This window comes from Neolamprologus brichardi, chromosome 8, assembly GCF_056152115.1.
Source record: "Neolamprologus brichardi isolate AB-2024 chromosome 8, ASM5615211v1, whole genome shotgun sequence".
Classification (NCBI taxonomy): domain Eukaryota; kingdom Metazoa; phylum Chordata; class Actinopteri; order Cichliformes; family Cichlidae; genus Neolamprologus; species Neolamprologus brichardi.
In genome coordinates, this window is record NC_142111.1 from 12,694,791 (window position 1) to 12,833,867 (window position 139,077).

General features: G+C 41.1%; 15 protein-coding genes and 1 pseudogene across 21 annotated transcripts in view; 10 read left to right on the plus strand and 6 right to left on the minus strand.

Moving 5' to 3' along the window:
- Positions 1-772: 772 nt before the first annotated feature.
- patl2 (PAT1 homolog 2) lies at positions 773-7,069 on the minus strand. The gene is made up of 19 exons (XM_087845093.1): positions 6,971-7,069; positions 6,612-6,765; positions 5,297-5,607; positions 5,148-5,210; positions 5,006-5,059; positions 4,759-4,923; positions 4,538-4,612; positions 4,309-4,454; positions 3,765-3,842; positions 3,565-3,688; positions 3,348-3,465; positions 2,913-3,019; positions 2,773-2,826; positions 2,521-2,663; positions 2,284-2,440; positions 1,787-1,927; positions 1,377-1,474; positions 1,157-1,297; positions 773-1,061 (listed from the first exon to the last, which is right to left on the minus strand). The coding sequence occupies exons 1-19, from the start codon at positions 6,992-6,994 to the stop codon at positions 1,028-1,030; spliced, it is 2,187 nt and encodes a 728-aa protein (XP_087701219.1). The 5' UTR covers positions 6,995-7,069; the 3' UTR covers positions 773-1,027.
- A 1,562-nt stretch (positions 7,070-8,631) lies between these two features.
- LOC102795422 (transforming growth factor beta-1-induced transcript 1 protein-like) lies at positions 8,632-19,127 on the minus strand. Of its 2 annotated transcripts, XM_035914305.2 has the most exons (12): positions 18,897-19,127; positions 15,583-15,633; positions 15,188-15,336; positions 15,032-15,087; positions 13,869-14,005; positions 13,711-13,792; positions 13,380-13,464; positions 12,510-12,704; positions 12,259-12,432; positions 12,055-12,136; positions 10,483-10,631; positions 8,632-9,434 (listed from the first exon to the last, which is right to left on the minus strand). In XM_035914305.2, exons 1-12 carry the CDS (start codon positions 18,907-18,909, stop codon positions 9,168-9,170), a joined length of 1,440 nt encoding a protein of 479 aa, XP_035770198.1. In that variant the 5' UTR covers positions 18,910-19,127; the 3' UTR covers positions 8,632-9,167. The 2 variants fall into 2 exon arrangements, with proteins under 2 accessions (XP_035770198.1, XP_006805757.1); XM_006805694.3 differs by lacking the exon at positions 15,583-15,633 and having other exon boundaries at positions 18,897-19,125.
- A 2,417-nt stretch (positions 19,128-21,544) lies between these two features.
- LOC102795145 (elongin-B) lies at positions 21,545-27,244 on the minus strand. Its single transcript, XM_006805693.3, has 4 exons — positions 27,117-27,244; positions 26,209-26,343; positions 24,717-24,825; positions 21,545-22,587 (listed from the first exon to the last, which is right to left on the minus strand). The coding sequence occupies exons 1-4, from the start codon at positions 27,117-27,119 to the stop codon at positions 22,475-22,477; spliced, it is 360 nt and encodes a 119-aa protein (XP_006805756.1). The 5' UTR covers positions 27,120-27,244; the 3' UTR covers positions 21,545-22,474.
- pkmyt1 (protein kinase, membrane associated tyrosine/threonine 1) lies at positions 27,052-32,493 on the plus strand. Of its 5 annotated transcripts, none has more exons than XM_006805691.3 (9): positions 27,052-27,380; positions 28,547-28,593; positions 28,693-29,085; positions 29,246-29,483; positions 29,576-29,849; positions 29,935-30,041; positions 30,124-30,296; positions 31,442-31,659; positions 31,762-32,493. In XM_006805691.3, exons 3-9 carry the CDS (start codon positions 28,717-28,719, stop codon positions 32,132-32,134), a joined length of 1,752 nt encoding a protein of 583 aa, XP_006805754.2. In that variant the 5' UTR covers positions 27,052-27,380; positions 28,547-28,593; positions 28,693-28,716; the 3' UTR covers positions 32,135-32,493. The 5 variants fall into 5 exon arrangements, with proteins under 5 accessions (XP_006805754.2, XP_006805755.2, XP_006805752.2 ...); XM_006805689.3 differs by having other exon boundaries at positions 27,053-27,380; positions 28,677-29,085; XM_087844633.1 differs by having other exon boundaries at positions 27,053-27,288; positions 28,677-29,085.
- A 544-nt stretch (positions 32,494-33,037) lies between these two features.
- On the plus strand, positions 33,038-34,721 carry LOC102794000 (uncharacterized). Its single transcript, XM_006805688.3, has 3 exons — positions 33,038-33,284; positions 33,504-33,702; positions 33,801-34,721. The coding sequence occupies exons 2-3, from the start codon at positions 33,513-33,515 to the stop codon at positions 34,520-34,522; spliced, it is 912 nt and encodes a 303-aa protein (XP_006805751.3). The 5' UTR covers positions 33,038-33,284; positions 33,504-33,512; the 3' UTR covers positions 34,523-34,721.
- A 658-nt stretch (positions 34,722-35,379) lies between these two features.
- On the plus strand, positions 35,380-40,640 carry LOC148101758 (uncharacterized). Its single transcript, XM_087844634.1, has 3 exons — positions 35,380-35,619; positions 36,247-36,458; positions 36,538-40,640. Exons 2-3 carry the CDS (start codon positions 36,248-36,250, stop codon positions 37,431-37,433), a joined length of 1,107 nt encoding a protein of 368 aa, XP_087700760.1. The 5' UTR covers positions 35,380-35,619; position 36,247; the 3' UTR covers positions 37,434-40,640.
- Positions 40,641-42,364: 1,724 nt separating this feature from the next.
- Positions 42,365-46,234, plus strand: LOC102793412 (sesquipedalian-1-like). Of its 2 annotated transcripts, none has more exons than XM_035914322.2 (4): positions 42,365-42,434; positions 42,862-42,972; positions 43,240-43,543; positions 45,227-46,234. In XM_035914322.2, exons 2-4 carry the CDS (start codon positions 42,892-42,894, stop codon positions 45,610-45,612), a joined length of 771 nt encoding a protein of 256 aa, XP_035770215.1. In that variant the 5' UTR covers positions 42,365-42,434; positions 42,862-42,891; the 3' UTR covers positions 45,613-46,234. The 2 variants fall into 2 exon arrangements, with proteins under 2 accessions (XP_035770215.1, XP_006805749.1); XM_006805686.3 differs by having other exon boundaries at positions 42,428-42,526.
- Positions 46,235-47,951: 1,717 nt separating this feature from the next.
- On the plus strand, positions 47,952-51,186 carry mylpfb (myosin light chain, phosphorylatable, fast skeletal muscle b). The gene is made up of 6 exons (XM_006805685.3): positions 47,952-48,090; positions 48,572-48,670; positions 49,585-49,765; positions 49,917-49,995; positions 50,081-50,129; positions 50,215-51,186. The coding sequence occupies exons 1-6, from the start codon at positions 48,088-48,090 to the stop codon at positions 50,314-50,316; spliced, it is 513 nt and encodes a 170-aa protein (XP_006805748.1). The 5' UTR covers positions 47,952-48,087; the 3' UTR covers positions 50,317-51,186.
- Positions 51,187-53,493: 2,307 nt separating this feature from the next.
- Positions 53,494-59,878, plus strand: pgap3 (post-GPI attachment to proteins phospholipase 3). Its single transcript, XM_006805684.2, has 8 exons — positions 53,494-53,916; positions 55,253-55,350; positions 55,491-55,643; positions 56,416-56,478; positions 56,917-56,978; positions 57,177-57,313; positions 57,422-57,626; positions 57,759-59,878. The coding sequence occupies exons 1-8, from the start codon at positions 53,625-53,627 to the stop codon at positions 57,820-57,822; spliced, it is 1,074 nt and encodes a 357-aa protein (XP_006805747.1). The 5' UTR covers positions 53,494-53,624; the 3' UTR covers positions 57,823-59,878.
- Positions 59,879-65,906: 6,028 nt separating this feature from the next.
- erbb2 (erb-b2 receptor tyrosine kinase 2) lies at positions 65,907-94,906 on the plus strand. The gene is made up of 27 exons (XM_006805683.3): positions 65,907-66,142; positions 76,442-76,593; positions 76,697-76,877; positions 77,077-77,217; positions 78,045-78,110; positions 78,248-78,363; positions 78,452-78,593; positions 78,714-78,842; positions 79,721-79,868; positions 80,576-80,649; positions 80,774-80,864; positions 82,616-82,818; positions 82,954-83,083; positions 84,538-84,628; positions 85,115-85,269; positions 85,361-85,408; positions 85,513-85,651; positions 85,735-85,857; positions 85,948-86,046; positions 86,138-86,323; positions 86,532-86,687; positions 86,780-86,855; positions 88,892-89,038; positions 89,220-89,317; positions 89,515-89,688; positions 90,988-91,369; positions 91,452-94,906. The coding sequence occupies exons 1-27, from the start codon at positions 66,007-66,009 to the stop codon at positions 91,799-91,801; spliced, it is 3,933 nt and encodes a 1,310-aa protein (XP_006805746.2). The 5' UTR covers positions 65,907-66,006; the 3' UTR covers positions 91,802-94,906.
- A 2,532-nt stretch (positions 94,907-97,438) lies between these two features.
- Positions 97,439-98,290, plus strand: LOC148101759 (P2Y purinoceptor 3-like). Its single transcript, XM_087845184.1, has one exon. It carries the CDS (start codon positions 97,439-97,441, stop codon positions 98,288-98,290), a length of 852 nt encoding a protein of 283 aa, XP_087701310.1.
- Positions 98,291-110,818: 12,528 nt separating this feature from the next.
- On the plus strand, positions 110,819-113,435 carry LOC102787513 (DDB1- and CUL4-associated factor 7-like; annotated as a pseudogene).
- Positions 113,436-117,113: 3,678 nt separating this feature from the next.
- Positions 117,114-125,020, minus strand: kcnh6b (potassium voltage-gated channel, subfamily H (eag-related), member 6b). The gene is made up of 11 exons (XM_006805682.2): positions 124,877-125,020; positions 123,428-123,853; positions 122,872-123,265; positions 122,545-122,744; positions 122,207-122,459; positions 121,932-122,125; positions 121,722-121,830; positions 119,784-120,047; positions 119,468-119,648; positions 117,537-117,741; positions 117,114-117,410 (listed from the first exon to the last, which is right to left on the minus strand). Exons 1-11 carry the CDS (start codon positions 125,018-125,020, stop codon positions 117,114-117,116), a joined length of 2,667 nt encoding a protein of 888 aa, XP_006805745.2.
- LOC148101760 (uncharacterized) lies at positions 120,223-121,535 on the minus strand. The gene is made up of 2 exons (XM_087845165.1): positions 120,549-121,535; positions 120,223-120,231 (listed from the first exon to the last, which is right to left on the minus strand). The coding sequence occupies exons 1-2, from the start codon at positions 121,533-121,535 to the stop codon at positions 120,223-120,225; spliced, it is 996 nt and encodes a 331-aa protein (XP_087701291.1).
- Positions 125,021-128,538: 3,518 nt separating the features above from the next.
- taco1 (translational activator of mitochondrially encoded cytochrome c oxidase I) lies at positions 128,539-131,774 on the minus strand. The gene is made up of 6 exons (XM_006805681.2): positions 131,694-131,774; positions 131,247-131,526; positions 131,046-131,152; positions 130,161-130,294; positions 129,371-129,533; positions 128,539-129,039 (listed from the first exon to the last, which is right to left on the minus strand). The coding sequence occupies exons 2-6, from the start codon at positions 131,521-131,523 to the stop codon at positions 128,830-128,832; spliced, it is 891 nt and encodes a 296-aa protein (XP_006805744.1). The 5' UTR covers positions 131,524-131,526; positions 131,694-131,774; the 3' UTR covers positions 128,539-128,829.
- Positions 131,775-133,098: 1,324 nt separating this feature from the next.
- The window catches only part of pth3r (parathyroid hormone 3 receptor), a 9,573-nt gene continuing 3,594 nt past the window's right edge, over positions 133,099-139,077 (plus strand). The window contains exons 1-5 of the mRNA XM_006805748.3: positions 133,099-133,405; positions 136,578-136,683; positions 138,057-138,167; positions 138,341-138,465; positions 139,029-139,077. The exon at positions 139,029-139,077 is cut by the window's right edge and continues 46 nt beyond it. Of these exons, the coding sequence (XP_006805811.2) occupies positions 133,340-133,405; positions 136,578-136,683; positions 138,057-138,167; positions 138,341-138,465; positions 139,029-139,077 (457 nt within the window). The 5' untranslated portion in view covers positions 133,099-133,339. The remainder of the gene's footprint in view (positions 133,406-136,577; positions 136,684-138,056; positions 138,168-138,340; positions 138,466-139,028) is intronic.

Sequence of the window (139,077 nt, forward strand, 5' to 3'; positions counted from 1 at the left end):
ACACGATTATAAGACAGGTAAGGCTGAGGTGGTTTGGACATGTCCACAGGAGGGAAAGTGGACATACTGACCCACAGAGATGCCAGGCAGGAGGAAAAGAGGAAGACATAGACTCATGGGTGTAGTTAAGTGACATGCAGAGAGTTTGTGTGACAGGAGGATGCTGAGGGTACGGTGAGTGGCAGATTGTCTCTCTCACCCTACCCTCAGCCACTGTCCACTGGTGAGTGGACCATAGCCAGGGAGCATTTAAGAAGTCCAAGATAACACAAAGATGAGGTCTGATGAGAGCAGCAGGAACCTTTAAGACTGCAAGGAGCACAAAAATAAATAAATCATTTCACTTCATTTCTACAGACTTGAGCAATTTCAAAGTTTTTATTTATATTGCAAGTGCTGTACAAAGGTGCAGTTTAAATTATTCCTGTTTCCAAATGAATAAATAAAATCCCTCTTCATAACATAAACCTTCAGAAATTTACAAATGTATCCTATTACGTTCATTACTAGTATAAACAATGCAAGCCCTTCAACAAAACCCCAAACTGCACGGCACATTGATGGGCCACGACAACGTCCTTAAATGGTTTTCAAATGGTCAACATATTGGTTCAGCTGTACAATCATACACTACTATACAATCCACACCCTGGTCACCAAGTGTGAAACAGCACATTTAGAAGTGACTGAATCTAAATGTAGAGGTTTAAGGTCTAAATCGGGAAAATGGGAGGGTTGAGATTTCTTTGTAACGCTGATGTAACCTACTGGAAACCAAAGTTAGGAAAGTAAGATGATCAGATAAAAGGAAAACAAAACAAAAGAGGGAAACCGTTCAAGTGCAAAAAAAATGTGAGGGAACGGGTGAGGGGAGGGAATAAGAATCAAAAAGGTCAAAGGAGATTAAATTACACATATATAGCGTCCGTTTCAATGAGCACCGAGGGGGGTTTGTGCCTCGCCTCCTTTCACTCTAGTGCTCACAGCATCCTGGTCATCAATAGAACACCAGCCACCGCTGTCCACCTTAAGATGGAAGAGCCAGGCATCCAGTAACAGACCTGAATGAAGATATTTGGTGAAATTTGCATCCACGTCCACAATAGTTCTATTAAAGCAATTTAAATTATCAGTCTCTAAAGCAAAGAGAACCTACTCCATGTTGCTTTTCAGCTGATGCACCGTACGCTTGTCCAGGTAACGGCAGAAGAGAGTGAGCAGGTTTGAGGGCAGAAGGAGCGGCTCGACCAGCGAACACTGGGATAGTTGTCCTGCCACCTGGAATATGATGTCAGTCCTAAAAGAGAAAACATCAGTCTCAGGAGTAAGCTTAAACCCATCACTTCATTTGATATTAAAACCTAAAAGACTCCCACCAGGTCTCAAAGTCCCCAATGCTGGGCTCTAGAGGAACACCCGAGGACAGCAGCTTCTCTCCTTGGGAGAGCAGAGCATACAGCAAGGACAGTCCGAACTGAAAGGGAGAAGAGAAATCCACCAATAAGAACAAAGACCTGTACCATTATCCAGGCAACTTCAGGGTTAACCCTGGACTCCCTGCTGTTAGCCTCGCTTACTCAAATATACACTAACGATATTGTGACTGGTCAGATGCTACAACACCATGCTTCATGTAAATGTGCTCACAGCCACTGATTAACTTAACTAGTTGATAGTTAAGTTAAGCCACCGTGTCAGGATAAGTGAAGCCAGAAAATAGAATGTCATCCTGGGTAAGTTGAACTTTCAGGGCCTTGTAGGTCAGAACAAAAACAAAAGCACAGACCTTGTTCTGACATGCCAGCTCAAGACACTCGTATGTCGTTAGAGACTCCAAAGAGGTCAGATCTTTGAGGACGCCAATGAGCTGACTGAACGCCAGCCCACCGATCACATTTCGAAGAGGTGGGTAAAGCACAGGAAGGGTCTGAAAAGACAAGATTAAGCCCAGTCATTTTTATAAAGACACTTGATGTTTGTCATTTATGTGCATAACTCCAGCCTTTTGTGTTTATAGGTGGAGCTGTGCCAAGTAGGCCTGTAGAAGACACCAAGGTTTTTTTTCCATCTGCAAATCTCTCCTGTAACTGGAATATATCAAGGCTCAATGTATTCTTCAATCTCACCCCGTCCGTGTAGACTGTAAAACCAGCTGTAACTGGTAAAGGCTGAGTAGCATCAGGAAACCAAACAAGAACCAAAAATAAATATATCACCAAGTGGTGTTGCTAAGCAGACCATTCAGCTTACATTTCCTTTCGCACAGCTATAAAGCTGCCCTACCTCGTCTGCGTCTCTGCTCATCAGTGTTGGTAGGTTAGTGGTGACGACACGCAAGATTTTTAGTGCAGAATCGTTTTTCAAGAACGGCAGCAGACGGGCGACGAGCTTTTTGCCTTTGGAGACGAGCAGAAAAGGAAGGAAGTCCCCTTCTGATTCCCTGCATCAAAATTTTTTAAAGTGTTTAAAATGATGAAGTCACATGTTAGGATGCATTAAATGACAAACTGCATGACTCACAGGGGATTGTGGTGCTGCAGCTGGGAGTAGATGTGCTCCACTTTCCTCTGAATCTTCTCCACCAACCTCCTGTCTTCTGCTTCGGACAACAATGGAGTTTTCATCCTCTCTGTTTCCTCCACCTCTAACAGAACCATGAACAACTGCAGGACAGAAGCCATTTTACAAAAAGGCAAAAATAAATAAATAAAATAAAATAAAAAAAAACCAAAAAACCTCACTGCTGTGTCAAATCAAGTCATAATCAGGTACCTTTTCTATTTTGTTAAGGATGTCTAATCGCTGCAGTCTGGTGTCTTTCTGATCCTTAAATGAGAGGAAATAAAGGTCAGTAGCAGGAAAGGCAGACTGAAAACACTCAAACACAGGGAACCTCCAAAATACACAATCACCTCAAGCAGACCCTGAGGCTGGACTGCATGAACAGCACTGATGGCTCGGCGAGGAGAGTAACACGTGGAAACTGCAACTTGACCCAAAGAGCCTTCAATGTGCACAACTGCAAGAACAAGAGACGCTTACACATAAGCAGAGCAACTCCTGTAGAAACAGATGCTTTCAGAAGGACCAAAAATAAGGCATCTATAAGACAAATGTTTTAGGATGGAAGCATTTTAGGCCTCGTGCACCTCCAAAAACATTTAAAAAAAAGGCAGGACTACCTGCATGCACTATTCACCGACTCAAATGAGTCCAACAGCAGCTGGAGGGAAAAATGTTTGTTAAATCAAAGCAGCGTGGAAATCATGTCTCTCCTACTCCCACGGGCAAATTCTGGTACAAGCATCTCAACAGTCAATGAGAAACACAGCCTGTGCCTCACTAACCCGGTGTGTAGGAGTCTGTTTTTTTGACGTAAGGCGTGGTGAGCTTAGGTGGCTCCCTCTTGCTCCTGATGCCCAACTCCTCTTCGGCCATCTTTGATTCTATTCGACGATAGTACTCCTGTAACAGTTTAAAGGTTCACCGGCAATCAAAAATGAAATGCTTTTTCGCTTCCCCTCTCCCATCAAAAAATTAAAGAGCCAAGCTTTTATTTCCTACCTGATAGTAGTAGTCTTCAAGGTAAGGATTCTCACTTTGCAGCTGGATCATCTGCAGCCGGGTGATCCACTCCTTTTCTTTGGCCGTCATGAGGTTACAGTACGGATCCCAGCCCTCTGGCTTTCTATAAGCAGGTCAGATTTGGCCGTAAGTATAGCAAATGACCCAACACGATCAAACTCTTCACTCCATGCACCAACCTTTGGAATAGCCGCTGTTTTTGACTAAGCAGTCGTTTGTGTTGGGGATGGAGCTGCGTGGCTGGACCAGGGTACCTACTGGTTAGAGAACGGTCTCATTAGTATGCATGAAATCTCTGACTGTGCTTGGTTATGAGCACATAAAGAGAAGACACATTTATACATATTAAATCTCCATCTTTCATTTCCAGAAGGCTAGAACATCCAAGAACATCTGCCTGTACCTTGCAGATAAACATTAGCACCACTCACTGATATTTACGCATGACCACACAATACTCAAACTTTTATTTAAACAGATTAAAAGTCTCTTTTTTAAAGAGTCCTAAACTATGAGAGGCAGCTTTAAACTAACATGTTCTCTGGTGCAAACCTCACACAGAAAGGGCCCCGCCCAGGTCACACCCAACACCTGTGAGCCACCGTGATGCTCGTCTTGGACTTTTGCATCTCAAACTTCATGAACTCAAAATTTATAGTCAGAGTTTAACAGACTATACATTTTGTGGACCAAACCCGTTTCAGCAACATTAACGTCAAGCACCTGAAAGGCTGTACTGGATTAGAGGAGGGGCTGTAAAAAGGGGATGGCCTTGGTGAGTTGGCTCCGAAGCGAAGTTGCATCATTTTGGGAGTCTGAGGCGTCGAGGGGCAGGGGTGGGTTGGAGGAAACATGAATGCCCTGGTCTGCTTTAGTACAAAATAAAAGTCAAGATCAAATCAGATCTGCACAAAAACGCAGAAATGAAGGGGTGAGCAATACTGAAATCAACCTGATTGTAATGCTGGCGTGGGGTCAGTGGCTGACGTGGGAAGAGGGGGGATCTTGGTACTATGGGTGGGTACACCTGCATGAAAAAAAAAGTAGAACTTAAAAAAGGGAAGAAGTCCACAATATACAGTGAGCCAGCTGATTGTTTAGAAGCAGTAACACACATCAACAGCATCTATCCAGTTACACAAATATCCAGGTGGTAAAAAGCCAGTTGCCCACCTGAGTGGGTCCTCGATGGCCAAACTGTCTTCTGGAGTACAATCCTCTGGATTCCCCTCGCCTGACCCCATAAAGGGGCCCGGCAGAGTACGGCAAGTCAACAAAGTTGGAGTTCAGAGTCTGACCTCTACCTCTGTGCCCAATTACACACACTATAGCACTGTCCTACAGAACACAGGAAGATACAAAGATAAACATACAATGAACTTGTCATTGTATGTATAGCACATTCTTAAGTGATCATAACCTCAAGTATGGATCCTGAGGTTCTTCTGGTTTTTCTGTAAGAGGGCATCATCATCTAGGATGGAAAACAAACATGGAAGAGAAGCATTAGCACCACAGAAGAAAAACAAAGTGTAGTAAAAGGATTAAAAGTTGGCACTTACATCATCCTCAAAGGGACGCTGGTACATGGTGGTCCCGCAGTCCACTATGGCACTGTCAAGACTCTTAAAAGAGCAAAAAATGGGTCAAACTGAGGATTTGAACTGTTTTAGTGCAATTTTCTGACAACACACAGATTCATCTTTATCACCTTAAGGCTCGGTCGGCCCTCGATTATTCTCATCACAGCTGGGTCTTCAAACATCTGCCCCCTGCCCAGAGCTGCTCTCTGTCCCCTACTTCTGCCACGCTGCCTCGAGGAAGCCCGTGGAAAATACTGCGGCTTCTGTCGGGGAGGCGACGGGGCTCTGTGGGGAGACCACGGGGCTCTGCGGGGAGACCGAGGTTTGGGCTGTGGGGGAGGGGGTGTTGCAGGCGGTGGAGGTGGCGGCGGTGGAGGCGGAGACTCTCCAAACTGAAGGCTGCTGCTGGACTCTTCTGTGGTCCCGTTTGCATCCAAATCTAGACATGCAGGCAGGGAACAAAGAGAAACCGATGTGGAAACACTGCTTTCTGATAAGTTAACAGGTTAGACTCCTAGTAACCCTGTAAAAAGGATGCAAAATGCAACTTCACATATTTCTTTTAAGTGGTCAGAACCAGAAAAGTCCTCTAAAGGCTGCAGAGGTTTCCTGAAATCTTTTGTCCCCAAAAGCCAAGTTTCCTTTTTTTCTTTTAATCAACCAAGTGTTTTTTCACATTTTGTTTTTCAGTTTAACTATAATAACCTTGCCTATTACTCTAAGGTGTCGTATGAGTGAAAATGGCAGGGTTTGCGAACAGGTAACGCTCCCCAACTTTTATTGGACCGGAGTCGATTCAGGCCCCTGGGCCGTATGTTTCACAACCCTGGATTAGAGCACAGCAGCCAAACAAGCACACATTACCCAACAAAGCCCGATTCAACCCTAAAGGCAGCACCTTATGAGCCGTCGTGCATTTAAGAAGGCACTTAAATTTGTCTCAGCTACTTTGCTGAGTCAGGTAGTTCAGAGCTACGTCAAAGAGGACTGTGCACAATAAAAGGGATCAAGGAGGCTGAGCTGGAGCTGAACATTTTAAGATCTTCACAGCTCAGGTTGAGCGGTTTGGAGACAAAGTTACAGAGAGGAGACGCTGAGATGGTTTGGATGTTGAAAATGGAGCTGCCAGGTAAGAGGGAGAGAGGAAGAAACAACAGAAAAGGTTTTTGTATGTAGTGAAGGAGGTTGGTGTGACACCTGAAGGAGCAGCTGAAAGAAGACGACTAATTTCTTTCCACTTAACCTTAATCTGACCTGTAAGATACACATTTCTAGTGTTATTAAGCCTCAGTTTCAAGTTAGAAAGCCAAATTATCATGCTGGATGCTTACATTATTTTTTGATAGTCTAAAAGCTCACGTTTAACACACAGACACGTGGGGGAGGGGGGGGGGGGGAGAGAGAAGTTTAAAAGAAGAACACCTGTAAGCACAAGTTACACACCCATCCCAAACGTCTCCTCATTGTGGACGTTTATCTCCTCATCTTCCTCGGCCATGGCCTGCAGAAGCCCCGAGTCCATATCCGTCCCACCTTCTCCATCACTCCAGTCCTCTCCATTCTCAGGCCACTGCGGTTCGCACACCTGCACCACATCCTGGTGCGTGGAGAAAGAGTGCTTTTTAAGATTTATTAATGAAGAGAGTGCTTCTAAACAGCAAATAGGCCAACAAATAAATAAATCACGCAACACCACGTGTGCAGTTTTCAATCCCACTTTCACCATCTGTTCATTCCGGGCATGCGATGGCTGCCTGATTAAAGCACACACATTAAAGAGCAGCAGGTTGAAGCAGACTTACGTGTTGCTGCTCTGAGTCACTCATAATTCATTTCACAACTTCTTTTCTCTCCTGATGAAGTCGACGGATCGCGACGACCTGCGCAGCGTTACCCGCGTTCTCTCGTTTGACAGTGCGTGACGCTCATTAACTTTTAAGCGAGCTCACCTGTGAGGTGACGCGTAGGCGTGGACACGTCACACGCGGCTCCCAGCAGCTGTCAAGTCGCCTCGGTCCACGTGCCGCTCACTTGTTGTCTGGGTGATTATAACTCGCCTTTTCTTCGTTTCTTTCTGCGTTTGTGTTCAAACCCTGCCTGTAACTACTTTACAATTAATTACACACGATCCTCAGTGAGCGAATAGTGACCTCTGGTGGCCAAAGTCAGTATTTTCCTCACACACGGAGCTTTTATTCGCCCTTCGCTTCTCTTAATGGTCCAGAAGAAGAGGGGGAAAAAATCCTTGCACAGTTTCTCACACACAGCAGACATTTAAAGGACTGCAACGTTTATTTACTCAGTGTCCATTTTATTAGGTACAGTTGTACAGCTGCTCATTAACGTAAATATCCAGCCAATCATGTGGCAACATCTCATTGCTTTTGTGAATGTAGACATATTCAACCCTCAAACTGAGGATCAGAATGGTGATTTAAGTGACTTTGAACATAATGGGTTCGTCTGGGTGTTTCAGAAACTGATGATCTACTGGGTTTTTCCCACATAACTACATTTAGGGCTCACAGAGAACAGTTTGAAAAAGAGAAAATTTCCAGTGAGGAGCCGCTTGTTGTGTGAAAATAACTTTATGCCTATTTTGATGTCAGAGTTCAGCTGTTGCAACTAAGGTATGCAGGTGAACACATCCATTCGTGAAGCAGAAGACCACACTTTGTCCCACTCTGGTCAGCTAAGAACAGGAAGCTTCAGTTTCAAAGTTCAAGGTTCAAGGCTCTTTATTCGTCACATGCATAGTTATACAGGTATAACACATAGTGAAATTTCTGCTGCGACATTCAGATGGTAGGGTCAGAATTTGGTGTAACTACCATGAAGTGGTGGATCCATCCTGGCTTCCATAAGTGATGCAGGCTATTGGTGTAACGTTGTGGTGGATATCTTGGAACATGTTAGGTCTCTGTAGAAATTGAGCATCGTTTAAACATCACAGCCCACCTGAGTATCATTCCTGACTATCTCCATCTGTACTTAATAAAATAGCTGGTGAGTGTATATTTCTCCTCTATTTATTGTAAAGGAGTCAAAAACTAAAGTATTTACCGTCTCACCCTGCACAGCAAATGACTTACAGTAATTCTGTATAAATCAGCTGCTTATCATACACAAACGTATGACTGAAAAATAAAAATAATGTTATCAAACTGCCCTTTCAACATCCAATCGTATAACCTATCAATAATCTATATCTTCTTATGCCTGATGCTTGTAAATTTTCTCACCAGACTTTTATCACAACGAACCGGTCACAGCAGATGCCTGCCCTTCCCTGAGCCTGGTTCTGCTGGAGGTTTCTTCCTGTTAAGAGGCAGTTTTTCCTTCCCACTGTCACCAGGTTCTTGCCAGTAGTGGAGTAGATCAAATATTTCTTTCTGCAGAGGAGCTTTTTATTTTTAAAGCTGACTCATGTGAATTTAAAGAAACATCAACACTCAAAAACAAGTCGCGTTTACTTTAATTTTATTCTTTGGAATCATTTTTGGCATTTTGCACAGCGCAATAGTGAATGAATAATGAAAAAAACAAACAAATGTAGCAGTCAGCATACGGTATAAAAATGCAGTTGCAGTGACGTGGATAATTTCTGCAATACAAAGCAAATATATTAAAAGGGGATTTCCTTGCACAACAGGAAAAATTCTCAAATGATGTATAAATTTATACTTCTTTTTACATCTGGTAGCAAAACGTAATTTTCGTTTGATTTAAACACACTGTGTTTTTGTTTCTGAGCCGTGATAAAGTTTGTAACCTCGCACTGAAAGTCCATGGTTAAAATAAAATGGGGCTGGTTTGGGTTGGATGATTCTGTCTTCCTCCTCATCTCTCTGCTGACTCAGATATTCTTCAAAATTTACAAAGAGTCCAGCTCCGCCCTAACTCCCACAGTAACAAAAAAATGAAAAAAAAAAAGAGAGAGAACTGAGAGTCACATTAGGGCTTCTTCTCAGGGCAGGCCGGCGAAGACCTGCTGGGCCCTCAACCAAAGAGCTTGATGAAGCAGGGGTGGCAGTAGGGTTTGTTCTCCTGCTCCTTGAAGCAGCCTTTGCTCAGCGGCTTCAGGCAGAAGTGACACACGAGGTGATGCGGGTGGAATTTGGCCCCCATGGCGGTGACGCAGCGCCCCAGGATGGGCTGCTGGCAGGCCTGACACACGCTGCCGCGGGACTGGTGGTAGTGGGCCTCGCACAGCGGCTTGCCCTCGTGCTCGAAAAAGCTGCCGTTGACGAAGGGGCTGTAGCACTCCTGGAAACGAGAGGAAGCGACACAGCGAGACTCAGTCACAGCGCTGACTCATGCAACTCTAATTATAGCGTTTTCATGTGAAATGACAACTTTCCCATGACATAATTCCAGCTTATTTGTGTTTTGTTTTGTTTTTTGCATGAACTTCCTCATTGAGGTTTCATTGCACAGCCATCGTGATCTATTTGCCCCGGAGCAGATTCAGTGTGGCAGCTGTGGGTTAGGAGACTCCTCAAAGGATAAATATGAGCTCACTGGTCTCATAGATGTTCAATCTGGGAAATTTAGAATCGGCCTTACAGAGAAAAAAATCAATCACTGAATCAACTCACTTCTATTTGAGGTGCTCCTAGGACAGGAAATATATCATTAAAATGCATTTATTTTCACAGCAAGGTTGTGTTTAAGCTAAAAAAAAACAACCCTGTTTTGACACACGACCACGGACACACTGAATCTTTTCTAGTGATGCTCCACCAACAGGAGCAGTCTCCAAGCATTCATCCAAATTCAGCTGAAATCAGGCAAGAAGGAGAACAGAGAGCAGCAGCAAACATAGACGACATAAATGCATTCATAAAGGCAAATAAAGGTTAGGAGAAATAAGTAAAATTGAGTTCCCGTTTAAGCCATGACATTTAGCAAGCTGTTATTTATAAATCCAGAAAAGCTTCCCTTTATTTAAGACGCCTTCGTCTGCCACATCTTTGTAGTAAAAGACAGATGTGTCCAGTGTTAATATAAAAGTCCTGGTAATGTCTTACCTGTGCATGTGGCACATTTGTGTTCTGCTATTCTATCACCAATAGTCTTTTTATTGTCTAGGTTAGACATAACCTGGCTGTGAAAATAAAGGTATTTTAACTTTATTTTGAAAAGGGACTTCCTTAGTATTAAAGGATGTAAATTCCTCTTAATCTCCTCATAAACTCTCATGGTGTTCTCCAACCTTTCTGACCTTTTTGAGAGCAGATTAATCTGAAACGACCCATATACAAACGCATCAGTTAATGCTGCAACTCTTGATCAAGTAAAATGCAACACTCACCCGACATACAAAGCACTGTGGGTGCCAGAGAGAGTTTAGAGCTGAGATGTAGTTTTCCAGGATGGGCTGGCTGCAGCCTTGACAGCGGGAAGCAAACAGAGTCAAGAAGCACTGCTGGCAGTACTGCTGGCCCTCACGGTCATGGAAACCTGCAGAGGACATCGCCACAGTTTGACTTTTGATAAATGTCAGATTTACTGTATAATATCGCAGATTTAAAAAGGAAAATCAGTCCAAACCTTCTCTATGTGACTGCGGTTTGTGCAACATTACATTTTATTGATCTGAACTAACAACGTCCAGCTGTATTTTTCCATGTCAGAGCTCATGCCGCTTTAAATTTGGCCATTTTCTTGCCAAGGAAATACAGAGACTCAGTGTTTTGCCTCGAAATTCACGGCACAGTGAAACTGCCGATATAACCCCGATCCCAAAAAAACGTTAGGAAACCGTGTAAACTGGAAATATAAGCGGAATGCAAAGATTTGCTAATGTTTTCGACCTCATATTTGAAAACAGCACAAAGACAAATTATCAGATGTTGAAAGTGGTCATTTAAACCAATTTTCAAGCTCTTAACACTACCATGAACCAAATCACTGAGAACCTACACAGACAATTTAGGACTAATGTATCCAAAGTTTTTAAAAATGAAAAGGAATGTAAGGTTTTAATCAGTTAACTTGCACAATGTCAATAAAAAAATTCACAGAAGAAATCTCCAAAAGTTGATTCTGTTCATCTGGACGTAGCGTTTTCTGGGAGAACAGAAGAAATCTCTGTGCGCAATGTACAACCTCAAAAACAAAGCGCTGTTATCTTCTGACCCTTAAGTAGTTCTGCCTTACAAAAATGACAAGATTGCTGCTTGGCTTCAGGAATACTTCTGAAAACTACTGTCAGTCCATCCCTGTCTCTGCAAATATATTTTAAAACTCTACCATGCCATGAAGCTCCCAGCACACAGGTTCAGTGCTGATGTTAATTCCAATCTGCAGTTACTGAGACAGCAGAACGACGCATTCCTTTACAAATGTTGCAACGACAGACTGCATGGTTATACACCAGCATTCAAAGATTAAGAGGTGTGGCCTTAAACCCTTCAGTTATATAACGCATGAACGTAGATACAAAAACATGGCCGCCTACAGTCATGGACACTGCAACTTTGTTATCTTTTCAAAAAATTTGTAAATTAGTGCAAATATCTGAATATCTGTCAAGACCACACTAGTCATGAAACATTCAGACAGGATGTGGCCTTTTTTAATGTAAGGTTAAAATCAAATGTTTTAGGGTCTCTTATGGGAGAAAAAGCACCAATGAAGTGCAAACTGTAAGTTATTATAAACTCTGAAACTGGTTGTAATGTTTAAAATAATCTAATAATTTAATAAATAAGATGTGCTTTATTTCCTGAAATATATATACTATAAAACTTTCAATAACATTATAAAATGCTGTCTGAATGCTGAATGCTAATGGGTGTATGGTATAAAGGGCTTCATGTAAGTGTGGCCTGACTGCAGTGTATTGTTACCCCTGACAGGAATTAACAGCGCCACCCATTACCTTCCTCTCCAAAGGCGCGGCTGCACTTCACACAGCAGAAACACTCTGGGTGCCAGTTCTTGTCCAGAGCCGTGACCATTTTCTACACAACGATTAAAGTGAAAAAAAGAGAAAGTTACAGAGGTAGGCTGGGGTATCGATCTGAGCTCTTTAAATAAGCTCAGAGTTGAGTAACAGAAACATGTTCCCATCTTAGCGGCTCACGTTCAGTATGGGTTTGTTGCAGTGCGCGCAGTGAGGGGAGAACAGCGTGAAGTAGTCCGGCTCGCAGTACGGCCGCCCGTCCTTCTCGAAGAAGTTTCGACTGCCCAGCTCCGTCTCACACTCGGTGCACACGAAGTGCTCGGGGTGCCACACCTTCCCCAGAGCTGTCACCACCTGCACAAACAGCTAAGGTCAACTCAAGTGAGGGTCTTCCTCATCACATGTCTGACAGATATATTCTCACTGCTCACCTGTCCGACAACTGGCTTTTGGCAGGCTGAGCAGTTTCCCTTAGAGGATGTTTGCACTCCTTGTCGGGTCAGGTCTGATTGGAGGAGTCCCAGCATGCTGTCCAGTGAGCCTCCTGATGAAGGAGGCTGAGGAGGGGCAGCGGCCGGCTGCTGCGGTGATGCCGTAACGGGCGCTGGAGTGACAGGCGCAGCTGGCTGAGAGAAGACAAAGCACAGAGTCCTTATGATGTTAATTCTTTGGGAGTTTATCATCACTCCACAGATGTTGGAAATGAATTTGTTTGGAAGAAACCAATGTGAGGAAAAGTCAAATCATAACAATACTGCACATAGTTTGAGTCAAGGCTCTACAGATGTCTCTCTGCTCTGCCTGGACACTTTAGCCTGGTTAGTCATGGATATGCAGTGGAGACGTTTCCCTTTTAAGACTCTGTTCCCACAGCAGTCTTGTTTATCACTCACAGCTGGACTGCATACTGAAACTAAACAGCCTTATAATGACAGAACTGCCTACTCTGCTCGCAAGCCGACTCACCAAAAAGGAGAGAACTAGATTCTACGCTGTTCCAAAAGCTGATCTTTAAGCTGACTACCGACAATCTGAAGCTATTTTAGACTCTGGGAAAATTAAGACCAAGACTAATTTTCATCCACAAGCCATATCTGGTGACTGATCTGTACCAGCAGGCATGTGCTGTGGCCAGCAGGCTGCACAGTAACAGTGTAGCCATTATGAAGTCAACTCAACCTCTACAGGGATCCAACACTAATATTAGCATTCTGTAGAAGTCATATAGTGAGCACCGCTGTGAATTTACAAGTAAAAAGTTGACAGGTTAGCATTTTCATGCAGCTGTGGGTGACTCTTACGGTGCTCTGGACTCTGAAGTCAGACAGCGAAGCCATCAGCTTGTCCAGTTCCAGTGTGGCTGATGTTGCAGAAGGCTTCGCAGAGCTAAAACACCGAAATCAAACCCACAGATTACACACATGATCAGAAACATGTGCAAATATGGATTTTTACTTGCAAAAAAATAATACTGCAGGTTTTTAAATGTAAGCAGATTTTAAAGGGGTGTGTCTGCATAAAACAGACCTACGTCCTCAGTCGTATACAGTGATACTCAGACAGATTATACTCTTGCTGAGATATTTATTGTTAAAAGCTTAAAACTCTCTTATTTCCCTGTGGATTTGGTACCTGGAGGAGGAGGTTGGTGCTTTATCCTTGATATTATCTCTCTCATCTTTCTTAGAAGAAGGGAACTGAGCCAGGATCTCATCTGACAACAAAACAGGATCATAGATAAGAAATCTGATTTAAACACGACGATTTAAAACACACGCACACATGCTAACCTGTGATGTTAAACTGGGTGGCGTTGAGTTCCTGTAGCAGATGGTCCAGTTCACTCAGACCTCCCCCCAGCAGCGAGGAGGAAGAGAAGGCCAGAGGAGGATCTGCGCTTCGGGGAGAGCGCGGTTTACACACTGTGCTGCAGGGAGACAGATAATATTAAGAATAAAAGGCATTAAAAAAAAAACAAAGTATAAACAATGTTGTTGGACTCGTTATGCGAGGAGGAGAATTCTCTCGCTTGCTTAAAAACCACACATTGCTTTGCAAAGAGTGATGTAAAGATTCACATGCCAGCTGTGCTCAAAATGTGCAACTCTGCAGCACATCCTGAGCTGCTTCCCTGAGACAGAGGGACACTTTAGGCACCCTGATTAAGTCCTGAGGGTCACCCAATGGAAAAGAAGCCATTACCATCAGCTAGCACATCTGGAACCGGCAGCTGCTGGTGGGTTAGAGCAAACACATTTTCATCAGATCATCACACCCAACTGGCGGAAACCAGTTGCTGTTGTGTTCGAATCCTTGGGGTATTTCATTATGCTGGGGGCTAACACCCGCCCAGGATTATTGCTTTGGTGGGTCTTTAAGAAGAAGCTCCCTAAGTACGAGCAGATAGCTGAAAGCAGGGAAGCTGCTGTCCTTGGATTTCATTACACTGGGCATTGAGGGAAAACTGAGGAATCTGCAACACCCCACATGTGGTAGAGAGAGCCTCGAGATGGCTGTGGCAAGAGAGGAAAACCATGGAACAAACAGGTAGCAAGCCATCTGGATATAAAGTGGAGGTCTGATCACCTTCAGCTGGGCAATTTAGAGGAAAGAGCCAAAACAACAATGATGATGTGTTGGCTTGTGGTATTTTGAACAAGGCTGAAAGCAGCAGGAAATTTAGATGCCTTAAACCTGGCTCAGAAATACACGTCATACAGTTAATTCTTCTTTTATTAGGTACTCCACGCTAGTTCAGGTCCTTCAGAACTGCTTTAATTCTGTGAGGCGTAGATTTAACAAAGTGCTGGAAACATGTCTACATGCCAAAATACACTGAGTTGCTGCCGTGCGATTGGCTGTTTAGATATTTGTGTTTACGAACAGCAGAACAAGTAATGAATTTGCCGGAGATCCTGTGAGCAATGGAAAAAGACATCTCGGAAGGAGTTACCTGTATAATTTGTCTGGGGTGGAGTTCTGTGTCGTCTTCATTGCTGAAGAAACGGTCTAAGAGACAAAACAGACGAGTGATCAAACAAACTTTATCAAAGCCTCTGCATAATCAGGAAGAAAGAAAACTGGTATGAACGTGGCCCGGATTGACCACCTGCTGCGGGGTGTATGCAGGAGGCGGCGGCCGGGTCTGGGCTGGGTCCTGGGTGGTGGGATCAGCATTTTGGGGAGGGTCAGAGGTGAGCAGGACGGGACACCGAGGTAAAGGGGAGCCTGTGTTCTCCAGATCAGCAAGGAGGGCATCTGGAAGGGAGAGAGAAGATTCTGTAGCACCACAGAAGCCACATTTTATGTCACAAACATTCATGGTTGTCCCTAATGGTGCCAAGTTTATTTACCAAGTATTAAAAGTCAATCAAGAGATTCAAGTTAAGAAAGTAATTTAAAAAGCATGCAAAGTATTACGCTGCATGACAAGAAGGTATTAAGTTGAGTTAAACGACAGATGAGATGAAACACATACAAACGCATGCACAGGCAGCTACGTACCAAACACAACAATACGAGGACTGAGAGGGTAGTTAAGCGGCTCAGGCACTCCTGAGGAGACACAGACAGCCTTTTGTGACCAATACAGCAGCAGCAACTCAGCCCACACACCGAGACACAACACGGAGGACAGCGAGCGCTGGCGGACGCTCATCACTCTGAGGACAAGACAGTCAGAACCGGCGCAGCTCAGAGATCCGTCCACTGACGGTGAGGTCGCTCAGACGCTCAAACGTTCCTGCATTCATATTCTAAACATGCCAGTGTGGAAAGGAAGCAGAGGAGGAAGAGTGTTTGGCAGCTGATATCTGAGTCCACTCCTCCGCCCACACACACTCACACACTCACGCTGAAGTAGAAGCTGCACAGAAACTAAACTCACTCAAGTGTTAGCATCTACAGCTGTATGACATCACTGACAAGCAACCGAAGCAGACTGAAGATGAAAAAGGACTTCATATGAGTAACAGTGGTTTACCATGTATGTATAATGACATAGCAACCATTTATTGTGAGTCCTGAAAGGGTACCGGTCCCTTTTTTTTAAACTTTTATATTATCAAAATGAAAATTTTGGCCTTCCTTTCCAAGAAGTTAAAATAAATAAGAAAGGTCAGTCCAGTTGTAAGCTGGTTCCAGACTGATGCAAAAGACTTGTTACCTCAGGGTTACTGAAGTCAAGCACACAGGAGTGACACTTTTTACCAGACAGAGGCTTTTTGTACTGTATTTTAACACTTTAACATGATAGGAATGAAAAACAGGCTTATCGATAGAATTCCCTAGCCAAAGCCAGACAACAAAATATCCCGACTTTTGATCCCGTGTACAAACAAATCCAATCATGTGGCTGACAAACATCCTGTCTCGAGTGCTTGAAGAAAGGCAGCTGGACTTAGTTTGTGAAGATGTTTTGCTTCTCATCCAAGAGCTGACGGAGAGTCCCAGGTATTTCCCAGGGGAGGCAAAACATTCACCCTGTGGCAGCTGGAAGAGGCTAAAGGGCCCCGAGACTCTGAACTGGATAATCGGAAAAGAATGGATGGATGGTAAAAAGTCCACTTGCTTTATTTTCTGGACCTGGATGCCTGAGAACTCAAACTTAATGTCCTCAATTTGTAAAGCCCAAGCTAACGTAACCATAACAACATCACTGTGACATCATCAGCAGATGCTAGAAATGTGCAGGTGTACGATGTGAGAGCGTGCAAAGTGTTTGAAAGCACTTTATCTAAAGAAACTTTGGAAGCTTGTAAATTAGGTCTGAGGATCCTGATAACAGATGGTGGATATTTAAAAAACTGAGATCTAAGAATTCCAAATTTCTTTAAAAGACCTTCAAATGTTTTCAGTAAACGGTTTACAGTGATGCAATATCTATTACATTTTGGTTAAAAGAAAAAAATATGTACTTTCTTGGGGGGGGGGGGGGGGTTGGTACTTCTGTATTATTACGAGTCATGCAAGTCAGAGCTTTGTAGAAAACAATAAGGTTTTCCAGTCTTGATTACTACTTGGAAGCAGGTGAATGGTCTTTCCATGAAACCTCCTCCCAAAGCCACGGATGACACATCTCAGGCACTCCGCAGATGTGGAGTAACTGCTTCATCTAGTATTATCACACTCTTTCTTGTATTGCAGCTGTGACTCAGTGTGACAGACGAGCATTGCACAACTGGTTTTCCTAGTTATTGATGTAGAAAAACAACAGCATTTAGTCACACTGCCAGATAATTCCGGCCTATTTAATGGATGAAATTTGACGTGTCCATTTTCTACCGAGCTGCATGCTGATTTACGAGCTGCAGGTCAGAGTTCATTCGTGGTTTTGGAGAAACCGTCACAGGGTGACTTCCCATCTAAAGCAGCTACGCAAGGCTCGTCACATTATGAATCATGAATTTCTAATTCAGAATCTGGTGAAGTGCTATGTTCTAAACCTACGCTGCTCGGCCATGTGTCACAAAACTCGAGTTTGCCCGGCCCGAGCGCACTGCTGTGGTCATTTCTACCCCAGATGATTCACACTTCTGGTACGACCATGCGGTGAGAACTGTGTGCATATACTACTGGCCCTCCACCTCCCTGCTGTGCTGTGTGTCTCTCACACACACACAGACACACACACACACACACACACACATACTTGAAGAGGCTGAGCAGCACATATAAGGAGCTGAACTTCTCTCAATGGGAATTATGACCATATTTAGAGCGGCCTGCAGACTTGTTTGTCTTGGCCATAGGCCTCTCTAACAAGTGGTCTCTCTCTCGCCAAAAGCCTCGCCAAATCCGATGCATAAACTTACAACACTGTTGGACGACAGCGCAAGCCAAGACTCTCAAACATGGCGCTCAACCCCAGCACCTCCGTGTCACCGTGTGCAATCCGATCCAGATGTGCCCAGATGTGTACACCATGCCATTTTTTCCCCCTCCTCGTGTTGCTTGAGAAGCACAAATGCTCCACTCTTGAAGTGTACTTAGTGAAAAAACAGAAGAAACTCCCAGAGAGCGCGAATGGGCAGCTGAGGCAAAAGCCATGTCTATTTTCCTTGAACTCTGTGGCTTTTACAAATAGCAGCATTGCCCCGGGCTATTTCAGGGCCTTTCCAACACACAGCTATTTTCTGACACAAAGAGTCAGCTTCCCATCATGTTGTTTTAGAGAAAAGAAGACATTTGCTTCCAGTATCATTCAGAAATGGGGGGGATGCTCTCTGATGCTGTCTTCTCTCATGTCTTCAATTCCTTCAAAATGGAAAAAACTCTCTTCAACATTATGTGGCACTCCATCCATCCCATACTTGTTAATGTTAATGGACGGACATGCCTGCTCTGGACCCCTTTAAATCTAATTTTCAGAGCTTTTTATTGCATTTGCAGGCCGTGCAGGAAGACCCGAGTGAAGGTCGGGCAGATGTAGAGCAGTGCACGGGTTCATGTGTTACCTGACTGCATGTATTTGTGGGTATGTGCCCCTGCACAATGAAGGTAAAACACAGCTCTACAAACATCTAAAATATTGGCATGCATGAGTTATTATAAGAAAATTCCTCACTGTTGCTGACTGGGAACTTGTACCACTCATTTTTTTGAAAAAGTATTTCCTACTGCTTTCCATTGCTCCTTATGTTACAGCCCCCCTTTTCTACATGTCCTTGTAAGCCAGGGATCTGTACTCTATGACTGCCAGAAACAACAGAGACCTTATTTCCTCTGTTTGGGCACACCACCCCTTCCCCACAGATCCCTTCAAGATATCTCAACATGTAGTTACAAGGCATGAAACGAAGAGCAGCTGTAATACTCACCCAAATCCTCCATGATAGGATCTCAGCCGACTGTTTCCCTCTTTGTGACACAGCGCAGACACCATTAATCAGTAGTGATGACCGTGGATCACAGCTGGATAGAAGGTCTCGGCGCTATTGTCTGCGTCGGTCCTGAATAACTTCTTGGGCACCGTTATCCGCCAACAGAAGGAGGAGGAGGAAGAGGAGGAGGAGGGCGTCCCGTCTCTTTTTTTTCCAACACGGCTCTCTTCCTGTGTAATGCCTACCAGGACCTCAGAGCGAGGAAGGCGTAGTTAAATAAATGCGGTTACAAACTCGCATTCCCCGGACACGAGACGTCACCCTGGACATTCCTAGTCCATATTTGGGATCGAAAATTAAGGATTTAGTGGCTCTAAGAGAGGACGCGCCGCTGCTTCTGCTGCAAGCGTGTAGTTCTGAAAACAGAAAATATTGGAAATGACGCTCATTTGCCCGGTTTTGTTTTCGTTTTCAGGGTTTTAACAACAGGACCTTCCCATTTTTGGTTTCTTTACGTACTTGTTTCATTTCCGTGTGCGTGCATAGGACTAAAAATCCAACACAATATTAGTGAGATATTAGTGATTCACACTTTGAAAGCGTTTTTTTTCCTTTTCCTTTTGGGTGGATGGGGTATTTTTTTTATAAGGCTATAGAAAAAGAACAGAAACTATTAGGCTCAAAAATACGCGTATCCCAAAGTTTTCAAAGTTTTCTCCGCTCAGTGTCAGGATTAGGATATATCCAATTTTTTATTTTATTGAATTTTATTTCAATTCTTAAGTCAGACTTATTCGAATTAATACACACTAAAAATTTAAATTAGGAGAAACGGAAAAGTCACCTGAAATAAAAGAACTTAAGTGATAGTGTACAAAGCAATAAAATAAAATAACAATGTGCAGGAAATGACTTTCGTCGTATCCTTTGTCAGCACAACCAGCCTGGTGAGGCTTTTTATTTATTGGAGATGTTAGTATGTCTCTGTCGTCTTACTCTGAAAGTAAAACTATTACTAAAACGTTTTCAAACAATAAAAACTTTATTTATTAACTATTTTATTTTATATTTTGGCAACTGGATGCAGGGTTAGTTAAAGCGTTACAAAGCGTAAGTTGTAGAATTGACAGCAACCTGTTTACAGTGAAACTAACTTGGAAATAATGAAGTTTTTTTTAAAAACTAAAACTCCCATCTTACTGGTTATATGGTTTTCACACTAAAGCTTATGATCATCTTGTTGTTGTACTCCCACTTTGACATGTATCACTCACCTTAATATCGCTGCAGATCAAATCCATTCCCCAGCGCTCCCTGACAGCACTGGTCTCACCGAGCAGGACAGAGGCCCAAACCAACAACCCTTCCTAAAATCACCACAGATCAAAACCTGGACTCTGTATGAGAGTGCTCCCTGACACCATTTTTTTCATTGTTTTATGACAAAAGCTTTATTTAGAAAAATAAAGGCTAAGAATGAATGTGTCAGACTTTTGAAGGAGCACGACACTGGTAAATTATGTTAAGGTTAGTGATGTAATGTTAACTACTCAGATGGTGGCGGTGATGCAGAAACTTCTTTCACGGTTAATGTTTAGACGTGCCACTGCAGGGCGTAGTAATCTATGGTCGTATTACAGGTGGAGGAGGTCTGGCAGCTGTGCATCAGCTGTGTTTCACTCTCCAGGACCCTAAATAGAACTAAAATCATCTTTAATGCCATAATTTCTACTTGTGGTGTTTTCTGCTACGAAAAGTCCAAAGCCCTAATCCCTGCTGCCTTCCTCTGGTTCCAGGTAAGCTTTTCACTCTTGCAGCTTCAGGTTGTTTTAACATGACAGAGACATGGTGAAAAACAACTCATTAAGTGACTCATTCCAGTCACTTAACTGGACCTCTACACTACATTTTTGCTGGCAATGCCTTTTGGAGAATTTTAATTAGTGTAGAAGTTAGGACCAAATATCAACAGCTTAAAAGGAACCTGGTGCTTTTTGGATACCCCCTGGAGGTTTGAAGGGGGCGTTTTTGTTGATTTGAGCTTTAATTTTACGGTGAATCTATATTATAAAAGAAAAACTGTCCATCCTGTTCTACAAATCCCAGAAAGAAAATAGCAGTTTCACAGTTTTTAACATGTCACAGAATAAAAAACACAAGTGTAAATAATACAATTTAAATACGACAATTTGTTATACCTGCTTACTGTGCATGCCGGCTCACATATGGGCGGGACAGAGCCATTGTTAATGTCATTATCACACCTGTATATGAGTTTTGTGACTTCTACATCATCAGTGATTTCTATTTTACCCCCAAAACACAAAGAAACACATATTTTGAGTGATACATAAATCAAATGACAAAGCAAATATGATACAAATTAGAACTCACGTATGCAATTTAATATTTAAGTTTTCTTTTCTTTTTTTAATTTGTCAAGGATCAATAAACACTCCTTTGTCAAAAAGTTAAAATTTTCTGGAAATTATTTCATGGTTCCGGCTTTACATGGTTGTAAGAATCACTGCTACAGCCCTGCCCAGTGCCTCCAACACAGATCAATACACTGAATTACTGATTTATTCATTAAATACTGACACAAACTAAAAAAAACATTAAAAAACAAACAAACCAAAAAGCAGTCAGAGTAAAAAACCAAACAGGAAAAACTTTTAATTAAGCAAGATCACAGTTACAGGCTATGCATGTGTAATAAGGGGAAGATGCCACGTAAGTGTTGGTGACTTGTGATGTGTGCATTTACAAAATGAAAAGTTTAACACAAGAAACGCTCCTCCTGTGTATATACTGTATGTCACAGACAGAATATCCTTTGACCAAACAACTAAAGAAGAAGAAAAATAATCCCTCTGCTGTCCAAGAGGTACCTGCCTTTGGTCTCAGTGCGTGAAACACAACAAGGGACTAACGCGTGAAACAAACCGAAGAAACAAAATGATGATGAAAACAAAAATGAACGCAACTATCTTACAGACATTCTTCCTGGTTTACGATCGAATCAGAAATGTACAACGAAAAGTGGGAATCAGACCAGAGAAACGAATCAGTGGTAGGTCTATCTGCTTCTGTGAATGTAAAGCCTTTGTTTTGAGTTTGTTCATGCATTTGCTGATTCACACACTGGACTCTTACCCATGCATGTTAATTCTAGAGCACTGTGACACACAACTACGCCTCCACCCTTTCCAAAATATTAATGATAATAATTAGAATAACTCAACACATACACACACACGCACGCATACACACAATCACACTTTCCAAACCAACTTCTTCACTCGGTGCTTAGGAGCAAATTCAAGGAGCTGAACTGCATGTGATGTGGAAATCAATAGAGTTAAAAAAAACAAACAAACAAACAAAAACGTGTGGGGGGGATGTTGAGATGACAACATGAAGGTAACATGGATAGGCTTGGTTACCTAAAACGTCCCCATCCAATCAAATGAAACTATTTTACACATCCTCCACCCCGCTACTTCTTCACCGCAGTTAATCTGCACACTGCCACTTCCATCCTTCCCGCCGATGCTCGCTTCCTGCCTCTGCCATCACTGCACTGCCTGTTCATTAGCAGTGCTACCAGAGTCCTGAGGCTTCATCACATCAGGGAGTTCCGGGGGGCTGGAAAAGGCCTCGATGTGCAGCTGCTCAAACATCTCATCTGCAGGGCACAGAGACAAGGAAGCATGAGCTCCATCGTGACAGCAGAGTTTAATGTGGCTGCACATAATAAAAGGTTGCTGAAATGAAACTTTACTGTAGAGCAAGTGTATCCAGGGGAAAATCCTTCAAAACAGATTCATGCTCGTGTAACTAAGGACAAGCTTTGCTCAATGCACTTAAAGGTAGAAGTGCATAATTTGAGCCACAGCTTTAAGGCACGGGGACTCGGGTTACACGCAACACATTGCCGCTGAGGGCCCTTTGTGTATGCTCTTAAATATAACTGCTGGTAAATCCACGCTGAAAATCTACAATGAGTCTTCTTGAGTTATTTACAGAATAAAATCACACCTTAATTTTTAAGGAATGAGTTTTGAAGGAGAAGTTACCCTGAAGCTTTCTTTTAAGTGACACACAATACACTCATTCAGTGACGCGATTTACAGTACTGTGCAAAAGTCTTGAGCCACCTCTCATTTCTTAAATAAATACAGTATGAGAGGCAAAAAGACTAAAAAAATAAAAATATTTTTAAAAAAATAAAAAAGTAGACATGTTGTTGTGCTGAAGACCACAGATTACAGTGCAAAAGAATGGATTAGTCAGTCATTCACCATGGTTGTCTACTGAAAAACACTGTTGCTAAATGAGATCGGTGATGGTTTATTAAGAGAATAGCACAAACATTTTCTACCAGTCGCGCTACTAACATAAAAAAAGAGTGATACTTCTTGGTAAAACGGAAAACTACTCTTTATGACAGAGGAAAATATAGTACACATCAGAACTGAGTACATCACTTGATTCTCAAATTGTATTCCTTCTCAATAATTACACTGTTTCCAAGATTACATGTAGCATATAACCTTTTTTGAATCATCAACTCAAATACTTTAGAACAGGGGTGGGGAACTCCGGGCCTCAAGGGCCAGTGTCCTGCAGGTCTTAGGTATCACCCTGGGTCAACACACCTGAATCAAATGATCAGTTCATTATCAGGGCTCTGGAGAACTTGAAGACATGTTGAGGAAGTAATGTAGCCAACAAAACAAGCAACAGTGCTTGAGTGTCTGTCTTCCCAGAATGATGCTAGGGCCAGTGCACTACTTATATAATGTAACTGTGCAAAAGAAAAGGAAAAATGCCTTTAATTTGGCACAGGACTTATCAGAGGAAAGCAGAGTTTCTGTGACAGTTTGAAGGAGATTGCACAATGTCAACTTCCAAGCATCACAACCTGGCGAATAAATAAAAACCCTTACTTGAGCTTCAGAACAAAAACTTCAAGATTCACCCTTCCTAAAGAAATAAAAATAGAGCTTGCTTGCGAATATTTTGAGTCCTTTCTTTGCTCAAATGGAAATAAATCTGTTAGGTTCACATAAAAACACCAGCGCGTCTGACATGAACAAAGCAGACTGCCAATATGACACATTAGTTCCTTAAGGAGAAAACAGTGAAACTATAAGCTGGCCAAGTATGTTGCCTGACTCAAATCCAAGAAAACACTACTGAGGTATTTTTAAGACAAAAGGAGAACAACACAGGCTCTCCATGTTAAAGAAACTGTCTCTAAAGAAAGGAAGAACATCTCTCTATAAAAATAAGGAACAATGGTATCATCCACCAAATGTAAAGGTGGACGTCTCAAATTATCTCAGTAATAAAAGGTGTGTTTTCTATAGGTGAGTTCCTATAGTGAAGCCCGTATTTTAATAAAGTAAACTGAGGTATTTTTAGCTGCTCCCTTATTTCCCAAGAAGCCGCCATAGCAGAGGGAGCCACCTGTTTGATTTAGAACAGATTTTACATCAAATGCCCTCCCTGACATTACCCTCCCATTTATCTGGGCTCGCACTGGCAGTACACAAGCTTGCAACCCCCTGAGGCAGGGTTTGTGTCTCCTCAGAAGGTCATTCACATGTCTTAACCACTACACTGCTACTTTAACACTGTAACTCTAAACTGTTCTAATTTTAAATAAAGAGTAAATACATGACAGCTCAACTCTGAGAACGATTTTTATATTAAGATATTTAAGCAATGGTTCATAGGAATGTACTCATTTTTGTTGTGTAGTGTACCTCTGATCTTTAAAACCAAACAAACAGCATAACCACAACATACCATTAATACGAAAGGCCAGACCGACTGTAGCTGGGGCTTGAGGTCTGGCAGTCTGGTTGGTGAATCCACAGTCACCCAGAGTTTTGCTATCCTCTAGCAGCTGATCATCCTGTAATACAAAAATATCATGACCTCAGAATATAAGAAGATAGTCCGACTAATATGCAGAGCGTGTTTCTGATAGAAAATATTTAAGTAAGTAATGTTTATTTACAGAGTTACAAATTACTGCACAGGAAAATAAGTAAAAACTGGGAATAATCACAATATATTAGATACTTCATTAGATAGTTCAATAGCAATACAAAACCAAAATGTTACAACACAATCTAAATACTTAAACCAAAAAAGTTTCAACGACTTTTTCATGAAGTCTAAAGAGCGAGCTAATATAGCTGGAGTGGCAGACTGATCCATAGTCTTGGCTGCCACAGACTGAAAGGCTCTATACCCCAGTCTACAATCTTATATGAGGAACAACTAATATATTTTCAGCAAGTGAGAAGCAGTGTGTTTAATGAGAAACTGACATTAGTAGTCTGAGCGTGATTTAGTGCTCTGTATGTAAATATGAGAATTTTAAAACGAATTCTAAAATCAACAGTGAGCCGACGTAAAGAGCATAAAACAAAGAGAATGTGAGCACGTCTGTTTTAGGGTCTGGATGCAGCATTTTGTATCATTTGGAGGTATGAAAGAGATGATTAATCTAAGCGGGTAAATAGGGTGTTCCAGTAATATAGGCACGAAGACACAAATATATGAACAATTTTCTCCAGTCCAGCATGGAAGACCATAGCTTACAATTTGGAAATCTTCCTTTAATGAAAAAAAACAGAAAATGACATAAAATATTACAGAGCGATTACAAACACTAGACTTCAAAGATGAACAAAAGGAGGCAATCGCTTGACAGGTTCTTGAATATATTTTAGGAGGAGTTATAATCCTGGTCTCAGTCTCACTGAAGATTAAAACAAGGTAACTGCTGGAAAGCCAGATATTAAATCATTCTAAACAATTAGCTAGGGTGGACAGTCTATCCAGCTGGTGAGGCTTAAAACACATTTCAGCATGGAAATGACAAGTAATGCCCCCGAAAGATTTGAATGACCCCAGCTAAAGGAAGGATGTAATATACCCAGGTTTGAGCCTTGTGGAACTCCACAGGTTAGAGAAGCTATTTGAGATCAAGCAATATGAGCACAGAACAATGTCCCACATCAGATGCCAGCTTTTAAAAACCTGACTGAAAGGGATCAGAAATCTGTCATAGGTAAAAGGATCTAAATAGATTTTCCACAACCACAATTTTTTCTAATAATTTCCTATTCAATGGTAATTTTGAAATAGGTCAATAATTACCAATATTTACCATGAGGTTGAAGTTTGTTGGGGTAATATTCAACTACTGTGAATGTTAACATTAACACTGGCTACATTCTGGCAAAATTAAAGTGCACATTTAGTCTTTCTGATGCTGTAAGCTCACTTTGTAGAGTCGCTGGTCCTCGGGTGGTCTTTTAAGTATTCCCTCGACAATACGCTTCAGCTCATAGACAGTGGTGGACTCCTTGGCATCTGTGAAGATTGTGGTCTTGTGACGCCGGATCATTAAGAACACGTCCTGAAAGGAAAAAAGGGGGCACACAATGTAAAAACCAGCTACAGTTGCTCATTTACAAAGAAGTTGAGGATTGGGTTCTATGAAACCCTACTCCACATTAAGAATGTCTATCCACAAAGATTGCCGTTCTTGAGTAAATATATATTATGACCAACAATAACCCCGTTTTACTAGACAAAACATCTCATTAGGCCACGAAACTCGTTAATATTGCATGCCTATCCGGAAACTGCTTGAACACCTAACCTGACTGTACAGTAAACGCGAAGATTTTTAAAAGGTTATATTACATGAACATTTGATAGCGGATTCTGTAATAGATATTCTGATAAGTGTCACTTCATTTATTCATACGCTAGCAAATAACAGTGAACAGTGTGAAGCAGACGTAGCTCTGGGCTAGCGCGATATTAGCCGACACGTCAACTGTTTTGATAGTTCGGTGGAAAACAGCCCTAGATAACACACGGAATGGGTCTGACAAATACAGTACACACTCAGCTAACCACATGATATTTCCTGGGTTAATTAGCTAGCTAGCGTTACAGCATTTCCAAGGTTAGCCGAGCTAAGTTCCCTCGCTAGCTACACCCCCTCGGTTATGGATGGAAAGGCTAAGCTAGCAGAGCAAAAGTGAAATTAACATTTCTATAGCCAACAGTATCCGCTGTTATTATCACGTTAATACGTTTGAACACATCGCCGAACGTTAATAGAGTGTCGAAATCTACGTACGACTCTCCCGAACTAATCGGCAATAATATTAAAGTTACCATTTCAAGTGGTCAGCTAGCTAGCCAGTTACGCCAGCTCTGTGTTTTGCAGCAAAAGCCCAGACTGCACTGCTCTCGGATATTGCGCAACGTACATGCGCAACTTGTACATTCCGTATTCACGGAGAGCAGCTACGCAGTGCTACGTGAGAGTTTCAGAATTTGGCGCGAGGTAGGTTGACGCTTGAAGGGTGTACGCACAGGGTTTGGAAAGAAGACCGCTGCTTTGAAACCTGTCGTCAAAAGTGTACTATGGTCTGCGAGGTAACGTTTTTTTAATCCCGCTTTAATTAAATAGTTAAATATAAAATGTCAGTTAGAGTAAGTTATCTTCACGCGGGTTAGCCAGCTAAGCAGGCAGTGTTGTCATGTTTGTTTTGTTCCGCCCGGGGTTAACGTTAGCCACAAGTGTTTAGCTGCGGTGACAGTTGTCATTGCTATAAACTAATGGACAGTATTTGTGCTTCGAGTAATGTTACGTTAACAAAGCGAAAAGTTATGTTGGAAAAATTAATCAGTTGTGTTTTATCAGCGGGTCTTTACTTTCCCCCTGACGCCAGGGCTGGGCTGGGCTGGGAAAAGGAATACCTGTCTTCCTACAAATGGGTTTAGTATCAATGGATCGAGAGGACTGTGCTGATACCGATATCAGACAAAAGCTCTACAACCTGTCAAACCAGATGTACCAGGAGGAGTGCTAAATGGGTGGGGCTCAATCTAGAAAGACCCATTTATTTATTTATTTTTTAGTCTTCATAAATAATACCTTTTTGCTTTTGCTCTGTGGAGAACTAGATGAAAAGAAACCATTATAACTGAGCACTAATTGTGAAAAAAAAATCAACTTCCAGTTCTGGTGAGAAATTTATAAATACCCAATGTGGGAATGAATACCATGTTGATTTGGAGCTTTTAATGATTTATTTGAACTGTTGTTTTTCCAGGGTGGAAGGATTGTGCAGCAAACATCTTTAATTACCAAAAACAAAAACAAAAAACTGGGTGCACAAGTTTGAATTTATTTGGAATTTTCTGTAATCCTGTGTGTTCACTTGTGTTGTCAATGATCCCAATTACATATCAAAACTGGTTTAGGAATGGATAAAGCAGGCTAACCCGGAATGTCCGGAATGGCCTTCCCAAAGCTCTGACATCAACCCTGTAGAAAATGTACTGATTAGGCTTAAAAGCGGAGTCTGTGCCAGGAAACCAACTAATTTAAATGAATTCTGTCAAGACGAGTGGTCAGATATCCAACCACAATTATGCCAGATGCTTGTTGATGGGCACCAAGGGGGTCTAATCGAGGTGCAACTTGCTCAGGGACATTTAACCAAATATAAGTGGCGGAATATACTCTTGACCTTGTGTGTATTAGAGAAAATCTAAAATAAATCCAAACTCGTTTACCCAATTCTTCTTTTTTACAGCCACTTAAGATGTATGCTGTTAAATCATTCAACTATGAAAGGAGAGTGTATGTAAAATTCTCACCACATCTACATATATGTAGCTGTATGTATTGCTTATGTTTACAATTTTTACTCTTGACTGTTACAGCTTGCTGTCTTTATAGTAAAGAACAGAAAAAGTCGACACAATGTCTGTGGCAGTGGAAACTACAGTGCCGAGGGTGGCTCTCCCTCTTCCAACCCACTTCTCCCACGCGGAGCAGTCCTTCTCTCTGAAAAAGCGCCGGCTGCCTTTTTCCTCGTCGTCTACGTCAAACTCATCCTACTATTCCCCTGCTCGTCTCTCAAATTCTTTGCCTCCGCTGCCACCGTCTAAAGGATGCCCCCCGCTGAGCAGAATGTTTCCTCAGCATCAATCCCCCTGGACACCCCTGTCTAATTCCCTCAGTAAATCTCCAAATTCTGGGTATGATCCCAGCAAACAGCAGTCCTACTTCAATCAGTGCTTTACTAACTTGGGCCTGCTGGGGAGGGGATCGTTTGGAGAAGTTTACAAGGTGAGCAAAACACAGATTTAAATAAAGAGAGTTATATAATAACATAATGTATTTGCTGTTTCTTCACATCAAGGAAACTGGAAAATTCAGGATTTTAAGTATTTGTTTGTTTATTTTTCCATATGTTGTAATTTCTGGATTTTTTCTTTTCTCTCTCCAGGTGCAAAGCAACAGAGATGGTCGTCAATACGCAGTCAAACGCTCTGCTCAGCGCTTCAGGGGTAACAGTGAGAGGAATCGGAGCGTCAGGGAAGCCAGGAATCACGAGCACCTGTGTCCTCACCCTCATATTTTGAACTTTGTGGCTGCCTGGGAGGAGTGCGGCCGACTCTACATCCAGACAGAGCTGTGCAGCACCAGCTTGCTGCATCACGCTGAGAACCAGCCTCCTGGCCCAGGTCTGCCCAAAAACAGTTTGAATCAGCTGTGATTTTGTATAAAACTTCTACATCCTCGTTCATGCTGACTTGTGTTTTTTGCTTGTAAACAGATGAGCCTGCTGCTTGGGCCTACCTGTGCGATCTCCTCTCAGCACTGCAGCACTTACACTCTCATGGCTTCGTGCATCTGGACCTCAAGCCCGCCAACGTCCTCATCACCGCCTCTGGTCGTCTGAAGCTAGGTGATTTCGGGCTGCTGCTTGAGCTCAAACACATGGGAGCTGCAGGGGAGAAATCAAAGGACGATGTTCAGGAGGGTGATCCCAGATACATGGCCCCCGAGCTGCTGCGTGGGGAGTATGGACCTGCTGCAGATGTTTTCAGGTACATATGTGATTCATTATGTACAGATGTGACTGATCTGATTTGAAATAAGTGTCTAAATATTATCACATCCTTTTTTATTTAGTTTGGGGGTTTCCATACTGGAGCTTGCCTGTAATATCGAGGTTCCAAATGGTGGCGAGGGGTGGCAGCAGCTCAGGCGAGGCTGTCTCCCCACAGAGTTTACCAACGGTGAGATCTGCTCTAGGAGGCCTCATCAATTTCCTCGTCTGATATAATGATTTTTCTTTTAAACTTCCATGTGTGATTGCAGGCCTGTCAGAGGAGCTTCAGACAGTCCTACAGATGATGCTGGCCCCAGAGCCGTCTGAGAGACCCACAGTCTCTGAGCTTCTTGCCCTCCCCTCTGTTAGGAAACGCAGGTGGAGGAGACGCATGTATCTTATGGCTGCTGAGACGATGCTGACACTGGCCTCCCTGTGTCAGGTAACAGAATCAGTAAATCCTTTAAATATTAATCTTTTAGGATTGATTATTTTGATTAACAGTTTAGTAAAATGTCCTTGTAAGGATGCCACAGCATTAAAAATAGAATAACTTTATTGTCCACATAATGGGCAACTGTTTTCGGTTCACCAAGCCACAAATCAACCAATCAGTTCATGAATCCTAGGAGTTATCAGCCCACATTCATAGATATGCATATCTATAAATTCAATACAACTATAGAAATACACCACAGCATCTTATTATTTAGCATGCTGATTGCATTTGGTACAAATGATCCCTTATACCCCTTTAGCTAGAGGGACCCTATAAAGTTGTCCTGAGGGAATTAATTCAAAGTCAAAATAATGAGGGTGTTCACGGTCAGCAACAATAGACCGAGCTTTCCTGAAGATAGTCTGATGACACAGCTTAGCCAATGAAGTTTGTTGTCAACCAATCATTTTTCCAGAAATGCTGACAATCCTGTTTATTTTGTTATTGTGTACCTGTTTGCCACAGTCAGGTTACCAAACCAGGCTGAGATACTGAACGTAAAATCAAGCTGACAAACTCTTTCCAAAACGTTGTGCCTAACTCCGAAACCTCTCGACGTCCTGATAACAATGAATCTCTGATTAGCTTCCTTGTAAATGGATAAAGCATTAATCATAAAGTTGATCTTGCCATCAATATATCAATATATATGGTATATAAGGTGGAAAACCTGTCTATCGGGTCTGTGTTATTCAAGACAAACACATGTTGTGGACATTAATCAACAAATAACAAGATTTAAACAAGATCTTTCAACCTATGAACCTGAACAAAATAGTTAGAGTTCCTATAAAAACAAAAGACAATCATCAGCATATTTTAACATTTTCACATTCCCTGCATGTCATTTAAACAGAAAATAACAATAGTGATCGAACACACCCTTGAGGATCCACCATACTAACAATGGTTTCACCAAATAAAACACGATTAATACAAAGCTTTTCAGATGATCAGTTAGAAAATCTCTAATCCAGTGAATCAGTCCTGAAGTTAATTTAGCCTGGCCAATTCCAAACTTTAGCCTTTAAAGTTTACTTTCCTCAACCTTGACAAATACATTTTTCTATACTTTCTTTTCTTCATAGATCGTAGTCTCCTTTGGGTGTAGATTCCTCTCCTTCTTTCGCTTGCCCTTCCTCCCTCATTGGAACAATCCAGCTCCCTGCACTCCTCCTAAAGACAGTTGGGACAGGGATTTAACCCTGCCTCTCAGTGCCATGCATACTGACTCTGCGACCCCAGAAGAGGATGCAGTGTTTTTTCATCCCACAGACCCAGAACTGTCCCCCACCTTCTCACAAAGGTAGAGAATTATCACATCAATAAGATGGAAGAAAAAATTTAAGTGAGTATATTTGTTTTGTTTAACTCTCCTTTTTTATCTTCCTTTGTTTTCATGTCACAGGGTAAAATCCAGATTGTATGTAGAGAGCACATCCACACCTCTCCCGGGCTCGCCAATGCGCTATCACCAGAGTCCTGCCCACACACCCACTCACTCAAACCTTAGTGGGTGGTTCTCATGTAAACTTGCTCAGACCCCTTCCAGCATCCACACTAATGGCTCCTGCCGCACACTGACACCCAAAGTGAGTCCCATACATGCCGAGCTGGACACAGACCCCTTCCAGAGCTTGCACTCTCCATCCACCAAGTCCTCACAGCGGCGTGGGCGCAACTGGGTCCAAGTGGAGGAGGCCGTACCTCCTCGACCCAGCTTGGAACCAAAGAACCTGCTGAGCTTGTTCGAAGAAACGGCTCTGGAGGGAGAACGATGAACACAACACTGCCTTTATCTCATTCATGGACAGAGTTTTTGTGTGAAAAATGTAATGTGACAAAGACCTAATGTATTAATGTAATGAGTTTACTAGCTTGTAAATATTTTTTTTGCCATTTTGTAACAGCTTCTTTTAATGTGCATTTGAAACAAAAAATGAATTTAGGGGAAAGGGTTGGATGTGTACTCAGACCTTAAAACACTTTTCTTTCTTTTTTGGTTTGTGCCACTGTAATCAGTTGCTGAAACGACTCGTGACTGTGACTCTGCGTTGTTTACCTCGTGAGATACAAAACAAAGCTAGCAGAGTTTGAACTTGTGGAGCATGTTGTGACTATAAAGCACCTCAAAATACGACATGACTGGTGTTTCTTTGTTCTGTAGACTTGTGCACATTACAGTTTGATATAACAGGCTATCCTTTGAGAGTAGTCATCTGTCCTCTGATTGGATAGTTAAATTTGTGATTGACAAGACATTGTCCAATCAGCTGAAAGGAAGAAAAATCTGGTCAAAACTCACACTTGTAAATTGAAACTTGAGTGCAGAGTTTCACACTTAACTTTTTTTTTTTTGCATTGTATCTGTAACCAGACCTTAACAAAAACAACTTGTAACTTGTAAATATTTTTACACACACAAATCTTTTTTCTTACACACAGACAAATTCTTATCTACAGCACAAATATACGCATTCTGATTTACAAGTACAAAATATTTATGACCACAATTTGAGCCCATAGGACAGTCAACAGAAACACATTTTTCGTAGTGCATGTTTGAGGTACAGTATATTTGAATTTTAGTAAACGCAGTACAGCTTTGTGGCGTTATGTTTTGAGCCCTTACCAGTAGGTGGCAGCAACGGGCCTCAGGAACGCTTCAAACCCATGAAGGGGACGCTGCCGCTTTATTGCTATCGCGCTGTTTATTAAACCGTTTTAACACCTGACCCGGTTTACAGCAGGAAAAGCTTCACACAAAGATGTTCGGCGGACGCACTGGCTGCCATTTTTAATCTACCTGCAGGAATCATTTTAAAGGGAAACGATTACCTGCATGAGTGTTAATATTTTAAACAATTCACGATTGCAGTTTGAGCGGCTGTTGAGACTGCGCATGCTTCATGGGATCACATTAAACTCAAGGTATGTGAGCATTCGGCTTGTTAATAACTGGTAGTAAAATGCACTCCCGTTTTTTCTGCTTTCCTCTTAAATGATACATTCTGCTATTTTTTTGTTCTTTGTTGCATAAATATCCAATCGCCATTATTTCTTTCATTTATCTAAGTGGAAATGTGAATAACACATGTTGCATCCTGCAAAAGTCTGTTAAATATGCTCCTTAATTTTTAGTCTTCTTAGTCCTTAAAGATGGCCAAAATTGAGCGCCTTAATGTTCGAGTGGAAAAGCTCCTATCTAAAGTCGTGCAGGAGGTTCTGGATGTGGTGAAAGAAACTGTGTGCGAGTATCAGGAGAAAACTGCCAGAACCCAGAGAGAGAATCAGAGTCTGAAGAGGAAACTGCAGGAGCTGCAAGACAGAATTAACCTGGAGAGCAATGGTAAGAAAACAAAGGATCCAGCTGTGAGTACAAGTGGTGAAACAGCTGGATTTAAACTTCTTTTTTTTAAAAGTAGTTTAATGCGTGTCTTCCTGCAGGATTGGTTCCAGAAATGTTTGCATCCATCCCAGCAGACATGAAAAAGAAAGAAGAGGTGGTCATCCCTGTTGATAAAGACACTGAGTCATTAGGTGCTTCCTGCCTTTCCCCTGACCGTGCAACAGAAAGCCTGGGAAATCTGAAAACAAAGACACATGATGGACAGTCAGCCTCACTATTAAACCACAAAAAACCCTTCATTGCACCTCTGCATTCTGAAAATGACCAGAAAACGAAAGTAGAGCCTGCATCAGTTAACGATGGCTTGCGTATTGTGAATTATTTTTATTGCGATCCATCAACGAGCACTGCAGGACTCGGAGGTGAGTCTGCAGTTTTCTACATTGATTCAGAACGTGGCGTACAGGAGCCAGCGAGACACATCAGTGCAAACGATGCTGGAGAAGAAAACCAAACCAACACAGAAGTGGGCTGCTCGTCCTCAGCAGAGAAACTGCAGAGAAACGTCCGAAAACACTACAGCTGCTCTCTCTGCGGTCGCACCTTCAGGCATGCAGGTGACTATAAGAAACACAACCGGGTGCACACAGGGGAGAGGCCGTACTGTTGCTCGGTGTGCGGCAAGCGCTTCAGCCAGTCCGGGTATCTCACAGTACACCTGCGCTACCACACAGGAGAGAAGCCGTTTGCCTGCAGCCAGTGCGGGAAAAGCTTCAGTCACTCAAGTAACTTAAAGAAGCACCAGCAGACTCATCTGTGAAGGCTGGTGGGTTTTTCGAGGTCAGCTAAAAACATATAAAGAGGTTAATGTGCCTTCTTCACAGAATAGACAGCCTCGTAGGGAGCACTTGTGTTTTCCTGAGCTGCTGTTGTTGGTCAGATTTTATTTGTTCCATTACTAGATTTTGAAGCATGGAGTCTGTAGTGTGTTTCTGTATTGTGATCTCCAAATAAAATAATTAGCTGGTCAAATTCTTTTGGTCCTTCTGTGTGGTCCATTGCAATATTTGAGACTGGTGCACAATTTGTTTTGAATCAGTCTCAAAACCAAAATTGTATTGTTCTGAATCATCAGCCTTAAAGGCACCTACTGGAAGCCACAGCTCATTTCTAAAATATATCCACCAATGGGAATCTCTTCTACTTATTCAGTTCAGAGTCACTTATTTAATTTGATTACTCTGTGATGTTGTAATATATTTCTTTAGCAGGTATGGGTTATTAATGTTACCAAAGACCCACATGGGAAACTGAGACTGTTTTGGAGAACCTCAGCAATAGGATGAACTCAGTTCTCTTCAAAAAATAATTTGATCTCTTTATAATGTGCCAATGTTAGGAGTAGATTACAATTAGGGTCCTAATTTTGGCTTCTTGTAATAATTCTTGTGGCGCAGAGACAGTATTCATGCTTTTGTTGTGACTTCAGATATAGATATGTGATATTTTATTTATTGGCTCTGTCATGTCACAAAACAATTAAGGATTCAGGATGGCCTAATATAACGAAATAATTCACAATATCACAATTTATTGTATGATAAAAAGAAGACAGAAGCGTTTCACTCGGACTTTTATTTTGAAAACAACCCCTCTGCACACGTGATCAGAGTTCTGCTTCCGGATGTTAAAGATTGTTTTTGCTGTTCGTGGTTCTGCTTTGTTACATGTTGTCAGTTTTTTTTAATTTATAAATTGTCTTTACAAGTTTGATAGGATACATTACTTGTCATTAAAATCGCTTTATTTATGTATATTTTTGCTAACACGATAGCCTTATGACCAAGTGTTTGGACCTCTGGGATGTTTAAACGGAAAACATTGACATACGAAGCTAACTTCGGGACTAGCTTACAGGTACTCCTGGAGATTTAAAAATATTCTCGTATCTAAAACTGATATTAGTAACAGTTACAAGATAACACTGCCACATATTTCAGGTTCTAGAAGATGAGTAACCATCATTTTGCCTGTTTACAATGTAAATAAATCTCGGACCAAAATAAGGTGAATGTAGCTGAATGGAAGTGTAGTAGGAAATCATTTGATTGCGTTGTTGACAGTTTAATAACACAACAGCTAATCACTAGTTTATGAAACAACAGGTGGCTATAATTCGTTGTTTGAAGTAACAGGTTACAGGGAACTGCACCCATCAGTGCTGTCATATACAATTACTGGGCACTTTATTAGGTACACCTTGTTTGCACCGGGTTGGACCCCCTTTTGCCTTCAGAACTGCCTTAATTCTTCATAGCATAGATTTTATTACCGGGTAGGCTGTGGTGTTTAAATTATGCTTGGTTGGTATTAAGGAGGTCAAAAAAATATTCCCCACAATGAGCAGTTAAGCAGGTGTACCTAACTAGGTGGTTGATGAGTGTAATCACCTAGCGGTAGCATCAACGGTATTGCTTATCATACATTTCCCCTTAATTAATATATAAAAACAGATGTGTTTTCATAAGTGGTGTTTCATTTCAGGATGTCTAAACTTGAGCGTTTGAACGCCCGGGTGGCCAGACTCCTGACCGAAGCCGTGCAGGAGGTTCTGGAGGTGGTGAAGGAGACGGTGTCAGAATACCAGGAGAAAACAGCCAGGACACAGAGAGAGAACGAGAGTCTGAAGAGGAGACTGCAGGAGCTCCAGGACAAGATACCAAAAGAAAGCACCCATGAGAACACATATAATTTTTGTGAGGAATTTATTATTACAGATTATGTAACATTTTTGTTCTGCTTAAGGTCTCTTATTCATGATTGCAAATTTCACAGCTGTCCTGACTACAAGTGGGCCATCAGCAGAGGAGTGCGACACAACAGCGAAGCAGGATCGGAGCATCATTCAGAAGCATGACTCGGATGTTGTTGCTCTCGCAGAGCAAAACAGCAACCAGCTCAACTATGTCTTGAAGCAGGAGACTAAAGAAAAAGAGAGCCACAGCGGTATTCAGACACAAGCTGAGTCCAAGTTGGCGCAAACGTCCACAGACCACCACAAAGTACAGCTGGCAGATGCAACGCACAACTTAGAGGGGCAGCGTATGCCGTCTGAAACCAGGGACGCCGGCGCAGACCCTTACTCCAGCGCACTGTTTGGGTTAAACATGGCTGCTATCAAAAGTGAATCAGAGCCCACAGACTGCATGTCATCACAACAACCATGTCTTCAATCCCAGTACACCGGCTGCATGGATTTAAGCTGCAACTCCTCTCGTCACACCTCTACCGAGACCCTCAGGCCGCAAGCTAGCGCCGAGCCTTATGGACTCGTTTTTGTTCGTTCAAATCACATGGCACACAGGAGGCATGGATTAGCAAAGAACACCAGGGCCGGTTTGGACGGCAGACAGATCAGGATGGAGCACCTCAGGAGAGACGGCTTCCACTTGTGCGTGGTCTGTGGAAAGACGTTCAGCAGGGTCGGGAACCTGAGAATCCACCAGCGCTGCCACACAGGAGAGAAGCCGTACGGCTGCGTCCAGTGTGGAAGGCGCTTCAGTCAGGCGGGAGACCTGAAAAAACACAAAAGGGTCCACACGGGGGAGAAGCCGTACTACTGCAGCCAGTGTGGAAAGAGCTTCAGTCGAGGGGAGAACCTCAAAAGACACCAGAGGATCCACATCGGAGAGACGCTGCATTTGCAGCAAGCGTGTCAGGAGCAGCGGTAGTGATTACAGCACTGAGTCGAGTGCACATCAATAAAATCAGCAGTTTTTTGTTTCTTTTTTAGAGATTTTTAAAGGTTGATTTTTGACCTGTGATCCTAGTTTTAGAAACAGTTGCAGTGTATTTAAATTGTTGCTAACTGGAGCTGTTGGAAGGCTCCTCTGTTTGTCACTCTAAGCATGGAGAAGCCAGGCGTCTGTTTTTTACCCTCTTAACCAAATAGGGGAAGTCTTAAAAAAAAGCATACTCTCTATATCTGATATATCTGTGCAGTGTTACTTTGGTGACACAACTCAACCGAGTGTTGAAATTGTAATAACAGACAGCAGATGGGCTTCCATGCATTGTTGTAACTTGCAAGAATATATGTCAGTGCTCAAGAGAAGCATCTTAAACAGGAAGCTTCTGTCACCTTTCAGCTAATTACATTCTCAAGGTGCTACACAGGACATATAAATAAACACCAGGCATCAGTGTGGTTTACACAGGGTTTATCACAAGAGTCATCCAATTTGGAAAGGCTGTGTTTTTTAAAGAAACAGTGTTTCAGTCATTACAGGTGAACGACTGAACAGTTAAAGCACTTTGACAACAGATTATTCCTTTTGATACACCCTGTGTAATGAATAAAGCTAGAAATGTAAAAAGAAAGGCACAAAAGCATGCAGGTTTATATAGAAATGTGAGCTTTTCATTTAGATCGAGAGATGTTAAGATTTTATTGGAGCTTCATTTGAAACAGCTTATAAAGAAACAAGAGTCGATACATTTGTATGGCCTGTGAAATCTAATCGAACTTATGTATGCTAAAAATGTGTTTATATGTATGTCTTGTGAAGCTCCGAGGGAATGTGACTTCTAAAAGTTGGGTTGTGCCCAAATGTTTCATAAACACTGCTGCTTCATTTAAAAAAAAATAGATTATTAGCATTTTTTTTACATGTTTCTATGATATTATGAAGAACAATAATAAGCATTTTATAAGATTCAAATAGATGACCCCTCCCTGAACCTGGTTCTGCCGGAGGTTTCTTCCTGCTAAAAGCGAGTCTTTCCTCTCACCAAGTGCTTGCTCATAGGGGATTGTTATTGATGGACTTTGCTCCATCATGCTGGAAAAATGCCACCAGATTGCTCTTGGATCACGGGAAGAAGTTGGGCTTGGAGGACGTTTGTAGGATAGTCAATTCATGAAAAGTAATAATAATAATAATGATAATGGGTTGCATTCATATAGCGCTTTTCGAGACCCTCAAAGCGCTTTACAATTCCTCTATTCATTCAGTCTCACATTCACACACTGGTGGAGGCAGCTACAGTTGTAGCCACAGCTGCCCTGGGGCAGACTGACAGAAGCGAGGCTGCCATATCGCACCATCGGCCCCTCTGGCCATCACCAGTAGGCGGTAGGTGAAGTGTCTTGCCCAAGGACACAACGACCGAGACTTGTCCATGAGTGGACAAGCAGAGGCCCAAAATCTGTGATCGGCTTGAGAGCTCTGATCATGCAGATCTCAAAAGCTGATATCCTGCATGCCACAAAGAATTGCAGAAGTTATGAAGAAGATGATGAAATGCTTGTGATTGTGCTTCTGTGCCATGGAAACATGCAGGGGTTAAAGTTTCATTCCCACATCTTTAGTTAATGAGTAATGAATGTGCTGCAGTCTGGCGGTCCTTCCAGCTGATGCCATGGAGATACTTACTTAGGAAGAGTACTGTAGCATAAATGGAGTAACTGTGTTTAAAGTGGCAGGTAATTTCAAAGAGCTCAGCAATAAACACACAAACTGTCTGTGCAGCTTGGCTATGCAAGCTAAAGATACAGCTGCTATGTTTCAGAGAGAGAAAAAAGTGAATCTGTAATAAGATCGCTCTCAGAGATGGAGAAAAATAATAAGAGGATGACGAGGTTATTTTCAAAAGCTATGAACTCAGAGAGCGACCGTTGACAAGCTAGAAATTTAAAGCTTTACATGTATTGTTATGTTAATGGTTCTTGTTCTGTTTTTTTATCAGAAGCTAGATCTGTGCAGGATGTTTTGCTGTAGCTGAATGGTTATTTCAAGTTGTGAAACTTGAATTGGAATCATTTTGTGTTATGTAAATGGTATGAAAATACTACACAGTTCAGTGCAGGCTAAACTGCTATGTTAGCAGCGTTTACATCCAGTGTACAGTACTGTGCTGCTGTAGAGCAGGCTGTGGTATTCGTGGCCACTTAAATTAGGTGAAGCAGTGGTGGAGATGGGTAACCAGGTGAAATATATGATATAAAACTCAGGTAAATTTACTTTGCTGATGCTTTTGCACTGATGAAATTCACCTTTATTTAAGTGAAATTTAACACAGTTTGATTAAAAAAAATGTAATTCTGAAGTTTAAAAACCACCAAGGTGGATCGAGGCTAGCAGCTGTCAGTTTAACTTCAGACTGATGATGCTGTTTAGCTTAAATTCTACCTTTCATATTGCCTTTATACCAGCCAGGTGTTGAAATAACCGCTTCATAGGTCATGTTAAAATCACAAAAAACAGTTACTCTATCAGCTGACAGCCTGTACCCACAAAGAGAGAGGAACTCTAATGGCACTCACAATGAAAATTAATTTGTAACTTATCAGTAAGTGATTCATTAGCTCATGCTGCACTGCTTCGGTGGATCCTAGGGTTTTGCAGCCTGCCAAATCCCACTGTAACCCATGGAAACATGTAAGAAATAATCTAAATAAGAAATGAAGCAGCAAAGTGTTTAAAACACAGAGTTTTGGCTATACAAAAAGGAAATAAATATGTTCTTGCAAGTTAGATGGTGTGCAGGAGCCTCTTTGTCTCCTATCGTACCAGCATTACAAATGCTATGTTGATATATTGATGTGTCTTCTAGGTCTGACTCCGTTAGATTAGATAAAAAAACTTTATTAATCCCTCGGGTAGGTTCCTCTGGGAAATTTGTTATAACAGTTTCCTGTGAAATGTTGGTTTGAAAAGGAGGTTAACTCGACGAGTTGACTTCTTTCGGTCACCTGCAGAATGTGTCGTCATTTTGGTAAATGTCAGAGAAACCTTTTAAAAATCTGAATTGCATGATTGTCATTGAAGCTACCCGACTTTCCAGACTGATTAAAGGCTTTCTGATGGTTGGACATATGTATTGCAAGTTAAACTTGGTTTGTGAAGCAAAGGCAATAAACTAATTTATTACCATTACAGATGGCTCAGTGAGTGACATTTTAAGCAAACTGTTCTTCTGCAGACTGGTCAGCAGCCACAGGTATATTGTGTAAGTAATTATCACATTTGCACCCACTTGGGTTTTTGCACAGCATGTGTCAGCAGGGTTTTTCTGCTAAAAACAACAGTGACCACATAACCTAAAGCAATCTGCACATCAACACTGTTTTCTGAAGCGGTGTTTCACTCAGAAGCGTTTGAGAAACCACAGGTGCTGGCACAAGTGAGATTCAAATGCCACAAGAGAATATGCAGTATGTTAACAGTACTGCAAAAAAGTTTCGAGCCACCTCTCGTTTCTTCATGTTTTGCTTCCAAGCAGCCAGACTTTTTGTCATTTTTTAAACGGTCTTGAGTAATAGTTCTCCAGGCTTTCTGGAGGTTTCTATTTGGACATTTGCTGCTGTTTCACTCCAGTCCAGTCTTTGTAGCGTAAAAATGTGCATAATTCAAGGGGTGAACCACACATAACAGACAACTTAGCAAAAAAATCTGTTTTTAATTGTGTCTGTAGTTATTAGTGGCCTAAAAACGTCATATTTTTTGAGTGTAATCTACAAAAATATTACCAAAGATAAAAGTTTAACAGGCATAAAATTGCATTTTTGTACCAGCCGGCTCATTCCCAAAGAGCTATTAGCCAAAACCCTGACATAACAGTGTGGTGTGCAGTGTGTCCTTAAACTGGACAAGTGGAGGAGAAATTAGGAAGTAGCAGACTTACAAAACTATCTACAGAAGATAAACAATATCTGAAAATACTTTCCTTACATAAGAGGATTTATGGAGTGATGAATTAAAATGCTAAAGGTCAGGAGGGAGACACAACAGTGAGTCTTTACAGTCACTGAAACACGGTGGCGGCTCTGTCACGTCTGGAGCTGCATTTCCGCCACTCACATTGGCGGTCCTGTCAAAACTGATTCATTTCAATTCAGTTTTATTTAAATAACCACAAATCACAACAACAGCTACCCCAAGCTGCTTTATATTGTAAGGTAAAGGCCCTACAATAATACGGAGAAACCCCCAACAATCATATGATGGAATTATGGAAGCAGAAAACTACCATCAGGTTTGATCCACCATAAAATTCCACGTGGGAAATATCAGCTTGGTAACAGCTTCACTTTTAAACATGACAATGATCCAAACACACTGCCAACGCAGTAGAAGCACCTGGATGGAAAAACACACAGTGGATTGGCCTCCCCGGAGCCTGGACCTCATTATTACTGGAGCAGTGTGGGGTCACCTTCACAGAGAATGTAACATCCAACATCCACAGCTTTGACTGTGGATCAGGGGTGGCTCGAGACACTATAATTTTGTTTATCGTTGTTCATTGTGTGCATTTATGTTATCAAGTTTTCACCAATCAAGAAGACCATTTTCATTCATCAAGAAGGTCGATTTTTGATCCTCATTCGTATGAAATTTTAAAGTACTTTTAAATAAAAACAGCATGAAGCAATGCAGGTTTTGTAAGAAGGCCCCTCTGCAAGACGAAACCGCTAAATTACACAACAGCTGTTCCAAACTTCAGCATTTGAATTGCTTTTAACTGCATCAAAGGAGCCGATTTTACAAGTATGACACATTTACAACTGATTTGGGTAAACTGACAGGGTTTCTAGCCTAAGTGATAAAGCCCGGGGACCAGCCCATTTATTTAAAGTGTTTACGTGTAGCTGCGCTCACCTTACCAGGAAGCGATTGATTGACTCAGACGCTCACAGAGGAACGGCTTCATTTTCCCATTTCACAGAGGTGAGTAAACAAGAACCATGTGGATATGAGAAACTCATCGGCCTCTCCGTTTCTCAACTTTTAGGCGTATTGCCAACGGAGACTGGTGTTGAGTAAGTTTGTGTTACTACAGACGCGCGTAAACGCCTTACTTAAAAAACTCGTCTTATTCATGGCGATCGCCGTGTTTTCGGCTGAATACGAGCGAAACACGACTGTGTTTAAGTTTCCGTTGTAGAAAAGAAAGCAGTATGAACGCCGAGATATGAATGCATTTCCTTGTTTAAAACGCGGAAAATGGCGTTTATTTGGCCGCTGGGCGACAATGGGTCATTAAAATATTGTTAACATAACTTCTCCATAATTATAAATAGTCACAGCAATAACATGAGGAAGTACATAAAGTCTTTCTTTTTCTTTCTGTCGATCTGTGGTGTGTGCGTGGCAGATTTTGCTCCGGGCACACTGAGATGTTGAAATGAAGATTGATGAAAAAGTCCTCACCTATTTTGAATCTTGCAACTCACCTGTGGATAAGGAAGGGTACCTGTACAAGAAGGTGAGACGCCCTGGCTCAGGTTTACAGGGAACCTGATTAACGTATTATTTTGAAAAACAAACAGAAAGGGTAGTGAGGTCATCTAAAGTAAATAAACTGAGAGGGGATTTTTTTAAAACTGTTTTTAAGTTCAGCTTTCAAAATCTCTGTGACATTTCACCTCCCACTGGGTTGTCTGTTTCCTCAAATCAGTTATGTAAGAAATTGAGTACACAAGGCGTTTGTACAGCAGTCAGTAAAAGACAACTGTCACACACACACACACAGGGTGAGATCAAGACTTCCTATCAGAAGCGCTGGTTCGTGCTGAAGGGGAACCTCCTCTTCTACAAAGACCGGCAGACCGACCGGGATCTGGTCGGAGTGATTGTTCTGGAGGGCTGCACCGTCCAGCTGTGCGAGTCCGAGGAGAACTTCGCCTTCTCGCTGGTGTGGAGCGAGCCGGGGCTGCGGACGTACAAGTTTGCCGCGGAGAACCAGGCCAGTCAGGAGAGCTGGATCAAAGCCCTGCTGTCAGCCAGCCACAGCTACCTGGCCCTGCTTGTAGTGGACATGGAGTCGAAGTACAGAGGTGAGAGCAGAAAGATGGAGCGGGCTTATCTTTGTTGGGGAGAGGGGGGCTAAAGAGAGCAGCCTTTGTTCTGGAGGGCAGCTGCGAGAGGCGTTGCATCACTGTCTACATCAGACACCTGGTACACTGTGGTACACACACACACACACACACACACACACATACACACATTTTATGATCTCGCGGCATCAGTCGCATCATTATAATCACTACTGATGTTTTATCTATTAACAGAGCACAGTTTATTTCAACCAAGTTTTTATTGTTAATATTTGTTATTGATCGTTCTGCTTTTGTTCAAAAGATGGGTCATAAATTTCTCATAGCCACCACAAAATCGATCTCATGTCATATACAGACACGTCTCATTAAATCAAAGTTGACATGCTCTCACAGATTTGGGGGCATTTTGCTTAAACACTGGCTAAAATGACAATTAGTTTCACCTGTTAAGTAGTAATTGACTTAAGTGGTAATTAAGTTAATATCAGTCATTGAATCCGTTTATGGACCTGATGTCCTGACTATGAGGTGTGAGCATAAAGCTCTCGTAAAACAGAAAGCGTACCAGATTTATGTTTGGTGCTAGATTGGGCCATCCAACTGGGAAGTTCTTCCCCAGCTCCTTTAGTCTGTACGCTGAAGAATCCTTGGGCAAAATACTTTTATCAGTGTGTGTGTGTGTGTGTGTGTGTGTGTGTGTGTGTGTGTGTGTGTGTGTGTGTGTGTGTGTGTGAAATGAAACGATTTTGTGAATAAAAATGAAAATATAGGGGAAATATCCAGAGTTTCTGTGTGATAGAATTCTGTGACACACTTTGAGTCAACCACCCTTCTTACAGCTATAATCAAAAAAAGACTAAAACTAAAACTGAACTAATAAAAACTAAACTAAAACTGGACACAAAGATCAAGTTAAAGAGGTTTTACAAAAACAAAAAACTAAAGCTTTAGTTCAGGGGTGTCAAACATAAGGCTCGGGGGCCAGAATCGGCCTGCCAAAGACTCCCACCTGGCCCACTGGAGAGCTTTGGAAAATGTGAAGGACAGCTTTAAATGTTAAACTTTTAACTGTATATATATATATATATATATATATATTTAAAGTTTACAGCTTTTCCAAGTGACAAATACCTCCCCCATGGTCATTCTTGTAACACTAATGCCAATAAAGAAACAGATAAACAATTAAACAACATGGATTTCCTGGGGGTTTTTTTTATTGTATGCTATAGACATTAATGATTTTTACAGCAGGTTCACAGTAAAAAGAAAAAAAAGACCTTCTGTTATTTCGCCCCAAATTTCCATTTTATAATTACAACACAGTCAGAGCTAATTTTACATATTTATTTCTTACAGTTTGAGCCTAAAGCAGCATTTCTTTTTATCATGTAGAAAAACTGACAGAAAAAACTTGGATTAGCACCTGTTTGCTTAGCATGTACGACACAGTGCTTTATTTGTGTACATTTTCTGAGCATGTAGTGATCAGTAATCCGTATTCCAGAGCCCAGAGCCGGAAGAGATCACCCACTGATTGTAGAGTTAAAGGTTAGATCAAAGCGTCATTGAGCAAGTGGATGGAGCTCTGCGTACACATGCAGCATGAGCAGATTTTATCTTTCTCTTCATGTGCATTCAGCTCCTTAATTTCTATATTTCACTGTTTTTTTTCTTCAGATGCACTTGGTGCACTCTCCAATAAACCAAGCAAACCTTTTGTCATGCCAAATTTCAACGCCATCCAGCCCGCTGCCGTCTTTGTGACCTCAAACACCTGCACCTCATCTGCGCTGGGAACAACACCCAGCCCGAATTCCTGTCCAAACCTACAAGCTCTTACCATTTCTTCCAAGACAGCCAGTAAGAAATCACCCAAACTGCGACCGAAGAAGAATGCCAACGCGGTGCCTATGTTTGATCCATTTCAGACGATTGGGGAGTACGACTTTAACCAGCTGCATGAAGATTATGGAAAGGAAATAAAGGAACTGATTGTCATGTGGTCAAAGAAAGGACACGGCGGTGCGAATGTTCAGGAAGAAAACTTGATAGATTTTGAATGATAAAAGTTTGCTTTGTTTCTAACCCTTAACTTATAGAGAAGCTTTATCATACATACGTGCACTGGATTAGAAATGTGTCTGTAATATATAGTTGACATAGTTATATTTGTTTTCTTCCAGAAACATGCTGTTTCTTTTTTTCTTACATTTTCATAGATGAATCAATAAATGATCTATGATCATCTGTTTTATTAACCTTTGTTTGTCACTGCAATGATGTTATTTCCTAAGTTGGCATTTTTATAAAGTCACACACCTGAAATATGACCTCCATCTGCTCCAGCTAGTCTACTGTCTCTATACTGGACATACTATGGCTAACCAGTTCAGGTGAAAATCTTCCTCTTAAGACAGGGATGTCAAGCCTGTGTTACACTGTAGGCCACATGCACCACATTTTGTTTTTAAGGAGGCTGGATCAGTAAAACTGTCCTTTAATGTTAAACTACACATTTACTAAAGAAATGCTGCTGTGGCAAATGAAAGAAATGTGTCCGCACGACTCTTTGGGATTAAACTGTAAGAAATAAATGTGTTAAATTACAGAAAGGATCCTGGTAGCTTAAAACTAGACTGAAATTTTCTGTTAATTTGCAGAAAATGTAAATTTTTTTTGTTGATTTTTTTTTTTTACAGTGAACACATTGTAAAAACACTGAGGACAGAGAAGGAAAGAAACTGTGAAACGGTGATATAAAACGTGCTTATTAACAACAGCTTCATTACTTCAGAGCTGATAATACCTGGCGTGTTTATAAGAAATAAATGTGCCAGCCATTAAAAAGGCCTGAGTTAATCAGTAGCTGAAAGTTGGCCACATTTCCATTTTAAATCAGGAATTGTCCGATCGAGGAAACATTTCCCTTTGGGCTCTATTATTATTGATGACCTAATGAGTCCATTTTGCCTCACAGATTTAAACAATTTGACCAGTGACAGGGTAAAAAAGGACTTGACAGTTGGCTCGGGGGTTAACGCAGGCCAAGAAGGGTGAAGTCTGCTAAATTTTAGAAGGGGGTCTAAATGGCTGAGAAACAGAATGGCAGGAGGGCAGCAGGGCTATTTCAGTCTGTACAGCTGTCTTGTCTTCGTAGTCTTTGCTCGGTCTTTCTCCTTCTGTGTCTGCATCGCTTCTTTTTTCAACCTTCGAGCCTACAGCTGAGCTGGCTGATTATCGGCTTCACATACAACACATTTTTTGCCTCCTCCTTGCCAATCGGGCGCTTCATTTTCCATAATTACAAAACATTGCAGATAATTTAGGTCGTATTTTGCCACGTGAAACGCTACGCCCACGAGCCAGCTAAGACTCAGGATAGCTGCACGCCAGCGCGGGATACCAATACATACATACCTAAGCTGTACAGTTGTGTGATTGATGACCAGCCAATGATGCTCATATATGGGGTTTAGTGGGTGGGTCACTGTCCTCCTATCCTAAAGCAACTATACTGGGAACCACGAGGAGGAAGCCAAATTAGTGCACCCATGGCGGTAAAGCTGGTCATTTAGTCCAATCATCATTTTGCCTGTTTCTTTTTTTCTTTCTTACACTTGAATCAGTAAAACAGAGAAAATGATTCACTATCCTGGGTGTGAGCACCTGTTTTGTCTTTAGTCCCTGTAAAGGTGGCCTCTGTGATCTATTTTGTTCCCCTCCCAGTCACACTGTCAATGTTATTCTTTCCACTGAGCATTTCCAGCTACTTGAGGCAGTATTAAAAGGACTGTTTGGATTTCTCACGGATGCACGGTCACTTTTTCCAGAGACCCAGTGGTCGTGTGTCATTGCTGGACCTGGACTAATGTCCGTCAGCCAACTGTTTTCAGGTTTCACAACTGTTTATACACCCTGATGGCCACTAATGAGCTGGCCATGGCCACAAACCTCAGATCAAACCTATCATTTAGACAGGTGATGACTTCAGGAAATGTTAGCTGAGATATTGAGCAGCACTGGAGTATTAATTAATAGAAGGCAGCGGGCCGTGCTGACTGCGGGGTAACTGTCCCATCTGTGTCTGTATTAAAGCAGTAAAGCAGCGACACTTTGCCATCACGCACTGGGCTTTGAAGTCTCACAATAGATATATTAAGTTGACAGAAATAGCCACGACAAAGACTCAGTAAGTAAAATGGGAATGTTTCAGTTGTCCTTTACCGTGTCCCGTCTGTCCATATTAGTCCACACATGACACCAAAGTCACTGTTGGCATTGAATTCACCTCATTCCAAGACTTCTGCGGCCTATTTTGGATCATCAGTAAACTGATCCCCCCAGCCACCTCCTCGCTCCTCCCTCTTTCTCTTACTATACCCCAGCTCTATTTTCCTGCCAAACCTGATGGTGTGGCTAAAGTTAGCCCCCTATGGGCTAGTATATAAGGCCCCAGGCATTCAATACCTACATGTCAGTCACATCGGCTTGGTGTAGGCTTCTCTTCTTGACCAACAACAACCTCAAAAACTTGAGAGATGGTGAGTGTGGCCACTTCATTGGGTTTAAAAAAAGTCTTTAGGATGTTCTCTACATTAAAATAATGAGATGGGCGTATCATTAAGATATTTGCTATCTGGACTACCAACATCCCATGAAGTGAACTTGAAGGAGTGCCACTTTTTTGGATTTGGACCCAGTGTTCGTGTTATCTGCTGCCTTGAGCTAAAGTTCGGGAGGACCTATTCCTTATTGTAGTCCTCAACACATTACATAATGTTTTATCCTAAATTGGGTGATTGTTTCAAAGTTTATAATTTTTTTAAGAGGGGGAAAAATTCAGTCATTACCCCAAAGATAGATTCAACTGGCAAAACTGCCAATCCAAGCTTAATTTATTCAGGAATAAATTTGATTTATTTACTTTTCTTCATATGATGATTTTGAGAGTTAACCAGGATCTGCTTCTTTAGTTCATGTCATGTATGTATGGATTTTCTTACACCTCACATCATATCACAGGCACCCAAGAAAGCCAAGAGGAGGCAGCAGCAGGGTGAGGGTGGATCCTCCAACGTGTTCTCCATGTTCGAGCAGAGCCAGATCCAGGAGTACAAGGAGGTAACCTTTTCCTCATCACACCTCAAGCTTTCTATCAGTACCTTCTAAGGTGGTGATGTAACCGAGCACTCCATCATGTGACCTTGAATGTAACGTGAGAGAGTTGTCAGAAGATATAGATCTCGTCACTTTAGCTGCACAACAGCAAAAAATGCCTCCATCAGCACGACAGGACAGTAAATTTCAGCTCTCCTGTTGACAGCAGTTACCTCTGCTCTATGCTAGCTTAGGAATTCTCCTCGGAGACACTCGCTCCGTGACTCCACTGGAATGCGGCCCAACAGCTGGTGCACAGGGGAAGGGGAGCTCAGGGTTGAAACTGAAGGAATTTGGGGGTTTTAGCACTGTGATCAACAAGGTAAATAGTGTCGTTATCAGTAGATTATAGAAATCAGGATTCATTTGTAGGGGTTTTCTTCAGTAACAGATCTAAATGAAAGACAATACAATGTCAACAGTAGCTTGGCAGACCCTTAAGAGGCCTCAGAAGCAGAGAGAACATTGGTAACATGGTCATAAGATTTAGTCACAAGGCAAAAGGATGACAGCTGCAATCAATACCTTGTCCTTAAATGTCGCAAGGGGCTTGTCTCACATTCCCAAGCCATTTTAACACCTTAGAAAGACAAGTGGCTGACCAGCTGCCAAGTCCCAAAAGGTTTGCAATGCCATCTTTGGTTTCATTGGGTGATACGCCCTCCTATGTGGAAGGAGAAGGAGCTAACTGCTCCACATTTACACATTTACATTGGCAGAGTGCCTCGCGCAAATAATCATGAAAAACAAGCTGGATAATACGGACTTGTGAGAAATGTGAGAACCTCAGTTTTCACTTTTTTTTTATTAAGTGTTATTTTAGCTGAAGTTTGGCTGAACTCTGATCTAATCTCTGACTAATCTCCCGGTCGCGCCAGGCTTTCACAATCATCGACCAGAACAGAGATGGCATCATCAGCAAGGACGACCTCAGGGACGTGCTGGCCACCATGGGTCAGCTGAATGTGAAGAATGAGGAGCTGGAGGCCATGGTGAAGGAGGCCAGCGGCCCCATCAACTTCACCGTGTTCCTGACAATGTTCGGCGAGAAGCTGAAGGGTGTGTTGGCACATATCAGTTGTCCTTTGTATTCTATTTCATGAAATACTTGGCACTGTAAGGTGATGGTTGTTATTTATCTAAACAGTTAATGTTATGTGATTAACATAATTCTGAATTATTATTTTTTTCTATGTCTTTGTTTTCATAGGTGCTGATCCTGAGGACGTCATCGTGAGCGCTTTCAAGGTCCTGGACCCTGAGGCCACTGGCAGCATCAAGAAGGAATTGTAAGCTTATTTGCGTTTATCTTCCATCTCTTCCTGCTGTAATCTTTCATCTTAATCTTAAATTTCCTGCGTTTTCCCTCTCCAGCCTCGAGGAGCTCTTGACCACCCAGTGCGACAGGTTCACCGCTGAGGAGGTGAGCTCATCGGACTTGCAGCGCGATTTGGCCCTTGTTTTTTGCCAGGCTGTAACGCATTTCTTCATTTCCTCTTCATCTGCAGATGAAGAACCTCTGGGCTGCCTTCCCCCCTGATGTGGCTGGCAACGTTGACTACAAGAACATCTGCTACGTCATCACACACGGAGAGGAGAAGGAGGAATAAATCCTCGACATCTCTTACCTCTGTTGAAACCCACACTTGTCCATACCCTTAATTCTTCCTCCACGCCACCAATGAAGCATCCTCCTCGCACACACTCGCGCCCGGGTCGGCTCTTTCTTCTTACGAAAAGACTTGTCTCCTCTATCGAGATGTTCAGTGAGAGGACGGGAGGCTGTGGGGGTGTTTGTGTGTGAGTACCAACAGGGGAACATGGGATTATTTTCAATAAAAAATAATCTTGTGACACCGAAACGCTCTCTCTATCTCTGTCCCTGCCTCTTCTTCCTCCATCTTTTCCCTCCCCTCCTCGCCCATGACTCATTCTGTCCTCCTGTGTTGAGGCCAACAGTGCATGCATCATACCTACATATATATGCATATGCAGTTCAGTGTGTTTGGTCAAAACGTCTCTTGGGTGCTGTGGTGCATGCACAGTCACTTGCTTGAAACAGGCGAGCAGTCTGGCCCCGGCGGTCTGTTAGTCTCAACCGGGCACAGAGTGTTTAATGGATCCCTCCTTCTGTTTGTACCGGCCAGGAGTGCACAGTAAAAGAGTGGGAGTACTGCGCTATAATAGTTTGCCTACCCCTCTCTTTTATTTTGTCACTCTCTTAAACACAGGTACGAAAGGAAAGGTTACAGTAATAAGAGGAAAGCACGATTTTAAAAGTCTTGTAAATAGAGAAAGAGATGGTGAAAGACGGTGGTTGGGTGGGCGGCATAAAAAAGCTAAACAAAAGCAAAACAGCTTTGTTTTTGATTTTTCTTTCCCCCCACCTCACCCTCACTGCTGTTTCCACTCCTGCTGCTGTGACTGTGTCTCCACTGTAACAAATAAAGAAGTACAAATAAAATCCATTATCTTTCGTACCACACTGTGTCTCTTGGTTTAAGTGGGAGCGCGGGTGAAAGGACTGCCGGGTGACTGTGGAGCGCAGACTGACTGTATTATGCATATGGTGAAGTATTATCAGTGTGAACTTTATCCATCATCCCATTTCTCAATATAAATCTATGATCCCAAATCAGGGGTGGGTACCACATTTTCAGGGTAAAGGTACAAACCAACATAGTTAGCAGAAGAACTGTAGTCTACCTTTGGATCTACTTCAATCCTTGATTCAAATAAACGTGACACCCTGTGAGTAGTAAAACCAAAAGTTGTTGGATAAAATAGCAACAAAATCAGATTTTCAAATGATTTAAACTCACATATTAAATTAAAAATATTATACAGAAAGTTCCAGAATTTGGAATCGTTTTTCTTGAGACAGAATTGCAAAGAATTTGGGAATTTTGAACCCCAACCAGATCAAAAAGAACAAGATTTAGATGTCGGATTGGTTGGGGTCCAGGTTATTAACAACCACCTCTGGTGCTGTTGGAGTGTGGAGATGGTGAGTAGGGACTTTAAATGTAGGAATTAGGAGAAAGGGAGAGAGCTGGCTGATATGATAGAGAGAGTAAAGGCAGACATATTGTGTGTCATATATTGGATAAAGGATAATGAATATAACGCTGCCAGGAGGAAAAAAGGGAGATCTATTGAGAAGGTTCCAATAAAAAGACATACAGAGGGTTGGGGTGTCTTAAGAGGATGCTAGCTTTAGGGTGAGATGGCGGCAGATGATCCATGGAGACACCTAAAGGGAAAAATGATGGAAGAAGAAGACCATCTACAGTTCCCAAAAGGTTGATTCTGTTCAGTGACTTCTTCAGTCAGTTGCAGTCTCAGCTGAGACTGAAGAAGTCACTTGGATGAGTTACGAAACGTTTCTCCCACTGACGACGCTACGTTCAGATGAACAGAATCAACCTTTTGGGATTCACTAATCGGGTTGATTGAGCATGCATGAAGACACCATCTACAGTTACTTATATTATCAGAAGATTCAAAATATTTGGAGATAAGACCAAAAAAAAAAAAAAAATGCTGTGGCAAGCAGCAGACGTGATTTCCTAGTGAAAACCATGGCAATCGGTTGTGAAAAAGAAAATCTGCTGTCACTGTCAGTGAGCACAGTTTGACACTGCACTGCAAAATAAAAGTCAATCATGAAAAAAAAGAAAAGGAAGTATTTAAACATTGTTGAGAAATGGCGTCATCTTCTCAGCCATGAGCTCTTTACGACAGAGTCAGTGAAAAGTGGAAAAAGTGGATCTCACCAAGCTGTTTTTTTTTTTATTGGCGCACAGCTGGATCAGTGCACGTGCAACAGACAAGCTATATATCTGTGAAGGGACCATTAAAGCTGAATAATACATATGTTTTGGAAAGCTATATAAAACCATTAAGATGATTTCTTTTTACTGTCAGCAAAACACTCTGCAATGATTCCAACAACACACCTCTGAAGGGAAAGAGTCTGGATGCTAAACTGGCCTGCCTGCAGTGTAATACCTCATTTAGATTAAAAAATGGAATTCCCATTTTCGTTTCCAGGAAAGGAAAAAAACTTTTGCAAAAAAATAAAATCTAAATATATTAATGAACTCCTGTCATGAATGAATCCCAGACAAATCTGGTGCAGTTTCTGATATTACTATTATTGTTGTTATAATGATGATAATAATAATAATAATAATAATAATAATAATAATAATAATAATAATAATAATAATAATAATAATAATAATAATAAACTATTATACATAAACGTTATTTAATCCATCATTGGAGGAATTCATTTGTTGCAGCAGCAGTACAAAGGACAGGAAGAAAAAATGAATCAGAGAAATTATAAAACTAAAAATTGAAAAAAATGGTAACAAATGGTTAGTATTATATACAATAAAATAAACATATTATTATTATCATAACAATTTTATATATTATACTTTACATTATTATTATTATTATTATAATTATTATTATTATATTAATATTATTATTTAAAATCAAAAGATCAATGGGTCACGTGACCTGATGACGTTGCCGACTGAATCAGGATGTAAAGGTTTTTGCGACAAAACGTTCCTCCTTCAAAATAAAAGCAGCCAATCTTAAGATATTAGCCAGAATTTATCAAATAAGCCGTATTACGACGTAGAAATTATGTTTATGAGAAGAATTTTGGTAAGTTATACCAGCTGAGACCTGTATGATATAGGCTACTACAACTTGAGTAAATACGCTTCCGGGAAAGTTGTTTTAATTTTGAAATGGCGACAGGAAACGCTGTTTGAGTTTGAAACTTGGCTGAGCTCAGGGGAGCAGAGGAAGAGTGGGCATTTCCCGGTCCATCAGCGGTACTGTAACACATTTCAGGCCTGGTTTGCCCGCACAAACTGGGGATGGCCCCGTGGTGATGCGCGCTGTAGGCTTCACGCCGCTGTCGTCCAGTCGTGCCTTCGTGAATCCTGACGGGCCCAGAAGAACCGCCATGGCCTCTGTGGTTTCACTTCGCGGCACATCTGTCACACTCCCCGCTGTGGTCACCGTCCTCTTGCTCCTGATGTCGGTGACCACTGTGCAATCCTCTCAAGGCGACAAGGAGCCGGTTTACCGAGACTGTGTGAAGCAGTGTATCCGCGCAAACTGCACCGGAGCTCGGCTAAACGGCTTCCTGTCTGCCCAGCCGCAGTACATGGCGCTGACAGGTGAGTTGCTCTTGTCGGCAGGTAAGTTAAGCTAACTTACCTTGCTAGCAATAGATTTTTCCATCAGTGCTTATTAATATTGTGGCAACTTGTACATGCATATATGTGTATAGCAACATTTGCTAACTGACCCCCATTAATTTACTGTTTACATTCATTATATTCACTCGTGCATGCAGGTGCTTTGTACTGATGCCTACATGTGTGACTTTTAGTCTTCACATGTCTTTAAAAAGAAAATTGTGACCTTGTTTCATGGCCTTGAAGACTAAAAACCAGATTTTCAGGCTGGTCAAGCTCTCCCAACAGCTCTATTGTCACCCCACCCTTCTGCCATTATTAGCTTTTCTGTGCTGTGTCTACACAACTAATTAGCCAAAAGGCAACCCCTTTAAATATTTAATTAATTGTCTTCTTTTACCTCTATGCTTAAAGTTGTATAAAATATCCAGGGAATGCCTTTTGTAGTTGCTTGTGTATTTAAGTTTATTCACTGCTATACAAGAATTGAAACAGCTTCCCTGCTTATTTTATTGATGATCACTCAAGCTTATTTAGTGTAAGGGGAATTCAGCGTGATCCCCTGCTTTGTGAATGGAGAAGTGGTGGGATCATCCAAATATCGACCAACTCTGGTATTGGTATCAGATCGATCTTAGTGCAATAGGATCGATTCTTTGTTGTTCAGTATGTAGCCCACTGAATTGTGTTTAATAATTTTTATGAAAATGACAAAATACACCTCAAGTATGGGCTATAAAAAACCAAACAAAAAACTTGTGAATCTTGTTGTGTTGACTGGCACGTCTATTTGATTTATAGCCTAAAGCACATTTAAACAACAGACGCTGACCCAACGTGCTGTAGAGACAGGCACATTTGCATTCCAGGTTTCCAAAACACCTGGTTTCAAATTACATAAAAATCTGAAAGATGTCTTTTGTTGTGTCTGCTGGAGGTTTCTTCCTGTTAAAAGGGAGTTTTTCCTTCCCAATGTCACCAAAGTGCTTGCTCATAAGGTTGATTGTTGGGGTTTTCTCTGTTTTATTGTAGGGTGTTTACCTTACAATATAAAGCACCTTAATTCAACTGTTGTCGTGACTGGGTGCTACAACTAAAGTTGAGTTTATTTGAATTGTGTTAACTAATTTTTGTAGAAATTAAAAAAATTACAGCGATTTAATGGTCATTAAACTGTGTTCAGAGTTTGCAAATTAATAATGATTCAGATATCGTTATTGGTGTCAACAATGCTGGCCCTGTATTTAGTTGTATCCAATCAATACCAAAATTTGCAGCTCTGATGTGCTTGCACTCAGCTCCTCTCTTTGTTCAGGTTGGACATGCCGTGATGACTGTCGCTATCAGTGCATGTGGACCACAGTCGGCCTTTACCAGGCTGAGGGGTACAGGGTCCCACAGTTCCACGGCAAGGTTTGTTACTCAAATATCACAGACTCCTACCCAAGGTTGATCAATAAAGAATATGCTGTCCACTTTTATGTATTCTGTGAGATTTCATTGATTTCAGTCAAATCTGAAATTGCGGACAAATTATTTTTTTTCCCCTACAGTGGCCGTTTGCACGCTTCTTGTGTTTTGAGGAGCCGGCATCCGCGTTGGCCTCTCTGCTGAACGGCCTGGCTTGCCTTCTCATGCTACTGCGCTATCGGAGCACGGTGCCACGACAGAGCCCCATGTACCACACCATCAACGCCTTCTCCCTGGTGAGTTGATTTCTGTATCCGGATGTGATGGAGAACATTAAAAAAGTTTGTGTTTATTGTACTTCAAAAGGGCAAAAAGTCAGTTATCTTTGTTATGCTTGATCACCTAAAGGACAAAGTTGTCTATATGCTGGCTGTTTCTGTACACTGAGATTGGATAGACTGATTTTATTTTGTGGCTGGAAATCCATGATCTGAGTCTCCCATCACAGTACATCACAAAGGTGCTCTGCTGGATTAAAATGTAATAACTGTGAAGGACATTTGAGATGATTTGACCTTTGAGATATGTTGCACTATCTTGCTGGAAGCAGCTATGAGATGATGACACTGTAGCCATAAAGGGATGGACATGGACTTGTTTATGCCAAATTGTGACCCTACCATCTGAATGTTGAAGCAGAAGTGGAGACTCATCAGAAAGGACAAAAGTTTTCAATCTTCTATTAAATCTTCTTCTATAAATCGTCGCCTCACTTTCCTGTTTTCAGCTGACAGGAGTGGCAGCCGGTGTGGTCTTGTGCTACTGTAGCCCATCTGCTTGACCCGTTATTTATTAACTGCCCAGCATTATACCTCAAGAAATAGTTACTAACTTAATAGAAAGCACTTCTAGATTACCTGGCCAATAGGTTGCGTTTAATAGGTTGTGTTTTTTAAAACAATAAACAAAAAATGTTTTCTATCAAAAACTTGTATGTCTGATGCAGAAATTATCCAAACAATGAGTTATTCAGACTTTAATATTTAAATCTTTGTGGGGGGTTTTCAGGTATCTCTCAATGCCTGGTTCTGGTCCACAGTGTTTCACACCCGGGACACCTATCTCACTGAGGTAAGGGCTTTTAAACCTCTAGTAACTTATTACCCTAAAAAAAAAAAAGAGTTGATTTGTGTGTATCCTGCTGGGGATCTCCCACCTTTGAGTCTCGTTTAGTTCCATTTACTTGTGTTCAGTCAGCTTGTTTTCTGCCAGAAACACTGTTTAAATAGTGCTTTACAGTTTTACATGCAGTCACATGATCTAGTTTTAATAATAATAAATAAAAGCTTTACTTTAATGTACACGAGAGAGGAAAACTGCTAATGTACATTTCCACTTGCCAGACCACCTGTTGAGATGAGCATTCTGCTCTTTGATTTGTTAATGAGCTTAGCAAATGAGCAACATCCTAATGCCATTACTGATCAACCTCCGAGCTGTGCGCAGTGTAGTTTCTGTAAACAAGCACTGGTTGATCTTAAGTTAAGATTTTGTATGTTTTTCTTATAGAAAATGGACTATTTCTGTGCAACAGCAGTCATTCTTTACTCAATCTACCTGTGCTGCGTCAGGTAAGCAAACCTTCCACACCCAACTGGCATCCGAAACCACATTCTAGATGGTAATCATTAATCCTGGTTCAAATATCTTCTAGGATAAAGTTGGATTAAAAACGAGAGAGAATATTTGTCAAGCGTGGTCGTTATAACTCTTTGTCTTACTTCGCTGAATATGCTCACGTTACTTGCCTTCCTTCCTCTCTTTGCCAGAACGTTGGGCCTAAAGCAACCCGGTGTGTCCAGCATGGTTGGAGTCCTGCTCATTTTGGTCTTTACCTCACACGTGTCCTACTTGACCTTTGTCAGTTTTGACTACGGCTACAACATGGCTGCAAACGCCACAATCGGTAGAGTCCATTTCCACAAGTAACCTATAAGCTAATAATTAATACTAATAATTAATAATTAACACTAATAATTTAATGCTCTCTGCTCATCTTTTTTGGGCTTTAAAGGCATGGTAAACCTCTTGTGGTGGCTCTGTTGGTGCTGGCAGAACCGGCGGACCCTGCCGTACTGGTGGAAGTGCGGCCTGGTGGTGGTGCTGCTCCACGGTCTGGCCCTGCTGGAGCTTCTGGACTTTCCCCCACTGCTTTGGGTCTTAGACGCCCACGCTGTTTGGCACCTCAGCACCATCCCAGTGCATTTCCTTTTCTACAGGTTTGTAAGAAATATGCAAGAGATGGAATTGCAGAGAAAATAAGTGTTTTGGCACTAATACTGAGAGAAATGTTAGGGGAATCAGATGCAGCTACCTTATGGTGAATAATCGATACTTTGTTCTTCCTCCAGTTTCCTCATAGACGACAGCCTCTACTTACTAAACACAGAGAAGTTGGGTGTAAAAGTCGAGTAGGAGGAGCTCTTCGCCTCTTCACCTTGCCTACACCCTTCGCACCTTTCCAGTCAGGGCAGCGGGACACCCGAACACTGAAGTAGCTCAGCCTCCCAGATGACATGCATGATATCTCCACGACTTTCATCAAAGCAGACATTGTTTACATTTTTTTTATTTTCTTGTATTTATTTGGGGTAAATTCTCATTTAAAAAAAACAAAACAACAAAAACCAACCACACAATGTGTGACACTCACTCCACTTTGCCTTGTAATGATGATGCGTGCTACCTTTCTTTCACCGTCATTCGTAAGCGCACGACAGGATGAAGGAAAAAAGTATTTATTTCGACCCAGAGCAGACCCAACTCGGGTTTTTGCGTAGTTGTGCGAGTTCCCAATCCCATAATTTTGACACTCACCAGCGTCTTTGGACATCCAAACAGCAGTTCGATGCGCTGACAATAGATGGCACCCTATCATTGGTCGGGCCTCTCGGCGTGGCGGAGCAACATGTGTTGGGTTCCGTGTGTGCCAAAAGTGGACTGGCAGACACAGGCGAGGTGCCCCCCGGTGAAGGGGGGCCGGCAGCTGATTGTTCCAGAGTGAGAGAAGCGGGTGGGGGGGGGGATGTTGGAGGCCATTCTAGCTGACTGTGTTTTTCTCCCTCCCCCCTCACACCTTTATTTTTGTGCCTCTCTTGTTTCCACTGTGCTTTTGTTTGTTGCCGTGTCCTTCATTGTCACTCAGACTTTTATTTTTGTTTGAATCACCTGCCTTTACGTCTTTTTTAAAAATTCTGATGTTGACCAATTTGTGCTTCAGTTTATTGGCAGTTTTGCTCACTTTGGTTGCTTAATTTTTCTTTTTTTCTTTTACATTTTGGTGATTTTTTTTTTTTTTTGAAGTATTGTAAGTGTTTTTAGTTTTATTCACCTGGATTGCCTTTTAGTGTGAGGAATGATTGAGTTAGGAAAAATGAGCAATGCAACAGGAAGCTGTATGTTTTTGCTTTTTCTGTTTTTTGTTCTCATTTTTTCCAGCATAAAGTGTCTTATTCAGGGCTTAGTTGATGTGCGAGTGTGTGTGAGTGAATGAGTTGTTGTACACCCATTAGTTTTGACTTGGTTGCATTTCTTTCTGCAGTATTTTAAACCTCCTCCATCCACAAATCAGCCTTACACACTGCATTATAACTTGGGTGTCACTGAGCACGTTAAGCTTTGAATTCATTCCATGTACATCTTCGTCCTTCAGAGCGTCCCTTCCATGCGTGCACTTTACACGGGGGTGTGCGTGCACTTACTGTGCTTGTGTGTGAAACTGCGCCCATGCCTTTGTACTGCTGTGTGAGAATGTGAACAATGACCAGTATGTGTGTACATGTTGCCTTGACAGGACATTGTATTGTTTTTTGTTGTTGTTGTTGTTGTTGTTGTTTTTTAGCATCATAAACTGAATCACCGAGTGTGAGCGAGCTAGATCACGCTGATGTGTGAGCGCATATATGTTGAAGGATTGCTGCATGAATGCGTGTGAGAAGACGGGTATATTTAGCTTCGCTGACAGCCTGCGATGGGGGTGGGGGAAGACAAGAGGACAAAATGCACAGAGAGGTTTGGGTGGGAAAAAGATTCCTGAAATCACGACAGAGACACTGAACAGTTATGAATAGAACAAACTATATATAATGCAGTGTGTTTATCATTGCAGCAAAATGGTTTATATTCTGAGTAATGCAAGATCTGTCAGCCCCTTGAGCACTTTTAACACAAAATCTTTTCTTTTCTACCAAAGTCCCTTTGTCCACAGATGAGAAAATTGTGTTTTCACTGGAATTAAAATCTGTTTGAATAGCTTAAATATTTCCTGAAGAACTGGTAGAAAACACACTCCAGTTTTTGCTGTGATTTCATTCCATTGTTCTGTTTCTTTCTTGCCAGTAACCACATCCCTTCTCTCATTCGTCTGCTGCCCCCTGCCTGCTGCCCTGTGCACTGTCACCTCTCTAACCAAGTGTACTTTCCTCCACCTCACATCTAATGTTTGACCAAAAAAATAAAAAAAAATCTTCATTAATGGAATAAATAAAATTGTTCTTTGTTGAGAAGAAATTAAGCAGGGGTTGTTTTTTTTTCTGCATCTAGGATTATCCTGTCTTTATATTGCACAAATTCCCCCATGTCAATTAAATATGAAAAAACGAATAGTATTGAAAATGCTAACAAACAGTAGAGTATGTGGTATGTGTGCATCGAGGAATGCAGTAAAATATGCCAACGGTATTTGCTCTCTAGCGTCTCGCTGCTCTGCGATGTGGCAAACGCCATTCAGCAGCTGTTGTCCAAGAGCTGCCGCTTCATAGCTGTCTTACAGAAACCATCTCTCCATCTGTAGACTGAACACGTTTCAGCGGCAGAGGATTGTAAAGACACCATTTTTGGGATTTCTCTGCGTTGTGCTGGTGTAAATGTTTCTAAAGTGGATGGATGAATGGTAAAAATGCACAAGCAGAAAACATTCAAAGTGCTATCAGGTAAACGCACTCTGGTGGATCACGTTACAAGCTTTGCCGTTAGTGAATACAGCTGAATGCTACAAATGTTTATGTCCATGAGGGTAGGAAAAATAACTGAGAACTACTGTAAATGTTAATTGCATAATATAGTATTTGATTCTTTGCTGAGCCCAAAGTCTCGTTGGTTAAAATCATGAAGTGTTATGATAGTGTTTGGACTTTTAGTGGATGTGTTCCTGTGAACTGTGGTGTGGTTTAGCTAGCACTGGCCCACAACCTGACCTAAGTCTTTGTACCGATAAATAACCTCTGCTCTGCACTCACCTTCAGGGTTTTTTTTTAAAAATGTTGAATAGAGCAGTGTTTCAGTGACTGTGAAGTGCAGGGACAGAGGGAACATTACAACAAATCTGATATCCTTTTATAGTTTAGAAAAGATGTGATGTAAAGTCTCTGGAAAGCATATGATGTTATATTTTACAGTAAAAATATGTTTATGGGAACTCTAAACTAGCAGTTTTAATGGCAAACAAACCTAAAGTTTTTTAATAAGCACAGTGCAGTCATTTTTTACAGCAAGAGTTTGATTTTGTAAGTTACATTTGGAATAATCATTTTTTTAATGGTGGCAAATCCAGCTGTCAGACACAACTTCCTGTTATACACTCTTTCCCCTTAATTCTTCATGGTATCGACTGAAAAACGTGCTGGAAAAATTCCTTAGAGATTTTGGTTCATATTGACATGACAGTATCGCACAGTTGCTGCAGATTTGCCACATCAATGATGAGCATCTCACATTCATCCATATCCAAAAAGTCTATTGGATTGGAATCTGGTGATTGTAGAGGCCATTTGAGAACAGTGAACTCATTGTGATGTTCCAGAGACCAGTTTGAGATGACTGAACTTTGACACCTTAGGCATGTTGTCCTGCTGGAAGCAGCCACCAGACGATCACACACTGTGGTCATAAAGGGATGGATATGGGTGGAAACAACAAGGAGGAGCCCAAATATATCTCTTAACACCACCAGCAGCCTGAACTGTTGATACAAGACATGGTGAAATCATGGTTTCATGTTGTTTGCACCACATTCTGACCCTGCCATCTGATTGTCTAAATAGAAATTTAGACTCATCAGATCCAGCAGCTCTTTTTATGCCTCTGTTGTTCAGTTTTGGTTTGCTTGCCTTCAGTTTCCTGTCCTTAGCTGACAGGAATGGCACCCGGTGTGGTCTTCTGCTGCTGTAGACAATGTGCTTCCAGAGATCCTGTAACCAGAGGTTATTTTAGTTACTGTTGCCTAGTTGTAATCTAGTTGTTCTCCTCTGACCTCTGACACGAGCTGTCTACATGCCTAAATGCACTGAGCTGTTTATCCACTTCACAGGCCTGTGAGTGTCTCTTACAAAGCACTGACGTATTTCCATTTCCTCCCACGTATACTTATAAAAGTTCAAGTAATCCTTATTTTTTTCTTGTATTTAGGTGGAGGTTTTGAAGGAGTGAAATGTTACGCTAAACCTGTGTTAAAATACATGAAATGTTCACAGCTAGAGGTATCAACAGAGCAGGAAAAGTGAGTAGAGAAGTGACATATATAGTCTGTGGTTCGTCCCTCCCCTATTACAGTGCAGTTTAAAGGGCTTGCTGACCTTGTACTATTTGTGCCAGTGATATATGCACAGATACCTTCATTGTGTCTCCGATATAATCAAGACAGATTCCTTTAGACTTGTATTTGGAGTTATGAGCAGCAGTGGGAAACAATATGGTTTTCTTGTCCTTGAAGAGTCCCACACTGTATTTCTTATTTCTTCTCTCATGCCAAATCTAAATACCTGGCCAGTCGGGGGAACTGAACTATGAGTGAATTTATGATGTTCTTTGGTAATGACTTCTTTTCTGTATATTTTCCCTGAGTTTTACTGTAGTTGTCCTTGGACTCTCTCACTTGAACACATTATCTCTCACCCACTTCCTGGCCTCCTCACCTTTTAACCCATGCAGACCTCTTTTTTTTAACGCATGTTTTATGTGTCCCTGAGAATTACAGCCATGTTTTCTGAAGGGATTTCCACCATCGAGTGTGATGAAAATTGCTGACCACTGGATCAGGTTTTATTGTAGCACAGCTTGCTTTCAAATGCAGCTGAAACGAGGAGTCGCATACAGAGCCAACAAACACTTAAAGTTTAAGACTTAAAGTTTACTGCTGGGAAAAACCAGAATACTGAACTGACTACATCCCTCAGTGGCAGATGACTTTTTTTTTCTGTGGGAACTAAATATTTCAGCCTCACTAGCAACACTCAGCTTCGCAAATGGTCCGCAACTTGTGGTCTGTGTGGCTCAGTGTGTAGCTTATTGTTGTTTTCTGATAGCTCTGTGCAGGAGGCTGGACTCTGACCCGGGCTTCTGTGGGTGGGGAGAGACGATAGATTGGGATGAATAGAGTTTATTCTTCCTCCTTCAACTCCTGATTTGTGACCGTGAATGAAGAGCATGAGAAAAGCAGAAGAAATATGAAGACACTCCAAGCTTGTATCACGCAAAGAATTCACTTTTTTTCCCCTGATCTAAAATGTTGATTTGATTCATTCCTTAAATATTAATAAAGTTTTAATAGCCAAACATATTGATATACAAAGCAAGAGTTTGCAAAAATAAACACATTGATATCAGTCAGTGTGATTTATAATGAAATAATGCAGCTAAGAGTGTAATCGTTGCCTTTTCACATTTAATAATTCAGACCGGGAGTTTTTCAACATCTACAAAACTCAGTGAAATTCAAATTAAATATGTTTGAATTTGGCAATTATGCGTTTTGACACAGTTAAAATGTGTTGTTCTTTTAAACAGGCATTTAATACTACATGTTGATTTGGTGAAATATCGTGTTAGTGGGATAATTGTTAGCTAATGTTTCTTAATAAACTCTTGATGTGGGTCTATCCATATATGATAATGCAAATTTTATGTAATTTTTTTTAAAAGGCAATTTAACTTTAACATTTTTCAAATATCCGGATGTCCCCTTTTAATCTGAAATGTATTTACATTGTAGGGTTTCATGGATGTTTGGGGATCAGTATTACATCATAGATGTGGTGTAACAAAAGTGACTTTATTTAAGTGCTCATCACAGAAAAATAGAAAAATGGGATGTACAAGAGAAAAGACTAAAATACATTTTGAAAAAGTAAGTGTCAGAACAACCAATAAAAAGACACAATAAGACACAAAAACCACATGTGTCTAAGACTCCATGACAACTGTATAATGCGCAGCATTGGAAGAGAGCATGGACCTGTAGGAATCTATACAGCACAATGTAGCATTTTAAAATGAGTTACATTACATCCACTGAATTTTACCATTTACCATACAGAAAATTACCAGGACATTGTCTGCTTTTTAAAGGTTTTTTTAAACTGTGTAACTTAGTACTTTACTCAGATAAAGTTCTAATGCACTTATATGTAAATGTTAAATATTATAATATCTACACCATACCATTCATTTTAAATCTTAAGTTACTTACTTTTTTTTAGATAAATTGCATTATTATAGATCTGCCATGGTCCTGGGTTTTGGACCCAGTATTTTAAGTTGTCAGTTTATGTTTTCAGTTCAGGAGTTTCTTTATTTTCTTGTAATTATAGTATAATCTGGTGTTAGTCACTGTTTCTTTGAGATCTAGTTTATTTTATTAATGTATTTTTTTTTATATCTCATTCCTTGTGCCTTAGTTTATTTTCTCCGGTGTTCATTTATGTTAATTTGCTGTGTAAATGTGTGTCTAGTCTGTAATTGCTATTTTCTTAGTTTCATTCTCTAGATTCTGTTTACTTGTGCCTAGATTTCTTCCAGTAGTGTTCACTTCCCTTGATTAGCACTCAATGTGTGAGTATTTATAGTCCTGTGTTTCCTTTGTTCATTGTTAAATTGTCTGTTTGTTATCCCCTTGTGTTTCCAGCCTGTTTCCAGTCGGATTTAGTTTCTCCTGTTATTCCTCTGTTATTTATGTTCTCCTTGTGGACTTCTGGAATGTGTTTTGGACTTTTCTTTACCTTTAATAAAGGTAATTTTCTGTTTTAAATCTGCCTGCCTCAGAGTCCTGCCTCCATCCACAACCTGCTTATCATAACAAGCTGCCCAGAAATATATCAGTAATTAAAATCATCCTGAGGTGTAACAGTGATATTTACATCAATTAGTAAATAATTATGATCTAATTTTTACTTTTATAATGTGTATGAATCTGAAAATGCATTCTACATAATCTGCATGTTTACTGGAGGCGCTTTAAATGTATGATGGTTATACAGCCATTGCATTACTAAGTTACTTAACAATTATTACTACGTTTACATAATCAAATTAATTTTTTTAACTTTCCAAAATAATCGACCAACAGAAAATTATGTTTAAACTCTTGTAAAGCACCACTTTTCACATTATACAGTTGTAATAGGGTTCAGGGACCGAAAATCACAGCCAGACTTTTCAAAGTCAATGCTCTATTCAAAAAATATTTACCTCCAAAATGCTAACTTTGAGTAATTTGATTACATGTAAATGTACAATGTAAAACATTTAATGCAATCTGGTGAATGAAATTTCTTTGATTGGTATGTGGTCAGCTTATACCAAGCATACTTCCCTTAATGGTTAATTATTTGAATAAATAAACCTTCGAGTTTACATATTTCAAGTGTATTTTATTCAAAATTAACGCTTCATATTTGAAGGTCAAGAATACTTTTTGAGAGCCCAGATTTTGCTTCTCATAAACACAGGGTGTATCTAAAGAAATCATCCGATCCAAAAGGCTAGGTATTTTTTTCAGCAATGGACACAGATGTTTGTGGTATTTTTTTTTTTAAATACATTGCTGAAAATAAAGTTTAACATAACAAAACTTACAATGTTCACAAGTGTTTAATGCGTCCTCTTCTGGATGCACGGCACATGTTCATACGAAAGTCAAACTCGTCCCATACTTTTGCGGGCATGTCTGGAGTCACTTCTGTTGTTTTGCTACCCACCGACAACCGTGCAAAACTCACAAATCCGCTTCTTCTAACAGTACAGGTTTCGACTGTTTCCAGTGAAGGGCTGTGGAATTAAAGCACTTTGAAATCAGATGATTTTTTTTTTTGTTATTCTTTTTTGGAGTGTATGCGGACCCCCACCCCTCTGTGGCACCCTACTGTAAAAAATCTCGGAAACGCCCCTGCATATAACCAATTTGACTTTTCCCCTTTACTTGCAAGCGATAGTAAGGGATACTGAAATTTAAAAAAAAAGGGTGGTAGCATATTCACAGATTATGCATGAGCGGGGTAAATGGTTCAATTGCTTTAATTGTTCTCCATATTTTACACTTTGATCCACTTGAGCCCTCTGGGGAGAAATAAGCTCAATTAAAGTTTGAAGGTAATTTTTAGGCATAATTAGAATGAAACGTGTTATAGGTTAAATTAAGTCAGACCGGAGTGAGGGCGGGTTGACTGAACCTGCCACTCCCTGTTCAGGCCTTCACGCCACGGGAGCGCGCCCCCGCTCCTGTTACGCGCTTACTACCAACAGGCAGGGAATTCATGGGAGGAAGTAACTGAGATTCGGACACGAACAACAACTCCACACGGTGCCAGAAACGACAGTTAGCTCTAAATGAGATGCAAAAACTTAATCTCTGTTTCCCCCAGATGGACTAGAAGCGCCGGGTCTGCGCAGATGGAGGCGGCGAGAAGTTTGCTGTTTGTCGGGGCCGTACTGCTCGGAGTGACGGGCGCTTCAGGCAGAGAAGGTGGGTAACTTTCAGCGCTTTCCCCCTGTCAATAATGCCTCCGCCGTCGGCAAAATAGACCCACGGAGCTTCGGGGAGATGGCACTGGAGTGTGCTGGCTGTAATTTCAGGAAATGCTGGAGGTTTTTTTCTGGTCCGGAGGACTACATTCCTCCGTGACTCCTCAGCCGGGTCCTCTCAGCCCTCCTGGGATTTATGAAGGGCTGCTTATGAGGAAAAATCACACCTGTCACAAAATAGCCTCGCTTTAGATTTACAGTTTGGACCAAAATAATAATAAAAAAAAAAGATTCAAAAACTAAATAAACAAATATCTCCAATCTTGCAACACGTTGACTTGCTCAAATAAACACAGAGCAGAGACTCAGGTAAGAAATATGAGAACCTGCTTTGCAGCTTTGCGACACAACTGACTTGTGCACTGCAGGCGGACGGTTCGTGGCTTTGCTGTAAACACAAACAAAAACAAGACACTAAACAGGCAGTGCATTGTGGGCCAAGGATCATGACGATGTCAATTATTCACTCCTGGCTCTAAAAGGGAGACATTGTGCGATAGAGGGGCCACTTGTCACACTTGGAGCTTGAGTAATGCCAGTAAAACAAGAGCTAACTGGAAGGTGCAAACGAGCTGCAAATCATATTTTTGCTTGTTTTTCATATAATAATAATATTTTATAATATTAAATAATATTAAATAATATATATATTTAATGCTTGATCTGATGGTCAGTCAGTACTTGAGCTATTTAGTTTGTTAACTGAAAAAATGATTGATAGTGCAGATTAATGGGTGCATATGACCCTTTATAGATCGATTTTAGGTGTATTTGGGGAGATCAATAACCCCCAGCCAGCTGCTTTTAAAAGCAGTTTTATTGGCACATGCTAATGGAAAAAATGAATCTGAACTCAATAACAATTTATTCTGCAGTGCTCATTTTATTGACATGCAGCTGTTGGCTTTCATTGATGTGCACAAAATAAAGAAAGAGCCCCCTTTGGGGTTTTTCATTCATGTCAGCCTCACAACAAAAATGACTAATGTAAGTACAAACAACTGTCTGTTTTATTAGCTGCTCTCTCTCTCTCTCTCTCTCTCACTCTCTCTCACACTCACTCACACACACACACACACACACACACACACACACACACACACACACACACACACACACAAACAAAGCCTTTAGTCACAGGTGAAGTGATTTTCAACTATGACTGCATTGTTGGTGGGAACTGGTTGGTGCACTTTACTCAATCTGTGAAGCATCAGTTCAGGGCGAGCGCTCCAACTGGCTCCAGAGTGAATCTCAGCAGTCTTACTTTCAGTTATGAAGTATTGTAAAAGTGTTATATCACACACACACTCTTTCACCTCCCCGTCCCCGTGCCTGTGTGTGTGTCTGTGTTCAGTGGCCTTTCTATCCATAGAGTTCTTGCCCTTGTCACACTCCAGTGAAGCTCACTGTGTGGTGATTAAGTCTTACTGAACTGGCCTCAGTGATAGGCTAACTCAGCCTGCTGTGACTCACCAGTCTAGACTGCGTGTTAGTGATCTAACTCACCCGGAGAGGAGAGCGGGACCACCGGAGAGGCATCGTTGCCGTCCTCCGGGGAGACTTTCAGCCTCTTCTTCTGTTTATCTTCTCTTCACCCGGCTTTTAGTGGGAAAAACCTCTGAGGAAATAAAGTGTTAGATCTGTGAATCTGCACATCTTACATCAGTGTGACACTCAGAAATACTGCTGGCATCTTCTAAACTCTCAGTATTTAAACGATTGCCTCAGCTACCTTGTTTGTGTTAGCAGAATGAAATCATGGGGAAATAATAAAAACAACAACTGTTATTTTCACTATTTATTAACTTCCCTGTAATTCATAAGAGGTCTGTAATAGTGATACTCAACTTGCGGCTCACAGGCCAAATCAGGCTCGGCATAGGGTGCTGGCCAGCTCTCTATAAAACTAAAGAGGTTGCAGTTATTTTTAATGTAGTGTAAACTTTCAAAGCATCCATAACTAAAATGCAGTGGCATCTCGTGAGCGCGGTGAAATTATTATGCATCAAAAGGGCCAAAAAGCCCTTCCAACAAGGCCATTCATTTGAAAATAAATAATTTAAAAGAAAGGAGTTTGCTCTTTTTACTGCCCATTCATTCAATCTGATAAATATTATAAATAGTAAAAAAATTCTGCCTATTAAACGACCTCCAGGTAAAGCATGTAATGTATCCCATGTCTGCAGGACGTTGTAATTAAGGAGGTATGTGTAAAAATGCCCGTTTCAAACCCTCGATTCCAAACGTAGAAACAAAGAACCGCGTTGTATTTTCAGTACAATATAAACAAAAACCATAACATGTTTCCCAGGGTAATTTCTGTCCATCATAAAATAAGGAGTTGATGAGAGAGATCATTCAAATGAAAACTAGCACAAAATTGCTAACTGTGAAGCTAGCACATTCATCCTTAATGGAGAAGTAATTATATTTTGGCGTGGTGTGTGCAGGTGGGCGACAGATCAAAGGCAAAACCCGAATGTGCATTGGGAGGAAAGACTAATTCAAATGCTGCCACAGAGGTGCACCGCATGCTTACTATTGACCATTTGCAGCACGCGTGTGCTTTAAATGTCACTTCCACACGAGCCTCTCGGGACCAGCCGAATGTTTTTGTGAAGTAACTTTAGGATGATTAATGAACCTATGCACAATGTTATCTTCAAGCTATGAAACCTGAGTTACAAGCCCTTGAAGTACATGGGGATGGGTTGAAGTTTGCCTGCATATTCAAGCCCTCATGACTTCAGCAAGTAGACACATTCATTTAAGCTCTGTTAAAGCCAAGTTCATTTTAGAGTGTGTCCATCTAGAGACAAATTGCATTTCTTGGTGATGGGTGCAAAGCGAATTAAAGTGCCTAAATTTTGATCTTGGGTTCCTCCTCTGGCTGTGAATCATTCTGGTTCGAAATAATTTGCGATTAATTTTTTTTCTAACTGTTTATTTGCAAACACTTCTGAATATCTAAATGTTTTGAAAGTAATTTAAGTATTTTTTTAAAATGCTGGATTTTACAGGGTTACACTGGTGGCTCTATAGTGAAGTGATTTACCTGACTAATGAACAAAAGATCCCAGTTTGATCCTGGGAGGGGACACTGATCCCTTTGGGGATGTGTCAGGAAGGACATTGGGCAAAAAAAAAAGGAAAGTCAGATCCTGCATGTAGAGCTACCATCTGTGGTGACTGCTTGTAAATAAAGGAGCAGCTGAAAGCAGCTCAAGCTGGATTTTGTTACACTTGAACCTGTAGAAGATTTAGGACAGACGTGTTGGACCACCATCAGGAATAATGATGCTTGAACGCTCCAGCAGATTTCCAGAGACCTGGGAGAAACTGTCAGTGACTTTTCCTTTAATTTGTCATAAAACCCTTCTGGAATTCTAACAAAGAGTAACTGATTTCTACACAGCACTGTGTACACTATGTTAATAATGAAATGTATTCCATTCAATTTATCGATCAGTTATCCTTCTGTGGAACTCCTTCATTAACAGCACTTAACTTTTAGCCTTTTATTTGAAAATAATAGCAGAAATCGACTTCTTGATATTTATTTAGGCCAGTTTTGAATGGAAGATGTCCTAATTTTCCCTCCTCCAAAAATCCCTCCTCCAGTGCTCTAATCCAGACTCCTTCCTTTATGTGGTTAATGTGTAGAAAGAGGTCGGGACACTCTAAGATGTGGCGGTGCGTTCGTGTTTTGGTGGTTCTAGTCTGTGGCGGTGTGAGTGTACGAGGAGTTTGTGGCTCCAGCGCAGCACAGAGCCTGTTCTGCTTGTCTGTTGAGCAATACCTGTTTTTTTCTTTCTCGACCACAGAGTGAAGCGGTAGAAAGAATGCGCTGTGGGGAGGCTGGGAGAAATGTGAAGTTTATGCAAGACGCGTTGCTAAGGATTAGGGCTGCGGTGCGATCAGGGCTGCCGTGTGAAAAATCTGAGCGAAAGTCCCGCTGGATCAGCTCGCTCTGTTTGCGGAACTTTGGAGGATCTAAACCATTGGACGAGAGCACGAGGAGCAGGCTTTTCCGCTGTGATTCAGCCCTGTTCCCGCAACAGCGGCGGCAGCATCGCGTTCCTGTTGCTACACACACACACACACACGCACAAACACTGGTAAACACACACGCACCTCCACACACTCCCTGTGCTAACTGGCATGCAGCCACACACAGGTGTGGCTTCAAGCTGGCTTTCAGTTTTCAGTCTCAAGCAGCCCGTTTGTACAAACACACGCACCGCAGCCTCTCAGGAAGCCTGATTCAGATCAAATCAGGAGTGATTTCTTACACACCGGCAGTACTTCGTGTTCTCTCACTTTCCTTAGAGCTGAAACAACAAGTGCTGACATTTTAAATATCTTGCACTTCAAGTTATAAAACCTCCTCTGATTATATAAAAAGTGTTTGGATTGCTTGGCCACATGCACTTAAAAGTCCTGCAGTACTAACTGCATTCACTCATGAATTCATTTAGTCACTGCGTCAGCTCTCTTTTCCAGATAGAGCGTGACTTTGTGCTTAACAGGAATGCCACGTACTGTGTGTTGTTACAGGGACTGGACGATCAACTTTCTGTTCAATCAATCTTCACCAGCTGATTCACCAGCTCACCGCTGCTCAGCAGTGTTATCTTTTTATGTGCTAACGACAGCCTTGGCCGGGGTTCGCTGTGTTTTCTGACCGCCCATCCGTACGCACGTCACTCTCCGGCATTCCCAAGAAGCCGATAACCGTTTGAGGAAGTTTCTATAAACTGGGTGCAAAGTTCACTTGGACTCAAGGATGTACTGATTAGAATATGGCAGTCAAAGGTCACTGCGATCCAACAAAACATATCTTTTTTTTCTTTCTTTTGTTTTGGTTGTAACTCCAAAACTACTGTGCACAGTGACATCATACTGTCCAGACTTGCCCATCTGCTGGCTTCCCTTCCTTTCATCACTACATTTGTGTTAAGTCTCGATAGAGGTGGATTTAACTAATGTTTGGCATACCACAGAGCTCAAGGTGGTAATACTAGTTTTCTAAAGTCAGAACTGGTAAACAAGCTGCTGTGCTGAAACTGCTAGTGGCGGTTAACCATGAAGTAAACAACGTGTAAAAGACTGAAACAAAGTTGTTCTTTTTCTTATTTCCACCGTGTTTCACATGTTAACCTGACAGCAACTCTATCTTTAACAGGTTGTCCCCTAAGTGCGAGGCTTGTTTGACGTATACAGACACCTTAAGGATGCTTTGAGATTAATCTGCTATGCTAAACTGCTGTTACACAAATTAGGACATGTTAACAAAGTAGTTGGATGAATTTAAACAAGCAAAGGTAGAGTCACTGGCATGTAGAGCGTTGTTTTCCATTTTCCTGTCAGTATTCATGTTTACCTGTGTTCAATCCGATCATGTTGTGCATTTACATGCATCGACGGTTTGAACAGAGGAAGTCATCGGTTTCTCTCCTGTCTCGTGTGTTTGCCTTTTGCATCATTTTTCTTTTTCAAATGGACCCACGCTGTGATGTCGTTGTGTTGACATATAGCAGGCATTCGCAGTAAGGATAAGGTACCTGTCCATGCACACTGATTCGGTTGAGGTCGGTATAACCCACCTGTGTCAATTGAAAGGAAATTTTGGTCCAAAGGAGCGTTATCAGGTCATTGTGTTCACATGAAGCATTTTTATATCATTCAGACTTTTATTCCAGTTATTAGTGTCCTTGTAATCATGGCTAATGACTGAGCTGTGAGCAGATATGGAGCTAATGTGATTTATCTTACCCTTTTGAGAATAGTTGCTGAGCTCCTCTCTTATTATAAATGTATAAACACTGGACATTTCATTACATCTTGCTATTACCAGCTGGACTTCCTTTTCCTTTCAGCACTGCTGTAATTCTTTGTGACATAGATTTAACAAGGTGCCGGAAATGTTCCTCAGAGATTTTGTTCCATATCGACATGATAGCATCACGCAGCTGCTGTAGATATTTTGGCTACACGGCTATCTAATGATGTGAACCTCTTTCACCACCATGTCCTGAATGTTTTGGGATCTGGTGGCTCTGGAGGCCATTTAAGTACAGCGATCTAATTGGTCATGGTCAAGAAACCAGTTTGAGATGATTTGAGCTTTGTGACATGGTGTTTTATCCTGCTGCAAGCAGCCATCAGAAGATGTGGTCATAAAGGGATGGCAACAATACTCAGACAGGCTGTGGAGTGTAAGCGATGCTCACATGGTGACCCAAAGAAAATATCCCCTAGAGCAGGGCGATATGACCAAAAATATTTATCACGATATACATTTGAAAATTTGCGATAATGATATAACTGACGATATAATTGACACGAGACAAAATACTTTACAACTCCTCAACTGCCAAAAACACCCCCAAAACATCAATGTATTTTCAATGTATTTTCACTTAAACAAGCAGCTTTTTTAAGTGCATTAAAGTTATATAAAAAATTTGCAGTGCAAATGCAAATCCTTACTGATAGTTTAACCAAAAGGCATTTCCAGTGGAAATTGGCCAACATATCCTCAGCATAACCATGTATAATATCCACAAAACTTAAAAAGAGGTTATACACACACAGTACGGTAATATTATGTTGAAGCACAGTACGTATCACTCCGCGAGGCTCCTGCCTACGATAGCCGTAATGCTCCGACAATCCATCAAGCAGTGCGGGTTCGTAGCTTAGCAAAGTCGTACTGAAACATTTGACAGATTTTTTAATGCCGTGTACGACATAAAATCGTTTTGAGGTCAGTAAGCACAACCAGAATTCATACATAAGGCACACGGGATTATAAGGGGCACTGTCGATTTTCAGACAGATCAAAGGATTTATTTTCCAAACAACACGGTAATAACGACGGCCTGCTAGCATGCTCTGCCAAAAAAAGTGCTTTGTTGTGTATCTGATAGACGAAAGCTAAACCAGTTCCACATCACTGAAGTTGCAGCATTTTTACAAATCAATTCTGGTTCGTCCGTTTCATTCAACGATCCGCTTTCGCTCTTCTCATTCACACAAAGGCACTGCGCATGTGCGTTTTACCCATATTCTATCGCGATATTTCATTTTACTATCGTTGCCCAAAATTACACCGGTATTACCGTAAACGGTATGATATAGCCCAGCCCTAATATCCCCACACCGCCTGAACTGGTGGTACAAGCCTGTCTCCACTCTTGTCAAGTTCTGGTGTGCCTGTGAGAGCTGTAGCCTCAGTTGCCAGTTCTTAGCTGACAAAAAGGGCACACAGTGCGGTCTTCTGCTTCAGGTTGGATGTTTTATGCATTCAGAGACGCTCTTCTGCGTACCTTGGTTGTAACGAGTCTCGCTAATATAGTCTCGCTTTTGAACCACTCTGTGTAAATCCTACTGATAGTAGATCAGCAGTTTCTGAAGTACTCAAACCAACAACCAGGCTCATTTAAATCATCTTTCTTGCCCATTGTGATGCTCAGTTTGAACTACATGCCTAAATGCATTGAATTGCTCCTGCTGTGTATGTGTATATATCTGTGTATCCATGCTGATTCAGTGTGAAGTAACTGTAAGGGGTGGCATTATTCAGGTAAATGTATTGAAGATTATAACATAATAGCACAGTTGAATCTATGGTTTCCATCATGCTTACATAACAGGGTGTAGTTCAGACAAACTGTGTTTCAAATAAATCTCTGTGCACAGATTTGACTTATACATTCTTTTTTAAATGTTACAGAGGGATATGTCAGTTACACTGTGTACTTATCCAGAAATAGCACTGCTGATGTTTCCATGGCTTCAACTGTAGTGCAGCTGCAGCTGTTTTAACAACAGAACTAATTAGAAATATCCGGCGGGTAATTACATCGCAGGGCTTCATTTAAATGATGTCCAAAACAGCTGTCTGCAGCGCTTCACCACTGAGTGAGCGCGTGAACAAGTGGGCAGTGGGAGCACAGGCACGGTCTCAGATAATCGGGATCCTTTTAGCCTCTGTAATTTGTGACAGTAATTAATTTAGACTGGAGAGAGCGTGAGTAGGGTCAGAACTCAGAGAAACAGACGGGAATGTAGGAAAAATACTTCCCTCGCTGTTGTTGCTCTCAACCAAAGACCTGAGCAGTGGAAGTTTCCAGTGGCAAATTGACATTACATGCTGTGCAGCAGGCAGCATTAATGCGTGTACACGTGACACGGCGTGCAATCACCTTATAAACTGGAAGGTCACAGGTCACCGATGTAGCTTTGATCAAAACTTGGTGCCAGTCACCACAACATCCCCCTTTTACTGGGAAAATCCAAAACTGTGTGTGTCATCTTCTAGATATGCAACCACACACCTTTCTATTAAATTGCACTTCCCCAGAGGATGATTGCAGTTGAGCAACAGCTCAGACTCTGAGAGAATTTAAAAGACACGAGTGATCAGAGAGGATGTGAGGACAATTTCTTTGATAACTGCTTAGATAAACCTTTGATGAGGCAGGAAGTGAACTTCGAATGGGGAAAGTAAAGTTAGCGTCTTGACCGCGGGCAGGCTGAGTAACGTGAGCGATAAAAGGGAAAGTATTTTAGGCCGGGAGCTCCTCACAAGTCCACGCACACACAGGCGTTGCTGAGAGACTTTTGGAGAGCAAACAATGAGGGAATAAAGGGAGAGGAAACTGAGGACGGGCTTTACGCACACTTTTCAGAAACGGATAATGTGCTCTGTTGAGCTCTCTGTTACAGCACATTTCCCTAATCCCCAAAGCCGGAGACGTCCAGCTTCTCTGAGTTTTTTGTCACACTCGGGGAAAGCTGTTTGTGTTTTAGAAGTTCTGTCTTATTGAAAATGATTAAAATGCCAGAGGATGAGAGTACATCTCCACTCTTGGCTTGACTTCCAAAACTATTTTCCATGATGACATAATTGAAGGAGTCAGTGATTAGTCATTTGATTTGTTATTTGACACAAGTGACAGAGGCTGGGTGTGTATTTTTGGCAGCCGCACGGTTAATCATAGACACATTTACTGCAGTAGCTCGCTGTCGGATTATTGCGGCCTTTATTAATGCTTCAGTACTTCTTTAGCTGAGTTGCAGGAGGGGTAATATGGGTCTGCGCGCTCCGCCATCTCCAGGAAACTTTACACGTGGCAGACGCACACACATGATAAGACGTATCTCCCGAAGTCTGCTGGTAACCTCACTGTGTCATGAAAATCGGCCTTGTCCCGGCTGCCAGGACTTCCCCGTTCTTCCTGTGGTGTGCCTGCTTCTGTGTTTTCCAAAATGGCAGGGAGAGAGATGGTTCAGTAGTGAGGTTGGGGGGCTTCAATGAAGAAAAGTGGGTTGACTGTTGAGGGGTTGCTGGAAAGGAGCCAAGGGAAGTCATTTATAACTTTGAGAGGGGAGGGACTGTTCACCGTGTGACTGCTTGTTAAGGCATGAGAGCTATGTGTCTGCAAATGCCACTGTGAATTATAATGCTGTATGACCCCCGAATTCAATTCTGTGTGTGACTCACTGAGGGGAATCTGCTGCCAGGGGAAAATATATCATATATGTATACTAAGACGCAGACGGAGGCTGTGCGTGCGGCTCGTATTTCTATTTAGGCTGCTTGTGAATAGATGGAGTCAAGTTATGTGGCGTCCAAGCCTTACATTCATTACCACTTAGGTGTCTGTACACATGAAAAAAGGAACCAAAAAAGAAAGGACTGTTGTAAACGTTTACATTAGGATGTCCAAAAAACCCTCAACATTATTAAAGCAGTGTGGGATCGTCTTGAGAGAGAACAGAACAACAGAAGCCAACATCCATAAAAGAGCTTTGAATGTCCCTCAAGAAGCCAGGAGAACTATTCCTGTAGACTACTTAAAGAAATGACAGGAAAGCTTGACCCAGAGAGTTCAGGCTGTATTGACTTGCGTTGACTTTCGAGCCTGTTAGAATTGTACAAACTCTGTTTTTCCTTATTATACTGCACTGCATGTGTTTGCCCATGTTCCAATTTTCCAAGTGAAATAAAAATAAATGAAAGTTGGCTCACAGCTTTTGCAGACTACTGTATGTCATTTAGTTTTTTGTAGGGATGATATTTTAACCCATAAAATGCAAGAATTCTGCCGAATGAAAAGTTGAATGGCTTCATTCATTAAAGAAACAAAATGTTGCATTGAAGAAAAGTGTTTTTTTGTTTCTATATACTGTAGGTTATAAATTGCCACTTTGTTTCTTTGCCTTGCAGTCTGTCGGGGTACAGACATGAAGCTGGCCCTGCCCTCCAGCCTGGAAAACCACTATGAGACTCTGAGGCTGCTCTACACTGGTTGCCAGGTTGTTCATGGAAACTTGGAGATTACACACCTCCATGGAAACCCTGATCTCTCCTTCCTGCAGGTATAGTTTGAATGGAAACGCAAAGAAAATGTTAATACAGTTAATAAGCTTGGTTGGCTCCAGTGTTCCTCACCTTTGTGTCTCTTCATCTCTTCTTCACCAGGGGATTGTGGAGGTACAGGGTTATGTACTCGTTGCTCATGTTTCTGTGAGCCTGTTGCCCTTAGACAGCCTTCGGATCATAAGAGGCAGCCAGTTGTACAACTCCAGCTACGCGCTGGCTGTGCTGGATAACACTCACGCCGGTCAGGGGCTGAGGACGCTCCGGCTACGTAGCCTCACAGGTCAGAGGTTTTCCTCAAATCCGGCGTAATTCGATGTGACAAGTCTGGAGCTCAGACTCATTTTATTATCCTCAGCCCCCAGCTTTAAAACACTGAAGTGTTTCACTGGAATATTAGTCAGAACAAAGGCCCGTTTCTCTCAGCATCTGTTATCTTCTGTAATTTGTGGAGTCACTTTTATGTATTATCTGTCCTGCAGAGATCCTGCTGGGTGCAGTGTATATTTGGGGGAACCCCCAGCTGTGCTTCCCAGACCCCCAGAACATCAATTTGACGGACATCTTGGATGAGCAGAATGGCCGTGCCAAGGAACACCGACTGCAGCCTCGGCCTCCTAACTGTGAGCAGCTGACTGACTCTAATAGTGAACAAAGAGAAACATCATGCAGTGATTTGTCGATGTCATAAAGTCATTTTACATGTCAGATGTTTCCTGGTTGGGAGCATATGTTGATCTAAAACCCGTGTATAGCTTTCAGTACTGATGGTGCCTTTCCAGATGTGTAAAGGCGCCATCATTACGTTGAGGAGCATTATTCCAAAATCTTTCCACATTTTGAAGACACAGTTTTTTGCAGATTAGTGAACCTCGGCCCGTCTTTATTCCTGAGAAACTCCTCTCCTCTCTTTTTATACCCAGTCATGTTTGTGAATTGTTGCCAGTTAACCTCATTAGTTGCAAAATGTTCCTCCAGCTTTTTTTTTTTTTTTTTTTTTGCTTGCTTTTCCAGCTTTTTGTTGCTCTGTCTCAATTTTTCGAGACATGTTGTTGCCATCAGCTTAAAAAATATTTTTCATCAAATAGTAAAATGCCTCAGTTTAAACATTTGATGTGTTTTCTTTGTCCCACTGGGGATAAAATGTGGGTTTGTGAGATAATTGCATTCTGATTTTTATTTTACATTCTAACGCTGTGTGCCAACAATTTTGGAAGTGGGTTTATAAATCCCTAATGTGGGCATAAATCGTTTATGTTGGTTTTGGATACTTTACATAGATTTTTTTCTAGGGTTTGACCTTCCAGCAAACAGCTCTCATGAACCGTACTGGTGCCTTACGTAACCACGGATCAGCCAGCATGTCTGCACGCTCTTGAATCTTTGTCTTTCTTGTAAAATTGTGGCTCAGCTTTCCCTGGTTTTTATTCCTGGCTTTCTTCTGTTGCAGGTCCAAGTTGTTCGCCTGCATGTGGGAAAAGATGCTGGGGAGAGACTGCTCAGGATTGCCAAACTCGTGAGTTAAAATCACACACACAGTCGTGTTATGTAGTTTTATGTAGACAAAAGCAGAGCAGATGAAGTTTTGCTGAAATGTTGACTGTTTGTTTTTTTTTTGTGTGTGTGTGTGTGTGTGTGTGTGTATGTTTAAAGTGACCCGAGCTAAATGTGCGTCTGGCTGCCAGCGATGTAAAGGTCCTCTACCCAATGACTGCTGTCACCTGCAGTGTGCAGCTGGATGCACTGGACCCAAAGACTCAGACTGTCTGGTAAACAGTCCTGTTGTTTTCTTATCTGCAGTGTAATCTCCTTTTTTCCTTTTCCTTACTGGAGAAACATGTTTCCTCCTCTCTGCAGGCTTGTCGTCACTTCAACGACAGCGGTGTATGTAAAGAGAACTGTCCACTGCCCACCACCTATGACCCCGTCACGTTTCAGTCCCAATCCAACCCACACGGGAAGTTTAACTTTGGAGCGACCTGTGTCAAGACGTGTCCTTGTAAGAGTTCGCCTTAAAAAAAAAATCTGCTTAACCAAGAAAGCTATCACACGCTCGCTGATTTTTTTTTTTTTTTAATCCCTGCGACCCATCTTGGACACTTTGTCTCCTGCCCTGTAGATAACTATCTGGCGTTGGAAGTGGCCTGTACTTTATCTTGCCCCCCAAACAACCAGGAAGTTGTTGTCACCCAACCTGACGGGACGGAGACGCAGAAATGTGATAAGTGTGAAGGAGACTGTCCCAAAGGTGAGGTAGTCATTCTGTTTTCACGCACACAGTGGCAGCTTTATTAGATTTACCTGCTAATTAGTGTGAATAAAAACATCCACTTGGAAGCGGAAGATGGTTCTAGATTTGAGTTAACTCGACAAATCGGAATAAGGTTCAGTAATCTGGTCCGCCTGACTGTTCATGTCGTTAGTTTAGCTTGTTAGTTTCTCTGTCACCTTTATAACCTTGCTCAAACCATGCTAGCATAATTCTCATGTCTCTGCTTCCTCATACCAAGCCTCCAGGATCTATGGTGCTCTCATCTTCATATTTTTATTCTTGGATTCTCCTGGAGCAGCTTTGCATGATTCAATGCTCGCAATAATTTTTAGTTACGTTATAATGGACCTTGGTGCAACCGTTCAGCTCACCCACTGTCTGAAAACAAGTTGTTATGGCTCCTTTTTTTCTGATTCACTGCCCATCGTAAACAGATTTAAAGATTTGAACAGCAGGTCGGTCCGGTCTGTGTGCAGGTGACGACAGTATCCACTCTCATTGACATCATACCAAGCCAAGAGCAGAAAAACTAAGTGTTCAGAGCTGGTTGAATGTTATTGTATACAGTACTGCTCAAAAAACTTCACATTGTCAATAAATCACTGCTGCTATTTCCAGTTTTCATAGCAAAATATAAGTAAATGAGGGTTGGCTTAAGACTTTGTTCCTTTAATGCAGTGCAAATCTGTTTCATTCAGCAATGATCATGTCCTAGTTCATGTTGCTGGGTGATTATTAGTCATTGTTGTTGTTAAACTTTAGTCTAATTAGAAATACTGCTTCCAGAAAAACTCTGGTTTGGTTTAACGTCTGTTGTTGTTTTGTTTTTTTCCCCTTCCTGGTTGGTATCATAGTGTGTTTCGGCCCGAGTACAGACAACAATGGTGTCACCGACAGCAGCAGCAGCAGCATCGCCGTGGTAACGTCTTCCAATGTGGAGGAGTTCAACAAGTGCACGAAGATTTTCGGTAGCCTGGCCTTCCGCTCTGAGAGCTTCTCATGGTGAGAGACTTTTACATTTTTAGAAACGTGTAAAATTCAGTAAAGACAACAAGCAGCTTGACACCAGGGACTTTATTCCGCCACAGCGCCACATCCCTCCCATTCAGCACTTCAAATATTTGAGTTTGCAGCAACAGCTTGTACACAATCCTTTTGCCGCCCGAGCCTATCCCTGCACATGTAACCAGACCGGCTTTAAACTCAAGTGTTTTTGACGTTGTGTCAACAGAGGACAAAAATTTGTTTCTACACCAGTGTCATTCAAGAGCATTTCAAATAATGTAGAGAAACACCAACAGTTAATACAAAGCTTGTAGGTTTGCTTACATGACTTGTAACTTGCTGAGGTTGAGATACTACATGTTGATAAAATTCCCCGACAGCTGATTTAAGTGAACGCGTGTGTGGTTTCTGATGTATTGTTGAAGGTTGTCAATAATGGGTTAGTGTGATCTGAACCTGTACAAACAGGCTTGCATTCAGCATATTCCTCCTATTTCCTCCTGTGGATTGAATCTGTATCTCTGACTCAAGATCACCCAGACACATCGTCTCCATGACTTGCGTGGACTGGCGAAGGCATTTCTTACAAAATCCAAGCTTAACCTGGAGGAGATATTAATATTGAGGACAAGCCAAGAGAAAATTAAATTGTTCCCAATAATCAAAGTGGCTTTTAAGTCTTACTTAAATCTTACGCCGTCCAGGGATCCTGTGAAGAACACCTCAGGCCTGAGTTTGGAGCAGCTGAGTGCCTTCAGGACTCTGGAGGAGATTACAGGTACCACAGTGTTTGTTAAACCCTATGTGAGCTTTTTATTAAGTAACATTTTATCTGTTTCTCACACCGAAGTCTCCTCAGTTGGTATGTTTTCATCACCTCTGTGTGATCTTTAAACTTGCAGGTTATCTCTACATTGATGCCTGGCCAGAGCAGTGGACCAACCTCAGTGTGTTTGAGAACCTGAAGGTGATCAGAGGCACGATGCTCTACAAGTAAGACTTTTTAAAACTGCTCGTCTGTTGTTCTGCATGCCCTCCACTATTTCCCTTGTCATCCTGTTTGCACAATATGCCTGTTGTGTAACCATACTCAATCCACTTTACTGCAGTGTTTTGTTTTGTTTTTTTCCCTTCTGTGGTGATTTTATTATCAGCTTTATTATCAATAAACTTACCAACGAGCTGGAAACAAACATTAGGTGTGCCTGCTAAGCGTATTTTTCTTCTCATGCAAGTGAGCACGATGGAAACATGAATAAAAAAGTCAACTAAATGAAGAATAATAGTAAGTTTAAGTAATTTAAAATATCAATAAACACCACTTCACCATCCGGATCGTCTATATGTGCCTTGAACAGCTCTCCTGTAGTATTAAGATCATTATATAGATGCAGCACGTTTAATTTTCTTTCCATGCGGTGCGTCACTACATGCCAATGTGTCCACCCAACACTGTGTCTTTGTTTGTGTTCAGTTTTTTTTCGACTGTTTCTGCTTCAGTTGAGGCAGTCTGTTCATTTTCAGGGTAATAAATGCTAATTATTAGCTAGCACTGCTGCCCTGCTGGCCAGTGTCTTAAACTAGGTCACAGTTAGCACCGTCTGATCACCGTGCTGGTGACGTGTGCAACGTTACGATCAATGTTCTCCAGGTCCATCGGTGGAAGTGACCAATCACATTTTTGTGGAGGGAGTATGAGCAAGACAGGCTGTATAACACATGGTTGATGTTGAGAAAGAGTCTATTTTAATGCAGCTTTTAGCTAAAGCTAAAAACACTCCAACTGACAACTGTTTTATTATTTTCGATTGAAACGAATGTCTGAAAATGTTAGCTCCACATTCACTTTTGATTTCACACTGACCTCGGTCTCCATGGCCTCCGTTTGATCCCTTCATGTGGACTTTGTCACTCAGCAGTTCGGCGACAGGACAGGACATGCTTGAGTACTTTTTTTCCTCCCACTTGGAAGTCTTTTTTTTTTTTTCCTTTTACACAGTTTTACAAACATGGAACGTGATGTCAGGGACTTAAACAGATTAATAACATCATCCAGGGCCATCGAATACACTGCAGGAAAATATTTCTATCAGAGCTTTTACACTTGGATTATAAGCTGTTCTGAATATTGTTATAACAAACCCATTTTTCCCCCACTGTTTATCTCCTTGACTCTTAGTTTGAAGAGTCAAAGCCATCTTATCCATTGATTGTTCTAGGAAAAGGTCGATGTTTGGCGGTGTCTTCTGAAGCCAGCATTTTTTTCCCTTTTTTACCAGCAGTCTAGAAGTCTACAGATGTTTTAAGGAATGTTTTCTGGATCCCGGGACAGAAATGTAGCATCCACTTTTACATCCAAAACCTCTGAATGGAAGGGCAGGATCAGAATATGTGGGCACGGTGTGGCATCATAAATTTCTTAATAAACTTTGTTTAACTGAATAATTCCTTATATATTCTCCATGTGGGAGAATTTTGCACTTGGATTTCTCAGATTTTACACTGTAGGGCAGTTGTAGTGACGGTGCTGGAGCCACATTGATATGATGCTCTGCTTTGAGTCCCTCCAAAGTGACCAAGATCCTTACTCTGCTCCGAAGAGCCCAAACGCTATTTGTAGGAAGCTTGTTTTCACAGAAAGATACCGGGATACAGCTGTGTCTCTTTTGCTGTTTGCTTCTTACACTCTTCTTTATTTAAAGCTTTGTTTATCATCTTCATCTTCTCCCTCTCCATCCATTCAGGGGTGTGTTTTCACTGGCCATCCAGAATCTGCACATCGAGTCTCTCGGGTTGCGGTCGCTGCGCAGCGTCAGTGGAGGTTTGGTCTTGATTTACAACAACACACAGCTGTGCTACACCAACTCACTGCCATGGCAGAATCTCCTCCATCCCACCCAGGGTCCGCACCGCATCGTCAGCCACAACCAGGACCCTGCAGTCTGTGGTAAGTAAAGCTACAGACCTTTTAGTCGTGCAGCTGTCTTAAGCTTATTTTTTTATTGTTTTTTTTTTTTTTGTGGTCTAATGCAGTAAAAAAAACTACAGGGTGAATCATGCTGCATTGTCTCTATGTTTTCAGAGAAAGAGGGGAATGTTTGTCACCCGCTTTGTAAGGCGGGCTGTTGGGGTCCGGGGCCCAGCCAGTGCGTGTCCTGCCTAACTTTCCAACGTGGCATCGAGTGTGTAGAGCAGTGTGATCTCTATCAGGGGTAAGAAGGTTTGCGTGCGTTTGTAGAGGTGTGGCAAAACTAAATCAATGCAAAAACAACTGATAATGTTCTTTAATTGTTCAGTGTACTATTTGTTTTATTTGTAATAATTCCCAGAACTAGTTCCTCAGTAAATATATCAGGAAAAACTAATGATGTGTTCTGCTTAAGTCAAAAATATGCGTGATTATGTCGGTTACGTGGTCGTCTCTGTGAATGTTTCATCGCAGTGAATCAGATTAAAAGCGTTTAATTTAACGTGTGCCTTGAAGCAATTTAGGATCATTGACAAATACAAGCGATAACGGTGTGTTTGAGTTTGATATGACGTGCATACATGCACATACAAAAGCAAATGCAAGATGGCAGAGCAAACGAGAAAACACACTGGGCTGTGTACATGTGCACAAAATGAACCCAGTACGACCATTAGATGGTACATTTGCTTAGTTAGGAATTTACGTCTGCTAAGTGCCTGGCAAAAACAGGCTTAACCCTCTCAGGCTCAAATTAAACTTTTTGTTGCTAATGCACAACCGAGTCCAGCAGAGGTACTTCTGAGTAAAAAAAACTCATAAAATATGTATGTGGGGTAATCAGGTTGTTAGTTTTTAACTGTTGCAAATCGACAACGCCTGCCTCGAGAGGCTTAAAGTAAAATGCTCAAACATCTAATTACAGTGTCTTTTAGTAAGACTCAGACAACAGAGATTATTATTATAATACACTCCAAATTAAGCTAGTGATTTTGTTATTTACAACGCAACCAAACGCAAAATCATACCCTGCTCTCTTGCCTATTTTACCTTGAATTGGATCAGATTTAAAAATTATCACCACACTATGGCTTGAATTTAGTCATCGCGACCATAGCCTAACAAGGAAAGTAGAAATGTTATGTGTTTAGTTTCATAGAGTTTCTAAATAAAAAGATTAACAAATCTAACTGATTAAAGACATCATAGCCGTAAATACCTCTGAGGTCACCGTAGTATGGAGTGAGTGGTGTGCCCTATATATTGCTCTATAACATATAAATGCTTTTATAAAATAAAAGCAGTAATACATGGAATATTTGGAAATTCATACATATGCAATTTTGCTTTCTATCTAGGTGTTAAATTAACACGTTTAATGTTGTTTCTTCAATGTAAAGCAGAACAAAAGTGTAAAAATGTAATTATTTTGAATCTGTGATGGAAATTGTATCCTGGACTGGAAATTTACGGTCCAACATGAGGGTGATGTTTGCAGAAAGTTGGTAAAAGTTCATACGATACTTCACGATTGTCCATAGAAGAAGAAGAAATGTCGTTGAGCTCATCGGGTTACTTGCAGCCGGCTCCCTGTTTCTGAAGTTGTGTCTTCTCAGGATGGTGTCAGATGCTTCAGATAAATGCATTTAATTTAATCCTGGGATGTTACCTTACGTGCATCCTGTGCTTGCTTTGCAGGCCCGTACGTGAATTCATAGATGGATCTAAGTGTGTTGCCTGTGATCCACAGTGTCGACCCCTCAATGGCTCAGAGTCCTGCCACGGGCCGGTAAGAAACATAGACCAAAGTGTAATACGGCTAGATAGGATTTCTAATTTGGAGCTCAAAAGTACTTGTATATGACAGTTTATTTAACCTGGGGATGTGTCGTTTGTATGATTAAATACAAGTTTATGAGGTTCTGTTTTCTTTTTCACTTTTCTTAATATGCATGTGGCATCAATGCAGGATGCATATTCTCATTGCATAGCTTGTTTTTGATGGTGCATTGTAGAGCTGAGATTACCGAAGCATTTTTACACAAGGATAATGTTGCTTGTACCTTGCTTGCTTTAAAATAAATTATACTTTAAGCTATTTATAATTACAAAAGTTCTTAAATGGGTCTAATTTTAGCTGAAATTGAATCCTTTTAGCTGCTGTGGTGCTGTAAGTAGGATGTAGACGTCACACTGGGCTGTAGAAACTCTGTTATTTTTTTATGTTAAATAAAAAAAATAAACATTGTTAAATATCGCTCTGCTTGCGTCTCAGGGTGCTCAACATTGCACGGAGTGTCGGAATTTCCAGGACGGCGAGTATTGCGTGGATCGGTGTCCCAGTGGCGTCAAGGGCGATCTGCATACTGTGTGGAAATACAGCAATGCCACGGGACACTGTCTGCCATGCAAGACCAACTGCACGCCACCGTGAGTGACACCACATTTAAGCCCCAACTCACACACACATACACAAGCACGCAGTGAGACTGACTTCACAGATGGTGCTTTTCTCTTCCAGCTGCACTGTGAAGGATGAACGAGGCTGCCCCATTGATACCAGGACAGGGTGAGCGCACTAAACAACTTATTTCCGTTAGCTTTTCTGGGAGCTGTTACAAATTGATCTTTGACTTTTATGGGCGCAGCATTAAACTTTCTGTGTCTGTGTAGACCTGGCACGTCCATCGCGGCTGCAGTGGGTGGGGTGGTGCTCTTCATTATCCTGCTGGCTCTGCTGGTCTTTTACTTGAGGAGACAGAAGAAGCTAAAGAGGAAGGAGACAATGAGGAGGATCCTGCAGGAGCACGAGGTGAGGGACGACGTGCCAAATTAAAATGGGTGTTTTGCTCTAGCGTGCAGTCTTTATCTGCTATTTTCCTCTTTCGCATGCAGCTGGTGGAGCCTTTGACGCCGAGTGGTGCTTCACCCAATCAAGCTCAGATGCGTATATTGAAAGAGACCGAGCTGAAAAAACTCAGGGTGCTGGGTTCGGGGGCCTTTGGCACTGTTTACAAGGTATGGTCATCACGCACATCCATAACCACGTTATGTGCTGTTTGTTCAGAGGGTGAGCTTTGTTCGAGATGATTTTGATTACTGTTTCAGGGAATTTGGGCTCCCGATGGGGAAAATGTGAAAATCCCCGTGGCCATTAAGGTTTTGCGTGAGAACACCTCACCAAAAGCCAACAAAGAAATCCTCGATGTGAGTATAAGCCAGGCAGAAAACCTTGAGGAGTTACAGTGGACGGAAATGAAGTTCACACGCTCAGTACATCTGCTCTCTCTGCTTCCAGGAGGCATATGTGATGGCGGGCGTTGCCAGCCCGTACGTGTGTCGTCTCCTGGGGATTTGTCTCACCTCTACTGTGCAGCTGGTCACTCAGCTGATGCCGTACGGCTGCCTCCTCGACTACGTCAGAGAGAACAAGGACCGCATTGGTTCGCAGTTCCTACTCAACTGGTGTGTCCAGATTGCAAAGGTACAAAAACAGGAAACAAGGTGTTGCATTTTTGTTTTCATGCTTGTACTTGTGTGACCGCTTGCAGTGATATAAGCGGAAGTATATTTTGTTCATTTCTCTCTTATCTTACTTGTCTTTTCATATTTGATGTGGTTCCAGTTTGTTTATTTGTGGACAAATGTAGGGTGATGGATCTGTGTGTTGGTGTATGTGTGTGTTGGTGTAGGGGATGAGTTACCTGGAGGAGGTTCGTTTGGTCCACAGAGATTTGGCAGCCCGCAATGTCCTGGTGAAGAACCCGAATCATGTGAAGATCACCGACTTTGGTCTGGCCCGTCTGCTCGATATAGACGAGACGGAGTATCACGCCGATGGTGGGAAGGTGAGATGGAAGCTGTGACTTGCAGAGCGTGTTCTCTGCGGGCGTTAAGGATTTTGTTTATTTAAAAATGCTCTGGAAATCTGTGTTTCCAGGTGCCAATCAAATGGATGGCCTTGGAGTCTATCCTGCACAGGAAGTTTACTCACCAGAGTGATGTATGGAGCTACGGTAGGCATCAACCAGGGCTAGGAATTTTAAATTTATCCTTTTCTTATGAATAAATCATCAGACAAATCTTATCAAATACATTGAAGTTTAAATGTGAACCAAAATAGATTTGCAAGCAAGTAAAGTAGGATTTTGATTAAAATGTGAATCCAGAAATGTTGTTTGCTGTTTGAGCCGAATCATATGGGTGGGACTTGCGTATGCTGAGAGATTTAAGAAGCATCTCCATTGGCCAGTCTTAGCACTGGTTCATGTAGATGGCTTTTGTTTAACAATCTGTGGTTTTGTAATGGCTTAAAAGGATCCAAATTAGCTGATAGAGGGTCACAAAAAATGCAATTGGCATGAATGCCTCTTCAGACATAAAGTTTTTGCCGTTACTAAGCTAGATCTTCTCCAAAGATTCCATTCCTTGTTGGCCAGCTAAGGATTTTGCCCACAGACAGTATAAAGCGAAAAAGGCTAGACAATTAATTTTGTCAAGGGGCCACATGAGAAATTGGGTCTGTTGTGTAGCACCCAGTTGGCCCGGCCCTCCACAGCAGCACTATTTCTCATGGACCCAGATTCTGGGTTGGAAAAATTAATCCAGTGCAAAGTCCCTTAAACCTGCAGTCTGTCTGAAGGCTATCAGATAGCAATAGCTGGTCACAAAAAGACTTCTGGTCCTATAGAAGTCTATAGGAAAATATAAACAGTTTCCTTCTGTTTTATGTTCTTTGTTACCCATTTCAGGTTGCATTCGATAGTCTAGGCTGTGCTAACAAGTTAGTGCTACCTAGTTGGATGAGAGATGAAACGTTTCTCTCACAGAATCAACTTTTTGGGATTGCCTAACTATTGTTTTACATCAAGCTAGTCATCTTAGCATAAGTGTGTAAAGTACCATCTGTGCCATAAAATCCAGATACCTCAGTACTCGAATGCCGGAGCTTTGAGAATGACATCACTCTCGAGTTGGCGCATTCCAGGAAAAGAGAGGAAAAACAGGACTTTTTTGGTTCTTAGCAAAGAGAGCTGTTCAGGTATCACTAGCAATACAACATAATACTGTTTTCTTGTAAATAAAAACACAATCATGAATAGGACCTAATTGGTGCCCTGCGTATGGCTTATTTAGCAATTCAAAAATGGCCATCCTAGATTGCTAACTCAGGATATGTTGGTCTGCTCTGACCTTTGGAAATCTGAGTTTAGGGGGCGTTCCACAAAAATCTTACTGTCTTCAAAGTTTTTAAACAGCTAGTTAGCACAGCCTAGAGTTATCTGTCCTAATTTCTGTTTTGTATCAAACTAGTTAGCTTAGCCATGTGTGTTGTAAGGTAGCATCTTTTCCTACATGAAACACGAAAAAAAAGAATCTAATAACACTAGCATTAACAATAAACTCATCTTGCATTTACATACAGGTAGTTATTACAGTCTAATGCTAAGTAGCGCTAAATAGCCTAACTTCCATTTTAAATTGAGCTAAATACATTAGCATAAAGGAGTGGGAAATTTGTAGAGTAGCATTTTGCTACATGCTACATTAAATAAAAATAAAAACACTTGTCCTAAGCGCTTTGACATAACTGCTGTTATGATTTGGCTCTATATAAATAAAACTGAATTGATCTTCGTCATGCTTTATTGCAGCTTATCGGTGGTGTGAAAAGTACACTCATTAGCTAACAAGGTGTCAATCACAACAGTTAGATCTACCCTGAAATTCTCATCAAAGGGTATGATGCATGATGTCACAGTATCTTTTATGCATAAATCCAGTTGAGACTGGCCAAGAGAGGTTCTTGTATGATTGAGTGATGGTCTCACCCATAGACTAAGCTTAACAGCAATCCAACGTGTTTAACTTAAATTTTAACCATAAATATATTTCTTAAAACGTTTAGAGTTCAGTGTTTCCATAGTTTTTCTGTTTGTCTTGAATGCATAATGGTTTTAAAACTAACTTCATGCACAGATAACTTGGTTTAAATCCTTATAGGTGATTTGTATTTTAGAGTAAATGTTGCGGTGTTGTTATTTAATTGCAGGGGTAACTGTTTGGGAGCTGATGACGTTTGGCTCTAAGCCCTACGACACGATTCCAGCAAGAGATATCCCAGAGGTTTTAGAGGGGGGCGAGCGGCTTCCCCAACCCCTTATCTGCACCATTGATGTCTACATGATCATGGTCAAATGTCAGTACCTCTCACTGCAGCAGTGATTTTTGCATTTTGTCTATGTTGTGATGTTGCCAAGATTTAAGCATTTAATGTAGTTCCTGGTGAAAAATCTGACTTTTATACATGTTGTAGTTTATTTCCCCGTCTGTCAAAGGATTTAATGTTGTTGACGTGTTAACCATTGTTTGGTTGGCAGGTTGGATGATTGATCCTGAGAGCAGGCCGAGATTCAAAGGCCTGGTCAATGATTTTAGTGCCATGGCTAGAGATCCTACTCGCTATGTAGTTATTCAGGTATGTAAATGTTTTACTCATGCTGTTAATATTTTACTGTGTGTGTGTGTGTGTGTTATTTATCTAAAACTGCTACTTTTTACATGTGGTTACCTTTTAAAGAGTGACACTTTTAATGCCATCCAAATAAATAAAGATGTACATTCCTAGAATGTTTTGGGTTTTTTATCCTATGTTGTTCTTTCATCGTCTTTCAGAATGATGAAGAGATGAGCAAGTGCAGCCCAGTGGACAGTGAGTTTTACAGGATGCTTCTGAGGGAAGATGAAAATATTGGGGAAATGATGGATCCTGAGGAGTACCTGGTGCCAAATACAAGGAAAGGGGACGAGCCCCAGGCCAATGGACTATCCAGACACCAGTCATACAGGGTCAGTGGGGTGGGAGGGGGGTGGGTAATTTTGTCTTTGTCTATTTTATATAACTATATGTATCTATATCTATCATACATACATAGATAGATAGATAGATAGATAGATAGATAGATGTTCTTTTTGATTGGTCCATTTGCTGGCTTTAATCACAGACAGACAGAATTTACCTGTTATGTGATGACAGTTGTACATGTTGGCCCTTTGTGTGAATACCTTCAAGCATATGTCAGTTTTACATCTCAAGTTTTACTTGATAGATCCCCTTCCACTGAGCACTATTTGGCCAGCTGTGGCATTAAATTTCCATATTTCTATTAAATCTCAAATTTCACCAGCGCTATAACGTGTTACAGTAAATTCTTTGCATGTCAGAATGAGAAAACTATCTGCGTTGATGACTTTTTCTGCTTTCTGCCAAAGCTCCATCTGCAGTGTGTCAGTCGCAGACTTTCGAGTTAATCGAGTTAATAAATATCTGAAATTGACTCGGCTCGATTATGTGTTCTGCAGCAAAGTGCAGGTTCCAAACTGTGATTAATGTAGTGAACGACTTTAAGGGTAGGTGTCCTATATTGCATTGTGGCTGCTTCTCTGTTGCTTGTAACATTATACAAAGACGCCCTTTATAGCTACGGTTTCTAGCTATTAAAATTAGAAACTGTAACTCGCCTCTGTCAGTAATCGTGAGATCAAGAGGCTGATGCAAAGTCGAAATATTTCTAGGATTGCTTTTCTGTGAGTCTCCTGTAAAAACTCCCTTTATCTGATTGATTTCTGTTTTATTTCGTTAGTGGTAGTTTTCACTTTGAAACAGCATTTGGTTTTTGACTTAATAAAGATTTGGAAAATAATAAATGGACATGCACTACCACTGGCTTTCTTAGCTGGAGAAGGATACATTATTATCCCCCATGGGGATACAAATAATTTAGCAGAGGCAGGGACACGCAGACCAGAGGGTGGGGAATCCCCACCCACAGATCAGATCAGTCTAAGATAATTTCCCTAATTTATTCTGGAGTGACAGATGAGAAGTTTTTAAGAGAGTGTCCATCATTCAGCATGTGTGACATAAGAATTAAGAGTCCTGCTTTAATGTCTGTGTGTTTGAAAGAACTCATGAATTGTCTGTTTAATAAACGATTAAACCGACATGAACATATATTTGAGGATTTATATATATTATCTGAGCAGTAGGTACCTGATACTGTGTGAGAGTGCGACTTTTTCTGTTAACATGCTGTCATGTCGTACATTCCTAATATCTTAAAGGGTGGTTGTTTTTCTTTCCAGCAGAGCAGAGATCATAGCTTAGATATGGACCCTTCCAACACTGCTGGGCCTCGGAATCTTCACTCCTCCCTGACTGGAATCAGCCACGCCCAGTACCCAACCTTAATGATGGGAGCGAGCGCCTCTAACAGTGTGTGGCCTCAGTATCCAATGCTGGCTCGCAGCACCTCAGCTGGAGGTCAGTCTGACTCTGTCTTCCTGGATGCACCTACAGACGGCCACTCCTTGGCACCAGCCAGCCCCGGACGCTACAGCAAAGACCCCACTTTCCCCAACGGGAGCAAGGATGACCTAGAAACTGATGGGTGGAATGGTTTTCCCCATCCTTATCTTCACCACTCACTACCCCGGCGGAGTCACGCCATTCAAAATCATCCCCTGCCAGGTGAGTCGTGGTCTTCATAAAGAAGGAAATGTCCGTAACTTTGATTGTGTTCTGACTTTTCTTCTTCTATTCACCTTCTCAGAGTACGTCAACCAGGAAATTCAGGATCTCAGGCCAGGGTTCCCTGAGCGGCCCAGCACACTGCCTCGAAAATCCAGAATAGACCGCCGCCTTCCTAACGGCCTAAGTTCAGGTCACAGTGTGGAAAACCCAGGGTATTTGATCCCAGGGAACTCCACCTCTCCGGCCTTTGACAACCCATACTATCTGGACCTTGGGCCCAAGGCGATTCCCGAGGCTGTGGCGGGGGACGGCCCAGCAGGACTAGAAAGCAACGGAGGAGTAACCAGACATATGAACGGTTTTGTGACACCGACTGCAGAAAATCCAGAATACTTAGGTTTAGCAGACACTTGGAGTGGGCATACTTGAGGATAGGGACGGTGAGACTATAAAGGAGACACAGACGGAGTCTCACTGAGGGAAACTGGAGAGTGGGAAGATGAACATTTACATAGCAAAAATAAGCGGAGCTGCGAACGTGCAACTGGAATCTTCTCACTCTGTCTGGAGAAGCAGCGGCATCCGAACTGATCGAGGTTGTCCCTAAATGCCACGTTATTAGTACCCAGTTGTAACACGCAGGGACTCAACACAGTGTAGCATTCAAGTGGTGCCTGTGGCACCATTTGTATTCATGTCTTCCTCTAAACAATCTGTGACTGTTAACTGCCAAAAAGAAGTTTTTTCTTCTTTTGTAAATAACACCATAAACAAAAGAGTTCAAGAAGGTTATCATGATTATTTTTTATGGTCATCTTCTTTTAAGTTGTTTAATATCTGTAGATTTTCCACTATATGTGAAGCTTTTTTATTTTCGTGCATTTCCTTCAGTTCCCTGTGGATATGCTACTGAGTGCAGCTGAACAGTGAAGAAAGATGTATAACACTTTTGACAAAGTGAGCCGTGATGTGCGTTGAAGATGATGCTTAGTATTCTGGTCAGTTTCTCGCAGACCTGACGGGGGTCTCCAGCACTCTCAAAGCCATTTTGTTTTGGACAGAGAAGGCCCTGCAGCCCATCTGGCCTGTAGACATGCTCCCTGAAAGAAAGGCATCCTGTATGGAGAAGACAGAGGCATTGTGCCGCACTGATGTATGTCGTTGTTGGTGACCGTGGCTGTAGCTACTTTGTGGTACGAGTTATCAGCTATTGAGGTACGAGGAGACATTTTTAAGCTGCAGAAATGTCAAAAAAAATGGGAATAAGTGGTTAACTGTTCAGGGATTTTAGTTTTTCTGAGAAATATGAAGAACTACTGACTTTGAAGTCATAAAAAGAACACACTGTGTACATGTCAGACAACTCTGTGTGCACCCGCCAAGCGCAGTAAGCCTTTAGAGATTTTAGTGGCTTTTCACAGTGCAAGAAAGCTATCAGTAAATATATCCCACAAGAAGTGAAGAATCTGCATAACATATAGACATAGCCTATATTTGTGTGTGTGTGTGTGTGTGTGTGTGTGTGTGCGTGTGTCCATACAAGCAATCCACTAGACGCTGGAGTGGATTCTGTGGAGGCGTTGCTTTTGAATAATCAATGCATGGCTCAAATTCCACTCACTGAGAGCTCACTGACATCCCAGTTAATAATAAGCAAGATTTTTTTTTTCTTCATGTTAACTGGTGTTGGGTTGAGGAGGCGGGGGTGGGGTGGAGTGGGGTGTCAAACTGAGTCAATGGAGTCATTGTCTGACCCTCGTGTCTTCGTCGGAAAGTCATCGCTCTCCGAACTCGCGCACCCAGAGCGGCGACGTTTGAAAGGAAAGGAGTTGTAGTGGTTCACTGAGGCTTGTAATCCTGGAGCGGTCTTGAAACAAGCAGGCGAGGTCTCTCTCTTTTTTTTTTTTTTTCTTCCTTCTCTGCCTAGCATACTAAACCAAACCGCATCCACCTTACAACTACTACTGAGTTTGAGGCTCTTTTCACATGTATAAACTGTCCACATAATGGCTGGAGCAGGACATCAGTGAGACTTTGTTCTGAAATGAGCACTGCCCCCTCATTCATGTCAGTTTTACTCTGAAAGTCTTTGCGGTTCTTGTTTTTTGTCTTTTATTTTGACGTTCTCATACGGGTTGTGAAGAGTTTTGTTCCAGAATAAGATCTCTATTAAATATTACGCCTGATTTTTTTAACTACAGTTTCTTACACACACAAAAATGTATATACTGGATTTGTTTTAAACCCCTTAGCTGTCATATTACACTAACCTGATTTAGAATTAAAGTTTTGAGTGAGGTTTTTTATTTTTTTTGTGGATATACAGTGTGGTGTTATGGAATGAAAACCTTCATAGGTGTCATTGCGGTCATGTGGAAACCTCATATCTCCACTAAAAGATCTGATTAAGGTTTATTAGGAGCATTGGTCCTGTTGTATTTTTGTTAACCTAAACACTGATGTATACATTTGTATACAGTTCAGATTTTTAAGGAGGGCTGGAGTCTACCCCAGCTGCTGTGGAGATGGGATTGTAACCCGTGGATTGAACTCGTTCAGATCCACTGCCTGTGATAAGACTGGTGACCGGTCCAGGGTGTACCCCGCTACAACAGTCAGGATAGGCTGCAGGCCCCACCACAACCAGAATTCCATAACCAGAAGAAAATTAATGGACTTTCTGGAAGATTTGGAAAGAGTTTGTGTTTATTTTAGATATTAAAACAAAAATCCTATAAAAGCAGGAGAATATGTTTTTGTTTGTTTGCTTTTTACCAAGCCGTAATGATGTGATAGCACTGCTCAGAGATGTTCCTTCCTTGTTTATGAATGTATTATTTATCTGGTTGCCGTTAAACCACAATGATGGCACTCATAAATAATGAACTGTATCTGGATGACTCCGACTGCAGAATCTCTCAGATGACGAGGTGAATGTCGTGCCTCAAAGCTTTTAGTCATAGTTGCTTTTCTGATTGGAAAAAGCTAAACGTACAGCACCAAATGGCAACAGCAGTTGCCTCAAACTTTGGTAAAGACTCGACAACAATACAGAGAAAACCCTAAAAATCAGACAAACCCCTATGAACAAGTATTTGGTGACAGTGGGGAGGAAAAACTCCCTTTTAACAGGAAGAAAAGGCACAAAAAAATTTAGGCCTCATCCTGTTTTTTATAGTTAACTTAAAGCCTGTTGGTAAGTGTCCAGTGCAGCTGAAGCAAGAACCTGCATGTTTCATTGACAGGTTAACCAGAAAGGAAGGAACAGCTAACTAACCAGAGTGTGCTGAAGGTTTTGTAAAATTAAATATCTGTATCAATATACATTTGGAGAGAAATATATCTTTTGTACTTTGCATTTAAGCAGATTTATCTTTCTGTTGGTCAGTAAATCAGTGGTAGCTAATTTGAATACATTGATGCTCTGCTGTGGGCAGGGAGCAGAGCAAAGTTATTTCAAGAAGAAATGGTCATTTTTTTATATGGAAATGTTTGCGTAAGGCGAAACAATAAAACATTTAGAGTGAAAAACGAGTCTCCTCTGTATCCAGTTTATTTATGGACCCACATTGAACTGTGCAATCTGAACCAACATGTCAGGGGATCGAGAGTTAATAATAAGGGTGAAAAATGTCATTCAAACCCTTTTGTTGAAACACTGAATGCATTAAATTTGTCTATCAGCTCTAGAAATACTGAATGTTATTCACACGAGCTGTTCCTGCCACCTGGTGGTGGGGAGTGGAGCTGCTTTTGAGTCCCACAGGGACAGGAGCATTAAAAACTGAATAATTAATGTAAATTTGAGCTGTCTAAAGCAAACGTGGCATACTGGACCTGAGGTCTGCATTTTGGACTTTTACTGGTGAGCTTATGACCAAAACTAAAAGACGATGGTAAGTTAAGATGTTTATGCATGAGATATAGTGCAGTTACTTATGAGCTGATGACCATCACCTGGCAAAATGTAAAAACATTTATATTAAATGTTTCTTTAGTGACTTTTCTTTTTCCTGGCTATGTTTAGGAAATGGAAGCATTTTGTTCACACTTTATGGCCTTCAGGAAACTTTGCATATGTTGTGGCAAAGAAAAAACAAGGCTGTTACACACTAGAGTCTACCCTGACTGTCTGGTTTATACATATGTAATTCTTCCATTTTTATTTGATTTATTCAAAAGTTTCTTGATACTAACTTTTCCTAGATTCTTAGAGCAATCTGGGAAATTGGTGGAAGCTCATTTGGCACACTGAGGATACTGACTGTAAGCTAGTTTTTGGTTCTCATGCATCACAGTGTGCTAATTAGGGTTTGACCTTTGACTTGGAGATGGATCGATTCTTTGTTGGAGCTGAAGCTTACAGCCCTCTTAACCTTGCTGCACCACGGGGGACTATCATCCATCAGATGTTATCGGTGGTATGTCAGAAGGTACCTCACTGCTCTTTTCTTTTGTGAAAAGGCAAACCCGAGTGGGCACTGTAGATGGAGGTTCTTGCCTTCTCCTTCCTCTTGCATTATGTTCTGCATAGAGGAGGACAATGGCTGCTCTCTTCTCCACTTAAGATTTCTTCCATTGTTTTCTCAGCTACCATCTTTTCTTCATAGTATGTTCAATTTCTGTCTTCTGGACTCGAGTAGCATCAGTGTTTCCTAACCCTAACCTTCTTTCTCAGCTGTTTTGTTCTAAATCTTTCTGCTCCATAGTAATAGATCGGATCACTCATTTTCTCTAGTTTATTCTCCAGCTCCTATTTTGGATTCAGGAGACAGACACCTTCTCTACTTTTAAGATTAGGCTTAAAATTTTCCTTTTTTCACACACCTAGAGTTAGGTCTGGATCAGGTGTGTCCTAATCCCAGATCTTACTATATTCTTTTGGACTTGACATTCATAGTTTTGTTTGCTCAAGAAATTTGAAGATCAATGATCTTTAGTTGTTGTTATAATTCAGTCTATAATTTACCCTCTTGTAACTTTGCTTCTATTCTGTAGTGTTATATTAATACAGTACTATATTACCTGTGAACATAATCCAAGAAGTTAATAATTTCTCAGCACAAAGAAACTGGGAAGACAGTCAAGTAATATATAAACCCTAGAAGCATTGTTTTGGCTCAAAGATAAAAGGGTTTAATGGCAGTAGTTTTATTCTCGTTGTTAAATACATAAAAATAAGTATAATCAGGAAGCTCTACCTAAAATGTACCATTGAGGTAGAAAGTTAAACGGCTTCATGGTCCAACCACTTTCTGCAAGTCTTCTACCAACAGGAATCATTAAACATGGAGAAAGTACAGTCTTTTAAAGAGAGATGTAAACACATAAAAACCTCACTGTAGCTGCAGGTGGGCCCGCTTTACTGCTTTTTAAAAATAATATATTATCTCTTGTTAGATTGCCTGCTTATGTTGTACATTTGTTCTTTGTGAAAATGCTTTTAATGCTTTTATTGTGCATCAGCTTTGACTCGTTCACAAAATTATGTTTTAATCTGCTACATCTTATCCAACTTTGATCACTCGAGAAAAGTTGATTAAGTTTGACCGACATGAGCTGTGACACTGGCACACAACGGCAAAAGTCACTGTATCCATGGACGAATAATTAAGAATAGTTATTTAAAGTAGTCTCCTAGGTAGGTCACCCCCCTGACTTCTGACCTTTAACTATACCATGTGAAAGAAAGCTTTTTTTTAAAGGTAGCCAGAGCATTTACTATTGTTGCTGGTTAATAAATAGAAAACTAGTTCCTCTAATAACTGTTAAATCTGCAGGATCTAAGATCAGATGATTAGTCACTTAAAAAAAATAATAAATCAGTCCATGCCAAGCTTGAAAAATGATCCTCGCTGTCACTTGCATATTCAAATAAGCATTTTCATAGGAGAAACAAATTGTGTGCATCTACACAAAATCATTCCCAATAATAAGAACGCATCGTGAAGGTAAGATGACTTTGAAACTGGAAAAGCAAGCGTCTTCAGATTTTTGTTTCCTCGGGAGAATCTCATTAATTTCTGTTTCATTTCAGGCGCAGACGATCAGTCTTACTGCTTCAAAATGCTCTCTCAGAATCTAACCTTCAACTCCAGCGAGCCTTTGGAGAGCAAGTGGGAACACTGCGGAGACGTAACACCAGGTATTATAGTCTGGGTGTTTTTCAGCGCTCTCTTCTCTCTGGTTGGATTTCCTGCATGTGCTGCTGTTCTCTGGGAGCTGTTTCAGAGACACAGAGCTGGAACATCGATCACCCCTAATGATGTTTTCATGATCAACCTCACCGTCATGGACCTGGTCTTCCTATTTTTTGTCCCACTTGGCCTGACTAACTTCCTCCTCTGGCGCATCATGTCTTTCCAGAGCTTCATCAGTTTTCTCTATGCTCTAAACCTGGCTGGACGACCTCTTCTAACAGCATGCATCTGTCTGGACTGCTATATGGCTGTGTTCCATCCCATCGCCTACAGCACAAAGAAGAGTCTGACTCCCCGGGTCCTTATGGCTGCTGCTGCGTGGACTGCTACGATGGTTCAAGGGTCCATGTCCATAGTGGATCAAGAGCTAAACCACAGTGCATGGGCCATGTTTGTGTACGTCATTGCGCTCCCCATAATTGTAATCTGTGATGCTCCCATCCTCTGGACCCTGAAGAAGTCCTACCGCAGAGGGGGACACCTCCACCCCAGGAAGAAGAAGGCTCTCCAGATCATCACCAACAGCATGGTCATGACCATCACCTCATATTTCCCCCCAGTGCTGCTGTACGTCTTTGGGCATCTCATTGTCAGAGATGACCACGAATACGAGTGCGTCTTAACAATACCTGTCTTGATCATCCCGACAGCAGGAAGTGCAATCATGCCTTTGCTGTATTTGGACAATCTGGGGAGGTTGAATAATCTTTGCTGCTAGGAAGGATTTGCATATATAAAGGTGTAGTACAGGTCTGGCGCCATAAAAGCAGAACAGATTTATTTTATATTTAATCATTTTAAAATGATTAAAGCAGAAAATAATGGATTAAAAATAGAAGTTGCTGCAAAAATGGCAGAAGAATGAAGCAGAATAGTAATTCAGCAGATAATATATCATATAAAATATAATTTTATGCATTTGAAGTTAATTGCACAGACATTAAAAATAACTTGAGTTGTTCCATCTTAGTGCACTCAATGCATGTATCATCCAGACTGTTTCAAAGAAGGAGAAAAGTTACTCCTCTCCACTGCTCACAGATGTAAAACACATATATCACATATAGCTTTTGATGCCTCTTGTTAATTTTACATTATTACTTTTCACATTGTTACAACTATATTCCATTTTTTAAATAAATATCTATATATAAATATATATAAACATATGGATGTACTTTGTTGTGAACTGGAGAAATGCACCTTTGGCTTCACTCGTATATTTGAATAATGCAAATATATAAAAATTTCCCCTCAATTTTCACATTACTTAACATGTTATTGTTTCCTACAGCTTCTGCACTGAGTTATGAAAACGATGTTTGCTTATACCTGCACACCTGTGTGAAGATGAGTGTCATGAAAGATGACCTGCCTGCCTTCAACATTTACATTTGTAACGTGATCATTCACCCGATGAAGCCCATGTAAATCAATCATGGAAAATAAGTTCTTGATTTCCCAAAGTTTTCCAGTCTACGGGCTTGTAAATGGAAGCAGGACCTTTTTCATACCTCTTTATTGGACTTTTTCATTCAATTTATCAGATTAAAATCTCAGTCTGAGATTCTAGTTTGTTTTTCTCTGATAGTATCTGTATCTAAAAGCTAATAAAGGTTTTATGTCACCAGATGTCACCAGATTCTCTGCCGTTTTACCACCTACAACTTTGTTCTAAAGTCTTGGGTTATTATTATTATTATTGTTCTAATTAACAATGAATAGAGTATATGTGCAGTGTATTAATGGAAACGACATTCAATTAAAAGTTCAGGTTCCCAAAATGTCACTATGTAAAATGTTGTTTAAGATCAGAATGCAATCATTTACAAATCTCATTAAACTCAATTGTATCCACAATGGAACATATGAAACATTTCAAATCTTTAACCGAGCAAATACATTGTTAAAATATCTTTTTAAACAAGTTGGAGAAACATTTTTGAAATTATTTGGTTAACTGGTAACAGGTTGGTAACATGACTGGGTTTAAAAAAGAGCATCTTAGCGAGGCAGAGCTTCTTAAAGCAAAGATGAGTAGTGGTTTGCTAGTCTACTTAAAACTATCTCTACACATTGTGGAACAAATTTGGAATAATGTTACTGAATGTAAAATTGTGAAACTTTAATTTCTTATTAGTCACATGAGGTAATATCATCAAAAGAATCTGAGAATCTGGAGAAATCTCTGTGCGTAAGGGACAAAGCCAAAACTCTGTATTAGATCGTAGACCCTTGTAGCTGCATTAAAAACAGGCTTGATTCTGTCACTGAAATCACAGCATGGGCTCAGCAACACTTCCAGAAATCACGGTTCACTGTGTTATCAGCAAATGGAGGTTAAAGCTCTGTCATGCAAAGCAAAAGCCACATGTGAACACAATCCAGAAACCCAGCTGTCGTCTCTGAGACAAAGCTCGTTTAAAATGGATTGACACCAAGTGGAAAACTCTTCTGTGCTCACACGAAGAGTGTCTGTCTTGCTTGTAGTGCTTTCAATGAATCAAAAGGTTTAAAAGCAAATCTTATATTTTTACATGACAGGGACATGTGTTACATGAGTTGATGCTAAAAATGGCCTCCTGTCCTAAAAATACTTAATTTTCTCAGTTTAAACAGTTGATATGGTTTCTGTGTTCTACTGTGAATTAAGTGTGGCTTTATAAGATTTGCAAATTGTTCTTATTTACATTTTGCACAGTACATCAACTTTTCCAAAAATGGGTTGTATAAGAAGATGAAAGCTTTCTTCATTTGGTTTCCATTGTTGTTTTATTTCATTTTTTTCCACATAGAAGAGAAAAAAAGTACATATAGACTCACAGAATCACAGAAACCCACCCAATAGAGGTGGCTTGGGCACTTTCTATGATCTAAATGTGCACATGACACAAAAAAAACAGTCTGAATAGGGCTTATCTGTAAACTGAGCTGTTTTTAGTTTTGACTGTTTGAAAAAATGTTGTTTTCTTCTACAGGACTGATTTGACAAGAGAAAGGTGCAGAAATGATTAAAAGTGGCTTCAATTAGAACTTACACCGTCCAAGCCTTAGAAAATCGAATTTCCCAATATTATACAGGTAAAGCAGAGGCATGACAGCAGATCCCCAAGAGGATGAAAGGGTAACTAGATATTCTAAGATACATTGACGAATCGACAGCTTGGTGATCAGGTACCCCTCAACTGAAATAAGAACTACTGGAGGGAGGTAAGAGATGATGACCATGGTCAGGCTGAAGATGACAGTTTGAATGGCCCTTTTTTTCTTGGGATTGATGCTGTTTCTGCCAAAGTCAGACTTTATTAATGTATAGAAAATAAAACCATCACAGATAACAATTATGATAACAACCATTAGATATGTCACAACAGGAAGCATGCTGTTAAATAAATTTGAAGAAAGCGAGTATGCAATCCCAGAGGCGATTGTGAGAGTCCAAACAATGCCAGCCATCACAACCCTGGGAGCCAGACCTTTCCTCTTGTGATGAACCACAGCCAGGTAACAGTCGAGACAGATACAAGCCATCAGGAGCGGTCTCCCACACATATTTAAGGCATAAACACCGTTCCAAACTGCTTCAAAGTCCCACCCCAGCCAAATGAAGTTATTTAGTATTCCAGGTGGAAGGAAGACAAAGAAGATAACATCCATGATCGAGAGGTTAAGTATGAACAACTCATTTGGTGAGAATGGATTTTTTCTCCTGTGTATTTTAAACATCTCCCAGAGGATGGCAACAGTGGAAGGAAAACCAAAAACAAAGCACAGTGCTGAGACAACATCCCAAGCATAAAAGGCTGGTTCAGTGCCATCATCACAGGTTAAGTTAGACGTTTCAACTCCAGCCAGGGCAGAGCTGTTGGAGGGAGGCTTGTATTGAAGATGAAGTCCAAGCAGCATTATTGAACAGTGGCTAAAAGACCTGAAATATACAGTACAGCAATTATTTACTATATAGACATAGTTCAAATAAATAAATGAAATAAAGGAAAACTTTAAAATCAGAGTATAGCTTAAAGTTGAACTTCTCGTTCTATTGACTTCAGATAACTAGCAGAGTGTTAGTGTCGGTGTCACTACTAGTAGTGTGAGGAGATACATGGACCCTACAGAGGTTGCTCAGGTAGTCCAACCCCTCCCTGCAGAAGGTTTGCCGTGTCTCCCAGCATAGTCTCAAGAGCATAAAAATGCTGTAAGCAAGCAACTTGGATTCTAAAAAACAAAAATGTGATGTGAAGTCTTTATATAATCAAACAAATGTGCAAAAGATGCTGAGACTCGGCATCTTTGGTCAGCAAACAACGGAAAATATACATAAAAATAATCATTATTAAACAAAAACGCAAACAAATGAGTACTGTACCTTGTTTTGAGGTTTTATGAAGGTGTTTGTGCTGAGGTCTTACTGTAATGGGCTGCCTGGACGTTTCAAACTCATCTTTAAACTGGTGTCTAAACATGTGTCCTGATTTCCTGACAGTGGAAATTTTGCAAATCATGTTAAAAAAAAGTGCGACGACTGAGGTCATGAGCTTTAAAGACCACAGAGAGAGACACAATGTGCCCAGCGGATCAGTGCTGGAGCAAGAGCTGAGATATTTTTCCTGTAGGTAAGAAGAAGTGAGCCGAAATTCATACGTCATATGTGGATAGATTATTATTATTATTATTATTATTATTATTATTATTATTATTATTATTATTATTATTATTGTATAACATATAACATATATATATATGTATAATATACATACATACATATATACATATAATATAACATCAATGCGCTTACTGAGTATATCACAGACTACATAACTTTCTGCACCGACTCCATTGTTCCAGCTCAGACTGTTCATTGTTACCCAAATAACAAGCCGTGCGTGACTAAGGACATCAAAGCCCTCCTCAACGACAAGAAGAGGGCTTTCAGAGGGGGCAATAAAGAGGAGTTGAGGAAGGTCCAGGTGTTACTAAAGGACAAGATCAGAGAGGCTAAGGGCAATTACAGGAGGAAGCTGGAGTGGAAACTCCAGCAGAACAGCATGAGAGAGGTGTGGAGGGGCATGAAGACCATCACTGGATTCAGGCCAACCAACAGCAGGGGAGCTGAGGGCGGTGAGAATGGAGCTAACGAGTTGAATCTGTTTTTCAATAGATTCGACATCACAGTGTCTGCTCCCACAACCTCACCTGTGGTCAGCCTGGAATCCAGAGCCACACCACTGTGCCAGCCTCTCTCTTCACATGGCGCTGTTGCCTCCTCTGAGATTCCTGACACCCCTCCCCCACCCATCACCTTCACTCAATACCAGGTTGAGATGCAAATGAGGAGACTTCACTCAGGCAAGTCTGCTAGACCAGACGGAGTGAGTCCCCGCATCCTCAAGGCCTGTGCCCCCCAGCTGTGTGGAGTCTTTCATAAACTGTTTATGCTGAGTCTGAGTCTGCAGAGGGTTCCAGTGCTGTGGAAGACATCATGCCTCGTCCCTATTCCAAAGACGCCACATCGCAGTGGCCCCCAGGATTACAGGCCCATGGCACTGACCTCCCACATCATGAAGACCCTGGAAAGGTTCATCCTGGACCAGCTGCGACCCATTGTCAGACCACATCTGGATCCCCTTCAATTTGCTTATCAGCCTCGTCTCGGAACAGAGGACGCCATCATCTACCTGCTCAATCGTGTCTACACCCATCTGGACCCGCCGGCGAGCACTGTGAGGGTCATGTTTTTCGACTTTTCCAGTGCTTTCAACACCATCAGGCCGACCCTCCTGGGTGATAAGTTAGCAGTGATGCAGGTGGATGCTTCTCTGGTGTCCTGGATTGTTGATTACCTGACAGGAAGACCACTATTTGTAGGTCTTCCACAGTGTGTGTTTGACAAGGTAATCAGCAACCAAGGAATTGATAGTGGACTTCAGGAAGACCAGGAAACACTTGACCCCTGTTTCAATCCAGGGGGTCAATGTGGACATTGTGGAGGACTATAAATGCCTTGGAGTAAACATTGACGATAAACTGGACTGGGCTACAAACACCACAGCACTTTACAGAAAGGGCCAGAGTCGTCTCTATTTTTTGAGGTGACTGAGGTCCTTCCACATCTGCCAGAAAATGCTCAGGATTTTCTATGAGTCTGTTGTGGCCAGTGCGATCCTCTATGCTGTTGCATGCTGGGGGAGCAGGCTGAGGGTCACAGACACCAACAGACTCGATAAACTGATCCGTAAGGCCAGTAATGTTCTGGGGATGGAGCTGGACTCCCTCAAGGTGGTGTCGGAGAGGCGGATGTTGTCCAAGATAAAGACAATGTTGGATAACACCTCCCACCCACTCCATGACATGCTGGTCAGTCACAGGAGCACGTTCAGTGAGAGACTGAGATTACCGAAAAGCACCACTGAACGACACAGGAAATCATTCCTGCCTTAACACACTGTTTACTGCAACAGCTACACCCTTCTTGCACATGTTCTTCATTTTTCAGCTATTTAATAAGTGACTTTTATGTATACATATATATATATATATATATATATATATATATATATATATATATATATATATATATGCATTTATATATTGTGCTATTCTTAGTTAGTGTATTGTCTGTCTTTGTTAATGTTTTTTTATTATGGAGCACTGTAACAAAAAATTATTTCCCCTAGGGATCAATAAAGTATTGTGATGCTGATTCTGATTACATTAGCATGCCAGTATTTGTATTTAAAGAAACATACGCTTTCTTATTCTCTGTGGCTGAGCAAGATATTAAAACACAGCAGCATAGACAGACACACTTGATTTAAAAACTGCTGTTTGCAAATAAAAAAATCACCAAAATTAAATTTCAAAAGACCTTCCCTCTGCATAATAACAGAAGAACATGCCTTGTTATTCTATATTGTTGGTCTACTGGGAGAAAAACCTCCTGAATTGCTTAATTAGAGTCATTATTGCCCACCTATTCTCTACTGTGGAGGAACTCAGTCATCAAGAATATATCAGCTTAAATACATAATACAGCCATTCTCATTTTATTATTAACATCTGATAAAGCACACAGGTCCCAAACACAAGTCTTAACTGTACATTATTAAATGTATAGGTTTGTTTTCCCATGGTTTTGTTATTCCAACTTTTTTTCCTATTGGCCGAAATAAAATATTAGATCAAACATGTAACACACATAGAGAATTATATAAAAGGGAAGACCTGTAAATATGAAGTTAGAGAATCTTATAAACATTCGACAACAGGAGACAGATACACAGAAATACAGCTAGTAGTTTTGACTGTTTTTTTTTTCTTCTTCTTCTGTGTGACTCATTTCAAAAGGAATGGGTGGAAATAAATACTGATGCTTAAATTACAACTTGCAGCATCCAACTTTTAAAAAATCCAATTTTCCAGCATTATAAAGGTAGAGTAGGGGCATAGCAACAGATCCCAAAGTGGAGGTAACTGTAATAGGAATACCAATAGTACATATGAACATCTTGTCACTGGGCATCAGAGGTCCCCCGATTGAAAAGAGAAGTATTGGAGGAAGGTAAGAGATGACTACCATGACTAGGCTGAAGATGACAGTGTGAATGGCTCTTTGCTTCTGGGGGTGGATGTTGTTACTGCCAGGGCCAGACTTTTTCAGTGTATGGATGATGAAACTATCACAGATAACAATTATTACAAAGGCAATTAAAAATACCACAACTGGAAACATGCTGTAGTACAACTTGTAGACAAGAAAGTATGCAATCCCAGATGCGATTGTGAGAGTCCAAACAATGCCAGCCATCACAACCCTGGGAGCCAGACCTTTCCTCTTATGGTAAACGACTGGATGAACCACAGCCAGGTAACAGTCGAGACAGGTACAAGCCATCAGGAGCGGTCTTCCAGATGAATTTAAGGCATAAACACTGTTCCGAACTGCTTCAAAGTCCCAATACATCCAAATGAAATGATTCATTATTCCAGGTGGAATGAAAACCAAGAAGATAGCATCCATGGTGGAGAGGTTAAGTACGAAAAAGTCATTAGGTGATAACGATGTACTTCTCCTGCATATTTTAAAGATCTCCCAGAGGACTGCAACAATGGCAGGAAAACCAAAAACAAAGCACAGCACTGAACAAAAAGCCCAAGCATACATGTTTGATTTAGCACCATCACACTGGGAAAAGTCAAAGTTTTCCCACACAAATTCAGATGGAGCAGAGCTGTTGGACACAAGCTTGTATTGAGAATATATCTCTAGCAACATTGCTGAGCAGAGCAGTTGAGAGAAAAGATGAAAGATTAGCGAGATAGAGGTCAGAGAAGTATTTGCAGTGACGTTCTAGTGTTATGTGCTTTCTGGACAAATGCATCAAACGTTTTGGAACTGCTGGATATAAATGTGGCCAAGCATCCATCAAATTAATGATGTGGTGTTAGTGGAGGTTTTGCAAATCATCTTGGAAAAAAAGCAAAGCTACATCACCCAGGAGATATAGACAGAAAGACAAAAGACATAGTTGGGCTGGCATAATGATCCAACAACAATACCAACAATAGAGTGAAGAATTGCTTGCGGTTTTGTGAATTTGTTGGCCTCTTTGGCACCAAAGTTCACCATGTTCGTTTAGTATAGCATGCTAACATATTACACCTTCCTGATAGCAATTCATGATACAGTGATTTATGGTGTTTTTTGTTTATTTCATATATATTCACCACGTCGTTCTTTTTAATTCAAAAACAGATTTTCAGGATCTTTGAATACATACCAGAACAGCTGAGCAATGCCATAACTGGTTGTCTTAAAGGATATGAAAAACAATATACAATTAAGTGTTTTTAACTAGTGAGTACATTTAGACTGTGAGTGACTGGTGACCTATCAAGAGCATACCCCACTTTTCACCCTCTAACAGCCAGTGACAACCTTTACCCTGCTAATATAAGATAAGATAAGATAAGATAAGATAAGATAAGATAAGATAAGATAAGATAAGATAAGATAAGATAACCTTTATTAGTCCCACCAGTGGGAAATTAATTTTGTTACAACAGAAATTTGACCGTGCAAAGTTACAGTAGCAAAAACTAAGAAAAAATCACTGGAATAGGATAGGATAATACGAATAAGATCCTGTACACAATAGAATAGAATAAAATACTATATACAATAGAATAGAATAAAAATACTATATACAACAGAATAAAATACAATGTTGTCAGAAAAAGGGAATCGGACTTAGTGTTATTGCTATTGCACATGTGTGGATGTGTGTGTTTGGTCAGCTGAGAAGTCCTTGTTGTGGAGTCTGACAGCAGTAAGAAGGAAAGACCTCCGACTCACATCGTGGGTGCCGCAGCCTGCCACTGAAGGAGCTGCTCAGTGCTGTCAGAGTCTCCTGGATGGGGTGGGAGATGTTTTCCAACAGGGATGACAGCTTAGCCACCATTCTCCCATCGCTCACTCCAGAGGGCATCCTAGAACAGAGCTGGCCCTCCAGATCAGACGGAGAAAAATTCATGAAAGACTGAATGATCTCTTTAGCATTTAATTAATTAATAGTTGATGTTGCATGTTATGGTTTTTTAAGTAACCAAAACAAATTTGGTAACCTGTAAGTAAAATGGGATGTACTGTAATGTTTGTATTGTGTTCTTTATATGTAACTATGTCCCTGTGTAAGAAAGGGAGAGCAACACCTCCTGTTTTTACTATGTAAAACACACAACACAAATAATTGCATTAACTCCAACTAATGTATAATTACAATGAAAGAAGCATAGGTTGAGATAACCTATAACACAACCCCTAATCCTGATATTTATATTTATAGTTAAATTGTAAGAATACCTTTTTTCTCACAGCTCCCTTGTCCAAATCACACTGAGTTTTTCTAGTAGTACAAATTGTGTATTTAATATACTACTTTCTGTTGTGTAGTGAAAGGTCGGAGAACTGTATGTTCTCTTTCATTGCAACCAATCTAATGACATGGCTAATAACAATTTTTTAAAAAGCCATATTCTATAACAGATGCCGACCGAAGGTTTTAATCAAAACTATAGGTCTACCACAGATCTATGACAAATTCCAGCCAGGAGCTGAGTAAATACTGAATGTCAAATGTATTTGGAAGTGATGCAAATATAATCCGAATTTGCACACAGTGTTTTGTAAACTCTCACAGAAGCATGCCTGAGGACTGGGCAAACAAATGTTTCGGGTGTTAGCTGGTGGAAAAAATAGCAATGCTGTCAGTGCTGACAAATAATCCTACGCATACTGTTAAGGGTCCTCCAAGTTCACTTTCAAATGATAAAATAAATTGTTGTGTTCTGGTGAAAATTACTAATGTGTTCGTGAAGGCGTAGAAACATCTGGATCTTTTAGTAGAGTAGGTATCACAACAACAAATGGGAGATAGCTCCCTCAGGTTTATTCAAGGAACTGCTCTGTTAAGGAATTTCTTTTATTTGGGTTTTATTTGAAGGAAGTGAGATTGATGATTCATTTACATTTTATTACTAACTCCAACACGACTATATTTTAATGTGATCAACTTGCTTATTTTTCAGTAATGTAATGTAACATATAGTTAACAGCACTACCTGTTTAAATCGCACGAGAATCAAAGCTCTCTTTCTGAAACACTCCTTTCTGAGTCGTTTTGTTCTTTCCTGCAGTAATTGCAAATACCCCTGTTGGTCCTTGAAAGCAGCACTAGCCGCCTCCGTGACGCTATTTTTGTCCTCCGGTCGCCGTCTATGGAACGCCAGGACTGCCATAATGAATTAATTAAATACACCATTAAATAATTATTCAAATGTGGCAATATTATGAACTAGTGATGGGATTTCCGGCTCTTTTTAGAAAACCGGCTCTTTCGGTTCGGCTCACTAAAAAGAGCCCGCTCTTTCGGCTCCGAACCGGCACTTCAGGTTGTTTTGTTGCTTTAATTAATTTATTATTAACAATAATATAAAATTATGCACAAAAGGAATTACTAATGTAAAAAAAAGTGGTTTTATTTAGATATGTTTATATATAAATATATGCGCTGGCCCCTAGAGACAAAGCACGTACAAACTCCAAAACACATTTCTAGCATTAACTGAACTTCCAAAACAGAGCTACCTAGATCACTTAAATTACACAATTGAAAGAATATGTGTATTGTTTGTGTATTTATACACAAGCACTCATATATATTCAAATAATTAAAAAAAAAAAAAATTTGTTTACCTGTTACTACCACACACCAAATTCGGTCGTTGGCTTGTGTAGCCACTAGGTAACAAAAGCTCAACACTGGGCCTAGCATCCTGGAGCACTTCTGTTGTCTTTTGAACATGTTTTGGAGTTTTTATGTGCTTCTGAGTTTTTACGTGTTTTAAGTTTGTACATGCTTTATCTGTAGGGGCCACCGTAAATATACTTTTATTTATTCACTCCACATAAAATGTAATAAAGAAATCATATAATACAAAAACCAACTATTCACATTTCAACTTTTAACTATTTAAATTTTCAGCTTTTTTCCTTTTAAACAAATTTAAAGTGAAACAACACAAAACACTGCAAACCACAACACAATTCAATACAAATTAAAATATGAAAACAAAAAGAACATGCACATTCTCTGTCATATGGGCCTACATGAATAAACTTTTTGAATCCTTTATCATCTGCAACTGAAAATAGTTGTGGATGATTAGTATACCTTTCTAATGTAACATTGTTGTCCTTGGCTCTCTTTCTCTCTCTCTCCCTCCTGCTCTGTCCCTGTGCTACTGCGTGTAACTACCGCCCCTCCCCCTTTGCCCAGCGCAAAGCACAAGGCTGCAAGCAGAAAAAAAGTGCGAGAGAGGGCTCGCGATAAGGAGTCGGCTCGCGTCGTTCATGTCAAAGAACCGGCTCTAAGAGCCATTTCGTTCGCAACAGACACATCACTAGAAAGTAGCTGTTTATATCATAATTGTTTTAATAGTCTAGCTTAATATAGGAAATGTCTGAATATTATTGGAAATCTATACATTATCCACACCTGGCCAAGTGTTAATGGTTAAACAAGTTCGCACTGATTGTATATTTTTATTATTTAGTGCTGAGTAAAAAAAAAACTTTATCCACGTTTATTTCTTTATATTTTGCTTTTTGGGGGTGATCGTTATATTGCTCTTTAGCGATAGCTCTCTTGAGGCTAATACTCAAAGTATTTCTTTGGGAACTGGCTGCTTTTTCCACTCCTGTGTTTCCTCCTTCATGTTTTATTTATTTATCTATTTTTTTAGTTTAAGCCAATTAACACTGAACTCTGAATAAATTACGCATTAAAAAACGCCTGACTCATGGGATGAAACTGTTCTGTCAGCACATAACAGGTAACTTAGCAAAGAACCAATTTTAAATGGTATCTTTAGACCGTTATTATCACTTTTGTACCTATTTCTGAATTTGAATTTCTGTAAAATTCCAAAGAAACAGTTTGACAGAAATTAAGTGGTATTTATGCACCAACAAAGTGATTCCTAAAGAGCTGTTAACTAAAAACCTGGTATAATTTGGCATTGTTTGCAGTGTTTCCTTAAAAAATGTGAGGACAAGTGGATGACAAAAAAAATTGTATTACTGGTATTAATGGTATTATTAAGAAAAAAATATCAAGAGCAGATGAAGAGTGTCTGAAAGTAATGTGCTTAAGAAATAAAGAAAAAAATCAGCAAAGACCTGTCACGGGACTGGAGAGAAGCAGTTATTCCTCTGCGCTGCGGCCAACGTGGTTCAAAAGGCATGTTATTTGTAGGTTTCCGATTTGTGTCGCACTTTCCACTACAGCTGGGAGAGTGTGTAGGTTTTCAGTCATCCAGGTTATAGGATGACTTGAGAACCTACACCTAGTCTTAAGTGCTTAAGAAGAAGTCCAGTCGCTTTTTTATCAAGCTCTTGAGACTACTGGGAGTTCGCAGAGAAGTCAGCATCTTGCATGCAAATTACCATGGAAGTCTGCTGTGACAAAAGCAACTGCAAGGAGGTTTTTATCAACCAGTTGGGAAATACACATTTTTCCTAGGGATTGATTTTCCATTGACTGCCAACAACCACTTGCCAACTGGTTGGGAAATAGATATTTTTACTCACAACCAGTGGTTGCAAGTTAGTTCTAGACCAGTCTCTAGGGATGTGTGACTTATTGTGACCCTTATTCACTTGACCATACATTGTCACACATCCAAAATGACAGATCTGAATACGACCAGAAGTTTGTTTGCACACCCACAGGTATCGCCCCCTGCTGGCCATAAAAAAGCAAGTTTAAGCCCTTTCGCTTTGGCTAGACTTTTCAGACCTGGAAGCTAAGTTCATCTTTTATACTGTCTATGGTATTAGAACATGAAGTTAAATTTAGACAATGATGTTTTGTCGATTGGCAGGTGAGTGATACAGAGATCCGTCTGGAGTGTCTGCTCAACAACAACAAGAATTCAGATTTCTGTGCACCGCTCACATCCTTTGACTGGAACGAGGTGGACCCAAACTTGTTAGGTAAAAACCTCAGGGCAGAAATTCTCACATTTAATCGATAAATCCGAATTACAATGTTTGAAACTGAAAATAAAAAATATTGTGAATGTATGTTGTTGTTTTTTTCTGTGCAGGTACTTCCAGTATAGACACCACCTGTACAATCTGGGGGCTGAAAACTGGACAGGTGACGGGTCACGTCAGCTCATAGCTCATGACAAAGAGGTAAAAGTTATGAGATGATCCATCAAACTTTATTGAACCGCTGTCCTTTAAAACAAACATGTTGGAGTGACAGACTCATATGGGCCACTGTCTGCTTGTATCACAGGTGTATGACATCTCGTTTAGCCGAGCAGGCGGGGGCAGGGATATGTTTGCCTCTGTGGGTGCGGATGGCTCAGTCCGCATGTTTGACCTCTGACACCTCGAACACAGCACAATCATCTACGAGGACCCACAGCATCACCCATTGCACCGACTGTGCTGGAACAAGCAGGACCCCAACTACTTAGCTACCATGGCGATGGACAGCTTGGAGGTTAGTGCTGCTCTATTTAAAGGGCTCATGCTCAGATCATGAAACTGCACAGTGGAAATGTCAATCTAACCATTTTTTCCTTTTCTTTTGTATTGAAAAGTAAATTTAAGAGAAGCTCTAAAATGTAAAGCGTCGCTGTGTATCCTCAGGTGGTGATTTTAGACGTGCGTGTACCCTGTACTCCGGTAGCCAGACTCATCAACCACAGGGCCTGTGTGAACGGAATCGCCTGGGCGCCACATTCCTCCTGTCACATCTGTACTGCAGGTAGGCAGCTGTAGCAAAACGTTTGATTGTAGTTTGAGAGCACTGCATAAAAAATAAGGCAGCTGTTGTAGCCTTGTAGGGGAAAGCGTTATTTAAAGGAGACCTAGGCCTCTGGTACATTTGATTGGCCCTCCTAAGGTCAATGGGAAATTAAGATTTAGATGTAAATAATTATAAAACATGCAGTCTGTCCTACTTTAGCCACCAAACACTCTTTGATAAACTCCCCATCAGATAATACTTTACAGTTTTTTGCAAGTTGCTTTTTATTTTGAAGGGGGTTCTTCTTTTATAAAAATTTAATTGTTAAACTTGTGTTATTTATTATGCAGCTTCACTGTAAATGCATTTTTTTTTTATTTCAGCAACACAGCCCAGTTACTCACCTTTGTAGGGGGGTAACATTCGAGATTACAGAGGAGCTGGCAACAATGCACTCAGTGAAAGGGACTAGAGTTACTGCACTGTTCAGATCTGATGGGAAAATGTCTGACTTTTGAAATGAAAGCAAGATAAAGTGACTAAAATGAATTCTGAAATTGGTACTTTTGCATTGTATTACAACTCAGGTGTTGTGTAAGTGAGTGCTAAAAATTAACAATGTTGCTGATGTTGTAACTAAAATAGTTAACTTCATCAGGGCAAGAGCACTGAATCAGAGTTTGTTGGACTTTGACTTGCAGAGCACTTCAGTCAGTATCACTGCTGGATTTTTTCTTCTTCTTTCAAACAGTCCACTATCCTTTGTCTTCAGAAAACTTAAAGATGTCCAGTTGTCTTCTTTTCAAGCTTTCCATGACCCAGATGACTGAGAACCTACACAGACATATTGATTAAATAGTGATACTGTGTTGGCCTGTTTCACGTTTTCATTTACTTTGACCAGAAGTTCAGCTTATTGGCACGCCCCTCCACAATGGCCCTAGTTTCCCCTTGGCCCCTTGAAAAAATTAATTGCCCGCCCCTGATCTGAAATGTGAATGTCACTGCAGTAACTGAGATTCAACACAAGAGGGAGCCCTTTAAGAGCGAGCTGAGCAGCAAAAGTCTCAGATTTTGTATTTTATGCGAAAACATCTTCTGAATCAGAGGTTGGATTTGAGATAATGACTTTGCAGAGTGTGTGATACTTTGGGAAGAAGAAACAGATTAGTGAAGGTTTCCACCTCATTGACTAATTTCTTGTTGGAAAGAATCAAGTAAAGTCATACTGTTATCTGGGGTAGATTTTTTTTCATCTTTCCTCCTGTCAAAAAAGGAAAGCCTGGTTGCAGATATTACCAGACTCAGAACAGGAATATGTTGTGTTTACTCACATTATTTTCTCCCAGACTAAATAAGATAAATTGATTGAAATCTCATCTCCTCGTCCTCTGTGTAGCGGATGACCCCATACTGGTCTACACAGCCGAGGGACAGATCAATAATGTCCAGTGGGCTTCCACCCAGCCTGACTGGATCGCTATCTGCTACAACAACTGCCTGGAAATCCTCAGTCTGAGCTGTAGTGGGCAGACATAAAACAACTCAAAAACATTCTCAGCGTACCTACGAGCTGACGGGACTTTGTTAAATGATTTTTTTGCATTTTTTTTTCTTTGCTTATGTTTGTAAAGCTTTAAGTGACAACATACAGGATAACACTGGCATTTTTTTAAATGGGGGGGGTTAAGTCTGAAGTTTGGAAAGACTGTTACAAAGGGTCAAAAAGCCTCAAGCTATTAGGGTGTAGTTGAACTAGCTTAATAGTGCATTTCGTTTTGCACTTAAGTCCATTATGTAATTTTCTAATAACTTTTTTCTGATGACGCAAACTATTTTTAACCATACTGAAAAGTGGAATGTGGTTTTTCTTTAACGTATATATTATTTAATCATTTGTGAACTGAAAACCTCTGTTGTGATACAAGTCTGTGCAGTAACAATAAGTGTGCAGTATTAACTGACCGTAATACAGACTGCACCAGTAATTTTATTCATGGCAATATTCATTGATTTTATACAGAAATAGTCCCTCACAGTTTAAAGTACGATACAGATGTTTCATGTTTAGACAACAGTTTAAAAAAATATTTCAGCAAGAAGTGACTTGTTAAAACCTTGATAAGAAATCTGCCGTTCAGATCCACGGTTAGAAATGATAGGTTACTGTAACATAAGGAGAAGACCCTGCCTGAAGAACACCATCCAGGATCTGTGTAGTATGATTTTTAGAAACTGCAAGAAGCTCATGAAAGCCGTCATGTCGTGATAGGGACAAAAAATACAGCACTCAAAGATTAATGGAAGTCAGTCTTGGTGCAACTGTTTCAGCTTTGGGAGGCATCGCAAATAGAGAAAATACTACCTCAGTTCCACAATATGTGAACAAATATAGAATGCAAGGATTTCCAAATCCCATGTGACCAACATTTCTTCACAGTAGAACATAGAAAATATATCACATTTTTAAGCAGATATTTTACTAATTAGTGAAAAATATTAGTTAATTTTGAATTAAGTGCCAGCAACACATCTGAAAACAGCTGGGACAAGGCCATGTTTACTACTGTGGGGAAATTGTGGCTCAAAAGTTGGGAGTTTGCCTTGTAATCGGAAGGTTGCCGGTTTGAGCCCCGGCTTAGACAATCTCGGTCGTTGACACTTCACCCGTTGCCTACTGGTGGTGGTCAGATGGCCCGGTGGCGCCAGTGTCCGGCAGCCTCGCCTCTGTCAGTGCGCCCCAGGGTGGCTGTGGCTACAATGTACCTTGCCATCACCAGTGTGTGAATGTGTGTGTGAATGGGTGGGTGACTGGATGTGTAAAGTGCTTTGGGGTCCTTAGGGACTAGTAAAGCGCTATACAAATACAGGCCATTTACTGTGTGTCATCCCGTTTGCTTTTGGCAACAGGTAACAAGAGGAAAATGGAGAGGCAGAGTTTCAGTAATCTGCAAAAACGGTATACATTTTGGAACAGTGTCCTCTATGTAAAATTCCCACTTTCAAATCACATCATCTACAGTACAATATATCTCTAAAAGACATTAAAACAGGTAAAAACAGGGCTCAGGAACACTTCCAATAAATACCGCTGGTGCCATCCAAGACCTTACAATAATACAGAGAATATCTCAACAATCACATAACCACGTTTGAGAAAGGACTTGGCAGCAGTGGGAAGGATAAACCCCCATTTAACAGGAAGAACCCTCTGGCAGAACCAGGGTCTGGGAGAGGCAGCCGTTTGCTGCAATTGGTTGAGGGGAAGAGAGCCAGAGACTAATAATAGATGGTCAGATCAAGTTAAAATATGTGGCTTGTTTTCAACACTAAGTTCAGAAGTCTGTATCCTGATGGTATGGGGGTGCATCAGGGCCTAAGAAGCTGGGAGCTAGGACATCTGGAAAGGCATCATCACTGCATATATGCAGGTTTTACAGCAACATGCGCTCCCATCAAGATATCATCTTCAAAGGAAGCCCTAGCATATTTCAGCAAAATCAATACTAAACTGCATAGTGGGTGCTGAACTGACCTGCTTTCAGTCCAGACCTTTCAAAACCTGAAAACATTGGGCGAGGGGATGCGCCACAGTAACCACATTCCTTTCCTTTTTTTTTTCAAGATGTGTTGCTGCCATCAAAGTCCAAATGACCTCATTTTTGTCCATAAAAAGTTCTCAGTTTTGTGTTTTCTAAGTCCATTGTGAGTAAAATAAGATTTTATGGGACTTGCAAACCTTTATATTCTGTTTTTATTACATTTTACATATCGCCCCAACTGTTTTGAAATTGGAATTATAAATGGTTACTTTAATGCCTGCACTACTCCACCAAAATATCCACGAGAATGCAATTCCCAAGTGCCACAGCACATGTCTTCAAAATAGTTCTGCAATAACCAAAATTTAAAAATGTAATTTTGTAAAGATTTATACTGTTTTTATGTCTGTACAACTGGCAGGAAATAAGCTTAGATTAGCGCAAAGTCTGGACACAGAGACAACACCTAGTCTTTCTTACAGGGAAGTTACTGGTACAAGATCAAAGATGCTAGCTATGTCAGTAACTACTGTTTAATTCAGCTTATCTCTATTCCCTCTTCATTATTTTCTATTGTTGCTGACATAAAATCAAAATTACTTACGGGTTTATGCAATGCAGTGCATTATATTAGAGATACATTATGTGAACTAAATTATCAGCCACACCTCTTAATCTTTGAATTTGGATATTTTTGCAGTCTGATTGCTACAGGTGTATAAACCCAAGCCTAACCTGATTAATCTTGGCCAACATAATTCTCTAAATGTTTACACTAAACATAGTAGACTCAAAGTGTCAGCATTGGGTCAGGCTAGAGTAAATGGGTCTGCAGGGGAATTCTTTAGAATTTAAAAAGATCAGGATCCATACATGAACAGGGACGCAACTCACTAAGGTTGCTGAGGTGACATTTCTGGATTAGCAGTTATCTATATAAAATATAACAACTTTTCTGTTAGTTGTTCATTCAAAAGAATTAAGTGTTTTCAACTTTATTTCTTTAGGCAAGTGTGAAGTACACCGCCCAGCCAAAGAACAAGTCACATGCTAATATTTCATTGTGCTGGCTTTAGCTTTGATGATGGAACACTTTCCCCATTGTTTTAAGAAGTGATAATTATTATTCATTTCCATCCAGAATTGCATTAATCTTTCACCAACAAATTGTATTGATGATGGGTGATGGGGGAGTCAGACTGCTAAAGTCTTCTCCAGCACACCCAAATATTCCCACTGGGGTTAAGGTCTTGCCTCTCTGGTAGCCAATCTATCCTCCATGTTCCCTGAACCGCTCATTTTGAGCCTGGTGAATCCTGGCATTGTCATCTTGGTATATTCCCGTGCCATCATCAGAGAAAAAAAATCATTCTGTATATTCAGGTAGTCAGCTGACCTCGTTTTTTGGGCACATAACATTGGCGAACCTAGACCCCAAATCCAGTGGGAGGGTCTTTCGTATTTGGTTAGGTAAATCCACATGGTGACTGCTGTTTTTTGGCTGGGCAGTGTGTAAAATCCTTGTCTGCATGCACTGTCTGTGTTCAACACTGTCCAATGTCCAAAGTAATAGTAAAGTAAAAAGTGTAATTATAAATAATTCTTCAATGACAAACGGATGGACTGGTCACAGAGCTCCTTCTAAATGTCTTTAAGAAGTAGGTGACACTGACTGTCAGACGATGGGGAGGACAGGATCCGAGAGGTGTTTCTGGATTTCTGCCAATCGTGATTGTATCTCCAGGCTCTCTGGTAGTGAGGGGTAGCGGAGGTTACCACACAGCCTGGAACTGTCCAGCAGGGAGGATTTGACTGATGGCTGGGGTAGCTGAGGAGTTAGCCCAGTATGTGTGTCAGTTTCAGGGGTGATAGCCATGAACATGGTGTCATCAGATGCTGCAGTCACGTGGATCCCACTGGACAGTGAATCCTGGGATTTGCTAGTCTGCTTAAGGTCTGCCTCAGCCGAGGTCTTAGTAAATAAGCACAAAATGTTGAGATGAAAGAAGATGAAATGCGTTTCAGATATATAACAGTGTTTTTCAGATATTTGGCCTAACTGATGAATTGTCATGTTTTTTTTGGTTTGATACCATACCTGTGTCTGTGCTAGGCTGTCCATTTGTATGGAGGAAATGGGATACATGTTATGCAGCACTGGAGTTCCAGCCCCATACAGACCAGGGGAATCAGCATGGAGAGCACTAGATGATACAGTGCTGTAAGCTGGAGGTACAGGGGCCATCTGCCTCTGGAGAAGCTGTAGAATAACACTGATGTCAGTTGTCATGCGAGTCTCCAGTCTGAGGAAATAAGAGGTACTAATTAAAAGATGGTGGAAGTATGAGAAGAATGAAGCAAAGTGATAATAAATTGCATGTCTCGACCCAAATGTTACATGCTTAAATTTACACCAGAAATAATGTCATGTTTACGTCCTGCTGATTTTGCTTGTTGACGTGTTGGTTTGAAACTTTATTCCAAATGAAAGTTTGCGTAATTAGAGGCATGCCATAGACTGACAGGTGGTTGCCAATGCAGGCTGCAATAGCCTCCTGGCTGTTCTTAAAATATGAATATACCCAAGTTACAATCCGCCCCCGTTGAATGTGTTCGTAGTGCTGATGCCTTTTAGAGCATGTAATATGGCTAGCTGTGTAGATAGTTAATGTAATTAATAACTTAACAGATCCATGATGTCTGATTCTAGTTTTGGTGAGTTCAATTTGATTATTTTCTCTATATTTTACTTAGCATTAATTTATCATATAGTCTCAAAACTGCAATTTACTAGAGCTTGCTAGCATAAACTGATAACTTAGAGCTCAAAATGTTTGTCCAAATATGATAAATTTTGACTCTAACGTAATGTAATGTAACTTATCGTACTATGAAAACTACCCTCACTGCAGGGAAAAATTATTGCCTGTGCAATATGTAACAGAAAAGCTAACAAAATGATGTTATCTGTCCAAAATGCTATGTTGCTATGCTATGCTAGCTATGTTTCAGGAAGATTTTAGCATCTTATTTTCAGTTAGCTGTAGAGAAGTTAAGTACATATAGCAAGCTTGTACTGAGGTTTTGGAGACATGTAACCACTAAACATGTGACATTAACTTTTCACCATTTTGAACATGCAGTGATCATGATAATAGAGTAGAATCAAGTGATTAAGATTTCAATTACACCTAGGACTAGAAACTGGTCTGCAACCATTTAGTAACCACCAGTTGTGAGAGAAAATATGTAATCCCCCACTGGTTGGCAATTGGTTGCTGGAGGCTGGTAGCAGTTGCTGGGAAATAGATTGCTAATGGCCTAGTCATATGGGCTTACAGACCAGTCCACAACCATCTGGTAACCACCTGTCACAAGGGGAAAATGTATACTCATTAACCAGTTGTTTGGTTTTTGGGGGTAACAAACAAAGAGTAAGGAGGGACTTCTACATAATACAAAGTCGTTGGAGAGCCATGAATATTTTCCCCTCTGCTGTTGATTTCAATTGAGTTCTGTGCTGAACCCAAGACATGAAAACTGGAATTTAATTTAACTTTTTGCATAAAGTCAGATTTTGACAAAGAAAAATTCAAAAAGTGCTCAAAGTCTTAGATGGAACTAAAGAAAGTATGGCTTGGAGTGATGCTCATATGGAAATGAATATAGTATAGATAGTTTTTGAATTTTTTGCTTGTTAAAGAAACCCTCTACAGATATGTTAATTGTTCAGGTGTAGAAATGTAATGCTCAGGGTTACGTCAGGATTCCTTCGCTAAGCCATTGGTTCTATTACTTACAGCAAGGCTCGTCACGTTGCTGATGTATACATGCAAAATGAATTTGTGCAAATTTTCAAGATTCTTGGGTGATGTAAATGTTAACTCATCACTTATTTTAAGATAACACAGAAAATTCATTGACTAAGGGAATTTAGGCAATGCAACATTTGAGCCAAAGTCACTGTCACTCCTCGTATCTTTTTCTCAGAAGTAGCAAAGTTCAAAAGGTGAACGGTAGCAAATGCACCTGTTGAGCTGTGAATGCAAAATTTCAAGGCGTGTCTCAAGTTCCCTGGGCCTTTCTTCTGTGAATGGTGGTGGGTGGCATGAGTTGTGGACAGAAGGTGATCGCCAGGCATGACTGGAAAACTGCTGTGATTGTCTGTCTGACCAGTATTGATACATCCCTGGCACATTCAGAGATGAGGCTGAGGAAAATATCAAGACAGTGCTTCAAAGTGACACGTTTAAAACAACCAAAACCTTTCAAACAGGGTAACAATCAAGACTGCAATTAAATTTATATCTTGCAATTGCATGACAAAATCAAGACTGCCATCTACCTTGGGGACCCCGGTCAAACACTGCATCCTTCCCCACTGAGGTGCCACTTTGGGGGTGCAGTTGTAGTGCAGATGAAGAGTAATCCTGCCTGACAGCTTCTGCAGAGTAATGCTCTGTTTTGGCACCATGGGCAAGAGGTTTTTCAAAGTCCTCACTTGCCTGCGAACATGGTGATCCACAGCTACAACAGTCCTCCCAGCAGGCATGAGAAAATGACTGATGGCAGGCCTGAAGGGGATACGAGTCTTCGTGATCAATTCCATCTGTTCAAAGAAAAGCATTTCAGTCCTTCAGTTACAGTTTTCCCATGCATGACACCCACAGTTTGGGGTGTCAGGCAGCCAGAGATGGCTCAATTACAAGTCAAGTTGAAACACAGGTGGTGGGGATGGGCGTGTAACACTTTTCAAATCTCTAAGGCCTGTTTTACAGGCGTGTCTAAAGCATCTTTGGATTGCATGGACAATCTCAGTATGATTCCATGTCCATCCATTTAAGTCAGGATTTGCAATGGTGTGGCAGGAATAAGGCACGGCGGGTCCAGGGATCAGCGTGTTCAGACATTTTATTCACAACACCACACACCACACACCACACACACCTGAGTCCCCGTGTTTTAACGTGGCGGGCGTGATTGCGGATGCCGTGCAGGTGCGTCCGCCCTCCCTGCATGCCACCGCAGACCACGCCCCACCACACACCCCCATCACCCGATTGAGGCCGGGGAGCCATCCGGCTGAACCTACTCCCCACCGGTTCCCGACCTTGGAACAGAGCAAAGTCCGTTGCGGAGGCCTCCCACACCTCCAATGGCAGCGAGCCTTGTCCGGGGGTCGGCCACGCCTCCAGCAGCAGCGGCGAAACCGGTCCGGAGGCCGGCTACCCGGCAAGCCGGCACGACCCCGCCGGCCCCGGGAGGGGCTCACTACCCGGCGCATCTGACGCTCCGGGGCAGCTCGATCCTCGACCTCGGGCACAGGTCGAGCAGGCTCCCCTGGCACGGGGACCGCCATCTCCCCTCCCGGTTTCTCCACCTCTTCCGGCTGGAGCGGCTCTTCCGGCTGGAGCGGCTCGTCCGCCGCTGGCTGGGGCGCTGGCGGGAGCGGCTCGTCCGCCGCTGGCTGGGGCGCTGGCGGGAGCGGCTCGACCGCCGCTGGCTGGGGCGCTGGCGGGAGCGGCTCGTCCGCCGCTGGCTGGGGCGCTGGCGGGAGCGGCTCGTCCGCCGCTGGCTGGGGCGCTGGCGGAAGCGGCTCCGGCAGCCCCTCCCGCGACTCCTCTTCCTCCAGCCGGTGCAGACCCTCGCGCGCCTCGTCTGCCGCCTCCGGTCGGAGCGGCTCGTCCACCGCTCCCGGCAGGAGCAGCCCTTCACCCGGCTGTTCCCCCTCCTCCGGCAGGCGCAGATCCCCGCGCGCCTCGTCTGCCACCTCCGGCTGCTCAGGTGCCCCACGCGGCTCCTCCACCGCTTCGCTGTCCTCGGTACACACCTGTGGGGGTGGCGCCCAGGCCCAGAGCAGCGCCGCCAGCTCCCCAATCCGTTGCAGGTGGCGCTCGGACTGGTCCTGTAGCTCTGCCTGCTGGCGACGCACCTCCGCCGCCTGCTCCCGCTGGGCGGCCGCCATTTCGGCCACCCTCTGGGCCAGCTCCCCCACTCCCTGGCTCCGATAAGTACCCGCCGTGCCGCCTCCTGGGTTTCGGCACCACTGTGGCAGGAATAAGGCACGGCGGGTCCAGGGATCAGCGTGTTCAGACATTTTATTCACAACACCACACACCACACACACCTGAGTCCCCGTGTTTTAACGTGGCGGGCGTGATTGCGGATGCCGTGCAGGTGCGTCCGCCCTCCCTGCACGCCACCGCAGACCACGCCCCACCACAAATGGCTTTTCACATTGTTTACTTTGTTTGCACGACTTTCTATGTATTTTATATCTCACCTGGCCTATTTCTGCAGTCCAGTGAGTGTATTTTGCATCTTGGTTTGTGGTGGTATTCACAGTCATCACCAGAATCATCAGCTATTATTACTGGTGGCTCTTGATCAGCCTAAAGACGACAGAAAAAAAATGTATTATCTCACCAAAGTGACAGTATAAAATATGTTTTTAGCATTAAGTGAAGTGTGTTACAATAAACTGTCAATGTACATCTCTCAGGTCAAAGGTTATCTCCAGGTTCCTCCAGAAGTTGTCTGCAAAGCTTGGGTACATATCCAGGACCTCAAGAAGGTCATCCCTAAGGATGCGGTGCAGTTCACAGTAGGTGATGGTGTGTAGGTCTGAACTTGATTTCCCTGGCTCATCATAAAGGTGGATATGCTCACCAAAGATGTCATTCTTCTCTGTAAGAGGACAAAGATTTATTTGATTTGAGAAGGTCATTTTTGAGAGGAGTAAAATAATGTATGGTTACATAGCTTTACCTAATATGGCCACCACTACATCATCTCTGGTGACCTGGATGGAACCATGTGAGATGAAAAAGAGAGAGTCGAGGATGTCTCCATAGTGAATCAGAGTATCTCCGGGAGGTGCATGGACTGTCTTGAATCTCACAGATAAGACACGGAGACATGCTTGGCTGCCTCCTCGGAAAGCCTTGCAGTTCTGTAGCAGAGAGCGGTGCAAGTGCAAACAGATGTCTGCCTGCAGAGACTCTGGAAATCCCTTTAACACCTGAACAAAGAAATACGGTCAGAAGATACGTAACAATAAGAGAGATAAAGAACATCAAAGGAGCATTACCATTTTGTTTACTTACAGCAATCATGTCTATTCCATTTGTGTATGTCCATGCATGCTGGAAATACTCCTCTAGTCGTTGGCGCAGACTACCTGGAATCTGATGGAAGCGGATAAACTCTTTGACTCTCAGCATCTGGGTGTGGTACCGGGTTGTACCAGTGTACAGCCGCTGGATTATGGCAGATACATTGCCAAATATGCTGGCGTACATGAGAGCTGATACAGAAGAGAAAGAGGACAAGAAGACAAACAGGATTGGGTCATTTCAGATGTAATAATAGTAAAGTTGTACCAGTACCCAACTAAAGACTTACATACAATGACCATGGGTTATTCAACTTACATCCAATGACCATGACACAGATGGAGAAGATCTTCTCTGAGTTCGTGTTTGGAGACACATTACCGAACCCCACACTCGTCAAACTGCTCAGGGTGAAGTACAGAGCTGTGACGTACTTGTCTTTGACTGAGGGACCAGAGCTGGAGTCGGTTTCATTGTACGCCTTTCCAAGTTGCTCAGCCAGGTTGTCCAGCCAACCAGTCTCAGTGTACGGCCTCTCCACAAAGCCAATGGCATACCATATGCACGCTAGCCAGTGGGCGATGAGTACAAAGGTGCACATGAGCAAGAAGAGGACAGCAGCACCATATTCAGAATATCGGTCAAGCTTTCTTGCCACACGGACCAATCGCAATAGCCGAGCTGTTTTCAGGAGGCTTGTTAAGGTTGCCATCTTTGGTATCCATGAACAAGAGGGAACATGTAAGACAGGGATGGGCAGATAAAAGGTCAAACAGCTTCAATAACTTTTGAAACTCAATAGGGAACAACTTTTAAAGTTTAGACACTTAAGGATAAAAACCTTTGAAGCTTTACAAAGAATCAGAATTCTTACCTCGTCCGAGCTTGATCTGAAAATGAGAAGGTCAAACGGGATTGCTGCAAACAAATCAATAGGGAACCAGCCTTTGATGTAATGCTTTGCTATCTGGCTCGGCTGTGTGACTACCTCGTCATTTTGGTCCACATAGGTCGTCCGAAGGTTTATGATTATATCCACAATAAACAGCACGTCTACCATAAGATCTGCCACATTTAGAGGGTTACATGTGAAGCCACAACTCCTTTGGCGTAAATCCCCATGTTCATCCAACAGGAAGGCAGCTGAGTAAGGAGTAATAACAGCTGTGTAGAGGACCAGAAGGAGAATAATCCAGTCCCAAAATGCCTTAAAGGGGCTGTAGTGAAGCACGATCCAACATGTTGTTTCTGGTACCTGGAGTTTGTATTCAGGCAGCACATCAGACTCCAAAGAGAGAACCTAAGCATATAAAGAATTCATCAGTATGCTTCTTTACCTATTTCACAAGGAAATCAAAATATTTAACGAGTGCTGTTTTAATTGATTTTGAGGAATATACTTCTTCTCCCAGAAGGTGAATCCATCATGTACCCAAATCCGTTCTTTCTTTGATGAAAAGAACACCTAATCTTTTGCATGCAAAGGAAAACAGTAAACCTAGATTTCTACAAAACAAATATTAGTGTTTCTATTAAATCTCTCTCATAAACTAACCAACAGACCTTGTTAGAGCATGTACTGTTTTGACCAGGTTCTCCTTGGAGGCTGCGTGCTTTAGTTTTGCAACCTTGTAGGTCCAACAAATCCTTGACCATCCTGTCATTAGTGTCTTTCAGCAGACACAAGACTTGCAGAAAAGTTTATCAACAGTCTAAGAACTGACTGAACGCAGGATGTTGGTTTGCTGGAAGGCAATGACGATGAGTTGGTCATGTGCTTTCACTGTCATTGAGTTCTGCCTATACCCTCAATATCATATTATTTAATCTCACCAACTTTGCAAATAACTCTATGAAAAAGACAGATAAATTAGATTATTGACAGTCAGAGAGACAGGGATCACCGGGTACCCCCATGCAAGTTCACATGCCGCTTCCATTTGTTTTGAATCCATCTCACATGATCCCACAGAGCAGTGATGCAGGTCACTGAGCTTTAGGGGTCCAGCAGTGTTAACAGTAGGTGTTAATTTAACTGTGGCTCAGTTTTAGGTTCTACTTCACACCCAATGATGAATACAACCAGTCACCTGATCACCAACTGATTTTTCCACTAAAAGGTTAATTAACAGAAGTCTTCCAGCGTGGAAACTTTCTAGAGCCCATCTTGTTCTCAGTATTTAAAAACATGATTACTTTCACATCCAGTGATGGACTGAACCAGGTCAGCAGTGAATGTGATCATTAATGGCAATACATTTCAGTCATTTGGATCTCATAAATGGGACCTGCAGATCCCATGTGAGGTTCTCAGCTGCCATACCTGTGTGACCTTCTCTGTGACATTGGGCGAGCGCTCCCCCACCTTGAAGGAGCCGCGGAACTCCATTCGAGGAGTCGGAGACGAACGGCATTCGGGGCTCCTGATGGCCGGTCCCCCACCCTTCATGAGGTCTGAGTCAGACATTGAGCTTTGCTGTCCTGTATATGATTAGAGAAACACTTCTTTATATTTAGAATAAAGAGATCACATCCAAGCTGGTTTCAAAAATATTTTTTGATCATTTTCTATAAAGAATTTTGACTTTTTCATAATATTACAATAGTTAGTGTATTAAGATTACTATTATTGTAAGCCTGATGTAATTTACTTTATTGTGCTTTTGTTTATATAAAGACACTTATTGAAAACTTCTTGATACACCTCTGTTTCCTAATACAAACTCCTCAGTACTCTGATTTCCCAGAATGCAAGTCTAGCTGTGCCCCTCCCAAAATACTATGCCCCCACATAGTGCAAGGAGTCAATACTTTAATCCCTGCATGGCAAAGGCAGGATTTACATAGCTGAACAATCTTTCAATAGTCGATCAAATCTTCAGTCAAACATCACTAAAAGTGAACAGGACATACCTGATTTGAAACTTCAAAGTAAGATGTTCCTTTACCATATATATGCATCCAAAATATCCATAATTTCAAACACTTTTTGGACAAGTGTCTTCAAAAACATTCAGTCTCCTCTTTCATATTTGAGTAAAACAAAAGTACTCGGTGTTTCTGTTGTGGCTGCAGATGTCAGTATTGAAGCCTCTCTCTGGCACGCAGCGGAGGACTGTCCTGCTGCTCGCATGCGACTGTGCAACTTTCCCCGACACTGGAAACCGATCAATGCCACGCTATAGCTGAGAAGAACCGACCGGAAAATCGATGACGAGCATTGATAACAGAACAAATGGGCTCAGAGCCATTACACTAGATCTCCCTGTTGACATCAAATTATCATTTCAGCTTTCTAATTTGGTTTAAATTAAAATTAGATTAGATTTTGAGTATAGTTCAGGCTGCACAATGTCAAGTTGAAAAATTCAAAACAAAGTTGGGAATGGTGTCCACTCCATATGTTCCATGCAAACTGCTGAAGTGCAAGTTTATTGATTAAAATGTTGACACTACAGTTAATACAAGGGAGTAATGACCCATTATGACATTGTCCTTCAGCTGTAACCTTTAACATCTGTATTTCTTTTATTTGGTTCTTAAAAACGTTATATCATATTTTCCTCTTTTAAAACATTTTTGATGACGACAAAGGAAAATATTTAACAGTAGACAAGCGACGTATCACGACTATACTTTACATGCCCTAACTGAAAAACTGCCAAATGTTTTCAGAGGTCAACCTAATCGATGACCCGATGGCCCAGGGCCAAGAAAAAAGTACATTAGGAAAGTTCATTGGTCAGATGAGGGTCTGTTTTGGCCAGTGATGGGGTTTCTGTCCTTTGAGGTCCCTTATGATGCAAACAGATGAATTGAACCTCATTAATGAGGTTTTTACTCAGCATATTCAAAATGTGAAAATGAAAGTACACCTTCTTTCACAACAAAATTAAAAACATGTCATCTGGTCCTGACCAGACATCCCCAGATACAATAGCTTGCAGAACCAACTTTAGCAGAAATTCTAGCTATTCATTTTCTTTTTTTGACTTTATCAGTCTCTCACATCATTCTTGAGAATTTTTTCTCCAGCTCTTCTTTACAACATTGCTTCAGTTCATTGAGTTTTGCAAGTATTTGTTTTGCACAGCTCTCTTAAAGTTCCTCCACAACATTTCACTCAGACTGAGGTCTGGGCTTTGACCATTGCAGCACCTTCATTCTTTTATTTTTCAGCCATTCTGTTGTTGATTTGCTGATGTGCTTTGGATCATTGACCTGCTTTAGCTGTCAAGTAGATAGCCTTACATTTGACTGTAGAATTCTTTGGTATACAGAGGTGTTCATGGTCAACTCAGTGACTTGTAGCCACAAAACAAGCCCAAATCACCACCTCTCCACCACCGTGTTTAACAGTTGGCATGAGGTGTTTGTGCTGTGTTTGGTTTTCCCCACATGTTCCACTTTGGTCTTGTACAAAAGCAACAAAAAACTAACAAATGATGTAATATCAATATTTGTTGTTCATCTGAGGTTATTTTAGTACCTGCTAAGGAAATAATGCGTTTTTACATCCTCATACGTTAACTCTTAAAAAAAAATAAACATACTCTTTCAATTCTGTATCATACGGCTGAACGCTCTTTATCTAACTGCCTGTTTTGAACACTTTAAAGGAAAGAGACGCTACCATCACCAGCCCTGCTGGTTCGTTTAACACAGCCTTTGTTTTTCGCAGTGATACCTAGAGCTGAGCTGAGTCTAAATATATTTTAAGTCTTTAGTTACTAGTTATTTTGCAGATTTGGTTGTGATCTGTCCTAAATGCAGCTGCGTGCCTTTTAATATTTCCAGAAAGAGATCTCATATCCCCTAACTTTAATATATCTTCACTGACTCCCTGTTGACTCTCGAGTCAGTTTTAAAATTTAAATGGCAATGCACCCCGACACATGTTAAAACTTTTACTGACCCACTCTTTCAACCCTTAGGACTTTGGAACAGACTGCTGGTGGTGTCTCATTTTAAAATGAGTGGAAACCAGGCCTTTGGGGTGGGGTGGCGTGAGTTGCACTTATCTCTTTGTTTTACTGATTCATAAGAGGCTTTTAAAAAAGGCTAGACATTCCTACTCAGACAGGCATTTGAGTAATTATATGTAAGACTTTGTGTTGTTCATGTATCTGATATACTGTATTTAATTTTTTTCATTTGTTGCCAGGCACTTTCTGACTTTGTCCTTGAAAGGTGCTTTACAAACACATTTTTCTTAATGACGAGGTATTATGGATGAAGCAGGGACTATAGGAAGCCAATCAATTAGATTTTTTTTGTGGGCCAGTTAAAGTGTGACCTTCTGACCTGGAGGCCCAGAGGATAAAAACATGTTATGTCCTGTTGTTTGCATTTTTTCACTTTTTTCAGCATGTCTATGGTGCATGTTTCTACTGTGACTATTATAGAAAACAGATTTTAGACAAAAGCATTACTCAAAGCTGTCTCACATGTCTGGATGAGGGCTGAAGTAGGGCTGGGCTATATCATACCGTTTACGGTAATACCGGTGTAATGTTGGGCAATGATAGGAAAATGACATATCGCGATAGAATATGGGTAAAACGCGCATGCGCAGTGCCTTTGTTTACATACGCACATGGCGGGGACGCAGAATGAGAAGAGCGAAAGTGGATCGTTAAATGAAACGGATGAACCAGAATTGGTTTGTAAAAATGCTGCAACTTCAGTGGTGTGGAACTGGTTTGGCTTTCTTCCGTCAGATACACAACAAAGCACTTTTTTTGGTAGAGCATGCTAGCGGGCCATCGTTATTACTGTTTTTTGGAAAATACGGCACACTTAAAATCAATCCTTTGATTTTCCTGAAAATCGACAGTGCCCCTTATAATCCCGTGTGCCTTATGTATGAATTCTGTTTGTGTTTACTGACCTCGAAACGATTTTATGTGGTACACGGCACCACAAACACTTGTTCCTTCTATGAGTTCAAAGGTTAACTTTGAGGTCATGTTCAATCAAAAAGGACTCATTAAAACACCTCTTTTAATAATTTTTACAAACCTACATGATGAATTCTTTCGTCAGTATGGAGATGCAGTTCACTTCCTACAGCACAGTGTATTTCAGGATGGCTTCCCCCCATACAGACCACATCCATAAGGCTAATACAGTCACACTTTCAGACTCTCAATTTTAATTTCAAGACTCTGTTCTTACTGATAACATGCAGTATCGGCACCCATGAGGTGTCAGCTGGCAAATCCTTTGTCTCCAATATTCCACAGTTGGTGTCCACCTAGTGTCCAGAGACTGTCCTCAGCTGTGAGCCTGGATGTTGTCCCACACTCTGACTACATCTGGACAGTCATTGAGGCCTTCTATTAGAATTGAAGCAGCATCGAGGTGATCCTCATCCAGGGGTGCGTGTGTGCGGGGAACAAACTCCAGCCCAGCGGATAAAACCTCCATTCCTAGCTCCTTTAACGAGGCCCTCACCTTATTCAGGTCAGCCACATCACAGAGAAACTAAAGACAAAGAGGTAGATCAAGCTGTTAAATTAAATTAATTAAATTAAATTAAATTGTACCTATTATTTTAATATTGTAATTATTAGTTTTTTTTAGATTTCTAGATTTCAGAAACCTTGAGTATTTATTTTTTCATTTTGTATTGAATGCACAAACTGAACTGTATTTAACCTGAGGACAGAGCTGAAGGTTGTGTGTTCTACTGTACTGTATGGAAAACTGAAAAAACATCTGTTTGTCGGTATCTCGAAGAATTAAATCATTCCAATCAGTTATTTAAAGGCGCATATCAAAACTTAAATTATTTTCCTGGAGGTTGATGTCCGACCTGCAGCAGGGGCTTCTCCTCCTCATCCTCTGTCTCTTGGATGTCTTCGGCTCCAGCCTCGATGGCCAGCTCCAGTGCTCTCTCCGTGGTGATGTTCTGACCTGGCACGACCACCACTCCCCTCCTCTGGAAGTTATGCCGGGCTCCGTCTGACAGCATCCCCCTGAGGATGGAAGCAGAATTACAATTTTTCACTTCTAAGGTTATTATTTTTATTCCGAAGGCTTACAAATAGATACGTTTACTTCTTCAATAAAATAATAAAAACAATAAGAACATGTTAGTAGTAAACAAGCAAGCTTAAATACATCTCCCTGCTGTTTTTCATCACTTATACCAGCAATACAATCTTTAATAAAGACATACATTACAACATACTATTAAGCTTTCATTACTGCTGTTTCTTGCAACTAGAGGGACATCTACTGGCTACTTTACAACAAGTCTTTTGTATAGTGTGTGTAGAAACCTGAAATTTGCTATAACAATCTGATATTCTCTGTCCATGTTCTTTGTTTTTTTTTTTTTCTAATCTTTAAAAATTAAAACACTGCTCCTCTGGCATGTTTTGAATATTTTATCAAGGTATTCTCAGGTAATCTCTTAAGATTTGTTAACACTGATTTTGCATACAGCTGGGATTTGTTTTGTGTGGGAGAAAATTGATGCATCTGTTAACCTTAAGTACATGTCGAGCAGGTTAACACTAAAACCATCGGCGATGGTGTGAAAACACTCGTAAACCTGACACAGTTACAGAAAGATGAGACTACAGGAAGCCGGGCCTGACCCATTCTTGTTAAGCAGGCGTTTGATTTCCTGGTGGGTGCGTGAGTTGTTGTCGGTTAGGACTTCGACAAGCAGCAGACACCCGCCGGGTCCCCGAGCCTCAAACATGTGCTGAGATGCTGGTTTGGCCTTTTCCTGCAGAGACAGGACACAAGACGAGAAGATGACTGCAGCACAGTATCACAAAAAATAACACATACATTTATGTTCTTAAGTATTTGGACAATTTTTTGATATTTTTGACTTTGTACACCACCACATTAGATTTTCACTGACTCTTGTATTTACAGCAGGCTTTAAGATTTCTGTGCTGGGCAAACTGCGAATTAATAGTACAACACATTTAAAACAACTGTTACTGGAATCAAACTAAAAACCAGGGAAAACAGGTGAGTTCTGAGTAAGAACTCAAAGGTCTCTAATGATATTCTGGGGTAGGTGGTTCCACAGGACAGAGCCTAAAACTGAAAATGCCAGATGCCCTTTATTTTTTAGCCCTGTGATAGGAGCATCCAGAATCATCTGATTAGAAGACCTTAGTGCTGTAATGGAGTGTGGATGGTTAAAAGCTTAGATAAATAAGGGGGCAGGACAATTCAAACAATTAAAAACAAGCAATAGATGCTTAAAAATTAAATCTAAAGTGGATAAAACGGGGACCGTGTGCTCTCCATTGACTTGTTTTTAACTGTGTCACATTTTACTGATATATTTATAGATTTTTAATGACCCTCACCTAAGACTGCTACCCAGCTAAACAATGCATAAAAACTATTGGATGCAGGTAACCTGCAAACATGCTCTGTGCTCACACTGGGGAGGATCTGTTTGAAGTGGCACCACAGATGTTTTCTGTATCTCTGTGCCAGTAAGGTTATCAACCTACCGCACTCTTGATTGCAGCATCTATGGATGCTTTGGGCATGTTCTTGCTCCTGCACTGCTCCAGTATGTGGGCCAAATTTAGATTCAGCTCTGGGTTAGATCCACCTTCTGAGGATGATAACCAGAAGTGAAATTTTATCCAATCAGAAACCGTAAAGCAGTGAAGCTCCAATTAAACAAAACAAAAACCCTTCTCACGTACCTTTGACAGCTATTCTTATCATCATACCAAACTTCATAAACATTCTCCCCCTCGCCTCATCTTTTGGTCCCTTGACGTGCTTCACCTTTGACCACTTGTTATGTCCGGCACACAAAGCGGGGCACAGCTGCAGTGTCCGGGCAGGAGGAGTCCTCCACCCTGAGGACACCACACATGAAGACGGCGGGAGAACTGGCTCCAGAGACGGGAACCTGCTGGAAGCCGCGGACACAGGGGGGCGGAGAGCCCTCAACAGCAGCAGCACCGGAGCCGCCATGCCCTTCACACACACACAGACACACAACTACGATGAATGCTCCTGCTGCACATGTGGAGCAAAGACTACGTTTAATGAGTGAACTGAAAGTCTCCGTCTGAGGGAGAGAGCTTCAAACTGTGCTGTAACCACAGTAAATAATAAAAACTGTCTGAAGTTTTCCAACTTACGAGCTGACAAGTCAGGAGAGCGCGCAGCTGCTTCTGCCCTTGTTGTCAGACCGGTACTTCCGGGTTGAGATGACGTCGGAATCGGACCTGTCAAAATAAAGGCTGTATAAAATGTATTTTAAATCATGACATTTGTGATACAGTAAATTCGTAATAGTGTGCATTACTATACATATATTTTTAAATAACTGACCACAGAAGTTACGGAAATGTGAATAGACCATTTAATGAATTAATAACTACATTCCCACTTACCAATTTTGTCTTTAGTAGTTGAAAATGAATTGAATTGAAAATGAATTAAAAAAAAGATTTTTATTTATTAAGCGCCAAATGACAACAACAGTCGTCTCAAGGCGCTTTATGTTTTAAGGTAAAGGTCCTACAATAATACAAAGAAAACCTGAACAATCAACAATAGTCAGGAAAACAAAAAGAAAGGATTACAAAACACACACAACAAACACAGGAAATATTCATTTCCATTCAGTTTTATTTATATAATCCCAATCACAAATGTTGTCTCAAAGTACTTTATATTGTGGAGTTAAGATCCTAGAATAACATGACGCACTTTAAGCAAGAAGTTGGCAACAGGAAGAAACCTCTGGTAGAACTAGGCTCAGGGAGGAGCAGGCACCTGCAGCGACTGGTTTGGGATGAGAATAAATAAGAAATAAAAATAAGAAATAAACTGAACAAACTTCATCATTCACTAGTTCAGACAACTGGAAAATGTGGGCGAGCTTCTCATCACATAAACAACTCAAGTGCAGCACATATGATAAAGTCTGACATCACAAAGTGAACATCTGACATCATCATCCTATTTATTTATTTATCTGTTGCTTTATTGCTTTTTAAATGCATGGGACCAGGACAACATACAATAGAGTAAAACCATGGCAATCTCTGTCTCTGGTTTTTCTGATTGTGGCTGAGGACCACTGAGTACAGCAGGCTATCACCATGCATGCAAATATAAGTTCTTCAAAAATGCCTGTCAAAACAATGTTTGTCATATAATTTGTGCATTTGTCATTCATGCATATCAGAATATATATTATGTAATATATATTACTTTAACTGGTGTGGTAAGTAGTTCTATGAGTCTGGTTTGTATCACTGCTCTCTAAAGTCTCCCAGTGCGGGATACTCATGCTGTAAACCAAGTATTAAATTATGTTACTAGTAAAAACTAAGAGTCCTATTAGTGGGAATAGAAAAGGTTAAGGCAGACAAACAAGCCAAATGTGAAGCACAGAGAGATAATGACAGCAGAGGAGAGCAAAGAGTTAAGTGAATGGAAGCCACAGCATATCAAGGCCAACCCATCTCATCCCAACAGTCCTAAGAGCCGTGAAGGAGGAGGTTTCCTCCTCAGTGCTCCTCTCTTCCCCAAAGAGAGATCATCCAACCACAGACAGCCCCTCAAAACTCATTAGTAATGTCAGCTGAGCTTCATGCAGAAAACTCTGGACCTCAAGAGACTCCAAAACACAGTTTCTGTTGACTAATAAAGGAGCACAGATGGGACACAAGAGAAGAACATTAACTTTAGGACAAGTTCCTTCAGCACAACCTGAAGAGGATAAAATGATCTGAGAGTGAAAGGTGTGCTGTTCTGTTTCAGCTGGAGAGACGTCATGTTGTCTGCACAAGGAATTATTGTTTTTTACTTTTTCCACGGTGTAATAACAGCCTCAGCGCTGGTAAGTTGACTACATTCATAATATTTAAATTATTTAATTATTGAACAGTTATTCACTGATGGGGTTTGTTAGGGGAAAATATTTTACTCCTGGTTTGCTGCTATTTCTCTGCTGCTTTACTGTTAACATAAATGAGGTCAAATAAGTGCAATTTAAACCCGGATATTGAATTTTCTTGATGATTTCTACTAATGTAAGCTTTTTCAAAGCAGACTTTACTTAAAAGGGCTAATAATGATCTTAAACGGATTGTAGCAGTAGATAAATTCTTAGTCTCACTTGTGTCTTGTGTCCTAAATTTAAACTTTTCACACAGCAGCAGCATATCTTACACTTTATTATGACCCTGAGTCAGACATGACACATCCACACTGCTGCAGTTTGGGCCAAAGATAGAAAATTTCATGTATCTGTGACCCGCTTTGATGCTTTGAATTAGATTTATCTAATGCTTCAGGAAACATGCCAGACATTCAGCAGCAAGACTGAGATGGCAGTGTCTTCTTAGTTAACTGATGAGGTGATAAGGAATAAGTTTTCCAGCAGTCCTGCTGAGGAAAATAAAAAGTATCCTAACCCACCTCCATTCCTCTATTTTGAGTGAATCTCGCATCAAACCATGAGACAACTGAGACAAATTATAGAAAAGCTCATAAGAAATTTCATTGAGTAGAAAAATGCTTCTTTTCATATAAAAAGTGGATATATTAATATAGTTCTTCTCGAGGCTGAGAAAAAAAACTTTACATCACAGCAGCACAAGAACCACCCCTCTCCTTTATCAGAAGTCACCTGTGGTCTGCTTTACCTCACAAACCATAATCAGCTTTGACCCTTTTAACCTTTCGCTGACTGAAGCATGCTAACAGTGACCGTAAGTGCCCTTCTTCATCTCTGGATCCCCCCCGTGTCTATCCTGAGTGTTGATCTCGGACAGGATAACAGGATCATGGAGGTGGGAGGCTAAGGCTGAAAAACTGTTTGTGTCGGGAGAAAAACAAAAAAACTCCCCTTCTGTATTAAGAGGCCCAGATAACTTCTCTGTGAGATCCAATCCACTCAACAGTGAAGGGTTTGAACTACACAGGATGCCTGGATATGCTAAACCAGGGGTCTCAAACCTACAGCTCCCAGAGCCACACGTGGCTCTTTTATCAGTCTCCAGTGGCTCCCTGTGAATATGAATATTTAAACATATAATGTGTATTTTAAACATTTTAATTATTTATTTATCAAGTTTCTTCCCATTCCCAGTTTTAAAAATGTGTTGCTTATAAGATTAACACATTTTAAAAGCCCCCTATAGTCTGTGTTGCCACCTGGTGCCTTAGCTTCTTAATGTTGCTGTTTCTTAATTTCATTTATGTGGTTCAGAACCAAGCACTGATGAAGACACATAAGCAGCTAGTCTTGAGTTCTCCAATGCAAAAAATGAAACATAATCTTGAAAATAGAGCGATTCACAGCGTGTCAGTGCTACCGGCTCACCTGTGCACTCGATCAGGAGCAAAAAGGCAAGAAATGAAAGTGCAGTGAAATTGTGGAAAGATATTTCTAGAAGAAGCCGGATGTTGTTGCGTTTACAGGTCTGAGGGTTGATTGACTTGTGTAGCTGAACCTTTGAAATTCATTTGCACAACTACAGCTATTACCAACAATGGTATTCATAACTTTATAGTCGGTGTTTCAAAGTTGGTCCTTACATGATATGATAGACCATTTTTCCTCCACTTTACATTGTTCTGCTTAGTCATTATGTAGCAAAAGTAACATCTAATAAAGTTTTATAAATCTATTTTTCTTTTTTTCAGATCTATCATTTCCTAAAATCACTGAAATAAAATAAAAAAACAAGTTAAAGTACCAAATCCTCAGAGTGACACGTTGTTAAAGATTTTAATTATTTACCATTAGTATTACTTCTGTTTACCAATTATTATCTATTAGCAATGTTGATAACAGGATTTCTCACCTTTATTATAAAGCAGACATATGTTTTGCATCTTTATACACTCAAAAAATATTTATGCCCAAAATGGTAACTTTAAGTAATTAATCTTGTTACATAAGCACAATGTTTAAATGATTATTTATCTGAATAAATAAACCTCTGATTTTCTATATTTACTCAAAGGGTTGCTTGACAGTAAACATTAATCAAACCTCTACAGCGAATGATCGCTGCTCAGCGTCCAGCGTTACTAGAAACAAACATTTAGCCAGCTGCAGTTTATTTCACTGTAATGTTGTATTCATTTACCTACATGGTAATTTATAAATCAACTAAATCATTTTCTTTAGCATGTGAGAATCAGTACTCACCTCTTTTATTCAAGCCAAAGTCCACTGAATGACAGTAGAAATTACTTGTATGGTGTTTTTGTTTTTTGTTTTTTAATTTCTATACTAGATTTCTTTTCTTATTTCTTTTGTTTTTCAATGTTTTATTTTATTATTTTGTACTTCTTGCTGACCCCTGTGCTGCTGTAACTATGGGATTAATACAGTCTGTCCGTCTATATGACTTCCAGGCCATTTGATTCACTACAAGGCCCTTAAAGCATCAATTTAAAAAACTGAATTTTAAGGGAGAAAAAAGGACTTTTCGTAAATTTGAAGAGGTGGCAGTTTGCTTTGTTTGTTTCTCTTCCTTTGCAAATCTTCCGTCTGCTCCCCTCTGCCAAACCGTTCTCATGCTCTGCTAGTTTTGATGCTCAGTCGTGAAATGCACCCGGGAACACAAAGCTGCTTGTGCTGACCGGCTCACACCAGCATGGCCCCCGAGGATGAGATCCCTGTGTGGCCAGCGGCAGCCCAGCTGCTGTGATTAAAGGGCCTGGCGGGCCATCATCACATACCGCACTCTCACACAACTATTTCACAACACCTGGAGGCAGCACATCAGATCTTTGGGAGAGGTTGTGGTTGATGAATCACTTCAGAGGGAGTTTCATGAGGATCATCTCAAAACGATGCATAGATGGCTTATATGGCCCTTCAGTATAAATAAATGACATGATTTATGCTGATCATTATGTATTAATCTTGTTTTCTATTGTTTACCATTGAAATGACGTATATGCAATAATGTATCTATACGTAGTATTACTGACAACTTGGTGGGCGTGTCTTCATAATTCATCTGATGCTTTTTTGTTCCTTTTTTTTACAGATTGACTCTGATGATGTCATCACACGGGATGAGCAGATCTACCTTCTGATTGGTGCTCATGCCAGATGTGAAAGGAGCATCAAGGCACAAATGCCCCTCATTAAAGGTTTGGGGACTTCTTTTTAAACACTATACAGAGTGCCTCTTTATGGAACTGCTTTCCCCCCGGTTTTGAATACTTTCTATGACTTTGTGAGCCTACAGTTAGATATAAAAAGCAGTCAACACTGGAAGTATAATAAGAGCCTTTTGTTAACAGGCGGTCAGTGAGTGCACGTCCAAACACACAATTAGATCAACTATTTATTGCATCACTTGTTTATTTAGGATCAGATGCAACACCCAGTCCAATATCCTGCTTTCCAATATCTCTTTTATTACACAGCGAGGCATTTTTAATTTGGAAATGCGATGGAGAAGCTGATGTTTGATAAGCTGATTCAATGCGGTATTATTAAATATTACAAATCGTGTTACATTTTGTATTGATTTACCAATCTTGAGGAAGCATTGGAAGCAAGTATGTTTATGCATCAGCTCATTTACAATTTTACCTCCAATATTGAAGGAAATCTATATATGGAGTGCTAAAATTGCCATAAAAAGACAATAATGGTCTTATATGATGTATTATTGCAGGTAAAACCAGCCAAATGTGATTTAAAGAAGTTTAAATTAGCTAAACTTTGTCTGGTAGCAGCATTAAAATCCTATTTAGTATTTCGGTAACTTAATGATGTAACATTATGGTCATGTAAAAAAGATTAATAGGCATATGGGTATACTTTTATGTTTATATGTATTTTTTCTGTTTATGTTTATTTCAAATGCACCAGTTATACTCCCCTTAACTGTGTATCACATATATACCCTTACAGTGGTATTAAATAGGGGTGAGGTGAAAAACCGGCACAGCATAGTATTGTAATCTGTTGTGTGGCAATACTGCAGAACTGTATTGAATTGTTTCACATAAAAGGGAGCTTTCCTTCCCACTGTCGCCAAGTGCTTGCTTGTAGAAGTCATGTGATTGTTGGGGTTTTCTCTGTTTGTTTGGGGGGGCTTTACCTTACAATATAAAACACCTTGAGGTGACTAACTTTGAGGAAATAATTCACAATTTAAAAAAAAAAGGTGATGAATTGGAATATAATATATTGCAGTATATTGCAAAAAGATACAAATTGCAATACACTCATGTTGTGGGTTGTTCTGTGATTTTCACCTCTGATATTAAAGGAGAGGTTTTAGATAATGAGGGCAGCTTATGTGTACGTTATCCTTGTGAGTCAAGGGGGGGCCTGTTTCAGATAAAACATGAACTGAAGTTTAGATCACTGAGGATTATTTTAAGTTTTGAATCATGCAAAGCTACTCAAGAGCAGTCTACGAATAAAAGTACAGCGTTAGGTGGCACAATGCCTGAACTATACACAGATCTATCAGCTTGCTAACACTTTTTTCACACCATTGTTGAAGATGGCGACTGCACCCCAGAGTGGGATGGGATCATCTGCTGGCCACAGAGCACAGCAGGTCAGCTGGTCGCAGTTCAGTGCCCGGAGTACATCTATGACTTCAACCACAGAGGTAGCAGAGCTCCAGAGATCCCAGCATCTGATCATCTACACAATATAAAAAGCATCCTTCAACCTCAATAACCAGGAAGCAGTAGTTTTGAGAAAAATGCAACTGAAAAGTATAAAATCAAAGATTTCCTTATTCAAAAAATGAATCATTATGTCCTGCCCTCCCATGGACAGGGCGAGCCTACCGTCAGTGTGATGTGTCAGGCAACTGGGAGCAGGTGGCAAGCATCAACCGCACTTGGGCAAACTACAGCGAGTGCACCAGATACCTGACCTTCAATCACAGAAGCCACGAGGAGGTGTGTGCATTTGATCCAGTGCTGGGTTGAATTAATCTGTTTGTGCGTGTTTATCTAACAGCAGAAAAGAGACAGAACTTCTTTAGAAGACAGTACAACAACGGCCATATTCTTTTCTCTTTTTTTTTTCTTTTTTTTTAGCTCTTTCAGTATTGCAACTTTATTACGCCCTGGTTACAAATGATCCTTTACAAGGTTTTATGTTACAATACATCGTATCTTTTTTACATCAACTTTTTGCTAGTATTTTTAGATTTGAAATTTTCTCTATAAGAGATAGCTACACTCCCCCTATGCTAGTCTTTGTGTCAAATCTCTATGTTTATAGCTTTGATGGTTCACTAAAGATTCTTGTGGTAATGTGTAAGTGTGCATTTGCATCTTTACATGACAGAATATGTGTAAGCCGGCCATATTCTTACAAAATACTCTAGGCCTGTCTTCAAAAGACCTTTTTCCTTCCAGTGTGCTAATTGTGCTGAAGATATAAAATTACCAATGTGTTCAAATCTGTTCAGTCACTTCTGTTTCCAGATATGAAAAGATGCTTTGCTGTGTTTCAGAAGGTGTTTGAGCGACTCCATCTCATGTACACCATCGGCTACTCCATTT

Excerpts from the sequence above, each read along its gene's own strand:
- patl2 (XM_087845093.1), bottom strand. The coding sequence starts at position 6,994 with ATGAGTGACTCAGAGCAGCAACAC. Across the intron at positions 3,843-4,308 it reads AATCCAGTACAGCCTTTCAG|TAGGTACCCTGGTCCAGCCA; the intron begins GTGCTTGACGTT and ends TTCTCTAACCAG. Across the intron at positions 3,689-3,764 it reads AAACAGCGGCTATTCCAAAG|AAAGCCAGAGGGCTGGGATC; the intron begins GTTGGTGCATGG and ends ACCTGCTTATAG.
- LOC102795422 (XM_035914305.2), bottom strand. Across the intron at positions 15,088-15,187 it reads CTGCATACACCCCGCAGCAG|ACCGTTTCTTCAGCAATGAA; the intron begins GTGGTCAATCCG and ends TTTGTCTCTTAG. Across the intron at positions 12,705-13,379 it reads ACTTCAGAGTCCAGAGCACC|CCAGCTGCGCCTGTCACTCC; the intron begins GTAAGAGTCACC and ends GTCTTCTCTCAG.
- LOC102795145 (XM_006805693.3), bottom strand. Across the intron at positions 24,826-26,208 it reads AGGACCAGCGACTCTACAAA|GATGATCAGCTGCTAGAGGA; the intron begins GTGAGCTTACAG and ends TTTGTATTACAG. Across the intron at positions 22,588-24,716 it reads TCTGGCCTTTCGTATTAATG|ATGAGATGTTTGAGCAGCTG; the intron begins GTATGTTGTGGT and ends TGTGCCCTGCAG.
- pkmyt1 (XM_006805691.3), top strand. The coding sequence starts at position 28,717 with ATGTCTGTGGCAGTGGAAACTACAGTGCCGAGGGTGGCTCTCCCTCTT. Across the intron at positions 29,850-29,934 it reads CCTGCTGCAGATGTTTTCAG|TTTGGGGGTTTCCATACTGG; the intron begins GTACATATGTGA and ends TTTTTTATTTAG. Across the intron at positions 30,297-31,441 it reads CACTGGCCTCCCTGTGTCAG|ATCGTAGTCTCCTTTGGGTG; the intron begins GTAACAGAATCA and ends TTTTCTTCATAG.
- LOC102794000 (XM_006805688.3), top strand. The coding sequence starts at position 33,513 with ATGGCCAAAATTGAGCGCCTTAATGTTCGAGTGGAAAAGCTCCTATCT. Across the intron at positions 33,703-33,800 it reads AATTAACCTGGAGAGCAATG|GATTGGTTCCAGAAATGTTT; the intron begins GTAAGAAAACAA and ends GTCTTCCTGCAG.
- LOC148101758 (XM_087844634.1), top strand. The coding sequence starts at position 36,248 with ATGTCTAAACTTGAGCGTTTGAACGCCCGGGTGGCCAGACTCCTGACC. Across the intron at positions 36,459-36,537 it reads TGAGAACACATATAATTTTT|CTGTCCTGACTACAAGTGGG; the intron begins GTGAGGAATTTA and ends CAAATTTCACAG.
- LOC102793412 (XM_035914322.2), top strand. The coding sequence starts at position 42,892 with ATGAAGATTGATGAAAAAGTCCTCACCTATTTTGAATCTTGCAACTCA. Across the intron at positions 42,973-43,239 it reads AAGGGTACCTGTACAAGAAG|GGTGAGATCAAGACTTCCTA; the intron begins GTGAGACGCCCT and ends ACACACACACAG. Across the intron at positions 43,544-45,226 it reads CATGGAGTCGAAGTACAGAG|ATGCACTTGGTGCACTCTCC; the intron begins GTGAGAGCAGAA and ends TTTTTTCTTCAG.
- mylpfb (XM_006805685.3), top strand. Across the intron at positions 49,766-49,916 it reads GTTCGGCGAGAAGCTGAAGG|GTGCTGATCCTGAGGACGTC; the intron begins GTGTGTTGGCAC and ends TTGTTTTCATAG. Across the intron at positions 50,130-50,214 it reads ACAGGTTCACCGCTGAGGAG|ATGAAGAACCTCTGGGCTGC; the intron begins GTGAGCTCATCG and ends CTTCATCTGCAG.
- pgap3 (XM_006805684.2), top strand. The coding sequence starts at position 53,625 with ATGCGCGCTGTAGGCTTCACGCCGCTGTCGTCCAGTCGTGCCTTCGTG. Across the intron at positions 53,917-55,252 it reads GCAGTACATGGCGCTGACAG|GTTGGACATGCCGTGATGAC; the intron begins GTGAGTTGCTCT and ends CTCTTTGTTCAG. Across the intron at positions 57,627-57,758 it reads GTGCATTTCCTTTTCTACAG|TTTCCTCATAGACGACAGCC; the intron begins GTTTGTAAGAAA and ends TTCTTCCTCCAG.
- erbb2 (XM_006805683.3), top strand. The coding sequence starts at position 66,007 with ATGAGATGCAAAAACTTAATCTCTGTTTCCCCCAGATGGACTAGAAGC. Across the intron at positions 86,688-86,779 it reads ATCACGCCGATGGTGGGAAG|GTGCCAATCAAATGGATGGC; the intron begins GTGAGATGGAAG and ends CTGTGTTTCCAG. Across the intron at positions 89,318-89,514 it reads CTCGCTATGTAGTTATTCAG|AATGATGAAGAGATGAGCAA; the intron begins GTATGTAAATGT and ends ATCGTCTTTCAG.
- LOC148101759 (XM_087845184.1), top strand. The coding sequence starts at position 97,439 with ATGCTCTCTCAGAATCTAACCTTCAACTCCAGCGAGCCTTTGGAGAGC.
- LOC148101760 (XM_087845165.1), bottom strand. The coding sequence starts at position 121,535 with ATGTCTGAACACGCTGATCCCTGGACCCGCCGTGCCTTATTCCTGCCA.
- kcnh6b (XM_006805682.2), bottom strand. The coding sequence starts at position 125,020 with ATGTCTGACTCAGACCTCATGAAGGGTGGGGGACCGGCCATCAGGAGC. Across the intron at positions 123,266-123,427 it reads TCAGATCAAGCTCGGACGAG|ATGGCAACCTTAACAAGCCT; the intron begins GTAAGAATTCTG and ends TGGATACCAAAG. Across the intron at positions 122,745-122,871 it reads CTGTGTCATGGTCATTGGAT|CTCTCATGTACGCCAGCATA; the intron begins GTAAGTTGAATA and ends CTTCTGTATCAG.
- taco1 (XM_006805681.2), bottom strand. The coding sequence starts at position 131,523 with ATGGCGGCTCCGGTGCTGCTGCTGTTGAGGGCTCTCCGCCCCCCTGTG. Across the intron at positions 131,153-131,246 it reads GATAAGAATAGCTGTCAAAG|AAGGTGGATCTAACCCAGAG; the intron begins GTACGTGAGAAG and ends TATCATCCTCAG. Across the intron at positions 130,295-131,045 it reads ATGCTGCAATCAAGAGTGCG|GAAAAGGCCAAACCAGCATC; the intron begins GTAGGTTGATAA and ends CTGTCTCTGCAG.